The 144,179-nt window shown below is 40.2% G+C and overlaps 2 protein-coding genes across 3 annotated transcripts; both read left to right on the forward strand.

Moving 5' to 3' along the window:
* The first annotated feature begins 25,766 nt into the window (after nt 1-25,766).
* Nucleotides 25,767-28,568, forward strand: LOC131246325 (zinc finger AN1 domain-containing stress-associated protein 15-like). The gene is made up of 2 exons (XM_058246304.1): nt 25,767-26,870; nt 28,195-28,568. The coding sequence occupies exon 1, from the start codon at nt 26,444-26,446 to the stop codon at nt 26,867-26,869; it is 426 nt and encodes a 141-aa protein (XP_058102287.1). The 5' UTR covers nt 25,767-26,443; the 3' UTR covers nt 26,870; nt 28,195-28,568.
* Nucleotides 28,569-58,834: 30,266 nt separating this feature from the next.
* On the forward strand, nt 58,835-87,202 carry LOC131246326 (adenylylsulfatase HINT3). 2 transcript variants are annotated; one of them, XM_058246305.1, is made up of 7 exons: nt 58,837-59,246; nt 67,937-67,992; nt 70,554-70,611; nt 74,572-74,638; nt 85,470-85,525; nt 85,915-85,968; nt 86,335-87,202. In XM_058246305.1, exons 1-7 carry the CDS (start codon nt 59,019-59,021, stop codon nt 86,470-86,472), a joined length of 657 nt encoding a protein of 218 aa, XP_058102288.1. In that variant the 5' UTR covers nt 58,837-59,018; the 3' UTR covers nt 86,473-87,202. The 2 variants fall into 2 exon arrangements, with proteins under 2 accessions (XP_058102289.1, XP_058102288.1); XM_058246306.1 differs by lacking the exons at nt 67,937-67,992; nt 74,572-74,638 and having other exon boundaries at nt 58,835-59,246.
* The last annotated feature ends 56,977 nt before the right edge of the window (nt 87,203-144,179 follow it).

Here is a 144,179-nt window from a genome sequence, read left to right on the forward strand (position 1 = left end):
TTCCTAAGAGCCATGATTCAATACAAAATTTTTGCACCTTATTTTGGTACAAGATCTGTTGGCCCATATGCAATTGCTAGTGACCGCTTGCTTAAGAGGTCCACGGCAGTTTGCTCCTTTTACCTCAAATAATCAGGTTGGATGATCAATCATCTGGTTAAAGGAAACCACAACAGACGGTAGAGTAAAAGTGGCCTTCACCATCCATTTTGCAGGCTCCTCAATCATTGGTGCGACTTAGGTCATCCAAATTGTCACGTCCCAAACTCAGAAATCAGATTCACAGGAATCCGATCACCGAATCCAGTGCCGACAGCCTCCGTAGTACTCCATTCTCGGCTCCCAGCGCCCATATGCCAGGTTCCGATCCTGAGATCCTACAAGGAGAATTTTTCAATGTATATTCATCTCGTAAGAAGCATAACCACATGTTTACCCAAATTATAAAAGCAACATCATCATCATATATCTACTAATATAAATTTTGAATACAAAGCTGAAAGGAAAATTCATAAAAATCAAGGCTCCAGAAGACGCTACAAGCTCAACACTGCTGTAACCTGACATCACCTGCACACATCTATCATGCATAAGCTTATAGAAAGCTTAGAGGGTGGTGTAAGTGTGTGCGCAAGGTAGGTGCCAAGTATTCAACGTAATGTTATAATCATACAATGTCGAAATAGGCACAATGTCATGAATCATACGTTATCAGAGTAAGCAAAAGTACTGCCAAGTCCATGAGTCAAACAATATCAGAATACGTAATACAGATCAACTATACAAATGAAGAATAATATCAGAATACGCGATACAGATCAACTATATAAATGAGGAGTCATAAAGAGTCAAATATCAGATGTCGTATCTAAACTATATAAATGCAGAAACATAGGTAACCCAAAATGCCATATGCTACGAATGTAATGCAATATGCGGTGCGAATGGAATAACCATGCTGGAGTGTGAAGTCATGATGATAATACGTAGTATTGCAGGCTATGTGGTTCATCACAAGGGACTTCTATCCAAACCAGTCCCATACCTAAATTTGGATAGTCAGATTTAATGTGGTAAACTCCTGATCTCGGGTTAGTTGCGCACCCTAACCGAAATTTTAGCAATTGCAAACGTACATGTAACAAATAGTTGTGCACCACCAACCCGAGTGGATAGTGAATGAATGAATGAGTATGCAACTCCTGCTCAATAAGTCCACATATCAGTACTGTTCATCTCTGAGATCATCACCGGGGTTTAGTAAAGTCTAAATGGCCCTGTCGCTCTCCCAGCCGCACAGTCTAAGTGAGCGTAAGAAACCTCACTATCCACCTGGCCAATAGTCTGTCAATATCTATTCGGCACATCAATAGCGGACTCATTCACGAGCTGGTCAAACTCAGCCTAGCAATGCCCTTTGTGCTCGGGCGGGTAAGGCCACACCCCCTCCCAACCGACCACGATATAGTGAGAGACGTGGCCTCCTGGTATTCAGCACTTGGGCACTCATGTATCCACTCGGTCTCGACATTGGGGCGTCCTCTGGTACCGAGAGGGTTTAGGAATTTTCACCCAGGGCCATTTATGGCAGCCCAATGCTAGTAATAGATTTTCGATGTTCCATCTGGCCATCTATGATATGCCTATGGAGGTTACGACCCTAATGTCGTTAGGACGTACAGTAATCATAATGCAAGATGCATAAGTCATACAATTCAGTCATGCATCAATCCTGCGCATACCGTGTGCTCATGTGAGATAACCTCCACCTATATGGGAGTCTCATAACAACCTGCCCAATGTCATATGCAATGGTCAACCACATCTCATAACAAACATGCAGATGATGTGTATGGGCATATATCATGATGTTATGCTGTCACATACTCATAATCGATATCATCAACCGACATCATCAACAATCGGCCTCAACAATGTGGACATTTAACCAATATTGCTTCCAAGGAATGGCCCACATAAAGCCAAACATATAATGGGCCCACAGCCTCACACAAAGGCCTAATATACAACACAATGGGCATTAGTCAAGGGCCGCATATACACAATAGGTGGGCCCTGCTCATGGGCCTCAAATACATTACATGTGACCCCTGCACATGAGTCTCGAATACATCAAATAGACCATGCATCATGGGCCTAATACTCATCATAATGGCCTTGCCCATAGGCCACGAATACATCACAATGGGCCTTGCCCATGAGCCTTAAATACATCACAATGGGCCTTATTACATAGATCTCATATTCACATTAAGCCTTAAACACGGGCTGAATACACATCACAACAGGCCTCAACTATGGGTCGCGTATATATCATATAGGTCTCAGCAATCGGCCTTGGTAATCGAAATCGGCCTTAACAATCGGAATCGGCCTCGATACTCGGCCTCGATAATCGGTATCGATAATCAACATCTATAATCAGCACTGACGATCAGCATCGATAATTGGCACCGACAACCAGCATATATAAACAAAGCAGGGTCCATAGATGAACAATCAATCAACAATAATGTAAAGATCGACTCTAAGCATTAACAATTAAAATTGACACTTGGAATCGGCCTCGAAATTCACCTTCGACAATCAGAATCGGCCTATACAATCGGCCTTGACAAATCGGAATCATCGGAATTGGCCTTGATAATCGAAATCGAACGATAATCGAAATCGGCAAATCAGTCATGTTAATCGGAATCGGCAATTAATCACGACAATCAAGATCGATCGATAATCAGAATCGGCAAATCGGTCACGCCAATCGAAATCGACAATCGGTCACGATAATCGAAATCGATTGATAATCAGAATTCAGCAAATCGGCCACGGTAATCAGGTACAACAATCGGTCATGACGATTGGAATCGATCAATAATCAGAATCGGTAAATCGATCACGTCAATCGAAATCGGCAATCGGAATCGACAATCGGTCACGACGATCGAAATCGATCGATAATCAGAATTCGACAAATCGGCCACGATAATCGAAATCGGCAATCGGCTACGACAATCAGTCATGACGATCAGAATCGATCGATAATCAAAATTGGTAAATCCGTCACGTCAATCAGAATCGGCAATCGATCATGACAATCAGGATCGATCGATAATCAGAATTAGCAAATTGGTCACGACAATCGGAATCGGCAATCAGAATCAATAATCGGTCACGATGATCAGAATTGATCGATAATCAGAATTCGGCAAATCGGCCACGACAATCGACTACGACAATCGGTCACGACGATCGAAATCAATCGATAATCAGAGTTTGGCAAATCAACCATGGCAATCAGAATCGATAATTGGCTACGACAATCATCACAACGATCGGAATTGATCGATAATTAGAATTCGTCAAATCGGCCATGGTAATCAGAATCGGCAATCGGCTACGACAATCGGTCACGACGATTGGAATTGATCGATAATCAGAGTTTAGCAAGTCGGCCGCGGTAATCGGAATCGGCTTTCGGCTATGACAATCGGTCACGACGATCGGAATCCATCAATAATCAGAGTTTGGCAAATCGGCCAGGCCAATCGGAATCGGCAATCGGCTATGACAATCAGTCACGACGATTGGAATTGATCGATAATCAAAGAATGGGCCTAACAAGGCCCAAGAGAAGGTCACATTGTGGGCATTCAACCACCATTGCCCAGCAATGTAGACATTTAACCAACATTGCCCTAAGGAGTGACCCACATAAACATCCTTACATACATCATGGCAAAATCACACATCACATCGGGCCTTGAATACATAACAGGTGCGCCCTGCACCTGGGCCTCAAATACATAACAGGTGGGTCCCATTACATGGGCCTCAAATATATTACATGGACCTCAAACACAGGCCACATAAACATCACAATGGACCTTACACAAGGGCCTTATATACATCAAGTGGGCCACATAGCACGGGCCTCATAGACATCACAATGCGCCGCAGATCTATGCCGCATATACATCACTATGGGCCTCATCATATGGGCCACAATTGCATCAAGGTGGGCTTTAACGGATGGGCCACACCAATGGGCAACAAATACATCCGGATGGGCCCCAAATTTACATCACAGGTGGCCTTGCATATGTAACAAGTACATAACTGGTGTGAAGGTATTCAGCCCACACATGCATCAAGGCAAGTCCCACCGTCCAAGGGCTGGACGGTGGAGCTAGATACATGCATTAGTGGGGTCCATGTACATGGCAAATATATCAAGGTGGAACCCACACAGATAGACAGTTGATACAAACATCAAGGTGAGCCCCACCCCTAACACACGTGAAGGGTGGTCCCACATGAGCCATGAGCTCTTCAAATAGTAGGACGGTATGGATTCAACGCACGTATCATGACAGAGCCCACAGGCCCTGCTGACATCAATACGACCAGCTATATAGCTGTCATGGAATGCACCAGCCAATCTACATTAAGGTAGGTGGGTCCCACGTAGGGTCCACTATATCGTTGATTTTCCATCCAACCTGGTCATAAGGTCACAGAGACCTATTCGAAGAAGAAAAACAAATATCATAATTATCCAAAATGTCTGGGAGCAAAAACTTTCAATGGTAGACGTTCAATCCTTGTTGTTTCTTAGTGTAGACCAAATGAGCTTCGTGCACGGCTGATTTTTAGGGTGCCCAAATAATTAAAGGGGGCCCATCAAATAGGCGGTGTTGATGTTCAAAACGCATCATGGTGGGGCCCACATCTGGGGCCGTGGGTCTCTGCCCGCCCAGCATCCACGCAGACGCTGCTATGTCACTAGTCAACGGCACCTACTGCTGCTACCTCACATATTATTTTATTTTATTTTATTTTATTTTCTATGGATTTTACTAGGTGGGGCCCACATCCGAAGAATCTGACCTAGCCATTGCATCCCATGGCTCAAGACCGACCAAGCAAGCCCAATATTCGCTATATTTTAGTACATCAAAACATCAGGGTGGATTTCAATAGTAGACACACTGCTTGTTATGCTATGGCTCGCCTGAGAGTCAGATTAACCTCATTTTTCAGCTCAACGCCTAAAATGATCTAAAAAATAGGATGGACGGCGTGGATTAAAATTATACATCGAGGTGGGGCCTGCATGGACAACCCTTCTCAAAAGCTTTGAATCCAAATCTAATATTTGTGTTTTCAGTGAATGTCCAGCGTCCAGGGACGCTGGACGATTTGGGTTATAAGGTGGGCCCTGCTCATGTGGGCCACCAAATGGTGGATGTTGTGAATACAACACATATAAAGTGGGCCCCACTTACAACTGGCTTGGGATCAAATACATGCTTCGTGGTGGGGTCCATCCGAGTGGCCACATAGCCACATCATCACACAAAATGATAGAGAGAGGGAGAGAGAGGGAGAGAAAGAAACACCCACCTTTGATCATGGACTCTTCCTTCCATCGTCAACATGATCTAGGGCTCCAAGGGGATGATTTCAATGGTCTAGATGTTCTTATGATGGTGGAGATATGAGGTGGGAAGTGGGCCACACATGGCTTCTCATGGGGGGTTGAGCCGTGGGTTGCTTATTATGGAGAATGAGAGAGATGAGAGAGAGGTGTAAGAGAGAGAGAGGGAGGTGATGTGAGTGATGGAGTGATGGGGAGGGGGATGGTTAGTGATGGGTGAATGTACTTAGTTGTAAGAGAGAGTTGACTTTAAGAGAGGGGTGGTTGTACTTGACATTGATTGGAGTGATGTGATGTGTCATAGAGATTCCCTCGGTGTTTGCAACATGCGGCATTTTTCTCGAATTGAACGCGGGCCCACATATCCTGGCACGGGTATCGCCTCGGCGAACGAGATGCGGGGTCGGAACTGCGGCGACGGCGCGGTCGCAAGGGTACAAGTTTTGGGTTGAGCCGACTCTGGAATACGAGACATGACTCAGGATTGCGTGTTAATGCTGATAACATATCGCAGGTCGCTAGAATTCGACTGGGAGGACCGCGGAGGCCTATGGAACGGTACGGGCTAGGATGCGGGTCTTACACAAATAGTGTGATTTTAGGGTCATACGTAATTCACTGCCAGCCCCTCTTTTCCAATGGTCTAAGATTACTCCCTTCTTTCCAATGGTCCAAGGTGATCAAGGCCCACCTAGGTCCTGCATGAATTTACACTAGAAGAAGGTAAAAGAGAGGTCATGCAAAGATTGTTCCCGTTTCATGAATATTATCCCTTCTCACTTCCTCTCCTTTTTTCCTTCCTACGCAACCTGATAGCCCAGTTGAGTTGGGTGGCAAAATATATGAGATGATACCGATTACCCTGGGTAGAAGATGGGGAAGAGAGAGAGAGAGAGAGAGAGAGAGAGAGAGATGGGTCTCGCGTAGAACTGTACACAAACCAGTTAGCTCGGTTAACTTGCTCAACTCGACTTGGCTTGAAACTAGGTTTGAGACGAGTCGAGCTAAATTTTTGAGCTCAAAATTTTTTTTAGCTAAGTTCGAGCTTGACCCGACTCGGCCTAGAACTTGACTCGATTTGATCAATTCGACTTTGATTGGGTTCACTTAATATAAATATTTATATATTTAAATAAATTATATATATTAAATATTAAAAACCCTAAAATCTAAAATCAAACTCGAACTCGGCTCAAAAGATCGAGCTCAAGCTCAACTTGAGGTAGCCCAAGCTGCTGATTGAACCAAGCCAAGTTCGAGCTGGGGTAGCCTAGTAGTTGAGTCGAGTTGAGCCGAGCTGGGCGAAGCTTGACTTGGCTCGGCTTGTGTATAGCTCTAGTCTCTCGCAAGAGAGTGAGAGAGACAGACCGAGAGAGAGAGAGAGAGAGCCGGAGAGAGATAGAGGGAAGAGAAATGAATGAGAGAAGACCCCGACACGATCCCGATTGTCATTAGACTCCAAATGCCTTTGCTGTTTCTCATATGTGGAACCCTCACAAGGCTACTGCCAACATGGACCAATAGTAGCACAACATGTCAGAGTCCCACCCACTTCGGGTCTCACCCAAGTCGCGTCCCTCAATAAAGTGAGTGGGACCCTAATGTGCTGTCACATTACTCACCCAGCTAAGTGGCGTCGTGTGAGAGGAAGCCATGTGTGATAGGACAAACACATCTTTCTTCATTATTAAATTGTTATTCAAACAAACCCAACACCAGGTTTCATTACATTGACCAATTAAATAGTAATCCAAACAAACCCAACACACGATGTTGCTCCTACTGTCACTCCCGCCATCACCCCTGCTTCCCCTGTCGGACCAAGATAGAGATGTGACACAAGGAAGGATGTGATGAGGTCAATCACGAGTCTTCCTCAAGGATAACTACTTTGAATCCACTGAGCTTCTTTTGACTCCTCATGGAAATTCCTAGAATCCACGAGGGATGAAAATAGAAAATAATTTTTAATAATTTGAAATAAATTAATTGATGATGAAAAATGAAATTACAATCCTTTAAATAAACTCAAACTTAGGACGACATAGTTTCAAACTCCAACTCTAACTTAAACTCCCTAAAAACTTGACTTACTATAAATAGTAAACTTACTATTTATAGAAAATCATGATTCCTACTAGACTTCATGGTTTTTAGCCAAAAATAGTAAGTTTTCAATTTGTCCTAACCACGTTATTCTCCTAATTTTTCTAAGCCCTTTTCATGTTGGGCACGACTCCTAAAACTCAAAGGATCAAGAGTTATAATCAAATTAAAACTTACTATTTATAATAAAAATGAAATTAAAAAGGACTTTTGACCGTCGATCTGATGGACTCTCATAAATTCATCGTGGGCAACCAGGTTTTGCCAGGTTGGTTGTCTAAAGTAGCTTCTCGTACCCCAAAATCATATATGTTGTGTCATAAAACTCATTCTAGTTTGCGAGATATAACTATTTTAAGGTTATGACGGTCCTGATCACTTCTTTCTCCAATCGGCCCTTATCCGGTCCATTTTGGCCATGAAAGTGTTTGCAACCTGATCTACATCAATCCCCTCCACTTCAAAAGAAATTGTCCTCGAGTTTTTGTCTCGCTTTGGTTCATGATACTCAATCAGGTCCTCGACGTTAAAAGCACACGAGATTTCCATATCATCCGGAAGATCAACAATGAAAGCGTTGTCATTAATCTTTTAAAGGATTGGTATTGGTCCAATCTTCTTATTTTTCAACTTGTTGTACATCTCGGTCGAAAATCTCTCCTTATGTAGATGGATCATAGTATGGTTGCCCACCTCGAACACTTTTGTGTCGATGCTTGTCGGCTTGCTCATTATACTTTTCATTCAAGGCATGCAGCTTAGCTTGCACATCCACATGAATGCTCATGATTTGGTTTTCCATATGTTCTGCTACAATGCTCATGCCTGGGAGCTTGGGCAAGGGACCAAGTCAAGTGTGTGGCGAGGTACTCGACCATAAACAATCTAAAACGGGGACATCTCTATTGAGAGTTTCACCATGTTGTTGAATGCAAACTCTACTTGAGACAAAACCAAATACTATTACTTTAGTTTGTCACATGAAATACACCATAGGAGGCTTCCCAACGTGCGATTCACAACTTCAGTCTGCTCATCGGTCTGTAGTGGTAGGCACTAGCTGAACTGAACTTGTGTACCGAACTGATTCCACAAAGTCCACTAGAAGTGGCTAATGAACTTCATGTCATGATCAGAAGTAATGGTCTTGGGAACCCCATGTAGCCACACGACATATCTAAAGAATAAATTCACCACGTGTGTTTCATTGAGGGTCTTCTTACATGGGATAAAGTGCACCATCTTTGAAAAATGATCTACCAACCACGAACACCGAATCCATGCCGCACTGTGTTCATGAGAGAACAAGCAGAAAGTCCATAGATAATTCCTCCACGGGCCATCAGGCACAGGTAATGGGGTATAAAGACCTGTATTCTAAGATTGCCCCTTGGAGGTCTGACAAACATGACAGCACTGCACTTTTTTACCTACATCACATACTAATTATTGTCAGTAATACTGCTCTCCAACAAGAGCCTACATCTTGTCTCGCCCAAGGTATCCACCAAGGCCACCTTCATGTAGCTCTTGAATAATTTGCTCCCTCAGAGAACTTTGGAGGATGCATAGCTGATTTCCTTTAAAAAGAAAATCATCTTGCATATGTAGGTCACTAGGATGACCCTTTTAGCACATCGTCCATGCATCCTTGAACTCTTCATCCTCAGCATACAACTCAATGAGACAGTCGAAGCTGACCACTCATTGCTCATTGTAACAAGTAGTGATGCACAGCAGCTAAGTGCATCAACCACCTTTGTTCTGTTGCCTTGATTTATGCTTCAGAATGAAGGTGAATTCCTGTAAAAATGCAACTCATCTACGAAGCACACCATTCATGTTAGCCTAATTATTAATAAACTTTAAAGCTTGATGGTCAATGTAGAGAACAAAATCTCTCTAGATCAGATAATGCCGCTAATGTCGCATCCCTTGAACAACAGCATACAGCTCAAGCTCATATGTCGACCACTTCTTTTGGGCCTCGTTAAGCCTTTTTTTTTTGGGCAGCCAGCGGCCCTGAATCTATTCAATTCCAAAAAGGGGATATACATCTCGGGGGGCAGGAAAAAAGATTGGACCCACTTATCATGAAAGAACTGAACAGAAAAGAAACTAAATACATGCGTCTGCTACGGCCCCAAAAAGAAAGAAAACTAATGGCTGGGATCATGCCCCCTAGTCATGCCTAACCCTACCTTATCAAGAAAAATCAGCCCTCTGATGGTAGACGGGATTTCAGCCTGGGAAGAGAAAAATTCATAGGTCTATGATTCACTACCGCGCCGCGCCAACGCATCGGCCAGAAAGTTTGCTTCTCGAAAAATATGTACAACTCTAGCATGGCCCAAATCTATGAGGGATTTTATCCTGCTAAGCCAAACGTTATTTCCATCCCAACTTCACCTCCCCATTGAGAGAATCTACCACCAATTGTGAATCCGATTCTAGGATTACCTTGGCCCAACCCATATGGCGACACAAGGCCAGGCCGTCATGGACAGCCTGAAGCTCTGCACACGTGTTGGTACCTCGACCATACGCCGTAGAGAAAGCAAACAAGACCTCAACCTTATCATCCCTGCAGATACCACCCCCACCTGATGGCCCTAACTTGCCACACGACAACCCATCTACGTTTAATTTGAACCAAGAAGTGCTCGGCATATTCCAACGGACCCAGGATGACCTACATGGGAAAGCTACCGAAACCGCCGACCCAGTGGATGAGTCCCTGACTGTCCGCTGAGCAAAGGTGGCTCTAACCAGATGAGATAAGTGAGTGATCCACCTAGACACCTTGAATCTCAACGCCACACTGGAGCACTGGCGCCCATCAAAAACCACTAAATTTCTGGCTTTCCAGAGTTCTCAACAAATGAATAGCAGAGCTAACCTCATCTCGGCAGAGGGACAAACATTCGCGGAGAAGGTGTTAAACCATTGACGCAGACGAGACTTCACAGTTCAGGCCGGCAACACGTTAATACCAAATTGCATTCCAATCTGGTGCCAAATCTCCCTCGCCCACATGCTGTCCAGAAACAAATGTGTAGTAGATTCCACATCTCTCGACCCGTTTTCATAACATACGCAGGCCGATGCCAACTGAATTCCTTTAGATTGGACCACTCCGTCTATCGGGACCATATTTTGAATAAGTCTCCACATGAAAGTTGAAATTCTAGGTGGCAATTTTGCATTCCAAATCCATTTTGTCCACGGCTGAGGCGGGTTACATGCTCTGCAGACTTCCCATGCCGAGCTAACGATGAACTTTCCTGATGCAGTTTGAGGCCATATGAAGGAGTCTGGACCCGCAGATATACAAAAGCCTGTGTGAAAGATAAAGTCTACCACCTGCTGGGGCAGAAAGACGAAGACAAAGGATGGAGGGTAGGGGCCGCTTAAACAAAGGAAATCCTTGACTACCATGCCCTGTAGCACGTCTGGAATAGGTTGTTGCGCAAGTTCATGAAGAGGGCCTAAACCTGTTCAATTTTCTCTCCATATGTTGCAATTGCCTTCCCCAATCATTCGTTGAACCTGAGGCATCATAACTCGCATTTGTGATAGAATTCGCTTCCACAACGGTGACGCATAAGCTGCGGGATGAACTGTGCTAGCTACACTACTGTTACACCGATATTTCACTGACATAAAGGCTACCCACAAGTTGCCCTCATTAGCAAAAAACACCATCCAGGCCATCTTGAGACGGAACGACCTCATTACATCTCTCAATTGAAAAATGTCTAGGCCTCCTTCCTCTCTCGGAGCCGCGATCGACTTCCAGCTTTTCCAATGAAACTTTCTCTTGCCCTCAGCCCACCCCCAGAAAAAATTGGCAAAGCTTCCCTCTAAGGTGATGTGAACCTTGGCTGGAATGTGAGTAGCGACCATGGAATGCACCGGAATACTTCCCAACACATGCTTAATCAATATCACTCTACCGGCCTGAGATAGCACACGGGCCTGCCAACCTCTGATACGAGCTTCAATCTTGTTCACTAGCAGCTAAAAGGTGTTGGACATCATTCTCCCAGCTGACATTGGTTGGAACCCCAAGGTAGGAAAAGGACGAGGAGGCCTTGGTTATGCCTATTACTCTCTCAATCGCCCGCACTCTGGAAAGCTGTAACTTTGGGGAGCACATAAACGAACTCTTCTGGAGGTTGATGCTTTGACTGGAAGATTCCTGATAAGCTTCCAGGAATACCTTAAGCGTACGAAACGATGTCAAGCCACCATTGACGAATAGCAGTGTCTGATCGGCGTAAAGGAGATGTGAAATCCTAGGGCAGCCTCTACCCGTTTTGAACTGATCGCACCTGCCTGAATCCATAAGCTGCTTAATCCCTCTGCTAAGAACTTTAGCCGACAATATGAAAAGGGCTGGTGAAAGTGGGTCACCCTGCCGCAGACCTCTAAAGGATTTGAAGAAACCGGTTGCTTCGCCATTGACGAGGACAGAGAACCAATTATTACTCTGGCATTTCTCTATCATGTTGATCCATAATGGGCTGAAACCGAATCGAACCAAAACCTACTTGAGGAAATCTCAGTCCACCTTATCATAAGCCTTCTCCATGTCCAACTTGAAAATCAAGTTCCCACCCCGAACCTTTCTGGGAAGCTCTCGAAATAGTTCCTAACTGAGTACGATGTTTTCTGAGATGGACCGGCCTGGAATGAAAGCTCCTTGCTCCGGGGAGATCAGTGATGGAAGAAGAACACCTAACCTGGAAGCTATGATTTTTTAGAAGATCTTGTACAAATAATTGCAAAGGCTGATCGAGCGATAATCTGTGAATTTTCTCGGCGATGTGGACTTAGGGATAAGACACATCAAGGAAGTCATGAGGGCTCTAGGAAAATTTTCCCCTGGAAGAAATAGATAATGGCCTGATGAATGTCTTTCCCCACGATGTCCCAGCACGCAGTATAAAATACCCCTCGATGTAGAAGGCTACCAGCCTGCCTTCCTTAATAAGACTCCACCGATTCTAACATATGAGGCATCTCACTCAACCTCAAACAACTTGTCGAAACTGGAAAGAACCAAAACCTGTGTTATGGACAATCGATGCTTAATTTCAGTAAAGCTCTTGTTAGCCTCATCGGTCCGCTGAAATGGGCCATTTTTCATGCAATCCATAATAAGGGTGACTATAATGCTGAAATTTTACACGAATTGATGATAAAAGGTCGTTAACCCATGGAAACTCCTCACTTCATGAATGTTTGTCAGGATCGGCCATTCCCTGATGACTCGCACCATTTCATCGTCCACACAGATGCCCGTTAACATCACAACAAATCCTAAAAACAATAGCATGTCTGTTAAAAAAACTATACTTCTTCAAGTTGAGGTACAACTTGTTAACTTGCAAGACCTGTAACACCTACCTGAGATGTTCTATGTGCTCCGTCTCACCCTGGCTATATATCAGGATGTCATCAAAATATTCTAGCACAAACCGACCAATGAACATGTAACGACCCAGATTTTCACTATTTTGGATTTTCAAAAAATAAATCCTAGAAATTTTTGATATAACTAGCCTACGTCGTCATTTACTGACCTTTGATGCTCGAAGTGAGCTTATACGCGGGTGATACCGATAAAGAATCGCACAAATTTGATTAATTGATCATAGAAAGCCAACGAATCTAACCGATCACTTAAACATCGAGTTTAGCTCGTGATTTGTTCACATAGGACCCAAATCTATCCGACCTATCACTAAGCAATCAAGACAATCGAATTAAATAAAGATCTACCCAAAGCCAAGACAACTATGGGTCGGATCTTAATTAACAAAATGAAGTGACCCAATTATCCTTTTAACCTAAGAACCAATAGTTTAAAGTGATTATGACTGAATTGTCATTTTCGCTAATTGCAAATAGGCCACACTATGAATATAGTTAATCCAAACCCTATCATTACACACAAGAAATCTTGATACCTAATTCATTCCAAAAATGTCTTGATTATCCAAATGAGTTCTACACCGTTTGTTAGTGGGTCACTAGTTTCGAAACTATAGAATAATGTTCACCTCACTGGGCTTCACGCCCATCGCGGGTGGTGAAGCAAGAAAGTGCATAGAATGGCTCAACTTGGGATAGAAGCCAAGTGCTTACAACATGCAAATCCCCTAGGCTGAAAATTAAAACTTAAGTGAAATAGACATTTCGCTCTTTTGCAAAGTTGTGGCTTTCCGACTGATATATCGCAACCAAACTGGAGGCATGAGTTAAGGCTATTTCTATGCTCATATCTGTATAGTTGTTGCCCCAATCGATCACCGACAACCCTTTATCACAATTGGGGTCCCCACGGTTTATCGAAGTGCCTGATTGCCACCGAATTGTAATGTAACATAGATCCCATGATGGGACACCTACCCTCTGGTGCGAATGAGCCTGTGGGCCTCCGTTGAGGCCCTATAAGTTAGAAAACATGGAAAAAGGGCACCGGGGCTATTTGTGTACATTTTGGCACCATAAATAGACTACATTTCTCACTCTCTCACTCCCATACGAATTTTCACTTGCAAAAAGAGGGGAAGAGAGTGGAGAAGATGGGAAAGTGAGGAAGAGGAGCTAGTGTGGAAGATCCACCCCACCACTACTAGCCGGCAACGCATCTGCATCACGCCGCATTGTCAGAATCTCCCTAGCAACGATTTGAGGTAAATAACAACCACTTTCATGAAGATCTTCCTTTGATAACCAAATGCATGAGCTCTTACAAGCCAACTGTCTTGGTATAGGGTGCCGGTGAACTAACCCGCTGGACCCTAGCACTAAGAGCAAGCCCGAATCCGATATACCAACCTAAGGTGTGGATCATTACCCCTATGTTGCTGTTTATCGACTGTCGTGTCACGATTAATGATTTATGTCATGAATATATGAATGCATGCTAACTTATGCGTACTCATATGGCCTGTTTACTTTCCATTAATTGTTATCTGTGACTAATGAAGCTTTTATGTTCAATTGGTTGCTAGAATAAGTTGAATTTGCTAATTTGTTGATCATGCTTCTTACTACTCATTTGCCTATCCATTCAATTTTTCTTATCACCCATAAATTACTATATTAGTCCTAATACGGCCTGCATATTCGATAAAATGCCCAAATAAAGTAGAATTTTCCTGATTTGTTATTTGTACCACGATAATTAATTTATTAGTATATTGATTAATTATGGCAATTTGGTTAATTGGGTTGGTCGGCAAACCATAAATTTACAAGGGTAGCCATAATTGAGTCGGCTGCCCCCGATTAGTCCGATTAACCCAGGTTGAATGCGGACAACTGACAGTAATTGGACTATATGGGATGCTTACACCCAGTGCCGGTTGCGCTAAGGTTCGTTGAGTCCACCGAACTAGTCTATTAGCTGACCAAACATATGTGTCCACCATGTATGTTCATGTCTACTTGACTCTGGAGCACCCTCATACCCTAGAAAGGCCTACTAATAACCATTATGAGACGATCCCCAAGTCTCAGGAGCTGGGCATAGTGGTATAGGACATTATGTTCGTGATGTCGGCCTACGCTGGGGTGACGAGCCTCCCCATAGTGACCAATGAGAAACTAATAAGCTATGAGCCTAATATATCAAATGGTAATGATGCCGCAACTATTCCACAATTGCGTTTGGATAACGACCCTTACATAATTTATGGGCGCCCTCCACTCGTCGATGGGCAGCCTAACCCTGTGCGTCCGGGCTGCGTCATCCGGGTCCCGAGTGATCGGTTGAGCCAGTTAGTCGGGCCAGTGTTAGTCTCACATTGATTGGGGAGTTGTCGTCTTGGTGGTAAACCCTAAAATGGATTAAGGATCGCATGCACGGAGCCGCTACAGTCACCCGGGCCTAGCAATCTGGATAAGGTCATTGATTATATAGAGATGTCTCATCTTTCCCAATCTTGCTAGATAAACAGAATTAATTAATTTACTTATCTAACATGAGCATTCATCATAATGTATTAGCTAGGTGTGGTGACTCGGCAGTTAAAGTCGCATGATGAGGGAGTATTGGTCATTTATGAATGTGAAGTTGGAGTTGCTATGAGGGAGTGTTGGATGGCGAGGGCATGCATCATATCATTATAACATGCACGTGCATTAATAAAAGTATCTAGGGACTGTATGTTTAAGTTGTTTTTCATTAATTGTGCAAGTAGATTTGATAACTTCTGTAACTTGATGTTAATGGAACCGCTGAATTGATCACTCACTCCCACTCTGGGATGGTGTTTTAAAACACCAACCGACCCTATCATGGATGCAGGCACCCTAGAGGTCGATGTGTTGAACGAGGCATCTATGGACTTAAAGGAGGAGTCCGCGTATATCCAGTTTCTCAGTGGGCCAATGTAAGACGCCCGTGGGGTGTCGATAAGATCTTAGAGTTGATGCATTTGTAAATTTTGGATTGTATATTTTACTCAGCAGTAGTCCCGTACTCTAGATGGACATGTTTTACTGATAGTTGATTTACTTGTATTAAAATTTACGTTTATTCCAGGGTATGTCGTATAGTCTATTTTAATTCTATGAACTGCTTAAATGCTAGATAAAACGAACTATAAAATCCTACTTCTGTAAGGTATAAGTGGCACCCAGGATATCGGGAGTCGAGTATTTACTCATCCCCCGAAATTTAGGGCATTACAGAACGGATTCAACACTTGATTAATCAGATGCCCAAAAATGCTTCGTGCATTTGATAAACCGAAGGACATTACCAACCACTCATACAACCCTTACTTAGTCTTGAATGTCGTTTTCCACTCATCACTGGGCCGGATACGAATCTGATGGTACTCGCTCCTCAAATCTAGTTTAGAGAACACCTTGGCACCTTCTAACATATTAAGGATGTCATCCAACTACAGTATTGGGAACTGATATTTAATGGTAATCATGTTAATTGCCCATTTTTTGACACACATGTGCCAGCTCCCATCTTTTTAGGCGTTAATAATGCTTGAACTACATATGGGCTCATGCTCTCTCTCAGAAGACCCTTATGGATCAATTCCTCCACCTGACCCTGAAATATCTTACACTCTTTCGGACTCATCAGATAGAAAGGTCGATTGGGCAAGCTAAACCTAAGGACGAGGTCTATGTGATGTTAGACGTCCCGCATAGAGGGGGCAATCCATCGAGTAAATCTTCATGCCATATATTTTTTTAATTCATTTAGCAACGGCCTTAAACTTGAAAGAATGGCTAAGGGCTCTGATTCCTCACCATTTACCACCATTGCATACACCTCGCCAGTTTCCTTAGATTCCTCCACGAAATCCCGAATAGTCAAGAGGGACCTTCCCTCCACTTTAGAAGCTCCGGAGTGGTTCTCTGGTGTCATAGGGGCAAGGATCATCTTTCGACAATCCTTGGTGAAGACGTCACATCATGGTCCGATTGTCATGGTCGACCAATTAACATATGACATGCTTCCATGTTAACCATGTCACAAAGTACTTGATCCTTATAATTCTTACCAATAAAAAATGAGACAATGCATTTTTTGGTTACCTTGATATCATTCACCTTCTTTATCCAACCAATCGAGTACGGAGAAATATGCTTTGTCATAGGTAGCTACAACTTGTCCACCATCACCTTCGAGACAATGTTCTCGCTACTACCACTGTCAATGATTACATCACATACCTTGTTGTTGATAGTACACCACGTATGGAATATATTGTGCCGCTACAGATGCACTTCCTTTCTTGGAGTGTACAATAATTGCCTCACGATCAAGGATTCGCCCTGATCCTCGGCCAACCATTATTCGTTACCAGCTCCTTCCTCAGCGGCTTGTTCATCTTCATTAAATCCATAGCCTTCTTCTGTTGCATCACCTTCAATGCCCCCTTCATTAATAGCCAAGTGTGTTACAGGACACTGTGGGCATGTGTTTGATAAGTGTCTTGGTTGGTCACAGCAGTAACAATTGTATGACTGTGGTTGAACATAACTGTAACACCCCGAACTTTTCAATACCTAAATATTGAAAGTTCTCGAGTGTTACCATAAAATTTAAGTTAATATGTATATGTGCACGATACTAATCTAGCTATCCTAACCCTACATCTATTATCTAACATGAATCTGACCGTTAAGAATGATCTTCATCTATAAATCAAGCCATTCGATCGTTGATTTTAAGACAAAATCATCATATGTCCAAGTATTCCCGCTTGTCCATCATAACCAACCGTTCAGCCAACTATCTACCAATAGGTAAAGATATATGACTGTCCACTAATCGTACACCCACTTACATATATGATCAAAGTACTAACCATCAAGTTTTTTTTATTTTTAACATCTTATCTGACTATCCATTATGTTGGTTGATATATGTACATTCTCTTAATTAATTTTGTGAATAATTCTTTATTCATAATTATCTAGATATAAGTTATTTTGTAAGAATTACTTAGAAATATTCCTATAACCATGTAGAACCAATAGATTTCTCAAAACTTTCATATCAGCAATAATTACAAAAATGTCATTAACCTAGACCCATGAATTCTAGATCATATGGTTCTCACAATCCGTTTGATGTAAAATTTTATAACATGTCTATGTATCATAAATTAACTATACAAATCAAATTTCAACCCTTAGATCATTGTAAAAGTGACCCAATTAACAAATCAGCCCCTTAACCGTTGATTTTGGTGTCCATCGAGTGAAGAAACCTCGTGGGTAGTCATAGTAGAATATTTTTCTTTATATGAAAGACTTATATTACTCATAAGATGGACCAAGTGTGAAATATAAAGACCCCACTTTGGTAGGTTTTTCTTTAGGTGCGAAGTTATCATTTCGAGACTTACCAACTCCTTATAAATCTAGATATTCCGATTTAACTACTTCTCACCATCCATCGTAACTCAAATTTGGACCACACTTTGATTTCATATAACTACGAGGTTATACAAAATTTAGACCCCAATCTATGATCCTACACCGTTGAATGTTAAAGACAGTTCCTTCATTTTGGTATAAAATATGAAATTTTAGATTTAGGCTTTTTCCATCATCGATCAACCACCACATTTTTTCTAACTGTTTTCCTATCCTAACTACACATTTATGCCAAAATTGGGCCCTGATCATTAAGTGTGGACCGTTAATTGAGATCAAAGTCGTTTTGACACCTGTTAGGAGAATTTTCAAGATAAGTCAATCTAAATTTCGGATCACCAAGAAAATTATATACCTCGACTGTATTCAATGACTCCGACACACTAGATGAATTACATTTAAAGAAAGATCGCCTGAAAATGTTAAATTGGAGAAACTCAATCCAAGTGGGATGTGACACACCCCCTTTCACACACTTACTCCTTTATGAAAGAAGGAGTGCGTGCCTTTCTCCACTTACACGCCAACGCTCCCAACGTCTAAGGAGGAGAGAGAGAGAGAGAGAGAGAGAGAGAGGGAGAGAGAGAGAAAAAGAAAGACAAAAACAAAGAGAAAGAGAAAGAGAAAGAGAAGCCTAGACGCTCATCATCTTCTTCCTTCTCCACACATATGGTATCTCCCTCTTGCTCAAGCGATGTCGTGATTCATGTAGAAGATTTCCTACATAAATATCTACCTAGGGTTTAGATATAAGGCTAAGGTGAGGGATTCTTTTAAGCTTACACTAATTTGAATTGATATGATTTATCTTATTTTTGCATACTTTCATATTACTGTGATTTTTCATTTAATTGATTGATTTATTGTTATCAATTATTTATCATTTTGGAAATTATTGTTAAGGTATGATTTTAATTATATGTAATTTTTTATGAATTTATATGGGGTAATGGATACAAGTCTTGCCTTTTGCCAATTTTGAGAGCGACGTGTGCTTCCACTCTATATTGAGTTGGTCTTTTGCCCCTCTCCCCTTATTTTATTGAGTTATTATATAGTTATTCCTCTTCTATTGAGTTAGCTGATTGCTACTCTTCTCCTTTATTAGGTCGGCCTTATACTACCTCCCTTTATGGCTTGGGCATGTGTCTTGTAATTCCAAAACTCTCAAAATTCAATTTATTTTCCCTTTGGTGAAAGTGATGTGTTAGAGGTCTCACATCTAGTAATTCATATATTTATCATGGACATAATGCACTTTGGGTAGTGACCCTCTTAGTCGACGCGTAATTCCATAGGTTTTGGGTAGTGGTGCACAAATCGATGTTAGTAATCCGCAATACATGTTACACTACTTCTGGGATTGAATGTCATAAATAGTCACTCCATGAACAATTTGTGTCACGTAATTCATCTGATTCATGTGTTGTGTCGCCTCGAGGTATTCACATAAATCCACGGTAGCGTTGGACACACCGATGAATCTCTGTAGTTATGTGATGTGGGGCGAGCCAGGTTTTCTTTGAATTATATTCCACATTGTGACAATCACTACGTATGATAAGCCGCACACACTTTGCTAAGCATGCATTCATATATATTTATTGCGCATACTGATACCACTCGTAATGGTGGAGTAAGAGACGTATCGGAACTCTTACGTTACTTTTATGAATCTCTTGAATTATTGTTAATCTTAAAAGATAACCATCACTAAGAGTAGGGTATTGAGTCTCTTCAATAGTACAAATGATGCAGGTGATGTGCAGATTGAAGACACGGATGACAATTCCCCTATAGAAGATTATTCTGAATAAATAAAGAAATAGGTTTATGTTTAGTTTTATTTATTTCTGCTGCAAACTTCGATAATGTAATAAACTTTCATTGAGAGGACATTTGATAATTTGTTGAATTCTTTTAATCTAGTGGAATAATAAATATAGTTGATTTTACTCTCGTGAATGGTTACCTTCGTGAATGTAACTAGATGTAACCTAAATTGAAAGAAAATCAAGGTAAAATTTTGAAGCATCTAAATCTTTACATTATTAACACTCGAAATTCTTGGGCATGAGTATGTACTCGAGCAGTGAAAATTCGAGATGTTACAATAATGATTTGGAATCCTACTCGGATCTGATGTTGAGGGTGTTATACGTTGAGGCCTAGATGGACCACTCACTATGTCATAGTTTGCGGTTATAGGAAGTTGAGCACGTCCTCTTACCGGTTCATTTCCTTTGGCCAACGTTGAATCCTGTGTGAGACCCTTCATAGGGAGCTAAGTCAAAGGATAAGGCCGAGTAAGGATTCTTGCAAGCTTCATCCACGGTCCCAACCGAGTGCATCTAAACTCAGTCCTGAATTATCGATCTTAAACTGCTTATGAACAGCGCCACCTTCTGCGATTCAGTCTCCGATAAGTCATTCCGTGTCATTAACCGTTGGAATTCTTTAGTGTAATTTGTCACAGTTTGATTCTCCTATCGATAATTTTGTTATTGTTGGAACAATACCTACTAGTAATCATTGGGAAAGAATCATGATCGAAGAAAGCGTCTCATCCGTGGCCATGATCAGATGAGAGCCTTGTTTTATCGAGCACGTGAGAGTTATAATTGCTCTCATCATACAGAAGCACCAGATTTTAATTTGAATGTTACTAATTTTGCCTTTTTATGTTCTAGCACGTCCATATAATCAAAATATTGTTCTACTTTGTCTAATCAATTAAGAAAATCTTCTATACGCAATAAGCTATTAAAATTAGGAAGTTCGACCTTACCTTGATAGTCTCTTTCAACACTATCTAATCAATGGCCTCTATAGACTGGTCGTCAAGCAAAGTCGTCATCGATGTCCTCGTTGCTAGAGCTCGATTCATCTGGGGTAGCCCTATGATTCACCTTCGGAAGTGCTATATAGAAATCAGGGTTGCATCGTATAATGACTACGAGCAACTAAGCATTGCCTTAGGCTCGGGCTGGAATTAACGTATCTACAATACGGTTGATGGTTGCCTATAGCACTTCCATAGTCACCTCACTCTCTCGGTGGAAAACTTTCATTCTTCCCAATAGATAACGAATCGTTGTATCACTGTCTACTTGATTTTGGTCAATACCGTCGTTAGTTGCCATCAGCTCAAGGGGAGTCCTCGCTCTGATCTCAATTGACGCAGGGAAGGACGTGATGAGGTCGATCATCGTCTTCCTCAAGGATCACTACTCTAAAGACACAGAGCTTCTTTGGACTCCTCACAAAGATTCCTCGAATCCATAATGGATGAAAATAGAAAATAATTTCTAATAATTCAAAATAATTTAATTGATGATGAAAAATAACATTACAATCCTTTAAATAGTGAACTCAAACCTAAGACGGAGTTTCAAACTCAAACTCCAAATCAAACTTCCAAAACTTACTATAAATAGTAAACTTACCATTTATAGATTGTCATGATTCCTACTAAACTAAATGGTTTTTGGCCAAAAATAGTGTCTAATTTAGCCCAACCACATTATTCTCCTAATTTTTCTAAGCCCTTTTTATATTGGGCACGACTCCTAAAATTCAAAAGATTAGGGGTTATAATCGACTTAAAACTTATTATTTATAGTAAAAACAAAATTAAAAAGGACTTTTGACTATCAATTTGACGGTATCTCATAATTTCATCAAGGGCAACGGCATAACAGGGTTAGTTGGCTAAAGTAGTTTTCCATACCTAAAATCATATATAATATGTCAAAAAACTCATTCCAATTTATAAGATACATCTGTTTTTAGGTTCCAACTGTACTAATAACTTTTGCGTCGGGCCTTCTCTAGCTCATCGTGTCCGCCACCCCGCTCTACATCAAGATGCGGAGAGATGAGGGAACGAGCAAGAGAGAGATGGCGATAAAGGAGAGAGAGACTACGAGCGAGGGAGACATTCGCGAGAGGAAACGAGAGCAGGAGAGAGAGGGTTTGGGACCCCGAAGCCTGGCCCTAACGCCGTTAGAGGCTTAACGCAAGTTAGGGTGTCGCACTTGCCTTCCTCTCACACCAAGCTCCGTAGATGGGTGAATAGCACATGTCGGGGTCCCACCCACTTCGCTGGTTCTCGGGGTCTCGCCCAGGTTGTGCCCGTGCAGCCTTGGCTTCACCCAACACGGTGGGCCCTACCTTCATGTATGTATTGCATTTCATGCCATCTCTTCTAGGCCATGAACCCCAAAATTAAACAGATCCAAAGCTCAGCTGGACCATACCATATGAACGGCGCTGATTGATCGACCACCATTAAAAACTTCCTGAGGCCCAGCGTAACGCCCACAATAATGTTTGTTTTACATCCAACCCGTTGATACGGACACAAAGGCTTAGATGAAAGGATAAAAGCAAATATCAGCTGGATCCAAAACTTTTGTAATCCACGAGAAGTTATTAATGGTGGGCATTTATCACCATTGTTTCTTGCCGTGTCGTCCACCTGAGATTTGGAATTGCTTTATTTTTAGCTTTGTACCCTAAAATAATTTGGAAAATTGAATGGACGGCATGGATTTAACGCATATCATAGTGGGTTTATGGTGACCGTGTGCAGTTCCCCGTCCAGGCCGAAGTCTCCGCTATGTGGCATTTACGTTAAAGGGACGTGAGAGAAAACTAACGGAAGGTCCGGTTTGACAATAATTTAATTAAAAGAAAGTAGGGTGATATAAATACTATATTAGTGAGGTATTATTTTGTAAAATTCTCTAAAAATTCTCCTCGTAACGTGGATACTGTTTGGTATTCTGTGTGACCCACCATGATGTATCTATGCCGTCCATCTATTTGCAAGTATCATTTTAGAATATGAGTCAAAAAATGGGGCATATTCAAATCTCAGGTGGACCACGCCATAAGAAACAGTGGTAATTGAATGGCCACCATTAAAAAATTCCTAGGGCCCATTATAATGTTTATTTTCTATTCCAACCTTTTGATTAGGTCAGACCCGGATCAAGGGAAAAAATACATGGAAAAAACAAATATCAGCTTGATGCAAAACTTTCGTAGCTCACGAGAAGTTCTTAATGGTGGACGTTCATCACCACTGTTTCATGCGGGTGTGATACACCCTAGATTTGGATCTGCCTCCATTTTGTATTATTTTCTTAAAATGATAAGATAAAATGGATAAATGGTGTGGATTAGACATATATACATTATGGTGGGGCTCATACAGCGTTGTATGCAATCCAGGTTAAAGGCTCTGCTTTTGGTGTCCTTGCCAGCCGCCGATTTCCTGTGCCCCTCGCACATGAATTTCATGTAAGTCGGAAACGATGTGAGGTACATATAGATTCCCGTCACAAATCCACTACATCCATCGATTTTTCAAGGACACAATAAAATAGTAATCTAGAGATCAGGAAGATCGAGAATTCATGTGGGCCACACCCCAATAAACAGTGGGAATGCAAACTTCTACCGTTGAAATATTCCTGGAGCCCACCAAGACGTTTATAGGCTATCAAAACCGTTCATAGAGTTATTACCACTAACATAAAATGTACATAAAAATATCATCCTGTAGAAAACTTCTCTGGCCCCACAAATTTTCCATTGGTAGGCGTACAATCCCCACTATTTTGTGTGGCGTGGCCCACATGAGTTTTCGATCTTCATTATTTTTACAATGTTGTCCTTTAGTTGTCTTTCAAAACTAATGAACAGTGTGGATTTGTTACGGAAATCTGTGGACCCCACACAGCTTCCGACTAGGGGAAATCCCCGGCAATATGCGTGAGTGTTTGCCACGGGTTAAAACGTTTCTGGAATAGGTGCAGCCTCGGTTTCACCCAACACCGTGTAGCCTCACGGTGAGGCCCATCTTGATGCATTTATGGTATATCCATGCCGTCCATTCATTTTTTTCCGCTTCTTTTAGCTATTACGTTGAAAATTAAGCAGATCCAAATCTTTACCATTCCACAGGAAATGGTGCTGATTGAACGCCCACCATTAAAAAATTCTTAGGGGCCACCGTAATGCCCACTATAATAATTTATTTCCATCCAACCTATTGATAAGGACACAAAGACCTTGATGAAGGGAAATAAAAAATAAAAACCTTGTCTAGCCCACATAAATGTTTTAATGGTGACCGTTCATCACCACTGTTTCCTACGGTGTGGTCCACTTGAAATTTGGATCTACCTTAATTTTTGTCTTTTATCCTAAAATGATTTGATGAATTGGATGAACCACGTGGATTAAACACATACAACATAGTGGGGCCCACAGTGTCAATCTACGTCCAGGTTAAAGGCTCGGCGGGCATTTTCGTCGTTCTAGAAAAAACCATGAAGATGGAGAAAGGTACTGGTTGACAATAACTTGATTGAAGAGGGAGCTTAATCAAATCATTGTTAAACAGGGTACTCAACTGCAAATATTACTATTTTGGAGAATTCCTTTTTATTAATTAGTTATTTTAGTCTACTTTTACAGGACGTCTCCATCTAGCCACGCATATATACCGTAATGCTCCACCTCCACCCTGCATGCGAACATTTTTAGCGAGATCTAAATCGTCCAGATGATGGGGCCCACTATGGATGGACAACAGCTCAAGTGACACTGGTAGAAAGATCCTTGATGTTTGAATGGATGGCCCACAGTCGAATAGATGACCATGGCCGTTCATATGGTGGGCCTCGTATTATTATTCATCGTGATTCTCTTTCATGCTAATTCTACAGTGGGTCCCAACAGTGGCATATATATAATCACACAGGAAGACAAGTGTATGGTAGAGATGGAGCGCATGGACTTTGGACTTTCCAAGGTGGAAAAGTCCAAGCGCGATTGATAGAAAGCGGCCTCTGTTTTATTGGGAAAAGAATAATAGTCCGCGGTACACACAATATCATCTAACCTCACGTCATACATGCAACAATCTACGTAATCTCAACCGTTCCCCGTGTAGACCCCACCACTCATAGCCCAAAATGAGAAAAAACTCACTGTTTTCATTATCCAATGCGTCCATCGAAGCCTGCAAAAAATATATATATACACAAATAAAAGTGAACAAAATCCAGTGGTTGACAATCAAAATGAAAAAGTTCTTTTAATAGATCAGAATGACCGTCCATCCCAAATTGGCTGCACCATGGCCCACCAATGAAAACGATTGGCCTCAGTGGATGATGTGAGGATTCACAAACACGACGGCCTAAAGTTTACAATGATCCCGCGGGCTACTGAACTGGTCTAACTTTATTTTATTTTCGTTCTTTCTCCGCCTCTCCTCTCCTTCTCCATATCCTCTGTTTTGCTTTTCTTCCCAAATTGTCCTGATTTTCAGGAATTTTCCATCGTTTTTCCAATCTGATCGTCTCAAATCAATCTCATCCTCGAATTGTTCACAAATTCTTCTTTTTATCCATCGATCCCTCTCGAAATTCCATAAAAACTCGAGCTTTTTCCGTCCGATTTCACGGCTTTTTCCTTCTCCATCAGCTTTTCTTCGAATTTTGGCGATCGGATTCCCCAATAATTAAAAAAAAGCTCCCATCTTTCGATTCTCTGACTGAAATCCTTCTTGGGTTTTGATTTTTGCTCTATTTCTTCACAAAAATTCCCTTTTTTTATGTCATTTCTTCAAAATTTCCAAGTATTTCTATCCGTTTCTTACAAAATCCATGCTTTCTAACCTGTTTTCGGAAAGCCCTTCTCGTTTTCTTGCAGAATTCCATCGTCTTTCCTCATTTCTATAAAATAAAGGAATATATCCTGTTTTCCAGCATCTAATTTCTCGAAAAATCCACACTTTTTAATCGTTTGTGATGAATTTTCTAGCCTTATACTGGTTTAATTGTATTGAATTGTAAAATCATTTCCTTCTTTCTGTATTGAATACAGATTTCTGGGTTTTTCTTTAGTTTCGATTTGTCCGAATTCAGACAGATGGCGCAAGAAGGTTGGAAAATTGAGAAAGACGAAACTGACTGCGAGATCTTGAAACCATCTTCTTCCTCTCCTTCATCGTCGCCATCACCACCTCATCCAGCGTTTCTGAAATCTGCTCAGGAATTTCCAATCCAACGGTCTGAAAGGACCGAAACTCCTGCGGCTGATTCAGGTTCTAAGGTTTCTCCCAGCCGAAGTCCAGATGAGGAACCGCCACGGCCCATTCGGTTCGGAAACCGGTGCTCGAGCTGCCAGAAACGCGTCGGGTTGACCGGGTTCCGGTGCCGATGTGGTGATCTTTTCTGCGGCAAGCACCGGTATTCTGATATCCATGACTGTTCGTTTGATTACAAGGCTGCTGGTAGGGAAGAGATTTCGAAGGCCAATCCTGTAATTAGAGCTGCAAAGATCATCAAAATCTGAGGTTTTCTTTTTTATCTTCTTTAGATGTTTGGCTGAATTGTGTTGTTCTTATTTTTCATAGACTGGATTGTATCTATTGCTGATTGCTATTCAATGTGATTGCTTTTATTTAAGCTGTCTTTGGGATTTTGAGAGAATTCAAGCATTTGGGCATATTCTTAAATTTGTGTTGGATTTGATTTGAATATGGTTCTCCAATTAAACAACTCCTTTGCTGTATAGGATTGCGGTTGAGCGTTTGAGAGATTATAGCATTTGGGTATTGCTCGAATTGCAATGGATTTTATTTGAATAATCCTTCTCCAATTTCATTATTCATAGCTGTATAGAATCGTGACTGAATTTGCATGTGGTTTTGATACATCTCGAGCATTTGGGTAAGCATGAATTTGCGATGGATTTGACTGGAATGATTTATCTTCTTTTGCATTCTCCATAGCTATATAGAATTGTGATTAAATTTGTGTATGTTTTGTATACGTTGAGAGCATTTGGGTATGGTTGAATGTGCGATGGATTTGATTTGAATAATCATTCTTCGAGTTCATTCTCCTTACCTGTAGAATCGTGGTTGAATTTTTCAATGGCTTTAATACAATTTAGAGAATTTGGCTATGATTGAATTTGCAATGGATCATTTTTGAATAGTCGTTCTCCAATTGCATTCTCCATAGCTGTGTAGAATCGTGGTTGAATTTGCATATGGTTTTGATACGTTTAGAGCATCTGAGAATGATTGAATTCGTGATGGATTTTATCTGAATAATCATTCTTCAATTGCACTCATCGTAGCTGTAGATAGCTGTGGTTGATTTTGCATATGGGTTTGGTACATTTAAAGCATTTGGGTATGGTTGAATTTGAGATGGATTTGATTTGAATACTCGATTGTATCTCCATAGCTGTATATAATCATGGTTAAATTTGCATTCTCCTTAGCTTGTATATAATCTGGGTTGAATTTGTGTATGGTTTTCATACATTTAGAGCATTTGAATATGGTTGAATTTGATGTGGATTTGATTTGAATAAAGTTCTCTGACTGCAATCTCCATAGCTTTATATAATCATAGTTGAATCAGGATGTGATTTTGGAAGATTTAGAGCATTTGGGTATAGTTGAATTTGTGATGGATTTCATTTTAATATAGTTTCCCGATTGCAATCTCCATACCTATATAATCATGCATGTTGTTCGAAATTTATAGCTCTAAACTAGTGTAAATTCTACTGTGATTTTTTCATTCTTCAATTGTAGATTTTGTATTATTGCTTTGATTAGTGTTTTAGGGCTGAAATTTGATAGAATCTTTGCAAACTTACAGGGTATGTTCGGACACCCACAATTGCGAATTGGACAATTCTTAAACCCTCTCAAATGCGAATTGAGGTAGTGGGTGTGTTTGGCGAAGCATGCAAACATGAGCCGAATGGCCATTTCATTTGGATCTCTAATCCAATCGCAATTTCCATCCCATTTGCAAATCTGCCAGCCAAGAATAGGGCATCTGACGTTGCAAAGGAGTCCAAGAAATTGATTGCTGGTTTCTGTGGTTGGCGCCAGATCCATCTCTCTTCTTATTGAATTTCTATTAAAGATTATGTGAATGTGGATTCTTTTGCTTTCATGAAGTGGATGTTTTCTTAATCTAGCAATTGCTAAGCTATTAAGATGTGAGTACCTGGTTCTTCATTTGAATATTCCACAGTCAGTGGAATGGATTTTGTTTTCTACGAGATGTTATGGTCTTCACATGGAAACATGTTCTTCATAGCGTGTTTGGATATATCCCTACAAATGAGCAGGATGGTTTGTTTCACCGCCCATATCACCATCACCAATCGCAATTTGGAGCAGAGAAGGTCAAAGACAGTATTCCATGTAATGCCATCTCCAATTTTTGCTTCAGACCATATGCACAATAGCGATGGATGAATCTTTTATGCTGAAATATTTAAACAGATCACAATTTGGGGTGAATCATATGCATCCTTAGCACTGTTCTCACCTTGTCTTGGTCCTTAAACAATTCTATAGACTTAGCTGATGGCTCATGCAATCTTAAAAAATTTCATCGTAATGGTGATGAGATCATTGCAAAAGTCTTTTAAAAAAAGAAGAAAGAAATAGAAAGTTACGTAGAACTAGGATTGCAAATGGGCTGCCGTGAGTTGCTTTGGTATTGGATTTTGGATTGATTAAGCTGGTCTGCTTGAGCTGGTATAATCAAATTTTCAATATTGCCTGCTGATGCGGGGCCCACTTTCCACTGCATGTTGAACATGTGAATTTCTGTGGTTTGCATATGCAATGAACATGCCAAATTTTCCATGGTTTGGACAGATGTGGAACTATTAAAGTTTTGTGGCTTGACATGCAAACTTTGCTTGAATCCAATTGAATGTCATGATTCCGTAATTGGGATGGTGAAACGCATATAATACTTAATGATATTAATTTGAAAAACACTAATTAGAAAATATATTAGCCATATGCCTTGGGCCATGTCGAATCAACAATGCTTAGCACTCCACTAAACAATCGGACTTGATGATGAACGGTTCTAATTGTCGCTTCCTCATTCCTACACATGTCGGTGCCTTTGGCTCAGCTTCTCTTAAATCCTTCCTCAAGGTAAAAAGAGCCAAGAGTCTCTAATTTATAAATTGTGATATTCCATCCTATCATAAAAACTAAGTTCTATACGGACTCTCTTTTCATATGTTAGCTTTTCCTTAATAAGAATTTTCCTTCTATGATTGAGCTTTGTAAGTTCTACTCTTTGCACATGTTAGCTTTCCCTTAATATGAATATTCCTTTTGTGATTGAGCTTTGTAACTTAGAGCCTAAGTTTTTCAGATATAAGAGGCCAACATGGCCCTATCTATATGCACGCGTGCGTTTGTGGACCATCGCATGTCCGTGTACATGCATGCTGCATTGTATGAGAGACGATGAGAGACGTGAACATGACATCTCTACTTGTTGCATCTGTAAGTGTTAACCCATAAGATGGGCTGTGCATGTGGCATTGGTTTCTATGACAGGATTTAACTCTAGCATTGGATTAGAGCGATGGGAACATGATGGGATAATGAAGTGATTCATAAAGAGTTGAACTTCTGCTATACAATCTTTGATTGTCTTTAAAGGGTTGTATTTTGCACACGACAGCCGTGACAATCAACAGCAGATCATCAATAATTAAAACCTTGTGGCCATGCGGTGGTTGGTGAGTTTGACCAAATTTATTCAGCAATTCACTAATGTACATTTATCTAATATGTTCGCTTGTACTCTAAGTGCAAGGTTGCGAAGTAGTAATAATCTAGGTGAGACCGAGGTCAAACCCACAGAGACTGAATGAGTTGTAATTTTCTGAAATATTTTAGAATTAGAACTAGAGACGAAACTAAATATGGGACTTAAGAAGAATGTTGTGATGAAGTGAAATTATCAATGTAATGAAAACTAGAGCGTCAAGGGTCAACTTGCAATCATTTTAATGTCATTTTATTTAATTCAATCAATACTTCAACTGAAATCAAAGTCTTAATCTATTCAACTGGATAATATTAGAGCCGTTAAAACATCATAAATATATTCAAAATAGATTCTGAACATTCATAGCAACAGTTCCATATATAATAGTCTTATTGTATTGATTGTAAAGAGTTCAAAGCATATGTCATACCCTGAGTCAATGGTAGATTAAAGAATTCTATAGATCAAACAATCACAAATTAGAGATGAGAGCATTCAGGAAGTTTTTAAGCATCCACAGTGCCCGAAGTCAACGATAAATCAAGGTAAATTAAAAAATACATCTTTATTCGAACCATAAACTATGAAATATCCAATATGAATATTATAAACTTGAATCAAAGTAAGAAAAACATTAAAACAAACTACAAGCTTCACTTCTTAGCTCTAGCTAAGAAATTAGCCAACCAAAGACATGATTGAACTAAAACTCCTAAAGAAAAACATTAAAAACTAACTAGAAAAGATATAGTAGTGAAGAATGACGAACTCCTTGAAGCACCATCACTCTTTTCTCTAATCTTCATACCCTAATTTGTGCTTAGAAGAACTCAGAGGATACATTTATATAGGCTTTGATCAGACCAACTTTGAAACCGCCTCAAATTTACACAGTTTATGCAGCTTCGATGGCATCGAAGTTCTATCACTGTGTTTGATTCGAATTTGGAAACTGTCAACATCCATTTGCGTAAGTCCATCAATGAGATCACCCGACCTTCGATACACAATTTAATTCTTCTTTAGACAATAATTTTTTGTGTAAGCTTCATACACAAAATTCAATTCTTCTTTAAACAATAATTTTTTGTGTAAGCTTCATACATGAGTGATACTCAAAGTCATGAGAATAAAACATGGGTGATCTAGGTTCTAATGTCTTCAGCAAACAAAGGAACTAAGCCCTCATTCATCACCTAACCAATAGAAGAAGTCAAAACATCAAGTTTCTAGTGTGCTTAGTGATCTGTAACTTTTAATTCCACAAAATTGATATACATTTCATAATGTTAGACATGTTCATTACCTTAAAGTGGACAGCTCAATACAAGTATTGATGCTGATCTTATATCATTTTTCACTTATTTTCCAGCTTTTCATTTTATATCAATCGCATTTACCTATTTTCATTATCTTTCTTTTCATGATTTTTTCATTTAAAATGCACAATAGGTAGCCAATCTAGATCTCATTGTTTTTTAGTTGGTTCATTTTTCTTCTTATAATTTTTTTTAGGTAGATAATGATCTCCAGACTTAGTTCCTAATCACTTTTAAATAATTCACATGTTAACACTAGAAAGTAAACAATTCCACAAACATAGGTTAGATGTGGACTGTGAGCAGGCTTCAATTGATGTTTAAAATTTTCTATTAATCAACTAACCAAGAAAACTTAGTCAAATGTCTACTAACTAACTAGACTCTAGATATTCAAGGTTGTATTTCATATCTTATCATAAAACTCAACATGTATTCAAATCACACAAAAATTCATTTTCAAAGGGGTTTTGAAATAGAAAATTTCAAAATTTTTGAAAATTTAGCTCGAAAACTAGAAACATACTGATTAGATCCATCTCATCTCCCCCCCTTTCCTTTCAAAACCTGAAATTTATATTGCTCTCAATGTAAGAAACATGCAATCAACTCAACATGAGATAGAGAATAAAGGAGGAATGAGTTAGAAAGATAGTACCTGAGGAAGAATATGCAGCGATATTCAAAGTCTTTGCTATGTAAGGGATTAAAAGAAATAAGCATGAATAAAGCAAAAATCTAACAATCCTAATCTTAATCATAATAAAGTAATAAATCTAACTACACCTCCATCAGACTAGAAGGTCAATCTCGATACACAGGATTAATCAGATGGATGGACTTATCCTCTGAATCAAAATTTTCAACGAATGGTTTTAGTCGATGACTATTCACTTTAAAAACATTACCATTATATGAATTTTCAATCCCTACAGCCCCATGAGGATAGATCGTTTCGACTATGAAAGGGTCAGTCCAACGAGATCTCAGTTTTTCTATAAATAAATGAACTCTAAAATTGCACAAAAGGACTTTTTTATTTAGCTTGAATGTTTTCCAAAGGATGTTCCAGTCATGGAACTTCTTTAGCTTGTCCTTGTAAATTCTGAAACTCTCATATGCATCGTTCCAGATCTCTTCAAGCTCATTGAGTTGTAATTTGCACAGCATGCCAGTGTTGTCCAAATTGAAATTGAAATTTTTAATTACCCAGTATGCCTTATGCTCCAACTCCACATGCAAGCGATAAGATTTCCCATAGACGAGTCTAAAGGGAGACATTCCTATAGGGGTTTTATATGTGGTACGGTATGCCCATAATGCATAAGTCAATTGATATGACCAATCTTTACGATCGAGGTTTACCGTTTTCTCCAAAAAAAAAAAATTTACTTTTCCTATTAGAAATCTCGGCTTGCCATCTTGTCTGCGGGTGATGGGGGTACTCACTTTGTGTGATATGTCATATTTCTTCATTAAGGCTTCGAATGACCTATTACAAAAGTAGGTTCCACCATCACTGATAATGACTCGAGGAGTTTCGAACCGAGAAAGGATGTTTTCTTTTAAGAACTTAATGACCGTGCGATCATTACTTCAGCACAAGATTGCTTGGACCCATTTAGTAAAATAATCCACTGCGAGTAATATGTAAAGATTTTCGAATGATTGGGGGAATGGTCCCATGAAATCGATGCCCGAGCAATCAAATGCTTCAATGGTAAGAATGAGGTTCAACGACATCATGTTTCGATGGGACAATCTACCCAACTTTTTACAATGCTCACAAGCTTGCCAAAAATTGTTAGCATCCTTAAATAAAGTGGGCCAGTAAAAGGCACACTGCAGAATTTTTGCCGTGATCTTTTTAGCCGAAAAATGGCCACCATAGGCATTTGAATGACAAAAGGAGATTACGCTTTAATGTTTATCGTCAGGAACACATCTCCATATGATCTGATCTAGACAGTACTTGAATAAGTGTGAATCTCCTAGATGTACTTGCACACATCAATAAAGAATTTCTTTTTATCTTGCTTTGTCTAATATGTCAGCATAATACTCTTAGTAAGATAATTTGTAATGTCAGCAAACCAAGGTTGATGGGAGACTTTGAAAAGTTGTTCATCAGGGAACATGTCATTAATGTGAGTTGTCTCAATGGAATCGGATAGGACTAGCCTGTAAAGATGCTCAGCCACTACATTCTTCACTCTTTTCTTATCGCAAATTTCTAGGTCAAATTCCTAGAGTAGGAGGATCCATCTCAACAAATAGGCTTTGATATCCTTCTTAGAAAGAAGGTACTTCAACGCCGAGTGGTCCGTGAATATTATGATCTTGGTTCCGATCAAGTAGAACCTAAACTTATCCGGTGAAAAAACTACAACTAAGAGCTTCTTCTCCGTAGTGGAATAATTCATTTAAGTAAAGTATAGAGTTTTACTTGCGTAGTAGATCACATAAGGCTTTTTCTCTTTTCTCTAGCCTAACGCCGCCTCAATAGTATAATTGCTAGTGTCACACATGATCTAAAAGGAAGGCTCCAGTCGGGTGGCTACATGATCGAAGTGCTAGTCAACATACCCTTAGGCTTAGAGAAAGCTTTTTGGCATTCTTTAGACTACTTGAATAGGGTGTCCTTTTGGAGATGATTGTACAAAGGATGAGATATGTGACTAAAGTCCTTGACAAATCTTATATAAAAATCAACGTGTCCCAAAAAGGAATGCACGTCATGTATGCTTTTGGGTGGAGTTCGGTTAGAGATAAGATGAATTTTGGCTTCATCCACCTCGATTTTGTTAGACAATATGATATGTCCAAGCAATATTCCCTTGAGAACCATAAAGTGACACTTCTCCCAATTTAGTACAAGGTTCTCCTCTTCAAATATTTTCAGCACATATTTAAGATTTTTCAATGCAATCACTGAAAGATGAGCTAAACATAGAGAAGTCGTCCATGAAGACTTCTAAAAATTGCCCCACCATGTCTGAGAAGATACTCAACATGCATCGCTGGAATGTGGCGGGAGCATTACATAGCCCAAATGGCATCCTTCGGTATGCAAAAGTGCCAATAGGACATGTGAAAGTTGTCTTTTCTTGGTTTTCATGTGCTATCTCTATTTGGTTGTAGCCCGAATAACCGTAAAAAAAAATAGTAGTAGGAATGACCATCTAACCTTTTGAGAATTCGGTCAACAAAAGACAAAGGAAAGTGGTCTTTCCTGGTAACAGTATTCAATTTTCAGTAGTCAATACACATTCTCCAACCAGTCGTAACTCTAATTAGTATGAGTTCATTTTCTGCATTGGCTACGATGGTGATCCCGAACTTCTTGGGAACCACCTGAGTTGAACTCACCCATTAACTATCGGATATTGGTATATAATACTCATGTCCAATAGCTTAAGCACCTCAGCCTTAACCACCTCTCTCATATTTGGATTTAATTAACGTTGTGGTTGTCTAGAAGTTTTTACATTATCCTCAAGGTGAATGCAGTGAGTGCAAATTGAAGGATCAATCCCCTTAAGGTCCGCAATGGTCCACATAAGGGCTCCTTTGTGTTCTTTTAGAGTAGCTATGAGCATACTCTCTTATCATTCATCTAGGTTGGAAGAAATCACCACCGAATATGTCTCATATTGACCTAAGTAAGCATATTTAAGATCAGCCAGCAATGGTTTTAGGTCAAGCTTCCGTGCCTTGATACTTGACGGTGGAGGCTTTTTTCTCATTAAGGGGCAATTGTTCAAATCGTGCCCTCCACCAATCAAAATCAAGTACCGGTGCTGCATTAAGCAAGGCATACATCTCCCTAATCATGTTATCATCCAAATCAGGGGAGTGCGCCAAGCAGGTCTCTAGGGCGTCATAGTAAAGAGTCAAGAGGGCTCTTTCTTCCACGAATGAATTGATTAAGTTAATTTCATGGGCATCGTCAACTTCCTCGGATTGTTTGCACATGTTAAAGATATTCAGCTCTAATTTCATATTCCTGAAAGTTAATTTCATAATTCCATTCCTACAATTGATGATGGCATTTGATATAGCTAAGAATGGACAACCTAAGATGATGGGAATCTGAGTGATTGTGTCTATGATGGATTGTGTATCTAAGATGATAAAAATTACTGGATAGTAGAATTTTTCGAGTTGGACTAGCATGTCCTCGATCATTGCTCTCGGTATACGTACCAAACGATCAACGAGTTGTAATGTAGTCTGGGTGGATTTTAATTCACTTAGACCAAGCTGCTCATAAACCAAATAAGGAATCAAATTTACACTTGCTCCTAAGTCAAGAAGTGTGTGCTTAATCCAGTGGTCTCCGATTGCACAAGTGATGTTTGGGCTACCCAGATCCTTGTACTTTTATATCACATCTTACTTTAGGATGGCACTCACTTTTTCAGTTAATTTTTTTTCTTTTGGATACTTTGTTGTCTTTTGGCCGTGTAAAGGTCTTTCAAGAACTTGGCATATGAGGGTATTTGTTTGATGGCATCCAAAAGAGGAATGTTGACCTTCACCTATTTTAGAACCTCCAAAATATCTTGAGTGTTAGACAGAGGTTTTGGTGCAATCAACCGTTGAGGAAATTGCGCAACCAGTTTGTATGTTTTTCCTATTTCTTTCTCTTATGGAGTAATGCTAGGTCTATCAGCTCTCTCAGCTTCTTTCGAGTCCTTAGGCTTTTCATCCCTCATCGGGATAGTTTTATCAATTGTCTTTCCACTTCCAAGAGTGGTGATAGATTTAGCTTGCTCCATGTGATTTGAAGAGTTGGGGTCACTTATTTCGCATCGTTGTTTTAGGTTAGGAAGAGGTTGGGCTAGAAGAGTCCATTTTCTCCCTAACGAATAGTTGTAACTCAATTATTTGAATAGACGATGTAGACACTCCCAAAGTTGTTTTGATATCCTGCAATTCTTGCAATGTATTCTGGTTTAATTACTCTTAATTGAATTTATGAACCGTGTTCTCTTGAATCCTCATTTGATTGAGGAGTTGAGAAATAGCCTCTTGAGTGGTAGCTGTTTGTTCGTTCCTCTAGCTGAAGTTTGGATGGTTCCTTCAGCTGGGATTATATGTATTTGAGATGAGTCCGCTAAATGGTCGTTGGTAGTTGTTCATGGCATTTGATTGTTCATGCAACAACTCTTGAAACGCAGGAATTGTGGGACATTTCTGTGTTAAGTGTACATTGCTGACACAAATACCGCAAGCAACTTCCATGGCCTCGTCGAGTTTGACGGTTTCTACCTTCTTAAGTTCCATGGCCTCGACTTTCCTTGTGAGATTACCACCCTAGCGCTCATGTCATCATCTTCTTTTAAAACATACATTCATTCATTCTCCCTTGATTGCGTTGGGTTAGAAGTGGTGGGCCTTGAGGAGGTGTCCCATATTGAGTGTTTTTAGCAAGTAGATCAAAATAATCCCACGCATCATTAGCCTCCTTGTTCATGAATTCACTGTTACACATCATCTCTACGACTGGCGCATGGGTGAAGTCAATCAGTCGTAGAAAAATATTTTTACCCGCCATGTTTCATAACCATGATGTTGATAGGAATTAAAGAGATCCTTTAATCTCTTCCAACATTGGAAGAAAGTTTCTTCCTCTTTTTGGACGAAATTCATGATCGCCCTCTTTAAGATATTTGTCTTATGAACCGGAAAGAACTTTTTAAGGAACTCCCGGGTCATCTTAGCCCATGGTCCAATTGATAGCGCCCTTAAGAAGTGAAGCCATGAATTGGCCTTCTCTTTTAGCGAGAACAGAAACAATTTTAGTATTAGAGAATCTTCAGACATATTGTTAAAGTGTAGGGTAACGACAATCTCATCAAATTCTTTTAAGTGTAAGTATGAACTTTTAGAGTCTGGCCCATGAAACTGAGGAAGGAGTTGTGTTACTCCTGGCTTGAAATCCACATTTCCTGCATTGTATGGAAACACGATGCAGGAAGGTGTACTCACCCTCGCCGGTTGTAAGTAATCGCGTAAGGTTTTAGGCAGGGGAGCTTGATGCACCTCATTCTCATCTTGAAGTTCCTTAGCCAGATGGCGAGGTTGATTTGCAGCCATAATTTCTACTACCTTAGAGGATCTTAAGTGGTGTCTAATCCAGTGATGGATAAGCAACCCTTCGACTAATCCTCATTCGCTCAAAAGACATGAAGTGTTGTCATATACCCACTTGGGCATGAAACATTCTAGATCCTTCTAGTTTTAAACAAACTACTCCTAAAATAAAAATTCAGAAACTTAAAAATCCAAGAAAAAAGAAAGTGAAAGAGGAGAGCTAACTGTCCTAGAGGAGGGGGGGTGAATAGGACTATGCATGCCAAATAAAAATTCAAACAACAGATACAATGAATGAATCAGAATAAATCATTGATCTCAATAGCAGTAGTATTGAGAAATTAATTCAAACTTTGTTTATAGGACAACCTTACACCAAAAACAAATGTTTTAGGTAGGACAATCTGATTTCATGAATGTAGTAAGGATCAAAATCACAAACTAAGCAAGAGCTATCTATTACAAGCATTCACCACACAACCAAATTACAATCATTCACCACATATACAGGAATTTAAATCATTCACCACAATCACCAGAAGTTATAGTGGTTCGGTGTGTACACCAACTGTTCTTAAACAGCCTCACCTACTCCACTCCCAATAATCACAACCCACGTGATATTGGCATTCACTAATAATCAAGGTTTTCACAGGTTCACTTTAAAACCTATACAGTTGTGTTTTCAAATGGACTATCACAAACAAAGCCCCACGCTGAGATTTTTTGGCTATCTCAGTCAAAACCAATATAGATATTTTCTGGATATCTCAAGAAACCAAAAACAAAAAATACAGTATGATACTTATCATACTTATTGAAGACTTGCTTGATGTAGCCCGTAGAACCGCTTCATTTGATGTAGAACGTTCAATGTCCAGTAATACAATCAAGGGTTTTAGGTTCTAATTGATTTTAAATTAGATCAACCCTTAGGCTACTTGTTTGAGTCCTTTAGATCTCAAAAAGAAGAGTGATTACTCTCTTTTAAAAAATAAGATTCATAAACTAGAAATCAAATAATCAAAACAAAATCTATAAATATAAATTTAAAATACTGCACAATAGCTTGATGATATGGGGACTTCTCTCTTTCTTAATGGAGGCTTTTCCTAGCTTGAATTAATTAATTTAGAATGATAGAAGGCCTCCATTTATAAGCTGAAATTCGGTTACTTTGACTCGTCTAAGGTCTCCTTCGACTCGTCTAAGATTCAACAAATTTTCAAATTTTTGGCACGATCGGATAAAACCGTTCTTCGACTGGTCGAGGGCCCTGTTCGACTGATCGAGCATTGCCTTCGATTGGTCGAGGGAGCAAAAAATTAGTTGCTAGACTTCGAGTCGAGCCCCCTTCAACTAGTCGAGCACCCTATCGACTGGTCAAGAAACCACCAGAATTATCCGTTTTTTGAGTTTGAATCTTGGACTAGTTGAAGTTATTCTTAGACTGTTCAAACTAAGGCTTGGACTAGTCGAAATAAGGTTTGGACTAGTCGAACTAGAGCCTAATAAAAGTATAAAACCCCGTATAAGTTTAGCATGTGAAAGAACCCAACCCTAAAGTCTTTCTATGGTCATTTATATTTGACAAAGCTGGACATTGAAGTGTATAGAACAAATCTTCTACTTGAAGGTGGAGCTTAATCTTCTACTAGTAGTAGACCTTGAGTATTTTTAGCTTGCATTATCCACATCTTGAACTTGTTCTTGCACTATACAAACTTCATGGTTCATTCTTGAAGAAGAACTTTCCAGCAATTGAAATTGAACTTGAAGGTGAACTTTCCATCACTTGAGGTTGAACTTGAACGTGAATTTTCTGTCACTTGTCGGTGAACTCTCCATCACTTAACAGTGTTTTGTCTCAACGAAATTTGACAAAATAAAAATGTGCACAACACTTAAAATCACAAACGTGGGCACAACACTAACAGAAAGCTAGAAGGATATTACTAAAGAAGAATCTCTAAGTTAGATGCTACAAAATAGAAAAATCCAATGATTTCAAGACCTTCTGTTCCAACATAATTATTAGCATTCTAACCCTCAATGATTCCAATTATCATGATGGGAAACGGACCCTAGAAATAGTCTAGGGTGTTTGGACTTACATCTGGCTACGTGCAAGGATGAACTTGTGAAACCCACTAACATCAACTCATCTAGGTAACCAAATATGAGAAATGAGATCTTTTCAATAAATTGAATTTCATGAAAATAAAACTTCATATCCCTATATTTTGAGGTGCAATGCTTATGACAGAAAAACTAGAGAGTTACAAGTTAAAATAGATTATCAATTCCATAAATCGGACAAGCTTAAGGTGAGAATGCTATTAAGCAAACTCATGTTTATAATATACAACAGGTAAGAACATACTTTTCAGCACATCTTGGAGAGTTCCAAAATATGTTATAAATTAACAGCACTAAAGGACGTCTTATAGTTCATCTTGCACTTCTCTCCCTTCTGCCATGATTTAACCCATTTGACATCACTTATAACACAAAAAAGAAGAAATGGACCTTAAACAAGTTGATGGCACATGGTGCATAGGTAGAAGAGAGATTGAGGCAACGAGGAATAAGAGTTCTTATTTGACATCCTCATCTCATTATAATAAGGACACTCGAAAAAGGTGGAGAGGTTTTAGGAGTAAGAAAAAGAATGATACCGTAGATGACAACTCGTAGCCCAAGGTAATGCGAGATAAGATAGTCCTTGTTACTTTAGCATTATGAATGAATACTTTAATAAATAGTGCACCAAATATTAGAAATGACTTACAAAACAAGGTAAAAGGTCCCACACGTTTATTTCAAGTCATGTTTTCATTGCTAAGGTGGATGTTGAGATGAAGATTCTGACAACATCTCCCCCTACATCGAGGGCATGCACGGGCCTCATCGGGCATTGACATTTAGGAATTTTGGCAACATCTCCCCCATATAAGGGATATGCATAGGTCTCATTGGGCATTGGTGCTAGATGTAGCATCCGATGATTTATAGAGCATATAGAGTATGAAAATGGCAGAACCGCCGAGAACCAATGCAAACCAAATGAGAACCGAGCTTGACGAACAAATTCCGAGTGTAAAACATGTGCAAGGGAGAAAACTAGAGTGGGAGTTGATGCACTCTAAGTGAGCGCAAGTGCCCTTTAGAGGGGTGCTACTATGGTGCCAACGCCCAACCCGAGCACTAGTAGGGGTGTTGGCACTCAAGGCTAGGCGCTTACACCCTAGTTGGTGCTCATCCAGGGCCACCTCCAAAGTACACTAGCAGGGTGTCATGCTCGGGTGTGTGTTGGCAAAGGTGTAGGTGCTCTCCCAAGTTTGCTCGGGTTTCTCCCAATTTTCTTTGAGATTTACCTTTTTGGGTAAATTGCGATAAATATAAAAAGTCCTTAGTGATGCGATTATAGGGTATTTCTAGGCAACTTTGGCAGGAAACCTCCACCACGTGGCGTCTTATGATTGGCTCAAGTGGTGCCAAGTGACAGTTGTAGTGCACTAATGGTAGCGGACGAGTGGAAACTAAGTTGATTCAGAGTTTACTTGAATTCAACACTTAGGCAAGAACGCTCGATTTCGGTATAATCGCCATGTCTCCTTCGTTATAACTCTTATTCGGATGATTCCAGGGCCATTGAAAAGATAACTCAAAGGGCTATAAAACCATCCTAAAATGAGGGGCATTAACCCTAAATGGGTCCAATGACCAATGAAAATGACCACAAAGTGATCGCAGGGTGTGAATCTCCTCAACTCTTCAACTGAGTTTGTGGGCTCTGAAGAGAAAGTCATAACTTCTTCGTTCTAGTTCAAATTAGGCTGATCTTGAACTTTCTAGAAAGTTCTTTGAATGGCCTTCAAATCATCATAATAATCTCTTGGGTCTTAGACTTGTAACCTGGAGTTTAGGATTTGTTTCCCTTAAAACACAATGAGGTCCTAAGGTAATATTTGAAATTGCATATGGTTTTGGGATTCAGCTTATATTTGGCTTATCTTAACTCAAAATAAAGTGATTTCAGGTTCCTTGGAAGGCAATTTTAACAACCTTTCCAATGGATCCAGTCTTATCTCGTTTCGATTTCGTTTGACCTTCCGTCCGTTGGTTTGAAATTGGGTCTAATCCAGATGATTTTTTTATGATGTTAACATAATAAAATATATGAGTTATGCATCATTAATAGAAAGTCTTACACACACACACACACATGCACGCACGCACAAAATCTCATCGATGATGGAAGCGAGCTCATACCTTGCTACGAGGCTTCATTCTAGATGATAAGGTAGTTGATAATTTATTATGATGATATGAATGCAAGTTTCTTTTCCAACAACAAAGAGCATCGTCCAATGTAAACATATAAGTTTTGAATTTCTTATGGGTGCTTGAATATGAGAAATTACATATGTAGCATTTTTTTTATTACGCATGTGCATATAATATTATGTTTTAGCATACACTTAAATAGGGATAAGATTTTGTCATCTTTATTTCATCTTTATCAAGGGACAACCTATCCCATTTATATTCTACCTCTTCGAGATAGGCTACCTTATTTTTCTTAGTTTTTTTTTTAAATGAACCCCCACCACACACACCCCTCCACATGGGCACTCGAACCTAGGACTCCGATGTTAAAAGGCAGAGTGGCTACTACTGAGCCATGCAACGAGACCCTTATTCTTAGTTCATGTGTACAAATAAGATATACAAACCATTGATAAGTTTTCTGCCCTGGACAACTACTGTCTTACCCAATTTTTGTTACATCCAAGCAAACTGCTTGATATTAAATCTAATTTATGCTTGGTCTAATTGACGACAAATCATTGTGTTGTAGCCTAATTCTGGTCAAGCCGATTAGGAAAGGAAATGTGTCAATACAGTAAAGATATAACATGTGATATATCTTTCAGGGAGTGCAGCTGAGATATCAGGAAGCCAATTTCGTTCGAGGAATTAAAGATTGAAGTTTCTTCACTTCAGAGTTCAAAGGAGACTTGGAAGTACACCTAAGGAGACAAAAAACTTGAGAAATTACTAACTTCATCTCACCGGTATTGTGATAAGTCTAACCTTGGCTGTAACAGATATAACAATCTAAAGTCTAAGACTTCTACTCATACTTTTTTAAAAGGAGAATCCTCGAACTCTAAAGTAAAAAACTCTAAAAGGGAACGAGTTTGATCGCGAGAAGAATATCTTCCAAAATAAAATAAAAAACACTTCCAAGAAGTTTCTAAAGAGAAAAACTTTGCAACAACCAGATATATCAAAGGAGAGAAATTAACAATCCTCCTCTTGTTGATAAAATTGTAGACTTGCTCAAAGAGTTGTTGAAAGCCAACTCAAACAAGAAAGGAGTAAACAGGAATAGGAGAAATCCTAATTTCCAAAGACATAAAAAAGAAAGAGACCCTCCAAAGCCTATATAACAGCCCGAAATTTCACGGCCAAAGTTTATACTCGTGTCCAAGAAAACTGGATGTTAATAATGTATAAACCTAGATGCTTTAAAATTACACCCTTCTTTTTTTATTCGGTTTACATCCAAATACACTCATGAAGGTAACATTTACAAGAATAACATTAACTATATTGATTATATTTCATCAGAGTAAAAAGAATAATCAAATGCCTTCTCATTGGAACCTTATTACATTTCTCGAGTTTGCAGTGGCAGGATAAAACTAAATCATAAATTGTCTTCTCATTCTTTCAACATAATCTTCCTTAGGGAGAATGTTCACTAGGTTTTCAATCTATACGTCACCTGCATAATCTGTATGGTTGGGAGAGGGTCAATGCCCCACTCATAGTGATGGTTATCCTTTAAGATTAACAGTAATTCAAGAGATTCATGAAAGCAAGATAAATGTTCTGATACGTTAAGTATTCTACACTACAAGATGTATTAATGCACAAGCAATCTATATGAGAAATATGCCTAACAAAGTATATGCAATGTATCACACCTAGCGATCACCATAATGTGGAATATGGTTATAGTTAACTGACTTGACCCACATCCCATACTACAGATATTCACCAGCGTGTCCCAAGTTTAACATAGTTTTACGCCATTATCCCAAGACAAACACCACACATGACCAGGGGAATCTTGCAACTCGGATTGGAACCACTAAAGCGACAACCAACCCCCAAAAGACCGAAAAAGGAGCGACTAAGCGACATCTAATTCCCCAAGAAAAACCAGATTGGAGCGACTAAGTGACAACCAACCCCCAAAAGACCGGAAAAGAAGCGACTAAAGCGACAACCAACCCCCAAAAGACCGAAAAAGGAGCGACTAAGCGACATCCAATTCTCCAAACTGATGTGTCACATATATAGAACGATTTACACACACTAGCTGTTGCACCCTCACCCAAGAAACATGGAATTATGTGTCACCCTAGGGCCGCTACCGAAAACGCATTATGTCCACGATATTTAATCGATCGCTAGAGGACAGATTCCCAGTATAGTACTTGCACTTACAGAGAACACAAACTGAATCATGGGGGTTCTGGAATATTAAGACACATGCCTAAGCCTTAAAGATAGATAGCTCAAGGCCAATTTAATAAAGAGAAGAGTGACAATGGTCAACTCAATAATAGTGGCAATGACCAACATAATAAGAGAAAAGTGACAAGGGTTAACTCAATAATAAGGAGAGTGGCAATGGCCAACTCAATAAAGGGATGAGTGGCAGATCCAACTCAATATATTTGATAAGGCAAGGACAAGGCTTGCATCCATGGCCCCACATAAAATAAGAGAAATCACTTATAATTGGCACCATGTCATAATCCCAAAAGGGCCAATAATTGATGATAACAAATTAAAATGAAAACAGAGGGAAGGTAATAGGAATCTGAGAACAGATAAGAGACATGTAAAGAACAAGTGTAAAGACAAGGTAAAATGCATCAACTCAATTAAGACAAAAGGTACGTAGAAGGCGCAATAAAATAACATGAAGGCAAAAGGGCAGGATAAATATATCAACTTAAATTAACTTAAGCTTAAAGTATAGAACCCTCACCTCTTAAACTCGATCACACTTCATCGTTGCTAGAATTGAGGATACGCGTTTATCGTACCTATCTCTAGCATAGTTGACATGATTCATTTAGTTAGATCATCACATTATATGGAGTGTATGGTTAAATCGTAGCACTTACCCTAATTTCAGCATATGCACTTTCTGAGCCGACTCGGTTCGATTCGGCCTTTTCTCTCCTCCTCTTTCTTTCTTCTCTTTTATTTTCCTTTCCTTTCCTTTCTTCCTCTTTCTTTCTTTTTCTTTTCTTTTCCCTTTTCTTTTTCTTTCCTTTCTTTTCTTTCTTTTCTTTCCTTTCCTTTCTTTTCTTTCTTTTCTTTTTCTTTCTTTTTCTGTCCTTTCTCTTTCTTTATCTCTTTCTCTTTCTTTCCTTCTTCCTTCCTTGCTAATCGGACAAGTGTTGGACGTAGGCCAGTGGGGCCCACTTGTGAGCAATCACTAGTGGGTACGTCCCATGTTTTCTCCGGTCTCTTCCTTTGAATTAAATTTCAAATTCAAATATGAATTTGATTTTTAATTGAAGATAGGGATTTGATCAGATTATTTGGCCTTATCCCAATCCCACCCAAACTCTCCTTCCTTTGTTATAAAAAGGAATGCACTTCTCTCGTGTAAAGCATTGAGTCATATGATAAACCGAGAGTATACATAGAGATATTGTGTGCACTATAGTCTATCCATTTTAGCTTGTCCTTGGGATGATCTGATCCATAGATCGCAATCCGGGGCCACTATATACCGTAGGATCAGAGGTGTGAATAGTTCCATCTGCTCCAGTAGTAGATAGGCGGGTCGTTGAAGCACCGTTCTTCTGCTTTGTGAGGGTTCCAAACTACGTGTAGACCGTCAGATCTTGAGGGCTCACCTTCCGCACTTCCCTTCAGTGGTATCAGAGCATTCAACGGTGGATCTCCGATTATCTTCATCTAAAAAGGTAAATGGCCCATCGTTTCTTTTTGGATTGAAATCCATGTTTGATTTTAGGCTGTATGTCAGAAATATTGCTTATGTATTAACGTCCATCCATTCGGCGTGCTTCTTTTTAGGCTTGAGAAGAAAAATGGAGTGGGCCCATATCAATGGAGTGGGCCCCTCATGTATTAATTAAGATCTTGCTCTTGTTCCCCATATCAATGGAGTGAGCCCCTCATGTATACCAAAATTAAATAAATAAGGTTCACATGTGGCCCAATTGATTTCCGGAATGGCCAGTTTCTTAGCCATTAATGCTTGAACTTAAAATGATCTACTAGCACTTTATCTTTGGATATGATTTTTTTGTAAGCATGCCTTAAATTAAGTTGTCGAAACGGATGGACGGCATGGATGTATACTTTATGGTACTTTACATAAGTTGTTGTATTGAAGTACATATGTATACATCTCACCCAATATACAGTAATACTTGTTATATTAAACTACACCACTAAATGGATGCTGGTGACGTATCTCTCAACACAGCACTACATACCAGGCCTGGGCCCCACCTCATTGCCGGGCCTACACTAGAATATTGAACACATACAGCATTACATTAACATGATATAGCATTTTCGTGTGCTATAGCCATGTGTAAGTATGTTGTCGTTCTAGTATAATCCGGACTGTCCATCTACGAAGAGATCATGGATTGGCCCTAATTTAAAATAATAAAAAAAATCCAACTAGATGGAAAGATGGGATCTTATACATGTGTTCTTTATGTTATCATGTGCGCCTACAGTTAAAAACTTATTAGGGCCTGGATGGTGAGAAGACTGCCTGGCCGTCTATATACGTGTTAGTTCAAAACCCGTCACCATAATGCATACCCATCTATATTGTTGTCATTGACGTATCTCAAAACAACTAAATCATTGCTGCTGTACACGTGGGAAGCTAATCTGCTAGTGTACATCATACCAGCAATATCCATGTTGTATTGAACTACACCACTACTGCCACTGCTGCTGTAGAAACGGATTGACTGATGTTCATAACATCAGCCATAGTGACGTCAGCTATTCATGTGGGTCTGATCACATGGTATAAGATGAATCCAAACCGTCCATCCATCAGGCGCATGGGCATTCTCTTTTCTTGGAGTGTTTCTGAAAACTCATCTTGGCCATCATGGGTAATGTGTTGGGATAGTTTGGAACTTCCGATGAAAGGGAATTGTGGACATGAACTCATCCAAGACATGGTCCGCTTAACTGGAGGGTATGGATCCATAGGGTCGTATCAGATCCTATCCATGGGGATGTATCAGATCATATCCATGGATCTATGTTGGGCATAGTTTGATTGGAGTCTGATTGAATTCAATTGAACAAGATTGGACCCAATTATGACCAAGTCGACTTGGACGAGTCACACCCATAATCTGGACCCACATGAATGGAGTGTGTTTGCTGCACCAAAATCCAACTATGTTGCATTTATAATGACCTGCCAAATAAGATAAGAGTTATGCTCTGGTGGGCTAAGTGTATAGGAACCCTCCATTAGGTCCAGTACTTATCCGCTACTTGGCAAAAATCATAGGAATCAGATGGTTTTAATATCCCATTATTTTTTTATTGAGGTGATGAGGGCGGCTGGCTTGGGTCCGTAGAAAAGGGTCCTATTAGTGTTGCTGGCTCGGCTGTTCTAAGATGAACGGTTGAGTCATGTAACTTGGGTGAAAGCCTAAGGCTACTTGGTTCCTAGAGTGGAGGGTACTACGTTAACCTGGGCTATGGGTCAGTGCTGACTGCTGACTCAGGCCTAATGCGCCCAACGGTTTTAATTCAGTCGGACCACCATTGTTTTTAAAGATGGTCCTGAGAGATATAAGCTAGAATGATGTGGCCCACCTGAACCTTGAATTTTTTATTTATTTATTTATTTTTATTTCATGCTGCTACTTTATACCTGTTTTTTAGATTTGATCTAAGATTCATGCATATGAATGTTGTTTCCTTTCTTCTTCACTATTGATCTAGAGCTCATTAGTGAACGAAACGATCATCAACCATGATGATCAATGTAGATGAACGGATCCATCATCAACAATGATCATTAATGGTAATGATCGGATCCATCACTAATGGTCATGATCACAGGTGAAGATTGTACTCTCTTTATATCTAAGCACTTGATTTTTCCTTTCTGATGATGATGTTAATATGCATGAAAATATTCGGCTTGATGTATTTAGATCTAAGCCCCCTTATTTTTTATTGGAAAATATAGAAAAACTTAATGCTTAGATACTCCCTATACACATATAAAGGTTGTGCATAACCTGAGTGGGAGTTTATTCTCCTCCACCAAATGATGCATGTAACCATGTAATGGAAGGTTGCAAGTTATACAAATTTATTCTTATAAAAGTATTAAACCCATCTTAATTAGAGAACTTGATTGTTCTATACCGCCCATTCGGGTATGTGGACGTTCAGATCTCATTAAGATGTGTTAACTGCTTTTATACTTTGAAAATTTATATAACACGTAGAAATGCTGATGATTAGTGTCAATACCTTAGATCTTAGCTAAGTAGTGATACTCATGCAATGTAGAGATGGCCACCAAAGTGTTAATCGCTGAACAATTGAAAGGACAACATTTCAACGACAATAATTACGAAGACTGGTCCCGCGCGGTGAGATGCCTTCTGGACGAGGACGACATATATCACACACTCGATGCAGTTCAAGAGGAACCCATCCTGGCTGAAAACGGAAATTTACAAGAACATAGGGTTGGGATGACTCGCTATAATAAGTAACGAAAATAAAATCATTCAGCCCGTAATGTCCTTCTTAGAACTATGCACAAAGAACTCATACCTATGTATGAAGTGCATGAAACCGCTAAGGGAATCTGGGAAGCACTGACAGATGCCTATGCACAGAAGTCAGATGCGAGAGTTAGGGCAATGGAATTAGAATTTCAGGAGTATAGGATGCCTGTCGGCTGCCCCATCAAAGATCATATCCGTAAGATGGAGCAAATGATAGGTGCCTTTAAGAATGTTGGGTGTAAATTGACTGAAAATCAGAAGATTATAGTCATGCACCATTCCTTGCCTGAATCTTGGGCCCAAATAAAAAGAATTCTGAACCATACTGATTCTATCACTACGTTCAGAGACTTTTGTGGCCACTTGGTACGTGAGGTTGAAATGAATGCAATTCAGCCAAGTTCGGCCAAGGCCTTTGTAGCAGAGACCCATAAGCAGTAAGCTAACAATAAACGGTTCAAAGCTCACAAAAAGGCGAAGAAGAATAATCAAGAACAGAAGACTATAGCACCTGCTCCAAATCTCAAGAAGGGGAATGGAAAGAAGAAGCAGAAAAAGACAAATATAGTCTACTTTGTCTGTGAAAAATGTGGGGGTATTCGACGCCAGACAGTAGCGATCTTTCGATGGGGATCTGCGGGTCAAGATCCCATTTTGATCTTCTCTCTCGTTCGGCGATTATGCCTGCTTCAGCGCCCGTCTTCTTCCTTATATGGGTTGGGCGGTTAGGCCCGGCTTCATCCGTGGACGCCCTTCCCTTTCCCATGAGAGAAAGGAGTGTGAAGAGCGAGAAGATTGTAGCAACTAGTTCAAAAAGGGCCATGGGGTGGAAAAAGCTTGAGAATAGGGTGGATTTGGGAAGTTTAAGAGTTATGAGACAAAAAGATGGATTTGTGCACTCAAACGCATTCCATGTGTTTGTTCAAATGTCTGCATGAGATTTTGTTGATGGATTGTACTTATTAAGTAGATTAAGACAGGATTCTTAGTCTCCTTGGTTATATGAGTAGTTTCTTCGTATAGTGTAAATTACTACTATGTGATTTATGGATGAAATGCATATGTATAACAACATGTTTAGTGAGTTTGATAAAGTACTCAAATGAGATTTAATTTTGAATTGATTGTTAAATGCTGTTATGAATATTACATGTATCCATATGTTGTATTTGAGTATGATTGGGACTACAATGTAGTCCAGGCAATCAGTAACGATTCCCATTTAAGTGGCCTAACTAGTTTCGCCACATTTGATGCATTCGGTGAATCCGAGTCGTACGATGATCGTCGACAGTGGTACCATGTCGATTAATTCAGCGTACACTTGTACCAGTTGAACTTGTCTAATAAATTGATTGGCTTATTGTGTGTTTACCATGTATAGACGCTACTGCTTGAATCTAAGGTACCACTTACTAATGTAAAAGCCCGTTTCAACTATGGTACCACGATCTGCTAAGACTCATGAGTTGGGCATGGTGGTATGAGACACCATAGTTGAGCTGTCAGCCTACGCTAGGGTGACGAGCCTCCCCGTAGTAACCAGTGAGCAACCCAAACTCGTGAGCCGAATATAGTGGTATGAGACACTGTATTCGAGCTGTCAACGAACCTTGGCGGAGCCTGCCTACGGTCTTAGCATGGATTGGGGTGAACCATCTAATCCGGACCCCCTTCGAAAATAGCGCTCCAGTTGGTAGGGCATTGGTGGAGTAACCTCGAGTATAAACTCATGAACTTGCCTATCCACTGCTTTTAAATCAGGGGTGATGTTGCCCTATAACTTGCCTATCGTATGTGATTAATTAGGATTGACGACCCTAGATGGATCATCGTTTAGGTAAATGATATAAAAGGAGGTACCTTAGCTTCCCGAATCTATTGTATGATAAACCTAATTAAGAACTTGGCTGACATGACCATGCACCGCATTGCATGTGCCTTTGGCGAGGAAGAGCACAGTGGGAGTAGCATGTGCAATCGTGAGATAGTGTCGCTGAGGGAGTGCAGGCGAGGGCATGCATCATTATAGCATATCATTCCTGCATTAACAAGAGTACTTAGGACATGAGTGTTGTACTGTTTTATCATTACTACTTAACTGAATTGATAACATGTTAACCTTTGCGTTATAGTTTCACTGAATTAGCTACTCATTCCCACCTAGGATGGTGTTTTAAAACACCAACCAGACTTTAATTTAGATGCAGGTCCTGGCGAGGCTTACGCGACGGAGCCAGTTTTCATAAACGAGGAGGAGGAGTTCTCCTACTTTTAATTATCAGGCGGGTTGATGTAAACCTCGTGTTGCTTCGACGGGACCACAGGGATATATGATTTAGTTGAACACTTTACATTTCGACCTTTTGTATAATTTGGAACAAATTATGTATATATTCAGCCCGGTATTATGTTCATACTCTGGAGGTTATGAAACACGTATATATTACATATATTTACCTCAGTCTTCCGCTTACTTAATTACATTAACTCTGGAATATGATATGCTGATTTGGTATAATCTCACTCATGTTTAAATGCACTAATAAGGACAACATTTAATCATCATTATCTATGTTGCATAAGTGATGTGTTGGAACTCGGGAGTTGAGCTTTGCTCAACTCCGATTTTTAGGGCGTTACAATCCTTTCCCAAGATCCCTCAGCTATCTCAACATACTTACGTGCCCACTTTTGCATGGTGAAACCCTAACTCTAAATCTAATCCTAAGAATAAAAGAAAAATCCTACATTAATAAGAGATCTAGAAATATAAAGAGAAAGAATTAGAAAGAAGTTACCAGATTGGAAGTTCCTATGTTAGAATCCTGTAAAAGAAAACAAAACAAGTTAGTTTCTAAAATTAGAAAGTTTTTAAAAATAAAAATTAAAAAGATGGGTTAGTTTCTAAGACCAAGAAAAGTTTCTAAAAAGGGAAATAACTAAATTAGTTTTTAAAAATTAATTAGGAAAGTTCTAAACCTAAATTAGAAAACAAGTTAGTTTCTAAAAACAAAAGAAAACCTAAAAATAGAAAGTTTCTAAAGATAGAAAATAAGACCTAATCCTAAAAATAGAATGATTAGAAAGATATTACCAATTTAGAAAGTCTAACTCAAGGTCCTACAAAATAGGAAAGTTAGGTTAGTTTCTAGAAATCAAATAGGAAAAATGAAACCTAAAATTAAAAATTAGAAAAACTCTAATCTTAACCTAATTCTAAAACTAGTTAATCTCAAAAGAATGTAACCGTCAGTCCCCGGCAATGGCGCCAAAAACTTGTTCACACCCCAAGTATAGGGTCGTGATGTAGTAATAATCTCAGTAAGACTGAGGTTGAATCCACATGGATTGAACCTTGTACATAATCTGAAAGTAACCAGAACTAGAACTAGAAGAAGATGTAATCTAAATTAAGAAATTTTAAGAGAAATAATGGTGAAATATTAGACTAAAACTTGTAAAATTCAAAGGTGGGAAACTAGGGTTTTCAACGATCCACTTGTAGAGATCAGGGAGATCTAAGCTTGATTCATGAACACAACTGGACTTAGAGTCCCATCTTCATCCAATTAGAGGATATAACATTAAAAAACAAATCTAAACTTCCTATGATCCAGTTTTCAAGAGATGAGAGGGGTGTGAATTAGAATGGATTCCATTACAAAACTATGCCCATGAGATAAAGCAAACAATAGAATTTAACAAATCCACAACCAATCTGAGAGATATATGAATGTTAGGAAGGATTCCATTATCCTACCATGCCCAAGGAACGATGGTGAGCAACAGGGTTCCCGAGTTCATAACCTCTATAATGAAAAGAACATGCTCAAAGCTATCGCAGATCCATTGTAATTTAAGTCACAATAAATCATTAAAAACTGAAAGCATTCCTTATAATCAAACTAGAGTCAAAGATAGTTCAACTAAAACGATGAATCAAAGCATATCAACCCATCACACTACAAGCTTCACCTCTTAGCCCTAGCTAAGAGGTTTAGCTCGTCATAGACATGATCAAGCTAAGTTCTTTTAATGAAAACATCAAAGGAAAAGAAAGAAAAAAAAAGGAAGAAGAAAGAAGAAAACTTAGCCGGCCCATGCTCCTCCCGCTCTCTCTCTCTCTCTCTCTCTCTCTCTCTCTCTCTCTCTCTTCGCTTCCACGGCTACCTGGATGATCTTCCATGTCCCTATCTCTCTCTTTTTATAGCCAAGACTAGGTTGGCTAGGAGTGGAGTTGGTTGCTGTGGTGTTACGTAACAACAGCCGCATGCGTAGCGAAAGCACAAAATGTCTTACGTTTGGAGCAGATTTGTGGCGCGGAATCAACTCATCCGTCAATTCTAGCTTCTTGTCTAGGGTCGTGGCCACCCTCTGGACACATTGGATGGTCCGGATCGGTCATCCGATCAACTCCATGGTCGCACAACGGGCCACGGAAGCCGGTAGCGTCAGACATGCGTAAAACCTATGCAGGGGCTGCGCTGAGGTGTTCGGTGGGCCCCACAATGGTGTTTCCAACGAAATCCACCCTGTTCATTGATTACTGGTGAAAAACTAGTCAGGAATGGGTGATTTTGGTCGAGTTTTGGTGCGACCCACTATATCAAATCACCTCGTCGTTCATCCTGTAATTGACAACGATCTGTATGTGCACACATGCACGGGACCAAAAGGTTACCATAGTTACGGTCGTCCCCATGCCCTGGATCAAATGGACGGTCCGGATCATCGAGATGGGCCACGATGGTGGCCCACTACACATCACAGCAGTCGTCCGTGCAGACGCTGCTGCGTAAAGCCGAGTGGAGTCGGGTTAAAGACCCTTTGACCGGACTTGTCGATCTAGTGTGGTGCGTGTGTGCACCTGTTGTGCACAAGCACCCCTTTATGTGGGGTCCATTGTTATGTTTATGAGAAATCTACTTCGTCCATCCTCTTTTTCATCCCATTCAAGGTGTTGAGACCAAAATTTAAGCATATCCTGATATCAGGTGGGCTCCAGATCAGTGATTTATGGGCTGATCTGTCCGTTGGGCCACTTTCATAAAGATACAAAGGCTGAATTTCAACATGTAGGGTTAATTTAGGGTCCTCAGGCCAAATATAAAGTTTCAAGCCAAATGGATGGTGGGATCCCTATGATCTTGCATTCAGGATGACTTTCAGGCCTCTTGGACTTCAATTACTTGATTTTCTCGGATCTTTGGCGTGTAAATTTTTCGATCTCGGTCCCCTGGGGTCCGTTCCTTACCTTGATGATTTCTCAGCTTTAAATCCATGCTTTTAGTACCTTTTTTCAGTCAAGACTCCTAAATTCACCTTGCAACACAAACATGATTAAAATAGGGCATTAAACAGTATCATGTTCATAAAATCAGGTAATAACTAGGGTCTAATATGCAATATTTGACCCTCAACAAAAACCTAGTGCTACATTTTACGTGACCATGAAAATTTGAAAAAATTTGATGCAAAAAGTGATGAATGAATATTCTTAGGATATACATTAAATAGTCGTGCATATCGTATTTTAAATAAGAGAACTCTGGTGATTCAAGAATCGATAAATGTTGTAATTGATTATCATTCAATCAATCCCAGTATTCACTAAGATGATGGTGATGGTGATATCATTCTGATTAATTAAAGTGAACCATCCTCTAAATCAAATTCTACTGATTTAAAGTTGGTAAGAGACAATCAAACTAATCAAATTCTTGATAACTCTCTGGTGTTCAAATCATAAGGTAATTGAAAAATATTTACAATCATGTTTGCTTTACTTCTCAAATTGAACTGACCAACATAAATGAAGCACTAACTAATGAAAATTGAATTTTGGCAATGCAAGATGAACTAAATCAATTTGTAAGAAATGACGTGTGGTATCTTGTTCTTATACCATCTTATAAAAATGTTATTGAAACTAAGTGAACTTTTAAAAATAAATCTCAATTCGGGACCAAAAATATTCACATTTTCAACTATCCATTAAATGCATGCTAGTCAATATAAATAATTAGCATGGAATATTATCATATTCAACCGTGCATCACACCAAGCTCATGTTTACATTGGGGGATGTACATACTATTTCTCCTCTAATTTTTCACTGCCCATATGCTAAAAGTGTACTCTCCTCCCATGAGATCACGGGTAAAAGACTGGTTGGTTCCGATTGACTTGGTAAGCCCTTAATCAAGTTGGGACTTACCAAAGTTGAGATTGAATGGTATGATCACATGAGTCAGAGCTGACACGGGGTCACACTCTCCCAAAGTATCAACATTTTTCTCCTAAAATATTTCATCACACGGGGTAGCACTTTAGTGGGTGTTACCCTTACTATGTATTACCTAAATAGATGGATTTTTTTATGCATCCACGCTGGCCATCCATTTTCCCATATTATTTTAGGCATTTTTTTAAAAAAAAATTTAGTTAAATTCAAATCTCAGGTAGACCATACAACTAGAAACAATCGCGAATGACCATTAAAAACTTTTTGTGGACGACAAAAGTTTTATATGTATCTTATCTTTATAATTTCCCTTCATCCATATTAGTTTGATCTTATGAACGGTTTAGAAGGAAAGAAAACATTACTGTGGTCATTACTGTGGGCCATAGGAAGTTTTTAATGGTGGACGTTCAATTGCCACTGTTTCCGGTAGTGTGGTCCAACTTATATTGAGTTTTTTCCTACTGTACGACTCACCTTTAAGCCAGCAACCTTCTCACGCCCGTCCAAACTTACTATACCAAACTAAGCCGCTGGTGTACGGGCGACTTTTCACCAGACCAAAATACCCCCCACCATTTCTTCCAGAAGCGGATTGGTGGTGCGAAGACGAGCGCTGATGCTCCTCGAACTCCGAGTTGTACGAACTGTTCAAAAGAGATCAAAGTTACATGGGCCCCACAGTTTTGTATTTATTATATCCACAACATTCATCCATATTTCGAGATCATTTCAGAGCATTATAAAAAAAAAAAAACGAATCATATCCAAAGATCAATTGGACCACACCACAAATAGCAGCGAGAAAATTGATTTTCGCCGTTAAAAATTTCATAGGGCCCACCATAACATTTATTTTCCATCCAATCTATTCATAAAGTCACAAAGACCTAGATGAAGAGGAAAAACAAATTTTATATTGATCCAAAACTTCCTTGACCCCTAAAAGGGTTTCAATGGCAGACATTCAATCCCCCACTGCCTTTTACAGTGTGGTCCACTTGATAGTTAGATCTATCTTATTTTTCGTCTCAAGCCTTAATACGAGCTCGCCAAATATATGGACGATTTGGATATAACACATACCTCATGATGGGACCCACAAAAGTAGTGGGGATTACACCAGCCCCAAAAAAAAAATAAAAAAATACAGTAGTGTGCGGCGGCAGTACGGCAGTACTGCCGTGGCAGCCTACACAATTTTATTTTATTTTATTTACCGGGAGAACTTTTTCTTCCTATATTTTTCTCTAATACATATTTATATAAATATGTAAATATAAGCATATAATTTTTTTTCCTCTTTTTATTCATTACTTTCTTTATTCATTTAATTAACAAGCATATCTCTTAAACTATAATGAGTTACTTGATGTACCATATATGATTTTGGGGTAGGAGAAGCTATTTTAGCCAACCAACCTGGTTATTTCCAAGATTCCATCAGGTTGATAGTCGAAAATCCATTTCATTCACTGTGCGGTCAATTTCAATCAGTTCGCGGTCAATTTTATTCACTTCACGGCCAATTTCATTCACTTCATGGTCAATTTCAATCATTTCGCGGTGAATTTCATTAACTTCGCGGTCAATTTCATTAACTTCACAGTCAATTCCATGCATTTCGCGATGAATTCCTACGAATTCCCTTCACTTCACAATCAATTTCATGCATTTCGCAGTCAATTCCCTTCACTTCACGGTCAATTCCATGCATTTCGCGGTCAATTCCCTTCACTTCGTGGTCAATTCCGATCCGGCACTATTGCCACCGACCGCTGGAAGTCCGGGCAGCATTGCTGCCCAGGGTGCGGTAGTGCCGCTAAGCACTTTTTGTTTTTTTTTTGGGTGGGTCCCACTTATACTTGAGAGCACTTGTATTTAAGGTCCCCCACATGCCCAAACCCTCATCTTCCTCTTTCTTAAACCCTTTCTTTATCTCCCTTCCTAAAACCCTCTCTTTTTTATAAAACTCTCTACCATCTTCTCATCTTTCAAACACCTCACTCTTCATCTTTCAAACACCTCTCTTCTTATTTACACAACCATCTTCTCATCTTCCAAACACTCTTCATCTTCCAAACCTTCAAGATTTCACGCTTATTAATGCATCCACGTCCTCTCAGAAAAAGAATGCAGGTAGCTTTGAGTAGAATGGAACATGGAAGATGTAATGTGATAGTAGGATGAAGATTCTATGGAGATTTAATTTAAAAAAATGAGTGAAAAGAAGGAATAGGAATGATAGAGATGAATTCGAACGTGTATTTGGGTGTAAGGGAGAGAATTGAGTGAAATTGATAAAGCAGGGGTAGTGAAATTGTTTTGGATCAATTCCCTTCAATTTGCGGTGAATTTACTTCACTTCGCGGTCAATTCCCTTCAATTCGCGGTGAATTTCATTCAATTCATCTACTTCGCGGTGAATTTTCTTCAATTCGTGGTCAATTCCATTCACTTCATGGTGAATTTCCTTCACTTCGCGGTCAATTCCATTCACTTCATTCACTTCGCAGTGAATTTCATTCACTTCGCGGTCAATTCCATTCGCTTCACGGTGAATTTCATTCACTTCATTCACTTTGCAGTGAATTTCATTCACTTCGCGGTCAATTCCATTCACTTCGCGGTGAATTCCATTCGCTTCATGGTGAATTTCATTCACTTTGCAGTCAATTCCATCCAATTTCCTTCACTTCGTGGCCAATTCCATTCATTTCGTTCACTTTGCGGTGAATATCATTCACTTCATGGTGAACTTTCTTCACTTCGTGGTCAATTCCATTTACTTCGCAATCAATTTCAATGGCTACGGTTATAATCAGTAGCCATAGGGAGCCTCAACTTTTAGAAATCACATTTCTGATAAAGGAGGGGCATTTTCAATGGCTACGATTATAGCTACGGTTATAATCCGTAGCAATAGGGAACCCGGCTTTTAAAAACTACATTTATAACAAAATAGAAGCATTTTGGTCCAATCAACGTGCATCCTTACAGTACAGGGTATTCTTGAAAACTAAGTATGGGAGGGCATAGTAAGGTGCCTGGCTCATAAGTGAGTTATACAGTTGGAAAAATTTCACTGATATCCGGATCTGCTTTATTTTTAAGAACAAGTCCTGAACTGCACGGAGAAGCAGATGGACGGTGTGGATATAAAACACATCATTAAAGTGGGACCCACGGTAAGGGTAACACCTAATCCGCGCCCATTAAAGCCAAGCTTCGGATGGCCGGATGCCAACCGTGTGAATGTCACACGTGTGACAGTTTCGGAGTACTCGTTGGGCTCACCATGAACACACCGCCACAGGAATCAGGTTGGTCCGCTCATACGCTAAAGAATGCATGGGCTCAAAGGACGCGGATTGCGTGCTGACAGCGTCAGGAGCAAGTTGCTACTGGCAGTGCTCTGTGAGCCTCGCATGATATATATTTTCTTTATCCAAGCCGTCCATCTATATTTCCGGTTATCATGGATAATATACCAAAATTTAAGGAGATCCAAATCTCAACTCGACCACACCACAAGAAAACAGTGGTGATTGAATGCCTACCATTAAAAACTTCTTAAAGTTCACTGTAATGTTTATTTGTGATCTAACCTGTTGATTAGGTCACGCACATCTGGATTAAGTGAAAAAAAAAACAAGTATTAGCTTAATACAAAACTTTTGTGTACCCTAAGAAGTTTTTAATGGTAAGCGTTCAATCAACACTCTTTCTTGTGGAGTGGCCCATATGAGATTTGAATCTGCTTCATTTTTGGCTTCGCGCCCTAAAATAGTATGGATGGCTTGGATAGGATACATACATAATGAGGCCCATGGAGCACTGTGAGTAGCCACCACGCTACTGGGGCGGTCAGTATACAATCCGCGTCCGTACACAAATGAATCCAAATCGTGGGGCCCACATGGAGACAAGATCTCTGTCATACGTGCATCTCATTGTCACGTGCGAGAGCGAGTAGCCTTGTAAGTTGTAACTTTTTTAACCTCCAGACTTGAAACATTCATTTCATCCATGAACTGAAATGGAGAGAAAAAAATCTAATGGATAATGCGAAAGACAAAAGTCAAAGGCACCGCCAGAAAAAAGAAAAAGAAAGAAAAGAAAAAAAAAAAAAAAACAAAAAACGAAAGAACCAAATCACGATCACGATCCGAAACGCATCCAAACGTTCCTCTCATCTCTCTCTCTCTCTCTCTCTCTCTCTCTCTCTCTCTCCTACTCATTCCTTCAGTTGCAGCCACCCATTTCTTCCTTCCCTCTCTTTCAATCTTACCCCATGACCACAAACTCCCTTAATTCTCCACAATTCTACAAAGAGCACACCGATTCTGCGTAGGTATGGCACTCCGCCGCCTCTCCATCCTCTGCTCCCACCTCCATCCAATCAATTCCGATTGCCCGAGTCCGAACAACGAACGATCAAGATCGAATGGTCTCTCATGCGTGTCCTTGTCGAATTGCGATAGCGGTTCCGAAAATTGCCAAATGGATGAATCCGAGAAAGGGAATGAAGGGAATGGTTGTGTGTTTTGCATGATAATTCGAGGCGAATCCCCTGCATTCAAGGTATTCATTTTCTTCTTAGTTGGGTGTTTTTATATCTGAAATTGAAATTCATTGATGGAGTTTCAGTTCATTATTATTATTATTATTATTTTATTGTTCTTTTTCTCTTTTTGTGATTTTGCAATTTCAGAGCATGCGGGTGAAGGTTAGCTAATTCGGGTTTTTTTTTTCATTTTTATTAATACCCATTTGCAGTTTGAATCAGATGTATCTATTCGTGATGTTGGTATCACTTGGTAGCAAAATCATTTGTCGGATTTCAACTAGTTTTAATGTTTTTTAGGACTGCAATTTTGGTTCATTCAAGTGACATTTATGCTTATTGGCTTCCATGTTGGTATTTTTTTTTTTTTTCTAGATATGTGCTTTTAAAAAAAATAAAAAAATTAAAAAAATTAACACGCACACACACCGCCACACACTTGCGCCGTAGTGAGATTTCACCACCTATGGGTACTCGAACCCTTGACCAGGTGTTGAAACTCATACGAGTCTACCACTGGAGGAAGAGCAAGGACCCAAAATTGATTATAAATTATATTCTAGATATATACTTACTGATGATAGCCTTTTGCCATGTTGAATTGGAGAATAGCTTCATGTTTCAATTTGCAAATGCAGTGTTTTTGGACTTCTGGAATTGAAAATCTTTAGTGGGTTTGCAGTATTATTATTGAAAATCTGTGCTTTTGTAATTTCAGCGCATTCTGGTGAGGATTAGCATATTCAGGTTCATGTTCATCTTGTTTTCAATGAATTAGATGTATCTATTCGTGATGTTGGTATGTTGGGACCAAAATCATTTTTTGCATTTCAGCTATTTTTATTGTTTTCTGAGGACTAGACACTTATTGATAGAATTTGCTCATTGAATCAAACATATCTTAATGTTGCAATTCGCAAATGGCAGTGTGTTTGGACTTTGGAATTTAAAATATTTATTGGGTTTGTAATGTTTTTGTTACTTTGTTTGGGATGTGCAATCTTGGTATGGAAGAGCAAATGGTTTTAGTTTGAGGATATTGGGTCATGTTTCCCAGAGATGGACAGCAGAAGGCAGCGGAAGGCTTGGCGCCATGATTATAAGGGATAGCATAGGGTGCATTTGGATGACCTATCCAACCAAATCCAATTACTGGTCTGGTGAAATGGAAATGCCAAATTGCAATTACCATCTCTAGCGTTAATATTGAAGGAATGGGGTACTTTCAAGGTGATTTTGCTACAAATTTACTGTGACTTGCAGGCTATTCCAGATTATGAATGCTAGGAGAATCCTCTTTGGCAATTTCGTCTTGTTTGGACTGACCCGTACGTGATTCAGTTTCTGTGCGACCAAATGTAGCTCTAGTTTGAATTTTGATTCAGAAACCTGATTTTTTAGATGATATAATTATGGCTATCTAACAACTAACATGGCCACCTCTCATTTTTAAATTGTGCCAATGTCCTCACCGACACAAGTGGATATGCTCATTTAAAAAGCTAACACCTTTGGACATGCTCATATAGAAGAAATAAGTAATTATGTTTAATTATTTTTATCGTTTGTATTTGCGATACTTTTTTTTTTCACATATAACTAATTCGTAGTCATGTTTGTTATTATCATTTATCATTGGGATTTTTGCAAACTGCAAAGTATTATTGAAATACACATTTATTATATGGATGTAGTAAAATATTGTACTACACATTTATTGAGGTAAAATATTTATATGGATGTAGTAGCGTATCTGACTTTTAAAAACCATAGTTTCTGGAACCTATGCACTTCTCCAATACCAACACGTATTTCCAAGTTAGATGGGATTTGTGGAGAGAAACTGACGCAGGGGAGGACGTGAGGTCGAGCACCGTCTTCCTCAAGAGGATAACTATTCCGAATCCACGGAACTTCTTTGGACTCCTCACAGAGACTTCTCGAATCCACGAGGAAAGAAAGCAGAAAATAGAAATAAATTTTAGTAAATTCGAAATTGATTGATGAATGCATAAAAACGAGTTCACAACCCTTTAAATAAGGGTACCAAGCAATGGGAAAGAAATTAAAATCAAACTACAACTCAAACTCCTAAAATCCGCGACTTACTATAAATAGTAAACTTAATATTTATAGACGGTCGTGATGTCTACTAGTGCGCAAGGTTTTCGGCCAAAAATAGTAAGTGTCCTATTTGGCTTCACCAAACCGTTCTCCTAATTATTCTAAGCTCTTTTCACGTTGGGCGCAACTCCTAAAGCCCGACGGATGAAGAGTTATAATCAAACTAAAACTTACTATTTATAGTAAAAACGGAATTAAAACAGGGAAACGACCATCGATCAAGGGGTTTTTCGCAATTCCGGGCTGCGCAACCCGGCGTAGCGGGGTTGGTTGGCTAAAGTAGCTCGTTCTACCCCAAAATCATATATTTTACGTCAGATAACTCATCCCGGATTGCAAGATACGCCCGATCTAAGGTCCGATGGTCCGGATCACTTCTGTCGTCGACCGGGCCTTTTCTGATCCATCTTGGCCATGAAACTGTCCGCGACCCGCTCTACATCAGAAACCCATCTTAGATAATCAAATCTTAGCCTTGAAAGCTTTAGTTCAGATGCCTTGGAGCTTATCTTTTTTAGTAATCTACATTGTATTCAGAACTTTCCTGTTTCTGTTTTAAGAGTCTCAAACATTCTTGGACATGAAGTAGTACTGTACCGTACTGTACTGTAGAGTGTCTAGTCAGCATGATCATAGTGAAATTTTTATTTTCATATGTTTATGTGCTCTCTCAATTCCTGTGGTGAGGCTATTATGGATTTGTACCCATGTGTTACCCTGTTAATCTGCTGTTGGAGTGTGGTTGATTTGCTTAGACATGCACATATTTTTTTTTTTGATTGGTGGAAAATATAAATTAACACAATCAATCTGTTCTTGGGTCAAATGAATTACGGTCCAGATGATGGTTGTGATGATAATGCTATTTTGGCTTTGGTTATGGTTGTTGGAGCTTAATTCAGCTGTGATGGTTACATTGCATGCTAAGCCATTGATTCTTGAAGCTTTTGGACGTACTTCAATACGGTTGGGGTACATTGCTGGGGTACAATGCAATGTTAAAATAGTCATCGATCAACTCTGAAACAGAGTGAGTTCACTCAGTTTGGTTAGTCTCCGAATAAGGCTTGCCGAGTCTGAACTTTGATTTTGTAAAAAGAACAACTGTATTTATTAATAATGCGGTTGATTCAGTGTAAAATCTGCGAGTTTCTTATTAACTCAGTCAACTTGCAGTCGAACATCGAAAAAGCGATTTCCAAGTAGTCTCCAAGTTTATGAACATTGGCATGTGTCATTATGGTAATGGGTGCAATCATTATACATCATACTACTAGTTTTGATGGTATGAAGAAAAATTAGGAAATCACATATCCCTTAATGACCTCAAGTCAAGGGTTATGAAACCCTAACTTTAGCCCATTCTCTTCTCTCTACATTCTCCTTTTTTCTCTTTCTTCTTTATTCTATTTTGCACTATTTTACATGATATTAGATCTATGTAATATCTTATCCTTCTTCTTTTTCTACAAATCTTCTTATTTTTTCTTTTCTTTTATCCCTTGGTGTCCCTTATCTTGCTTGTGCTGAAAATTTCTTAAGAAACTAAGGGTTTTTTTTTTTTCTTCTTTTGTGTGCCGGGCCTTTTATGATGGTCTGTGTGTGCATGGGGGAATGAAGACATCGGCTTCTTGAATGATATCACCTCAGGTGTGATTGTTGCAAACGTGTGGGCTGTTTGCCCATGTTGGATGTCATGTTCGGGAGTGTATTTCTTCATGGCCAATTGGAAGTAGCGTACTTGTGGGCTGGATTTTTTGTCTGAGGTGTCGTATGCATCACCTGAAGTGTTCAAGTGTCATGTTCATTGATTGTGCTAGGTCAACATGTGTTTGTTCTTGTGAGGTTCTCTTCTTTTATTTGTTATGGAGATAAAAATTAACATGAAATCCAATTTTATAAGCCCATCTAATTTTTTAGGGGTCTAGATAACCTTTATTAAGTTAAATGGGACAAATTATTTACAATGGTCAGAGTCAATCTAAGTTTTTCTCATGATCGAGGATAAATTGAGATATCTAATAAAGAGAAACCTGATGAAGAACCCAATAATTATGACCAATGGATCTAGGAAAATACCCAAATTTGGACATGGTTATGTAATAATATGGAACCCTCAATAAGTGCAAATGTCATATTTCTAGATACAGCTTATGGAAACGTGAGATGCTCTACGAAAGATGTATTCATTTGATTAAAAAAACATCACCTGTACTCCTTAGTTATTCGAGCTTCAATAAGGAGATAAATCGTTGGGTGAATACTATTCCAAACTCAAAGGAATGTGTGAAGAGCTGAATGCATATCAACTCCTGACTACCAATTTGGTGAAGAGTTCCAAGTGGCCAAGTTCATATTGGATTGAAACATGATTATGAACTAGTTCCTGCACAGGTTTTTGGTGGCAGAGATGTGCCATCTTTAAACAAGGTATATGCATGCTTCCAGCGTGTATCTTTAGGCTCTACAAGTGGAGCCAATGATAGCTCGACTCTAGCATTGTTCTCTGAAAGGGCTGTGGTGGTGGCTGTGGTAGAGGTCCTCTTCGGCGGACTTAGGAAATGCACCCATTGTGGGCTTTCCAATCGTTCTATTGAAAAATGCTGGAACCTCCGTGGGAAGCCTGTATAGGCTAATCAAGCTTCCCACACTGGTGGGAGTAGTGGGCCTCCTCTAGCTAATTCTATATCTACTGATCCACAGACACGTATGACTGGTAAGATGGTTACTTTGTCTTAAGAAGAATATTTCAAGTTGCTGAACAATCTACAGAATCAGTCTGTTCCTATTACTTCTGTAGCGACTTCCACCCTTGCGGCTACATTCGTGACCATAGGCATGACTTGTTTAGGATCCAAGCCTTATACTCCATGGGTAATTAACTCTAGAGTGTTTGATCATATGACAAGTTAATCTAGTGTGTTTTCGTCTATTGATGGCTCATTAACAGGCTCTTCTCTCACTCTGGTAGACGGTGCCCAATCTAAAGTATGTGGAATAGGTACCGTTTGTACAAGTTACTCTCTTTCATTATCCTTTGTTTTAATTGTTCTAAAAATTTCCTTTAGGCTTTCTGTTTGTTATCTAACTTTCTAAATCCCTTAACTATTGCATTACTTTCTATCCTTCGTATTATATTTTCTAGGACTTTAAGATGAAGAGGAAGATTGGTGGAGGACATGAGCATGACGGGCTATACTATCTTGATCGTGATGTTATGGGTGCAATAACATAAAAAGACATCTCAGCTTATTAATAGCGCTACTGTCTTGGTCATACATCATTGAAGATTTTTAAGACCGTCATCCCTTCCTTGTCATTGATGTCATATCTAGAGTGTGTCGTACGTGAGTTAAGTAATCATTACTGTGTTAGTTGAGAAGTGTCATTTAATTCCTTTCTCTTTAGTTTAGTCAAATGTTTGGGATCTAGTTAAAATATCTAGTAGGTCTGGATTTAAGTATTTTATTACATTTGTTGATTCTTGTTCAAGAATGATATGGCTTTATTTAATGAAAGAAAGATTTAAATTATTTTCTATTTTTAAGACCATTCACACGGATGCGCAAAATCAATTTAATTCAAAAGTATTTGTATTTTGGTTTGATAATGTCAATGAGTACATGTCTTAAGCTTTTAGGTTTTTTTTTTTTTTTTTGTTTTTTGTTTTTTGTTTTTTGTTTTTTGTTTTTTTGTTTTTTTTGTTAAATTTTATTTTAAAATTATGTAATAGGAAGCGTACATTAAACATCATATGCATGCACATACCCCACAACAAAATGGGGTTGTAGAACGGAAAAATCATCACATCCTTGAGATAACTCGTGCTCTCTTGATTCACATGATTGTTCCGAAGAGTTTTTGGAGCTATGTAGTACTCACGAAATGTTTTTTGATAAAGGGTCAATTGCCTCGTTAAATTTTGTTATCAAATACTCCGTTGTTTGCTCTACCTCTTGAAGTTTTTGGATGTGTTTATTTTGTCTATTAGTTGGAGGCCGACTATGATAAGCTTGATCCTTGAGCTGTTAAATATATTTTTATTGAATATTCTTGCACGCAAAGGGGTTATCGTTCTTATAATCCATCACTTTAAAGACAATATGTATGTACAGATGTTACCGGTTTTTAGTTTACCCCGTTCTTCTCAAAAGATGACAAATTTCTTAAGACGACTTTTTCTTATACTTGTTATGGTCAACGAAGACATCCAACCTCCATCATCAACTGCCTCTTCATTCCCACGGTGCCTCATTTGAAGGTCTACTCATGACGAAAACGGACATATGGTATGGTCGATCACGACGTGCCATCCAACCTATCTTCTTTAGAGACTTGTAATCCAGTGAGTTCTTAAGATATATTTGATATTCCTATTTCCCTACGGAAAGATAAGTGTACATGTACCAATCATCCCATCTCTAAATATGTTTTCTTTCATTGCTTATCTCCAATTTTTTCACGACTTTGCCTGTCTTTATCTTCAACCTTTGTTCTCAAGTCATATGAGGAAGTTTTGTTACATAAGGGGTGGAAGCAAGCTATGAAGGAAGAGATGTATGCACTTCATCAGAATGACACTTGGGAACTTACCACTCTTTCAACTAGTAAACTTGTTGTTGGTTGCAAATGGATCTACGTAATCAAGTTTGAAGGTTCGCCTAGTCGCTGAAGGGTATGCTCAAACACTTAATGTTGATTGCAGTGAAACCTTCTCTCCTATGGGCAAGTTGAATTCCATTTGAGTAATACTATTTGTAGCTATTAATCATGTCTGGCCCCTCTTCCAAAATGATGTAAAAATGCCCTCCTTCATGGTGATCTTATAGAGGAAGTTTACATATAGCAACCTCGTGAATTTGTTGCTTAGGAGCCATCTAACAGTGTGTAAATTATGAAAGGCAATTTATGGGTTAAAACAATCTCCACGTGCATAGTTTGACAAGTTCAGCAAGGTTGTATTAAACTTGGCTTTATTTGAAGGCATGCTAATCATTCGTTTTTGTACCGAAATGTATCTCAGGTCCTATTATGCTTGTAGTATGTGGATGATATTGTTGTTACTAGAAGAGACAATAAGGGCATTGAAGAAATAAATAAGTATTTTCAACAACATTTTCTCACAAAAGATTTGGGTCATCTTCAATACTTCCTTGGTATAGAAGTGGCCAGATCCAAAGGAGTGAATCTATCGCAGCAGAAATATGTTTTGGATTTACATATGAAGATGGGTCTTCTTGGGACTAAGCTAGTTGACACGCCGGTGTATCCTAATCATAAGCTTCTAAGTGATCAAAGAGATGCAATGGAGGATCCGGGGAGGTACAAAAGATTGGTTTGAAAACTTATTTATTTAGCTATTGCTCGATTCGACATATCCTATGTAGTGAGAATGGTTAGCCAATTCATGAGTTCTCCAATAATACCTCACATGGAAGTAGTTATTTGAATTTTAAGAGCAGTAGGTCAATGAATTTTATATAAATGGAATGGTCATCTTCGGGTCACAGGATATTCAGATGCAAACTAGGCATGTTCCTTAGAAGATAGACCATCCACTACTGGATATTGTACATTTGTAGGAGGAAATCTAGTCACTTGGAAGAGCAAGAAGAAGAGTGTGGTGGTCCGATCGGTTGTCAAAGAAGAGTACAAAGCAATGGCTCATACCTCTTGTGAGTTGATGTAGTCGTCAAAGCAGATTATAGAGCAATTGCTCTTGCCTGTTGTGAGTTGATGTGGATTAAGAAATTGTTACAAGAAATGTGATTTAAAGTACACACACCTATGCAATTATTTTGTGACAATCAAGTTGCTTCACGCATAGCAAATAATCTGGTCTATCATGAAAGAACTAAACACATCAAAGTCGACCATCATTTCATACGTGAGAAAGTTTCTAGCGACGAAATCTCAACTCCACATGTTCGATCTTAGGACCAACATGTTGTTCACCAAGGCTTTTTGTTCCACTCACCACACACACACACACACACACACACACTCCAAGCTTGACATAGATAATATCTACACTCTAGCTTAAGGGGGAGTGTTAATGAATGCGATATGGGCCTATATAGGCCCAGATAGATGGGTTATTTTGGTCTAGGACATAAAGCCAATTTTTAATTTTGTTATTAATGGCATTTCTGTAATTATGAAACTTTCAGAGTATAAAAGGAGGGGGGATGTGAACCCTTAATTCAGCCCATTCTCTTCTCTTCTCTGCTTTTTCGTTTCTCTTTCCACTATCTTACAAAAGGCAAATAAGTGAATGATGATTCACATTGAATTTATGGATGCTCAAATGAAATTGGACCTGCTATCCTTGTTCTCAAATTCGAAACATATGCGAATGGTCAATGGTGAATGCTGTTTTGGACTAATGTAAAATTAAATATATCCTATTTGGTTTGTATTAGAAATCGATCATTATCTTCCTTTTCTTGGATGGGTACTATGTCACACTTGTAGGTTTTCATTATTTCATCTTATTGCTGAAGCATATAGTCATTTGGCTTTATGTATTAGGGTGAGGGTTATATTTTGTGCTGACCAGCTTTTAAAATTTTCATGCACCCAGCTTTATGAAGATGATATATGTCTCTGTATTCTGGATTCCAACCCGTTGACTCATGGGTAAGGTACCACTGCATGAGATGCGATAGTTTTAGTTTCCTATAATGCAAGATAGAATATCTTCTTAGTGTGGAATCATCACCAATATCTTAAAACTCCCATTGAAATCAGTTTCAGTAACCACTGTATGGGGTTGAAGTTTGCATCTATAGAAAAAAAGTATTTTGTTCTAGAGCCTGTTTGGATAAGTGGAAACCAAAAACTAGATGAGGAGAGGAATATTCACATCCAAGTATGGAAAGGAAATCTATGGAAAAGAACCTTAAATTACTTGCTTGTTTTGCTGGTCAATGGTCAAAAAAGTTTCTCTCAAAGTGGGTGGAAATCTCCACTTCTTAGGTTTTAGAGAGGAAAAGGAAACTGCCCTCTTTTAGTGAAAAACTGTGGAAAGGAAAACCAATTTCCTTAGTCCTCGCCTATTCCAAACAAGGAAAACCGTTACATCAGAGGAAATTGCTTGTCTTTCCTTTGCGGAATCCCATTTTCCACCAATCCAAACAGGCCCTGAGAAGAGACCGTCTTTGGTCTATCCCTAGTTTATACACACACACACACACACACACACACACACACACACACAGAGGAATGCTCACCTGTGCACCTTCTTACGTGAGCACCCATGCGCACCTTTGCACATGTGTCATGGGTGCATAATCTGAACGGTCCATGTGATGCAGCACCCTTTGAAACCCCACAAGCCCAATTTTCAGCCTGATACAAAACTCTGGTGGGCCATGGAAAAAGGAAACAGTTTCCTGCCTTGATTTGCATTTCTCTTTTCTATGGCCCACTATAGTTTTGGATCAGGCTGAAAATTGGGCCCATAGAGATTCAAGGGGTGCCACATCATGTGGACTGTTCAGATTCTGTGCCCATGACACGTGCAAAGGTGCGCACGGGTGCTTACGTAAGACGGTGCGCAGGTGAACTTTCCTCTCTCTCTCTCTCTCTCTCTCTCTCTCTCTCTCTATATATATATATATATATATATATATATATTTCTTGTGTTGTTTCCTGTAATGTTCTTGCATTATTTCAAGTCTTGTATGTGGGAATCTTTGCAGCTCTTTACTATTTTTTTTTTTTATAACATTTTTGCTCTTTCGAGGTGGCAAAATCATCAGCCTACTGTGGCCCATTTCTGATTAAATTTTTGTTTGATGGTTTGCGGCAACATGAGGTTCTCACTCATTGGGTTAAAGGCGATGGCTTTTGGCCTTGGAGTTGGGCCAATGATCTTCTATAGGATGGGTTCATGGTGAAGATTAGGTACATAACTTGATACTGTCAGTGGATAATATTGATCCGTGATGAATCCTTGGATCCTAAAACCGAGGATTTGCACAATGTCCTTGGGTTTCCAGTTCTGGCAAGTGGGAACTGTGGTTTGGTAATCCAAAAAAAGTATGTGGAATCCCACTATAGATGGACCAACCCCCAAAATATCCTTGATGGGGTAATGCTAATCTATGTTTGGAAAATTGGAAAAACTTAATTCGAAGCTTTATCGAGGCTCAAAAAAATCGATTTGGTCATTCAAACATAACTTGTTCAAGACTCGGTCGATTTCATCAACTCAGCTCGATTCGACTTGACAATACTCAACTTGGCAAGACACTACACTTTGTATAAGTTTTAAATATTAAATATTACTGAATTTTGGTATTCAGGATTACTCAAGACTCGATTCAACTCCATAGACTTTTGAGTCGATTTGAGTGTTTTTGAGCCCTATGCTATGAATCTAACCTTTTGAATTGTGGCCTACAAATAGATGGGTAAAAAGATATATTAAGCAGCAATCCACATTCAAATAAAAAGAGTCCCAAGATTGGTGGCCAGGATCACCCAATCGGGGAATTTTTTGAGACAGTCCATCTAAGGTGTTGAGCAACAAACCAGTGCTTATTGCTTACTGAATTACAAGGTTCTCTTGTCGGAGATGGAAACCCAAGAATACTATGGAAAGCCTTAGGTCAAGGATCTTGTAATTCATCTTAATCTGCAGGCGTAATATCTCTTGGTTTGGTGAGATTTATAGATGTAGATGAGGCAAAAAAAATCACAGGGAGCAACCTTGCTATGTACAGTGTTGTCTTGAGAATTAAGCAAAGTTCTAAATCCCTATATGTGCAGTTCCAAAATGAAGAATAAAGTAAAAACTGAATTGAATACTTGAAGTATGAGATTTTATAAAAATGAAGGAAAAGATTATTCTCTTGAGACTTTCTGACCAATGATATTGAAGCTAACAGCAAACGCCCTTAGGTTGAGTCACTAGGACACTATAGTAGAATCGTGATTTTAGGGTTTGGGAAGCACCCTATGAACATTCTCCTTTTCATTGAATTAATTCTTACAACAAAACATGATTAAAACAAAATTGTTTCTCTTTTTCTTTTTTCTTTCATGAGCACTCTAAAAATATTTCTTGTTTATGAACATTGTCATTCATTCTTGAATCTTGACATGTGTCTTTATGAGCATTCATTGAGCTTTCTTTCCTTTTCTGGGATTGTCTTGTAATGTTTTCCATCTTTTAATTTTATTCTTTTTTATAGGCACTCTCTGATTATTCCAAAATCCCATTTTTCATCCTTGGTTGCAACTCCTCCTTCTGTAAGTCATTCATTTCCATTTGACCATAACTATTTAGATGAAGTTTGTTATCTTTTCCCATGAAGTATCCATCTCACCAAAATGACGAATCTTGTTCTCAGAAACTTTTTGGCATGAGAATCTCGGGGATTTTTTTATTCTTTTTTAGGGGGTTATTAGGCAAGGGAAAGGTGCATGGTTTATGAAAAGACGGGGATTCTGGAAACATCTAAATTTGGGGACTTTTCAAATGAAAGTGAATGAAAAACGAAAAGAAAAGATATTATCATGATTTTTATTTTATTTTATAGTAATATTTTCCTGATATATTGTTTATGAAGAATACAGTGAGCATAGATCATTGTCATCTAAGCCTATTCCAATAAATTGGGGTCAACAATGAGCATGGATGGTGGCGTTATTTGTCACTGATGAAGATACGTTCTTTATATGATGCATGAGTTGTCTTATGAACTATCTAGAGCAAGGTGTTCCAAAACGGTAACGGTGGCCGTAATGGCCACCACCGTTACCGTTATGATACGGGCCGTAACGGCTATTACAGCCCCCGTATCGGCCGTTACAACTGTTTTTTATTTTTTTGAAAAAACTGTTACTAGGCCATTACGGGGCCGTTACAACCTGTTTTTCTGTAATGGCCGTTTTGAACCCGTAACGCGTAACAGTTATGACCGTTACTGTTACGTAACGGCCGTAACAGCCGTTACGTAACCGATTTTGAATATCTTGATCTAGAACCACAGAGGAAAGGAAGCCTTTGTGGTGGTGCATATATGGTTTACAAAAATGTTATTTAATATAATCCAGAAATGCTGAAACGGGTTTCGTGCCTGACCATTATCTTATTGCGTATCTGGGTAACACAGGCCATCAGTTGGTGTTTGGAATGGCTATTTTGAACATTCCTAACAGATCTATTTTCAAATGTTACTCATCACCAGAGTGTCCTGTATCCATTACGATACGACCGATATGTAACGGTAACGGTCGACACCGTTACGCGATACGGGGTCGAAACACCCCGGCCGTCTATGACCGTAACGGCTATTGCGGGCCTAAAGAAAATATGGAAAAAAAATACCTTTTTTTTTTTCTTTCTTTTCTTCTTCCTCTTCTCCTTCTTCTTCTTCTTCTTCTTCTTCCTCTTCTTCATCTTCTCAGACTGCCGCGGCTGCGACCATTCTTTTTCTTCTTCTTCTTCTTCTTCTTCTTCTTCTCTCTCTCTCTCTCTCTCTCTCTCTCTCTCTCTCTCTCTCTCTCTCTCTCCTTTTCGGTTTCCCTCTCTCTTCTTTTTCATTTCGATATTGAAAACGAAATAGCCACGCACTTTAAATTTGTTTTTTGACGTTTTCTGCGGTGCACGCTGAACAGTGCACTTGCACTGTTTTGTTACATGGGCCCGCCGCCCGCCTTAATTTATGTGTAGTATATCCATGCCATCCACTATAATGTTTATTTTCCATCGAACCTGTCGATAAGGTCACATAAACTTTGACCTTGATGAAGGGATAACACAAATAGTAGCTTGATCAAAAAAAAAAAAAAGGTGTTAAGAAATTTTTAATGGTGGGAATTAAATCCTTATTTTGTGGTTCACCTAAGATTTGGATCAACCTCATTTTTTGGATGAGGCCCTAAAATAAGTTGGCAAAAAGGATGGCCCACATGGATATACAACAAATGCATTGAGGTGGGCCCCACTACTTTTAAAGGAATACTCAGTAGTAGTCCACTGAAGATTTAGATCTACCTGAATTTTTGGACCATGCCTTAAAATGAGTTGGCAAAAACAGATTGATGGCGTTGATATACAAATACATCGAGGTGGCCGGCCTGGCCCACTAGTGGTCCACCTGAGATCTGGATTTACCTTTTTTTTTTTTTTTTTCCAATTGTTTTTTGAAATAAGACCATTTAATATTTTTCATTTTTCGCTATTGAATAAATGTCCACCAATCCATTAGTGGGATAAGTGCCAATAGATTGCATTAATTTGAGGTTAGTTTGGGGCATCAAATGGTCCCCGAACCAGCCCTGAATCAACAACACTATTTACCTCAATCTAATTTTAATTTTTTTGAAGATTTATGGGGAAAAATGATATCAAATTATTAGGTATATGAATTACATAGTAGGATACAAAAGTCCCTAAACTCTATATATTGAAATAAAATGCATGTGAGTCACGAGGTATGCAATGCACTAGTACTATAAATAAAAGGAAAACTTGAAAATATAAGATGTTTTGGTATTACATTCATTATAATAAATTTATATAGATATTATATAGTTAGAAAACTAAATATAAAAGGTTTACAATTAATTCCATGTTGTTTGGTTCATAAATTCATCAGATAGTTTGATACAACTTCTCACCAAAGAGTGGACTGTTACACCACCATAAACATGTTCCAATTTATAAATGAATACATATTTGGAATGCTTAGAATATTCCGGATTTAATTTATGTTTTTTCATATTTTTTTGGGAAAAAAAATTGCACTGTTACTGGCCGTTACACCCCCATATCGCCATTACACCCCCGTATCCATATTGGTATCGGTGGGCACCGTTACGCCAACCGATACCGATACGGAATACCTTGCTCATCACACAACCATACATATCACTGTAAGCAGAGAATATACCCCAGACACCTTGAAATGAGTGGTGGGCCAAAGTCATATCTGATCTGTGCCAAAGTCCTATCTGATTTGATGGCATATTTGGGTAAAATATGACAAGAGTCATCGTTTTTAGTATGTCTAATTTGAACTTTCCTGATAGGTCTATTTTTGAACATTGTAGAAGATGTTGAAGATCTGTATTTCTTTACTCTTTTGGTTTCTTTAGTTTCTCGAACCAAATTGTAAGGACTGTATACTCGACGTCCTCCATTGCATTGTCCACATGGAAACTTTGAGAGATTGCAAATGAATAGAAAATGATTCTAATCACTCATATTTAATACTTCTAGAGTCACATGATTATTTAAGAAATAAAATAAATCAATCTACAGAAAAAATGGTACAAATAGAAACTGCCTATTCTGTACAAGGAGCTTTGCTAAGCCCAAACACGTGTAGAAGCCATCTAATGCACATGCCACCACATTTTCCAACATGGCATGCAGGTGAAATATCCAAGCCATCCATCAGGTGGACCTCACCGTGTAGATGTTTTTTTTGCCAAAAGATAAAGGTGGTCCTTTCAGTAAGTGTGCCATGATTTAGAAATAAGTTGACGGGTAGAAAACTTCGGCTGATTTTTTCACAATTATGTTTTTACTGTTAATCGTGGCCCACCTGACTAGTGGAAGGACATGGTTCTTGGGATAGGGAAGTGACATAGTGGTACCCTTCTGATGGATAATTTGGATACTGCACCTGTCTGAGATGCGGGGATATGTTGTGGCATGTGCATTAGCTGACTTGTACACATGTGAGTAGCAACTAGCAAAGCTCCTCTACAAGTGTAACTATTAAGTGTAATAGCTCATTCACATGTACTTACCCTCTTGAATAAAATTTTATTCTGCTCAATCTTTCTTTAGTATTAGCACTTAGACTGTTTGGGTGCTTAAGTGAATTGAATTGCAAATAATCAGTTAATTGGATGGAAATTACGAAACCTGGTAATGTTTCTAGAATCTAGTATTTGTAATGAAGTAGCTCTTAAATTGCAGCTACATACCTTTCAAGTCCAACTTGAAAATAACACAAGACCTCAATATGAATGCTATGGAACCTAACTACAATTTGGATATACTCCCTTTGTAAGACTAATAATTGCAATTCAATTCAATACATCCAAACACGCTGAAAAAAATACAGGACAATTTTGAAATTCTTATGCATCCCCATTTTAATGGCTTTTGAGTTCTCATAATACATAATATGTTTGATTGTAAGGCATCCATCAACAAGCTTCTAGATTCATGTCTGCTAAACTTGCGTGCAGGTAGTAGCAGCCATGTGTTCTACAGTTCCTTTCCTTAGCAATGCAATTATGAAAGCTACTCATTGTGGTACGAGTGGCATATTATGTTCTACAGTTCCTTTCCTTAGCATGCTCTATTCTCTTTGTAGAATGATAATAAGAGCTTTGCTAAGCCCACATGCATGTACAAGTTGGATAATGCACATGCCACCGTGTATGCCAGCATGGCACAAAGGTGAAATATCCAAGCCATCCATCATGTGAACCTCACCATGTAGATGCCACAGGCAAAAAGATAAAGGTGGTCCACTCAGTAGGTGTGCTATGGAGTTAGAAATAAGTAGATGGGTTAGATGGCCAGTCTTTGTCATAACCATACATTTGTTTAGTTAATTTCCCACCTGATTAATGGACAGACCTGATTATTGGATAGTGAACATGCACGGTGGTAACATTCTGTTGGATGGCTTGGATATTTCAACTGTATGCCACGCCGGCATATGTGGTGCCGTGTGCATTAGCAGACTTGTTCGCATGTATGGGCTTAGCAAAGCTCCAATAATAATCTCATGATCTTCTTCTGTTTTTCCCCAGTAAGATGGGGTCATATTCATGTCACCTAACCGTAGGGCATGTAGATTGTCCCTGTCATGTCAGAGGAATCATAAGGTCCTGCTCATCAATAAATGTACAATTCTCGGACATGCATGAGTCCATGCATGTGGGGCCATGGTTCGATGATCCAAACCATTGGTCTAGTAGGATCACCATTGATGGGGAATTCACAAAAATCTCCAAGACTGAAAATCCCAACCCTTCGACTGTTGAACTATTCTCCCTTGAAAGTGGACCTCGCGGTATTTTCTCCTTAACAGGCTAATTTGGTCAATTAATCGAAAGTTTATGGCCTTCCAATCTGGAAGATCTTTGAGGAATCTCTCATCTCTAGTGCAGCCCATCACATCAACGTTTTAGACCACCGATCCATGCCCCAACATGTACAGCATCCTGTTTGTTGGTGAACTGTACGTTTACTATTTCAAACCCTATAATTCCTCATGTATACAATGTATGCAGTTTATCAAACGATGCAGGACATCTGATGAAATATAAGAAGAGCAAGAGCAGATACTTCTTGCCTCCTAAGTTGAGTATGCACAGATGCTAATCAAATCACGTTGACTTAGATTTGATAAATCCACACCCAAAACATTACATATGAATGCCTGGTTTCTGCTTGAATCTTTCTATAAATCAAATATTTCTAATGAGAGGTTGGATCCTTCAGAGAGTTGTAATTTTGTTACTGTTTAAGGAATGGAAGACCGTCCTCTATCAACAGAAATACAACTTTCTACTAATTGTGTTAAGCAGGACACAGCGATAGAAGAAAAATTTGCTCGAGTACATCCAGACATATTGCAATGTGATAAAGTGGTACTTCATCCTTTAAATCTGGATCATGTTCAAGTGATCCAAACCATTTATGCGATGAGTCTCGACTTTTACAATCGATAGACAACAAATCTAATTTCTTAAATTGGATAAGTTCAACCATTTGAAATTTGGCTCATTTTCTTTGAAAATGGACGGTGACCATAACCTTTGTGTAATCAAATGAAATATTCAATCTGATACAATTTTCAGGCATCCCCAGTCCAAGGGGTGCCCTATCTCATCAACAGTTTGGGTCATTGAAGAACACCTAATTCCAATGGATAGGTCCCAATGTATGTTGTAATACGTTGGGATGTATTCGAATGAACCTCGAGAAGAAGAGAGCCCATTCATTTCAAACATTATATCTATCATGTGTACGCTGCAACAGGCTAGTATGGAAGACATTTATTTCTGTTTGAATGGAATCTACAGTTTCAGTGCAGTTGTGGTGAGTAAGAATGGTGGAAATGATGTAAAATGAAAAATGGCAATGAACTGTCATATAAATACTATATGGTAATATCCTATATAAATTTCCTAAAGCAAGGATATGTACACTTGATTCCTTCGTAATGTTATGGGGCTGGAAGTTATTAGTTGACTTGGTTGATAGATGGACAATGCTCTTCAACCAAACATTCTAATTGCCAGTGAGTTGAAGCTATTGACACGGTAGCTACCCAGTGACTATATCTGATGTAGACCGAACATAATGCAAACATGCATGCCAATGGTTAATTTCTAGCAGCATCGAACTAAATTTACTTTTGAGGCAGGAGGAATAAATGCATTATCTCTAGTGTGCAATAATGATCATTATCTTACAAACCCCGAAATTTGCCATTAACCTTCCATGTCCTTCATATGAAAATTTATTGTTCTTCAGCGTGCAATATGGATCCATATTGGTATACTATAGACATTCAAGGCATATGGTGATTTTGATCCCTTCATTTGTGATCTTGGGATCTGGATGTAAATGATATATGGAATCACTAGCGAAAATGTAAAAGGGGGTTTCTAAATTAGAACAGTATCATAGTGAAAAATCTAGATACGAATAGTACTACCACAGTATGGGATCATATAGTTTCCTACAATAACCTATGGTCTAATTGAAGTTATGGCCCTTGATAGAGTGGAATGGTGGAGCAAGATGTGTAGTCAACCCCAATTGGTTGGGTTAAGGCTTAGATGATGATGACTTTCTTACAGTGTTTTAGAAGGCATGGGGGGCTTATGATGAGGCTCTCCAAAAAAGCCTTTAGGCATAGACCATAAGGCTTAAAGAGGTTTAATCCTAGATAGTGAGTACTATCAGTGGCATACACATCTCTTATGCTTTATGCCCTGAATGTGTATCTTTTAAATTTACTTTTACCTTGTAATCCCTCTACCACCATGTAAGCAAGGGTAAGGATTTGAAGGAACCCTATTTTGGAGGTGCTTTTGAGTTTGGACCCATTGGAGAATTCTTCCAAATTCTTCTCCCTCTTTCTTTTAGGCCCCGTTTGGATGGCTCATTACCATAGTAATGTGTAAAAGATATATGATGGTAGCCAACTACACAGTATGGGATCATATGGTTTCCTACAATGACCTATGGTCTAATTGAAGTTATGGCCCTTGATAGAGTGGAATGGTGGAACAAGATGTGTAGCCAACCCCAATTAGTTGGGTTAAGGCTTAGATGATGACGACTTTCTTACAGTGTTTTAGAAGGCATGGGGGGCTTATGACGAGGCTCTCCAAAAAGGCCTTTAGGCATAGACCATAAGGCTTAAAGAGGTTTAATCCTAGACAGTGAGCACTATCAGTGGCATACACATCTCTTATGCTTTATGCCCTGAATTTGTATCTTTTAAATTTACTTTTACCTTATAATCCCTCTACCACCATGTAAGCAAGGGTAAGGATTTGAAGGAACCCTATTTTGGAGGTGCTTTTGAGTTTGGACACATTGGAGAATTCTTCCAAATTCTTCTCCCTCTTTCTTTCAGGCCCCGTTTGGATGGCTCATTACCATAGTAATGTGTAAAAGATATATGATTACCAATTTCCGGGGTTGTCAGCATAAATGGAAGATTTCCCACCGTACAATGGTTTTGTTTGGATGGGCCTGGTTTTGAATGCATAAATAAATAGTGGTAGAGGTAACCTGTTTAGATATCACCTCAGGTTTGTGTGTAAACCATTGATTAATGTTTTGGTGCACCACCTGCAGAACCTAACCCCATCTCCTCCTGCAGGTTACTGTGTTACATACTCAAACATCACCTCAACATTAGACAGATAATAAACCCCAACCTCGTGAGTTATATGTCTACAAATCCAGCTATGTATACAGTATGTAGTTAACGAAGATGGGGTGCCCAAATACAGTACCCGACGATGTATGATTCCTGCGACCGCATGTTGTCATTTACATACTGTAGTCTCAGTTGATTGATATTAGCAATCAACTTCAGATTGGAAGGACCCATCTTCTATACTGTACGTGTTGTACGCCTCCCCCAGTATGGACTGAAAAGTCCATATGAATTAAGACAGACTAGATACCATCCAGATTATGTCTGGACAGCGTGTTTGCCCATGATGAAGCGTTTAAGTTTGTGTACAGTACTAGATAGATTGTGTGAACCATACGGTGGGAGATTCCAACTATAGCTGTGTATTATGTGTGAAATGTCTCCCGACACAAGCAAGCCAAGAGGTCGAAACACTGTAGTCTCTGCCGGCTGTAGCAAACCTTGTATGAAGGGATGCAGGTCAAAGGAAGCCATTGAAGAGTGTTTTTGGGAAGACAATAGTAGTACAGATTTGCAACTTACCTGGGTAATGGAGGTATGTTCTCGGTGGTGGTTTCCTCCAGCCACTGGTGGAGAGGAATTTGGAAGGGGGAAGGAGTGGCGAGTGTCTATCCTCTCTCATTCAGTAGCACAAGATGGAGCCATGGTAGTGAATTCTCAAGGCCCTGTTTGGATGGCCCATTGCCACTATAATGTGGTGTAAAACTCACATGATTTTAAAAAAATGTGATCGGATATCCACCGCTAACGCTGTTTTTTAGGTGTCTGATTTATGAGTAATGTACATGAAAATATACAGCCACATTTTGTGTTCCTTTAAGACCTATTTGGATGGGCCATTACCACAGTATTGTGTTGTAAAAGAGCAATGATTACTAATTTCCAGGACTGTTGGCATAAATGGAAGATTCCCCACCCTACAACGCTTGTGTTTAGATGGGCCTGTTTTTTGAAATGTGTAAATCCATAGCAGCAGAGGTAACCTGTTCGGATATTGCCTGAGGATTGTCTGTAAACCGTTGGTTAATGTTTCGGTACTCCACCCACAGTATCTAACCCCATCTCCTCTTGCAGGTTTTACTGTGTTACATACCCAAACTCCACCTCAACATCGTGCAGATAATAAACCCCAACCTCGTGAGTTATGTGTCTAGGAGTCCTGCGATCGTATGTTGTTGTTTACATACTATAGTCTCAATAGATTGACATTAGCGATCCATTGTGGATTTGAAGGACCCATTTTTTATATTGTACGTGTTGTACACCTCTCCCGATCTGTACTGAAAAGTCTATATGAATTGAGAGAGACTACATATCATCCAGATTATGCGTGGACAGCATGTTCGTCCATGATGAAATATCTAAGCTCGTGTGTGTACAGTACGAGATAGATTGTGTGAACCATAAGGTGGAAGATTCCAACTATAGCTGTGTATTACGTGTGGAATGTCTCCCGACACGAGCAGCGCCGGGTGGTCCAAACAGTGTTGTCTCTGTCCGCTGTAGCAGACCTTGCATGAAGGGAAGCAGGAAAGGAGGCCATCGGAGAGTGCTTTTGAGAAGACAATAGTAGTATAGATTTGCAATTTACTTGGGTTATGGAGGCACGTTCTCGCTGGTGGTTCTTCTAGCCACTGGTGGAGAGGGATTTGGAAGGGAGGAGTGGTGAGCATCTATCCTCTCTCATTCACTGCCGCAAGATGGAGGAGCCATGTTAGTGGATTCTTAAAGGAACACAAAATGCGACTATATATTTTTGCGTACACCACAAATCATAGAAGCCGATCAACAGTTGGAGATATTTTCAATGCAAATCCCCTGGAAATCTCTTCCGATGTGCTGAGTTGGTGGTGGATTACACCAATTGGAGAGCGATGGGGACATCACGCGCACACGCACGCCCCCTACGCACGTACGCAAGGAGGAGGAGGCCCCCACCATCGATCTAGATCAATGACGACGTCCAGGGAGGGCCTCCTAGTTAGAGGATTGCATTTTGGTTCATTGGAGTGGACCCGAGAGTCATGTGAATCCCACTATGGGTTCTCATGATCGTGGCCCACTATTCTAATTGATCTAGTACTTTAGGTTTTGCTTATTATTGTTATTAGGAATATCATGGACGGTTTAGATTGTTTTGATTAGTTGTTATTTTTATTATTTCGTCTCCAAGTAATAGGTTGCGCACGTGGTGCGAGTTTTAGGGTATAGGGTTCTATTATAAATAGCCACCCCTTGTAGTTTTTTTTCTCAATGAAGATTAATAAAATTGCTGCGTTTTTTTGTTCTTCTAAATTTTCGAGTTGTGGAGATTCAATTGGGTGCGAAACTCTCCCTTCCTTAAAGAGCTAACTACCGTGGTGCGAAACCACACCAATCCCGATTCGCCCCCCACCTTCTTCCATCCATATTTCTCCTCCTACAAGCATTTTATCTGCAAATCCATCAGTATTGTGTTGTAAAAGAGAAATGATTACTAATTTCCAGGACTGTTGGCATAAATGGAAGATTCCCCACCCTACAACGCTTGTGTTTAGATGGGCCTGCTTTTTGAAATGTGTAAATCCATAGCAGTAGAGGTAACCTGTTCGGATATTGCCTGAGGATTGTCTGTAAACCGTTGGTTAATGTTTCGGTACTCCACCCACAGTATCTAACCCCATCTCCTCTTGCAGGTTTTACTGTGTTACATACCCAAACTCCACCTCAACATCGTGCAGATAATAAACCCCAACCTCGTGAGTTATGTGTCTAGGAGTCCTGCGATCGTATGTTGTTGTTTACATACTATAGTCTCAATAGATTGACATTAGCGATGGATTTGAAGGACCCATTTTTTATATTGTACGTGTTGTACACCTCTTCCGATCTGTACTGAAAAGTCTATATGAATTGAGAGAGACTACATATCATCCAGATTATGCGTGGACAGCATGTTCGTCCATGATGAAATATCTAAGCTCGTGTGTGTATAGTACGAGATAGATTGTGTGAACCATAAGGTGGAAGATTCCAACTATAGCTGTGTATTACGTGTGGAATGTCTCCCGACACGAGCAGCGCCGGGTGGTCCAAACAGTGTTGTCTCTGTCCGCTGTAGCAGACCTTGCATGAAGGGAAGCAGGAAAGGAGGCCATCGGAGAGTGCTTTTGAGAAGACAATAGTAGTACAGATTTGCAATTTACTTGGGTTATGGAGGCACGTTCTCGCTGGTGGTTCTTCTAGCCACTGGTGGAGAGGGATTTGGAAGGGAGGAGTGGTGAGCATCTATCCTCTCTCATTCACTGCCGCAAGATGGAGGAGCCATGTTAGTGGATTCTTAAAGGAACACAAAATGCGACTATATATTTTTGCGTACACCACAAATCACAGAAGCCGATCAACAGTTGGAGATATTTTCAATGCAAATCCCCTGGAAATCTCTTCCGATGTGCTGAGTTGGTGGTGGATTACACCAATTGGAGAGCGATGGGGACATCACGCGCACACGCACGCCCCCTACGCACGTACGCAAGGAGGAGGAGGCCCCCACCATCGATCTAGATCAATGACGACGTCCAGGGAGGGCCTCCTAGTTAGAGGACTGCATTTTGGTTCGTTGGAGTGGACCCGATAGTCATGTGAATCCCACCATGGGTTCTCATGATCGTGGCCCACTATTCTAATTGATCTAGTACTTTAGGTTTTGCTTATTATTGTTATTAGGAATATCATGGATGGTTTAGATTGCTTTGATTAGTTGTTATTTTTATTATTTTGTCTCCAAGTAATAGGTTGCGCACGTGGTGCGAGTTTTAGGGAATAGGGTTCTATTATAAATAGGCACCCCTTGTAGTTTTTTTTCTCAATGAAGATTAATAAAATTGTTGCGTTTTTTTGTTCTTCTAAATTTTCGAGTTGTGGAGATTCAATTGGGTGCGAAACTCTCCCTTTCTTGAAGAGCTAACTACCGTGGTGCGAAACCACACTTATCCCGATTCGCCCCTCACCTTCTTCCATCCATATTTCTCCTCCTACAAGCATTCTATCTGCAAAGCCATCAATATTTGTAGGCGTTTCTCCATCTACAGTAGATTTCCAGAATCTGGCCCTGCAGGAGGTCTGAAACTTCGGCGAAGCACTACGCACAAACCGTGCATCGGATCGAGTTGAGATTTGGTGGTTTTAGAGTCCATCCCTAGCCGACCAGGGCCAAGGTGGCCTTTTTCTGAATTGTGGGCCCCACACACGTGCGGCCGGGTTCACACACACGTGCGTCTGGGCCATTGTTGTTGTCCACACGTGTGGTACTTTTCTAGTTTGTCTCTCTCTTCTCTTTTACCTCTCTTTCACCCCAAATCCCTAACCCTAATCCTAAATTACTCAAATCTCCAATTTTATGCCCTTTCTTCAACTTTAAGGTTCCTCGAATTGAAATCTGTGAATCCCTTGGATTGGAAAATTATTTCTGTGCATGTGTGGATGAATTTACCCTCCTTTGATTTTTGTTTGGTCTATAATTTTGATTGATCCGGTCCTAGCATGTGTAAGCCTGGATCCGCATAAGATTCCCCTTGATTGAGTGTTTGAACTTTTGTGTGGGATGTGGAATTTTGTATAATTGTTTCTGAACTAGTGTGATCTAAAGCCTGAAAATCTTGCACATCATACTTGAATTTCATGTCCTGCATCAGACAGGTCATAAATCAGACGCTTGAAACACAATGCTGGCAGTGGATATCCAGACAATTTTATTTTATTTTTCTTCTTCTTTTTAATCATGCACGTTTTACACCACAATACAATGGTAATGGGCAATTCAAACAAGGCCTTAGGTAAAGGATGAATGAGAACCATGGTTCCAAAACTCTTGACTTGACTTAAAACTCAGCTGGGCCAACTCAACTAGGCAAGATTTCTGGCCAAGTCTGTAGGTAGAATTTGAGAATGACTTGGCTGAGTCACTGCAAAAGTTGTCGAGTCGACCTGCTAACTCATTTGACTTGACACTACTAGCTCTGACTCGGGCCAAGTCACTCGCCTTGTCAGAGCTCATTTTCATTAAAAGGAAAAAAAAATGTACATGGGCCTGATTCAAACCCTCAACCTCCTTCAAAGAAGTAAGAGCACTTAACAAACTGGTTATCCAACAAGGCAACACCTAGTTACTTCTTGCTCCTTTTCCTATTTTATCATACTTATACAAAGGTAATTAATCTAAATACATTTGTTTATTATTGAGTCCTCGGGTGGAGTCTTCAAGTCAACTCGACTTGAATGAACGAGTCAAGTCGAGTTTTTGAATTTGTAAACTCTGATGAGAAATGGTGTTTATTTCCATACTCTACTGGTTTCGTGTTTAATACTTTAATGCTTTCATAACTTTTTCTTTAGTTGGTTATTGACTTTGAAACTTTTGGCCTAGTATGCATTGAGGGCCAGGATCGTGTCATCTTTGGTCCTGGTGGACTGTGGTCCATTCTACCATCACGTTAAGATAGATGCTCATTTGGTTAATTTGATTGGTCCCATCTCAGTGGATCCCACATTTAGATAATTTATTTTTATTTATTTGTGTTTCATTAACATAGAATTAAGTTCGATTATTATTATCTTTGTTGGCGAGCCAATCATGACCTTTGTTTAGGTTTTAAGCTAGATTCAGGATCAAGCTAAGCTACTAGAAATATGTACCCTCCCCACTAGGGTTTTATTATTATTGAATTCTGATTGAGTTTTGAGAGATGTCTCAACTTGCCAGCAAGGTTTAATCCTTTTTGCCGAAGGGAGGCATGGGGATCTTGCTGACTCAATTGCAGATTTCATGTCTTCATGAGATTAACTGATTTCTGCTCATTTGTTCACTGATTCCGTCATTCTATGGTCACCGAAAATCATTGCTGAGACACTTCTAGGGCCATATGGGCTGATTCATCAGTGTTCTGTCACCTTCACTGCACTCCATGTCCATCATAGTTTCTAGTTTCTATCCTTTCAAGCCTGCATTAGTTATTAATGTACCGCTTATGCATTTCTATTAAGGAATCACGTGTTAGAATTATTTTAACCTTAAAGTGTAATACTAAATGAATAGATTATAGAACAAAAAAAAAAACAATCATATGAAATATTAAAGCATTTTGCATTTTCTATAATTTCTAGGGTTTACCCTTAGGCCTGTTTGGATTGTGAATTCTGGCTGTAATGTAATGTAAAAGCACCATCATTATGATTTTATGACATTTGTTTAAACACGTAATTCTGTGGTAAAATGTGGATGTAATAGGAGACAATTAAAGGAATTTGTAATCATTACAATTGTATTGTAGTGGAAATCTCGTATCCAAACACAAGCATCAGTATATTTTTCCTGTTGATTTGACATTTCAGTTATGTAAAAGTATCATCATTATGATTTTACCATGCAATTCCAAACACGGGAATGGTGAGTCAAATTACCTGTTTTTCAAGAGACGTGTTGTAATTTGTAATCATTGCACTTTTACAATACATTACAGCCTTAATTTGCAATCCTAACAGGCCTTGGCTCCAAGTTGCATTGGGACACTTAAACAATCCATTCGCTTGATCTAGTTTGTATTAGGCCCACAGATTTTATGTGCTACCATGCAAATACCACACTAATCTGACAACTGGAACTATCTAATCATTAGCCTTTAATTTGGACAGTCTATATCATTTACACAAAAACAGGCCCAATTAACAATTTGATCAATCTATTTGTTGGATCCCATCATAGATTGCTTATGGTTCCAAAGATCACTTTTTATCAGGAAATACTAACCATCCCATCCATGGCTTGGAATAAGTATTGCTACAGAAATAAGGACAAATCAAGGCTGGATTGGATCATGTGAAGAGTGTGATTTTGTATAGTGGCCCATAAAATGCGTTCCGGACCTAATAAACAGTTCAGATTGATCGATAGAACTAAGTGACTGATGCAACTAGGAGCACTATAAGACTGTTAGATATAGTTCCCTGAGAGCAGTAAGAGTACTTCTCTATTCTTAATAATTGAATAGATAATACAGAATTTATTGCTGGTTGTTGTGATGTCCTTATTCCTTTAATTAACTTGTGTAATTCTCTCATCCCTAGTTAATTTTAAAAGTTTCATACATTGTGTTATTCTTTGACCTTCTTACTCGGAAATCATGAATGGTGCAGATTCATTTAACTTGTTGGTTAACAATGGTGCAGATGCGGGCCAAGTAATATTTCATGTATGTTATTTCACTGAAATCAGTTTATATCAATTGTCTAGATAGTGGCATAATTTTTTGAGCCCTTGCAGCACACCAGCAAGCATCGCACACTTGGATGTATCTTGGTCATCCATCAGGTGGGCTATACACGCACGATAGAAAATGGACAGTTGAAATAAATTGTGCGACAGCTTACCCTCGATGTACATACATCTCTAACCCCATGAGCCTACCAGCCTGACTTTTCTGCCAGGGGATGTTCACGGTGGGGCCCGCCTGATGAGCGGCCTGGATCTCACTTGTGCACTGCGAATATGACTCAATCCCCATTGTGCAATATCTGTACTATTTTTAGTTGAAACTCCAGGTCCAACCACTTATTTAACTGTAACCTCTTGCAATTACAGACACATCTTCACATAATTCCTCGTAAAGCACAGGATCGATTGTGGACGTCCAAGGTAAAAGCTTTTGTAACTTTGTAATTCTTATCAAGGGCTTGTTTAGTACTTTAGTTGCACCAAATATCATGAAATTTCATGATATTTGATCAATCAAATGTACCCTAAGCAAAGGGAAAATTTTATACATACACTGAAAGTCGGGGTGCACATATTTCCCACCATCCCAAAATTTGTTGGGAGCAATCTGAACATGCAATTTCAAAATGGAAATTTGAAAAGTAAAAAATTTATATTCTTGCTAGCTTGCTGACAACCTTCTGTTGGTGGTGGGACGTATGTCTGCACCGACTTTCGTTGGTCCTAGTGATCATTGAATTCACACCCTTAAATAAATGCATGTTGATGTTGGAGATGAAATTACAGGGCTTTAGGAGAAAGCCGCTGAAATTGAACCAGGACACAATTCAGCTAGCAGATTGCATCCGGGAAGGGCTGTCACTTCAGGTCAACCACTGTGATGGCTTTGAAGGTCAAAGATCTAAGCTTCCTGAAAATTCATGAATGCTGGACACACATTTTTATATTGAGGATTATAGGGTGTTCACTCCAGCTTTGCACACAATAGGCCAGTTTTCAATTCCAACGAGTGGGGGCCGATGGTTTGCTAATCCAAACCATCTGTTGTGCCCCAATGTGGATGGACCATTCCTCAAAATCACTGAGATTGGAAAATTTTAGCTGCTAATCTTGTGACCTTTTCAATTGAACGTGGACTATTGCTGTATTTCTCTTCTTTGCTGTCTATTTGTTGGATCAAAAGGTTATGGTCGATTACCCTACTGAGATGATTCGGGGCATGGTCCACCAACGGCGTGATGCAACATACAAGAGGTCTTGATCACCAGACCATGGGCTCCACCTGTCAAGAATGGAAAACCCACATGCTGTGCAAAGCCTGGGCCCGGGTATTCTATAATTCCCCTTGTATTTTATGTACTGTAAGTAAATTCATGTCTTGAATAAAATGTAAGGGCATGTTTGGATGTCACTTAAAAATGAGTTCATCTCATTCTCTTTAATTGTAGTTATCCATGATCTCTAATACATAATTACCATTAGAAAAAATGAGATGAACTCATTTTTAACTAGCACCCAAACAGGCCCTAAGTCTTCAATTCATTTTTTAGCTCACTCTGTGGTAAGCAAGCATGAGCATGATATTGTTAAAAATGTTACATACAGGATAAATGAACTGGGAAATTTTATGGAATCTAGTTAGGTTTTAATCGAAGCCACTCAAACATATCAATGCGGGCCGTTTACTTGTCTCAACATGTTTAGGAACTTTCTAGACTGTTGGGTTTCTAAATTAATAATAAATTAAACAGTTATATTAGTTTTTGTAATGTTAATCAGTATTGTAATAGGTATAAATTCTGAGCTTTTGGCTAATGATTTAGTCCACCATGATATTGCCAATGTCCACAACTTTTAAGCAACATACAGGATACTGGACCATCGGTCCAGACAGGCCATTTGTTCCATTCCACATTGGCCTGCCATGATGCAAAAATCACGTGGATTTGATGATCGTAGCACCAATTTTGTCAAAATCCTACGATTCACGATTTATGATTTGAATCGAATCTTAGGCAAAACAATTTGAATCCCAACCTTGAATTCCTTTTTATATGAATCCTACGATTTTATGCTTTGAATCCTACGATTTATGATTCAAATCTCAATTTACGATTCAAATTATACTTGTTCTCTACTATTTTAAGCTTCACTTGACTTTCATTTTATATTTTTAATTTGGTGGAGGCTTTAAGAATATTTTAGAAAAGAAATTATTTTATTGTGTTCTTAATTTGTAAGGGATTAAATGATATATATTCTCTTCAAGTTAAATCATGGAGCTTTTTTTTTTTTTTTTTTTTTAAATTTTTATTAATGATTTCTACTTCTTGTTCGAAACACCAAATTGATGCATAACTTACCTAGAATGTTTTTACGAAGAGTTATGATCATGTCAATATATATATATATATATTACACACTAATGGTCTCCTGGGCACTGTACGGCAGGAGACCTTTTACGCACCTTTTCTCCCGTATTGCAACTGAAATTGGATTGCGTACTGAGTAAACTCTGTTGGGCCCATCATGAATGTATTTGGTTGATACACGCCGTCCGTCCATTTTCCCAGATCATTTAAGGGGTTGAGACCAAAATTGAAGCATATCCAAAGCTTTACACATTACTGAGTTACTTCCTCACTAGGCAATCCACTTCCCATGCAGGCAGGTTGTCTAAATGTGTTTGAGGTAGGCCTCACTGTAATGAATCTATGAAATCCACTCTGTCTATTAAGTTTGTGATAATAATTAAGCCGTGGGGCATAAAATATGATGGTTTGTGATTTAGGTGCGCCCCACCAAGTGAAACAGTTTGGATAGTGGGCGTCATCCGCATTATTTTAGCTTATGTGGTTTACTAGAATAATAGATGTGGTTGATGTTTAATTCATATGCCTAAATTAGCGTCATGTCCCTTATGGTTGGAGTGGATTTTACAAACATATAAAGGTGGGCCCACCTCCAGTCGTCCCTGTATTGGTGGAGCCACCAGTCGATTCCATGATGAAACGGTCAGTGGCCACCTTGTTTTTGGTCAGGTGGTTGTGGGCCCAACAATTAAGTATGTATTTAATCAAAGCTATTCATCCATTTTTCTAACTCAATTTATAACACGAGCTAAAAAATGAGCTAAATCCAAATCTCAAGTGAACCACACCATAAGAAAACAATGGATTGAACTCCCACTTCCTAAGGTCCACAGTAATTTTTATTTGCCATCCTACCTATTGGTTAGGTGATATAGGCCTGGACTAAGGGAAAACAACAATTTCAACTTCTTCCAAAACTTTGGTGGCTCCAAAGAAAGTTTTAATGGTGGGGCGTCCCTATATTGTTTAATGTGGCATGGTCCACCTGAGATTTGAATCAGGATCATCCCTGGGATCATGCTATACAATGAGCTTGTAAAATAGAACAGGCGGCTTAGATTAAATAAATACATCATTGTTGGGCCAGGAGCACTCAGCTGGCTACTCAAAATCTCTACCTGCAAAGACAACATCCCAACCAATACATCGGTGGGCTCACCTTGACATGCAGGTAAAATCTACTCTAATTGTAAGGGTCATGAAGATAATTTAAACATAACAATCCAACATTAGCCACATCCATAATTCTGGTGGGCCACATGAGCAGAAATAGTGCCGAGATAACCACCATCCAATTACATCACATATGGGCATCATGATTGGTCTCCATGAATTAATTTCTACAAGGCAGCCAATGGTTGAAGTTGATTTTGCATAAATATCATGGTGGCCCCATAAAAATTCAAAGGTAGGCGCCCTCCTCTCCCACTTTTTGTGGCCTACCCAACTCACAAATCTACAAAAATTTTGTGACTTGTGGCTTAATTTCTATCTAAAACTTAATAGACGATGTGGATTTTACGTACGTGTCACGGAAATGCCCACCTCAAACGCACTTTTGCATGAACATATATTTATTAAATGATCCTCATATGCTTTTTTAAGAGAATTTTTTTTTTTTTGAAAGATAAGCTTAGAATGTATTACTTCCAAGAGGCAAAAGTCTAAAAATACATAGAGGAGCTAATAATACTAAGGAAAAGCAAGGCAAAGATTTCTCTTAAAATACTAAGAGAATAAGAAATAAAAGTAAAAGGCCCCACATTCTGGGGAGGAGAACAAGACTAGGAAAGGCTCACATCCTAAGACGGGAGGAAGACCAAAACCAAAAACTAACACCCAAAACACTAGAACAAAATAGGAACTCACAACAAAGCACCAAGTAGACCCAAAGTCAAGTAGCTGTTGAGGATATGGTTGCAATCTCAATGTCAGAATGAAGTTGAGCAACCGTTCCAAGACGATGCAATCTGCTAAGGTCAGTGATAAGGTGACGATGACACCCCGAGGTAGTGCAAACAGAAAAACATAGGCCAGCGAGACGAGTGGAGATATATCTCGCATATTGCCTCATTCTTTAAGAAGAGGCAGAAGGGTCTTCAATGGCTTTAGCAGCTTGAGCGTTATGCACTTTAAGGGAAATACCTGAAATATCCGCAAATGTCAATATAAAAAGGCATATATATATATATATATATATAATCTTTAGACATTTATCAGGGGGGTTAGGGTCCAAATCCTGAAGTGCAAAACCCCAACAAGGAAAATGGGAATAGGGGGGAAAACAAAGGAGCCTCATGACACTACATATGGTATGGGAACAGACAAGTCGCCACTTCCCAACCCAAGGAGGCTGGGATGAAGTAGGTGATATGAAGTGCAGAAGTGTGAGCCCTCAAGATCTGACGGTCTACACAATATGGAACCTTCACAAAGCCGAAGATGAACGGTCCAGATCTAGCTGTCCACCTAACCACTACTGGAGCAGATAGGTCTAATCACCCCTCTGATTCTACGGTATAGATGGCCCCGAATTACGATCTACGACTTAAATCGTCCCAAGGACAAGCTAAACGGACAAATTTCTATATACCATTATTCCTCTTTTTACTCTCGATATTCCTTAATATCTTTTTACGAGAGAGCCTTATTCTATTTATACAAAAGGATAGAGAGTTTGGATAAGATCAGAAATTATTTGGTCTTATCCTATCTCCTCTTTTTAAATGCAAATTCAAACTTGAATTTGAAAGCCATCCTCTAACGGAGGAGGCCGGAAGATGCCTAAACTCATGGGACCCACCCACTAGTGATTGCCCACCAGTGGACCCTACTGGCCTATGTCCAACAGTAGGAGGAGCAGAAAGCCTGGGACCCCTAGAAAAGGCAATAGGAAAATTTCAAAGGGCCGAAATAGAGCTAGGTATATCTGATACAATAGAAGAACCCATGATAAATATAACTCTAGCTCTAACATCCCCCAGGATAGAACGAAAGATGAACTCCTTAAAGGACGACTTGTCTTAAAAAAAAATCCTTGAATTCCTCTCTTTCTAAATGTGTCAAACAATGGCAGGAAACAAGAGGTTGGTTAATAAGTTACACCCTAGATTTAGAGGAAGACTCCCAACAAGATGTATAATAGATTCTATAAGAGGGCGCATTATGGGAGGCACTTAGAGCCCCAGTCTAGAATACAATCGGCACCATATCCAATGGACAAAGGAACAGTTAAAGAAAATGTTGTCAATAGTTTCAACAAGTGAAGTACACAAAACACAACCATCATCCACATGAATGTCACATGAAGAAATCCAATCCTTATTTTTGAGCCTACCAAGGAAGACCATCCATGCAATAATATAGTGTTTGTGGATATGGCCTTTAAACCATACAAGATCATGCCAAGGAACATTGGGAGCAGGGCTTACAAGCACCAATAATGGAAGAAAGAGTAGGTTTCTTATAGGAGTCATTGGTCCAAACTATTTCATCTTCCATATCAAAGATAAGGATGCTACGAATGCCATCAAATATTTCATAAGGTTGGCCAAGGTTTTTAAGGGAAATTTCTTAAAAGATGAAAAAGAAAAAAGAAGGAAAGATGAGAATCCTTTAAAACTATCACCACATGGTATTACTTGGTGCATGTTAATGGAAAAAGGATGATTGATGAGTTTTTATTTTTTCTAATTTATTTATATTTTTCATATTTTTTTCAATATTTTTAGAAATTTATAAAAAAAATTATAAATTCCCACAACCATCTGTTTCTTATGTGACATAGATCGAAAGGTTAGCATCATTTGACCAAAGTGCTAGTTTAGAATCATAAGAAATCCATGGTGGGTCCTACCGAACGACATTTCAAGAGATGATGCCACCTTTTTTGTTTCCTTTTCTTGATCTTTGTTGTCCACTTTGATGCTATTTCATCAAATGGTTAGGATCACCTAATCTGCATGATATATTTATTTTTTTGCAAAATGGCTTGTCAATTGTTGTAGGGAACAAATGGACAGGCCAAACAAGTGTTGGGTGTCCTACATGTCAACTAGCCCATTTGGATAAAGAGAATCCAAAATGTGGACATGAAAACCATGAGAAATCTTCAAGAAATGGAAGACTGGAATCCAATTGTTTTTAAACCGTAAATTGGGAGCATGCCATCTGTAATTTTATTGATTGGAAAAATAATTTTTTCAGACATTTTAAGGGGTGAGCTGACACACACACACACACAAAAGAGGTCCCATACAGCAATTCAGTTTTACAAAAGCGAATGGCGTCTGCTGAGAACCTGCACATCTCCTATAGATAGAAGCCCAATTCCTTCAAAAACCACACCATAATCAAACTACCTAGCAAATTCGCTACAATTTGAGCCGATTTCCAGTACGACCTTCCAATTACCGCGGCCTAGTCCATCTCTGATTCTGATTGAATCTAATAGGCCCAAAACTGTTTCGCAAATAGACATGTGCAAGCAAAGTAGGGGTGGGCCCCATCTGTGATGTGTATGTGAAATACGTTGAATATGCGAGCCCATGTTCAGCCCAAGGCCCAAAAATAAACCACGTTAACGATCCAGTGGACCACATCTGTGGAAAAAGTGTGCAGGGGTGGCCACCCTTCAAAATGTTTACCTTGGTGTGGCCCACATAAATCACTTGTTGGCCTAATCATGGTGACCACAGGCATATCTTTTAGTGTGGAGCTGATGATTGGAGTGGATTTCACCAAATCACCATGGTGGGACTTATAAAAATGAAGGGCGGGTGTTGCTCTCCCAACTGTTTCTTTTAGTGTGGCCCGCTTGAATCACTGGTCAATCTATTTTTGAGCTGTGGGCCTAACAATATATGACGCAACTAATGGTCAGAGTGGATCGTACCATGGGTCTGACAGTCAAGCCCCAGCCCCTCTCTTGTTGGACCAGGCCTGAAAGCCCAGCGGGTCCGCAAAGCCCCTTTACAGCCTATAGTCAACCAGAGTGAGGTTTACTGAGGGATAAGCAACGTTGTGAACAGTCCACTTCTTTCGCAACACCTGTGGCCCACCTCATGACTGAACAGCCAGACTTTGGGCTACAGCACTACATACACTATTGCTATATGATGAACGGCCTGGATCTTGCACGCACATTTGCACGAGGAGATAAAACGCCCACCATTGTGATCTTCTTAGGGGAACAAAAGTTCTTTTTTTTTTTTTTCTTATTTATTATCGGGCTTGTATTTTGTGTTCTTCCTTCATCCCGGTGGGAATCAGGTCATGATCGTATCTTATGAACATCAAAATGGCCGCATGAAGGTTACAGCCGTGGGTGTTCGTTTCAATTCCCACCGTTTCATGTGGTGTGGCCCACTTGAATCTTGGAAATTCAATTCCCACCGTTTCATGCGGTGCTGCTGCGATTGGTGAACAGATTGGATAAGACATACGTCACAGTGGGCTCGAGAGAGTTTAGGGAATCATGGTTGGATTTGATATTTGGGCCCTGGGTCTAACATCGGGTGAAGCACCTCATGGTTGGAGTGGATTTTACATACACTTCACAGTGGGGCCCATTCAATCCGGTAACCTTTTTGCTGGCCCAACGGTGGCGTGCGGCACCGCTCCTAACGGTCCTCAATCCGTAGGCTCAATCCTGGCCCCATTAATAGGCTTGGAAGAATCCATACCATGGGTCTGACAGTCAAGCCCCAGCCCCAGCCCCAGCCCCTCTCTTGTTGGACCAGGCCTGAAAGCCCAGCGGGTCCGCAAAGCCCCTTTACAGCCTATAGTTATCAACCAGAGTGAGGTTTACTGAGGGATAAGTAACGTTGTGAACAGTCCACTTCTTTCGCAACACCTGTAGCCTACCTCATGACTGAACAGCCAGACTTTGGGCTACAGCACTACATACACTATTGCCATATGATGAACGGCCTGGATCTTGCACGCACATTTGCACGAGGAGATAAAACGCCCACCATTGTGATCTTCTTAGGGGAACAAAAGTTTTTTTTTTTTTCTTATTTATTATCAGGCTTGTATTTTGTGTTCTCCCTTCATGCCGGTGGGAATCAGGTCATGAACGTATCTGATGAACATCAAAATGGCCGCATGAAGGTTACAGCCGTGGGTGTTCGTTTCAATTCCCACTGTTTCATGTGGTGTGGCCCACTTGAATCTTGGAAATTCAATTCCCACCGTTTCATGCGGTGCTGCTGCGATTGGTGAACAGATTGGATAAGACATACGTCACAGTGGGCTCGAGAGAGTTTAGGGTTATAGGGGATTCTGTAACTGGGAATTTGCGTTAGAGGTGGCAATAGGCCGGGTGATCCAAAGACTGGACCCAGGCTTGAAATTAGGCCTGATTTCTGGGCTGGGCTGGGCTTTGTTGGTAAATATATTGGAAAAACTGAAAATAAAATTATTTAAATTTTAGCACCAAACTAAATCTCGTATATAAATACGTTATCCTTAAAGCTTGATTCACCCTCTTATCAATTGCCTATGGGTTACATGCGAATTACTTGCAGGATGTTACAAGCCTTCTCTTTAGATCCCGCATGCAATCACAAATGTATCTTGTTGGTCGTTTTAGCAGGCTGAATTAGTGGTCGTCTGGCAATTTCTTAGAAAGAAAATATCTTGAAAAGATCAGATGAATTCTGATAAGATCTGTTGGAGTTGATGGTTCTGGACCAGGATGGTCCAGTTTATATAGGCATCAGAGGAGCAGACCATTACTAAGTGGTCATCAATGGTTCAAAATATTTGTAAAACATTTCTGACCATTGGCACTTAATTCGGAGCGTTTTAAATCACAAGATTAAATGATCTGACTGTTGGATCATCAAGGCCCATCCATTTTCAGGCCATTTTGGCTATTAAGGCTACTAGCTAGCCATTCTCATAAAGGCCAACAATTTTGGATACATAGATCCGAGCGTTTCCAGCGGCCTATAAAACCTAGGCTCATCTCACACATCTCACACCGTCTCATGAGAAGTGTATGCTAGCAAATAAATGAGCAACTTGATCTAGCAAATTGCCCTGGTGAATGCTATATGGTATATACGCATGAATAATATAGAGGTACTAGTGCATGCTTCTATAGCACCCCGCTTTTGTATAGTGAATTATAAGCACACCTAGACATATATATCTATATCATGAGGAATACATTGAAAATTAAACGTAATGAATTTGTATACATGGTAGAAGTAAATAAATTTTGAGGATGAAATTTTGTTTAATGACGGTAAATTATAGCATCCTGAACTTTTCAATATCCGAGTATTGAAAGTTTTCGAGTGTTACTATAAAATTTAACTTAGTATGTACATGTATATGATACTAATTTAGCTATCCTAACCTTACATCTATTCTCCAATATGAATATGACCGTTGAGAATAATCTTCATCTATAAATCAAGTCATCCAACCGTTGATTTTAAAACATGACCATCATATATTAAGTATTCTAACATGTCTATCATAACCAACCATTCAGTCAAATATTCACTACTAGGTAGAGACATCTGACCGTTCACATTAATTTTGGACCACTCGATCATAGTAAACTAACTACTTAAAATAAAAATAAAAATAAAAAAACAGGAGGAAGGCCCACATGACAATATATTGACAAAAGGGAAGGATTACAACCTAGCTATTCGGGGGAGCCCATAAAGATGGGGCTCACCTATCATATGGGCAAAGGATTGCCACTCCAAAACATATACACCACCTTGAAAATGAAAATAGTACGAGGACAAAAATGCCACCCAAACAATCCCAAGCCTCTAGCGCCTCTTCCAGCGAGAGATCGGGAGACCGGAAGGCCCAAACGCCGAGGTAAGAGGCTAACACCTCCCCTCACTCCTCACAGCTCCCACAACTACATGATCCAGGAAAAGAAGCTCCCTGACCGCACATGGAAGATCAGCCCTGGCGACGAACTGGGCCAAGATTTGACTGTCGCTGCCCAACCTGGCCATCCCATCTGCCGGCCCAATACCTTCCTTAAGGATGTGGACAAATTTGACCTAGCCAACTGCGGACAGATCATTGATCCTACCCAGCCAATACTTCCACTTCCAACCCAGGGTAGATGTCCCCGCCAAGAAGTTGATCACCAGTTAAGAGTCTGTTTCAACAACAACTTTGGAGAGGCACTTGGAGAAACAAATGAATAGGCTGTCATAAATGGCCCTAATTTTCGTTCGTCTCGTTCACTGCTTATGAATATGCTTAGTCCACCATTAAAACTATAATCCAAGGAACTTACATATGTGAACAAGTCACTCAAATCTAACGATATATATGTCCTACCTCTTGATCATTTCAAAAACTCACTTGTATTCATCGGTTTACAAAACTCATCGTACATACACCTATATACACGATTAGAGTACCAATCATCAAGTCTTCATATTTTTAGCATGTCATCTGACCGTCCACCGTATTTGGATCTCCGAACAGGCCATTTGAATATTAGGATGATTAAATCATTATAAAGATCTTAGATTACATGTCTAAACCACTGAGCAATGTTTCAACTAGATGTGCACAACCACGATTCGCATGGAGTGCGTTAGCCATTTAAAAGAGAATCTTGGACATTGTTGGGAGATCGGGCTCAAACTTGACCGAGGGAAAGAGCACGAAATATGAGGAATGCATGCCCAATTTCAAGGCAATCGGATGGTGCATTTCAATGCAATGCACATTGGAAGTTGGTTGAGGATTGAATGGCATAGTACCATGCATGACACTGTTCAACAAAACGCATAATAAAGGTTTAACGGTGAGTGTTGATTGCTACTTGGTTAAATTGTGGGGTCTGCTTGATTAACTAAAGTGTCTCATTTATGACCCCGTATCCTAGTATAGAGGGACAAAGATGGTAAATGGAGTGGATCTTTCGAAAAGTCATAAAAAATGGACCCCACTTGATGCCACAGTCAATCTAAATATATCAGTGACGTTTAAGTAGTGGGAAGCATCGGCTTATCAAATGTGTTGTGGCCCACCAAGGACTTGGATTTACTTCATCTTTTGGATTATGGCCCAAAATGACCTGCTCATGCTAATGGAGGGAATTGATCTCCCTAAAGAACATCCCAAGTGGAACCCACCTGATCCAAACCAAACCAAAGTTGGTGCCTCCCCTCTTGGTATCTAAATCTAGACGAACTACGTTAGTGAAGTTTCGCCACCGAAACTCCTGGATTCGGCAGCCCAGAGAAATCTAAGCTGTTCAATATCCACATAGGGAAGATCCAACTCCAACCGCAAGCACTAAAAAGTTGGAAGAATCCCTACAGTGCATGGATTTCTGAAGATGTGACTAAAATACAGCAAGAGAACACGGCCTCTGCACGTTTTTGCTAGACCCTCCAATGGAGCAATCTTGGCCTTTGTTTTTAAGATACCTAAAGCTTCCCTCAAAAAATTCGAACTACCTAAATCTGAACCACCCAAAAGGAAGCAGCTCGAGGAAACACAGAATAGGGAGTGATCCACCATTGAAGTGGACATCATCTTCGTTATTCGAAACAGAAATCCTAGGTTGCTTGATTCTGCACCTTTATGATATCCAAGTCGTAATGATGATGGCCCATCCCGACACGATCTGACTTTCGAAAAGAGGAAAGGAAGAGACCTAAGAGAACCGGAAAATAGGGAAGACACAAACAGCGCCCTCGTAACTCGACCTTGCAAGATACATCCGGCATACAAGCTAAGCAGGAAAGATTTAGAAATCGTGAAGGGTTATAAATTCACCACTCTCTGATGTTGGAGAACTTACACAATAGAATAGAGAGAGAGAGAGAGAGAGAGAGAGAGAGAGAGAGAGACAAGAGAGATGAAGAAAAGAAGATCTGGCGCCAAGGACAGCGACCCAATCTACTGAAATCTAGTAAAAAGGTCGGATCTGGTCAGGGGCAATTTTGGACAGACGTCCAGCAACAAAGAGAGAGAAAGAGCCAACAACAAAGAGAGAAAGAGGAGGAAGTTTTCTTTTGGTGTTGCTACTGAGTTCAACATTCGGATCGCACTAAGACAAATCGAGTCCGGACAGGTTTGGCAGCTTCAAGAGGTGAATCAACTTACTATGCCTATAACATCCCGAATTTTCACGGCCAGAGTTTATACTCTTGCCTAAGAAAAATCAAGTGTTAATAATGTACAAATTGGATGCTTTAAATCACACCATATTTTTTTTCTATATCACATCCGAATATATTCATGAGAATAAAATCGACTGTATTAATTATTTCATCAGAGTAAAATTTTTTTGTAAATAATCAAATGCCCTCTCAATGAGAGCTTATTACATTTATCGAGTTTGCAGCGAAAGTATAAAACTAAATCATAAAACTATCTTCATATTTTTTCAGTATAGTCTTCCATAGGTAGATGGTCCTCTAGATCTTCAATTTGTACATTACTTGCATCATTTGTATTGTTGGAGAGAGTCAACGCCCTACTCATAGTGATGGTTATCCTTTAAGATTAACAGTAATTCAAGAGATTCATAAAAGAATTGTAAGAGTTCTTATATGTCTCGTACTCTACTACTACAAGGGGTATCAGCATGCGCAAATAACCTACATGAGATGCATGCCTAGTAAAGCGTGTACGGTTCATCATACATAGTGATCATTTTAATGTGGAATACGATTCATATAAAACCCGGATCGCCCCGCATTCTAACACTACGAAGATTTACCGGCATGTCCGATGCTATCGTGGATTTATGTGAACACTTTAAGGCGACATAACACATGAATCAGATGAATTACGCAACACAATTTGTTCATGGAGCGACTATTTGTGACATCTAATCTCGAAAGTGATGTAACACGCATTGTGAGTTACTTGCATTGATTTGTGCACCACTACCCAAAAACTCATGAAATTACGCGTCGACCAAGAGGGTCTCTACCCATAGCGCATTATGTCCTTGATAAAATATTTGAATCACTAGTTGTGATACCTCTTAACACATCACTTGCTTAATAGAGAACATAAGTCAAATCATGGGGATTCTGGAATATCAAGACACATGCTCAAGCCTTAAAGGTAAATAGCACAAGGCTAGTAAAGTAAGGAAGAGAGTAGCAATGTCTAACTCAACAACTAGAAGAGTCACAATGGCTAACTCAATAACAAGGAGAGTAACAATGGCCAACTCAGTAAAGAGAAGAGTGGCAAGGGCTAGCTCAATAAATTGATAAAGTCAAGGGCAAGGCTTGTATCCATGGCCCTACACAAATTCATAAAGATCACTAGTAATTAACATCATATCATAATTTTCAAAAGGGCCAGTAATTGTTGATGATAAATTAAACAATTGTAGAGAAAAAATCATGAGAACAGGTAAAAGGCAAGATAATTCATATCAACTTAAATTAAGGTAAGCTTAAAGGAAAGACCCTCACATAAATTTTGAAAGACCATGAATGATTAACATCACACCTTAACCACTATTCCCAAAAGATAAATAATTGGTATTGATAAATTAAACAAATACAAGGAAGTTCACAGTGTCCTAAAAGCATATAAATGTCAAGATAATATCATATCTAAATCAAGTAAGCTTAAAGGAGATAAACCCTCACCTTTTAAACTCGATTTCTCTTTAATGTTGTTAGATTTGTATTGTCGTGCCCCAAGTCTAGCATAATTTAACATGATTATTCGAGTTAGGCTATCTTATTACATGGATTATATAGTTAGTATTAATCTTAGGCTATGATTTAGGGCTGGTATCGAATTCTAATCAAAATAGTTATAAGTACCTTTCGATTCATAGCCATTCTCAATCCAAACAAACTTTAGTTTTAGCAAGTCCCCCTATTGAGTCAACTCGAATTGACTCAGTTTTTAACACATAGTTACTGTTTGAGATTTATGCATAACTAGGTTTTACGAGTAGCTTAGTGATGACATACTTACCTACCCGCTGCTGCCACAGAACTCGGATTTGAATGCAACTTCTATAGCGTTTCTCTCCTTCAGGAGAATCTAATTCCTACGGCAACTCTCTCTCTCTCTCTCATTTTTCTTCTTTCTTTCCTTCTTCCTCTTGTTTCTTTCTTTCTCTCTCTGTTCTCTCTTTCCTTCAGATGTTTCTTCCTGTTTTCCTCTTCTCAGATTTATAGTTCTGGCCCCAGCGAGAGAGGTGTAGTCGGATGCCAAATCTTCTTCCGCAATTTGTTTGCGCAAAAGCTTCCGCTGTGGTTTGCACATGAGCTCAGATTTGTGGCATGGCGGCAATGATCAGCCTCATCTGTTTTAAGGGCAAGGTTCCTATGGAGTTAAGTCATCCAACGGACATCTCTAATGGGCTTCCAATCTTCCGTTTGTCAAATTCTGATGATCTGCATGTGATCGGGTAGACAAGCGTTGATCTGCTGGTGGATTGCTTCCTAGCTTCCTTGCATTGAGATGATCCCTTTGGACGGTCTGATTTCATTAACTGACGACCCCTGGCCCATCAGTTTCTTGATCCGGTCATCCGGTCTTCTTGCGAACAGGATTTGCAAGAGTTTTTGCGGGTGCAATTTTTTCGCGTTGTGCAGTTATCTTGCGAGAGGAATTGGTGGATGCCGCATTCTCCGCCTTCGCGCTTTCTTTTCGGACGGCTAGGGTGGCGTTGGAAGTGCCCCACCTCAGCTTTGGATGGCTCTGATTAGCCCCACATAAATTCCATGAGGTTTCTTTACGCATGGAATTCAAAACCAAGTTGGCTTCCTTTTTATGCTGTTTGCGAAAGCAATTTGGGAGAGGATTTTCTTGTCTACTTGATTTGGGTTGCCAGGAAGAGAAGTTGGTGTTCGATCGGATTCATCCTACGAACACACCGAACGGTTCAAACTACTCTGGACGATTATGATGGTGACCCACTTCCCAAACGGACACTGTCCACTAATGTTGCAGCGCAGTGGTCCCTACTTTGCGGGGAATAACGTGTACACTCGTGTACATTCTCGCGTGAGACTACTTAGGTTTGGGACGGAGGTGGCCCCTAAACTTGATGAACGGCTTGGATCATCTTAAGAAGTGGCCATGGTGGGCCATGACACGTCCCGAACGGATCACATGGTCCGTCTGTTTGTTTCGGCAAAAAGAAAGAAGAAGGAATTTCCTTCTTTGGTTTTTCGAGTCAACCTGCATTGACTAGGTTTCCCAGTCCGGTGTGCGTCGAGTGTACACATTCCTCATGTACACTCACTACATGTGTGGGGCCCATGGTGCTGTTTTTGAGAAATGTACTCCGTCCATCCGTTTTATCAACTGGTATTAAGGTCCATATCAGAATAGGAGGCAAGCGTTGATCCTGGGTGGGCCATCCCAAGTTAACATCTTGTTTGGCTATTGATCTTGCTGATCTAATGGCCAAGATTTCACATGTACGATTAATTTATGGTAATTGGTCCTAATATAAAGTTTCACATGAAATAGGTCAGTAGAACCATGTGATTTAGAATTTAAGGTCTAGGTCAATGGCATTTTTATAATTATTGTTGATCTAAGAGTTTTGTGAAATTTAACGATTCTACGTGGTTGCATGCGCCTTTCTAAATAATTCTTACAAATGGACTCACATCTAGATCAGTACGGATAGGGAGCTATTCACCAATTCATTCAAGGGAAGGTACTTACATCACATCACATGGTAGTTGGTCTTGTTTTAAAATCAGTAGTCAGATGGCTTGAGTTATGAATGGAGATTAATAGTCAGATTTGTGTTGGGGATTAGATGTAAGGTTAGGATAGTTAGACTAGTATCGTACACATGTACGTATTAAGACAAATTTCGTAGTAACACTCGAGAACTTTCAATACTCGGGTATTGAAAAGTTCGGAGTATTACAATGCCACTTTGTATAATCTTCTATAAGGATAGACTCTATCTAACTTAAGACAATGAGAGCATACTTTACTTTAAACAAATCAAGCTGAGTCGACTCAGAAAGAGAATCCACGGAACTAGGGATTGGTCGGGCTAAGAACAGTTGTTGAAGAAAGTAAACCACTGTCCAAACAACATCTTAAGTCTTCCTATACGGATGTAATCATAACCTAAGACTGATCATAATCATGTAACCTTTTTAGTGTTGTAATCTAATCATACAATCCGTATAATTACGTTAAAATTCACCCCCAAAGCGTACACAATTTTAACGACATAAGAGGGTAATCAGACCTTTAGGTAAGGGATTTTCCTTCAATATTTGCAATACATTTGATTTAACTAACTTTTCTTACATGTTTTAAGCTTTTACTATCGTTTATCTTTACCATATGAATCACTGTTACATAATTCAAATCATTATGTTATTATCTTGTAATGTCAGTATTGTGTTGGAAATTCCATTTCTAGTGATCAATATATTATCATGGACGTAATGCATTTTAGGTAGTGGCCCTCTTGGTCGACACGTAATCCCGTGGGTTGATTAGTGGTGCACAATCGATGTAAGTAAACCATCATGCATATTACATCACCTCCGGGATTGGATGTCGCAAATAGTCACTTCATGAACAAATCGTGTCACGTAAATCTTTTAATCGCATGTTGTGTTGCCTTGAGATGTTCGCATAAATTCACATTAATGTTGGACACGTCGACAAATCTCCATATTATGGGATGCAGGGCGAGCCGGGTATTTTTGAATTATTTTTCACATTATGATGATAGCTACGTGTGATGGACCGCACATACTTTGCTAGGCATGCATTTTATGTAGAGTGTTTGCGCATACCAATAACACTTATATTTGTGGAGTATGAGATGTATCGGGATTCTTCTGTTATTCTTATGAATCACTTGAATCATTGTAAACTTTAAAAGACTATCACCACTATGAGTAAGGCATTGACCCTCTCAAACCATACCAATGTTGCAGGTGAATTACAGGTTAACAATTCAAACGATGACCATTCTATGGAAGATACGATTGAATAAAGAATGAAAATGACACTGCAATTTATTTCTTTTCCGCTACTTAAGACGATGTAATAAGCTTTCATTAAGAGAGCATTTGATGATTTTTTGAACTCTTTTTACTTTAAATGGAATAATAACTGCAAGCAATTTCCTTCTCATGAATATTTACTTTTATGAACAATGTGTGTAAATTTACTATAAATCACACGATCTAAATAATATATTAGAAAATTAACGCCTATAATTCACGGGACGAGTATGGACTTAGGCCATGAAAAATTGGGGTACTACAGTTGGTATCGAAGTATGAGAATGAGATTAACTAGGCCCGAGGGAATGGATCATCATAAGCTTTACATTACTAGGATATGATAATGAATTAAATTCATATACTTAGGTTAATTTCCAAATGAACTAGGAAGTGAGGAATTAGAAACCCACATTCAGGTTCCCCATTAAAAATGTTTAGTTAGATGCGGAACTTAGAGAATATGATTCTAGATGTCTTCAGAACAAATTTCCAAAATTCCAAATAAGCTTATTATGAACTTCATCTTGTCCTTAAATGGATTCCAAGCAAGAGAAACAAGTTTTCCAAACTGGAATTGGAGATTTTCCAAGTTTCCCAAAACTTTTGGTCGATTCGGTGAAATTTGACACATTAGGAAATTCTGCTAGTTGCAGAAGGTGGACTTGTTGGAAAATTTTGAAACTTTTCTAGTAACTCACTTAGGTCTCTTTAAACTAACCTGTAAAATTTCACACTACACCAAAATTGTGAATTTGCGATGGATTCAGTCCGTCGCAAAAATGGCTTGGTTTAACGATAAATTTAATCCGTCACTAATGGAAAATGTCCTTCGCCCACTGTTTTTACGTGGAATTTAGTGACAGACCAAAATTCGTCGCTAAAATCAAACTTACAATGGATTTTGGTCCGTCGCAAATTACCGCCCAAAATAATAATTATTTTAGTTGCTTTTGAGACGGATTGTGGCCCGTCATAAAATGACTTTTGCCTTAAACATTTGTTTTCTTGTTTGTTTGTTTTTTTTTTTAATTTTTTTTTTAATTTTTTTTTTAAAGAATATGGTGGAAAATTATGTTTTATCATAGTCTAAGAATTGTTTTTTAATTGAGTTTCAATGATTTAATTGTACATATTTGTATCTAAGATTATTTTTTAACAATTGATTGAATGCAAAGAATTTTTTATTTTGTTTTTATATCAAATGAGTGGATATTATTATTATTTTTCTTTAAATATAATATTTAAATGATTTATAATATCACATAAAAAAGAATATTGAGAAGTTTAAAAATTTTAACAATGTTTGAGAAAAATTGAGATTTTGAAAAAGAAAAACCGTGATTTATTAAAACTCTATTTTTTTTCAGAAAAAAATATTGAATAAAGTCGATAATTTTGAAAAAAAGAATTTGATTTTCAGAAAAAAATGATATCCTGAAAAAGAAGATTAAAAAGATTTTTAAAAAAAAGTGAAAATTTTGACAACTTCGAAAATTGAAAATATTTTGAAAAAAAAAAAAAAATGAGAGTTCGTATTTTGAAAAATAAAATAAAATTGACAAGTTTGAAAAAAATTGACAAGTTCTAAAAAAAATACTTTAAAAAAAATGGAGAAGTTCGAAAGAATTGAAAATTTCAAGATAAAACGATATTAAAAAATTGATACTTTAACAAAAAACTAACATTTTGAAAAGGAAAATAAAGAAGTTGAAAATTTTTGTGATATTGAAAAGTAATTGAAAATGTTCGAAAATTGAAATTAAAAGAAAGAGATTTATAAAAACATTGAGATTTTGAAAAAGAAAATATCATTTTGAAAAAGAAAATTGAAAAGTTGAAAACAAAATCATGCTTTTGAAAGAAAAAAAAATAAAAATAAAATCTGCATCTTGATATTTTTGAGGAAAAAAATTAGATTTTGGGATTTTTTTTAAGATTTTGAAAATAAAAAATCAAAATTTGTATTTTAATTTTTTTTTTGAAATGTTTGATAATTAAAATGAGATTTTGTTAAAAGTTTTGAAAGAAAAATTAAGATTAAAAAAATATACATTTTGAAAAAAAAATGTGATTTTTAATAGGAAATTGAGATTTATTTGAAAAAAAAAAAAGAAGATTTTTTAGTAAATTACTAGGCACATCCACTAGTTGAACCTTTAACTGTTTATGCACACAAAGATTCGCTTGTGAAAAAATAACAGCCCGAGTATAATGAAGTGTAATTGGGATGTGCTAAGGTTGATCTGAACGGTCAAGTATGTTCGAAACGTACGTGCTATTTAGGATAGAGAACAAAAACCGGCTCAATGTGACTTGAAATAAATTAGATCCATCCAAAATACTCTTTAAATAGGCATGACCCGTTTGTCTAGATCTCGACTAATTTTGGACAATTTAAACTGACCTTAAACTCAAATCTGATCATTGGATCACAAGATATGGCCCATCATATTGTTGATCAATCTTGTCTACTCTATATCTTTCTCATTTAAAATCCGATCATAGTGTGTGACTAATTAAATCGAAGTTTGAATATATATAACAAAAAAATTGTATTTTCTAAAAAATTGAGAAGTTTCAATGAAATTAATAAGTTTGAAAATTTTTGAGAATTTTATATAGAAATTGAGATTTTGTATTTTGAAATAAATTAAGAAGTTTTATAAAAGAAAATGAGGTTTTGAAAAAAAATGTTATTTTGAAAATAAAAAATTTGAGAAGTTTGAAAACAATGATAGATTTTGAAAAAAATTAAAAATTTGGAGGAAAAAAAATGATAATGATTGAGAAAATTTTAGATTTTGAAAAAGAAAATGAGATTTTAAAAAAACTGAGATTTTTAGCAAAAAATTTACATTTTGAAAATGAAATTTAGGAAGTTTTAAAAATAAAATTGTGATTATTGAAAAAAAGTTCAAAATTTTGATTTTAATTTGACAATGTTTGAGAAAATATGAGATTTTGGGAAAAAAAAAAATTAAGATAAAAAAATGAAGTGATTTAAAAAAAAAAAATGATTTGTATTTTGAAAATAATTGAAAATTTTATTTAAAAAAAAAAAGATTTTGCAAGGATAACTTATAATGACGAGATTGATCTAATCTTACGATAAAGCCATTCTAAAGTTGATCTGACTGGACCAGTGAAATGTATTCATAACGCGCTAATTAGGATATACTACAAAATTCAGCTTATTGCGACTAGGCGCACAAGTCCAAGGTAACACATGGAAAATATGGACGGTGTGGATATATAGAATATATATAAAGGTGGGCCCTACACCTAAGGGTAACAGGAACTTCCAGTGAGTTAACTAAATAGGAAAATGTTTATATAAGGTGACCTCGTGGAACTTCCAGTGAGGTCCAGCTGTGTGGGCCCCATCATAATGTGTGTAGATCATCAACACCGGGCATTTGATGTGTCTCATTTAGGTCATACGATATCTCAAAAATCAGTCATATACGTAAGTCAGGTGGGCCATAGCATCTAAAACTATGTGAAGGCATCCTAAAAAATATATATATAATTTGGTGGGGTCCACATGAGTTTTAGATGTGGCTGAAACATAGTCTGACCTCTCATCTAAGTGGGAAACACATAAATAATGGGCGGGACCTGTGAATTACATCTACGTGGGCCCAATATATGATTATGAATGTTTTATTAGGAGTGTAACCTCTCTCAGCTATATAGTATATGGTGTGGCCCACCTAATTCTTGGATTGACTTTATTTTTAAGCCCATTTCCCACCATGGAATGGTACATCTGACTGATGGGGCAGATCCAAAGTTCAAGTGGACCCACGTAGAAAAGAGTGAGATAGTGATAGAAAACTTCTACGGCCAGAGAAATTTTTAATGGCTTGGGTCCACTCAAACCTTGGATCTGCCTCGTACTTTGACTCATGATCTAAAATTATGTGGTAAAATGGATGGATAGAGCGGATAAACACGAAGCATTCGTCGTGGGCCTCACAGAGTTTACTTAGTATGCCATGCGTACTTAGAGGCTTGGTTCGCAAGCCAAATGTTGAGATGCGAGGAGCAGATTGCGTAGTAACTCATTATGCTGATGGTACCGAGTAAACTCGACGAGGTCCACCATGATTTATGTATTCTATCTACTCCGTTATTCATTTTACCAGATAATTAATTTTAGTACTTGAGCCCAAAAATGAATCATATACAATGTTCAAATGGACCACACCACAGGTAACATATGAATTGAACGTTTACAGTTGAAAATTTCTTAGGGGCCAAATGAGGTTCAATCTTATTTTTTGTTTTCCCTTCGTCCAGTTATGTATGATCTCATGAACAGGTTGGATGACAAATAAACATTACTGTGGGCCTAGCAAGGTTTCAACGGTAGAAATTATTACCCCCACTGTTTCCTGTGGTATGACCCACTTGATCATTGGATATGCTTCAATTTTCGGCTCAAGCCCATAAATTAGATGGAAAAATGGATGGACGGCATGGATAGACCACATACATTTAAGGTGGGCCCAAATGAGTTTACTCAGTCCGATAATTAAGAGCGTACTGAGTAACTCAATATGCAATCCGATGGAGAAATTTGGGACTGTGGACTCCACCTTTTATCCAGCTGTTTTTATGAAACGATACAAACTTTGTTTGGAAAGTTAGACCTGCTCGTACGGACAGCGAATTTGAGGACCAAAATACCCCTCCTTTCACCGAAACGGATTGGGTACTCCCCCTGCCACCAGCCAATGGCGGATGGTCAGTGGTCTGTGGGCCCCACCATATGTATGCTTTCATCCATGCTGTCCATATATTTTTCCATATCATTTTATGATATGAGACGAAAAATGAGGTACATCCAAATCTCAAGTGTACCACATTACAGGAAACAGTGTTGAATGAGCATCAACCATTAGAAACCTTTAGGGGGCCCACTGTGATGTTCATGAGAAATCCTTCCCATCTAAGTTCATTCCTAGGGTCACAAAGACCTGGATGAAGAGGAAAAACAAATTTCATAATGATCCAAAACTTCTCTAACCCCTAAAAAGGTTTCAATGGTAGACGTTCAATTCCCCACTGCCTTTTACAGTGTGGTCCACTTGATAGTTAGATCTATCTTATTTTTCGTCTCAAACCTTAATATGAACTCGCCAAATAGATGGACGGTTTGGATATAACACAGATCTCATGATGGGATCCACAAAAGCAACACAGCAAAAAAAAAAAAAAAAAAACAAAAACAAACAACTGTCGCGGCACTGCCGCCTGCACAGTTTGGCTATGGCTATAGCTACGGTTATAATCCATAGCCATAGATAACTGTAATTCGGTGATCAATCGCGGCTCCTGCGATTCCACTGCAAGTCGCTGTCCCAATCGGCGATCAATCGCGAATTCTACGATTCCACTCCCGAGCTATGGCTACGGATTATAACCGTAGCTATAACCGTATCTCTATGCACTTTTTTTTTTTTTTACATGGATAATTTTATTCTACCTACATTTTTCTCTAACACATTTATATAAATATGTATATATAAGCATATAAAGAATTTTATTCTACCTACATTTTTCTCTAACACATTTATATAAAATGCATGGAAATGACCGTGAAATGAAATGAAATCGCCAGAATTGACTGTGAAATGCATGGTAATGACCATGAAGTAAAGCGAATTGACCGTGAAATGCATAGAATTGACCGTGAAGTGAAGGGAATTGACAGTGAAATGCAAGGAAATGACCGTTAAGTGAAGGGGAATCACCGTAATTGGTTGTGAAATGCATGGAATTGACCGTAAAGTGAAGGGAATTGACCATGAAGTGAAGGGGAATCGCCGGAATTGACCATGAAATTAACCGTGAAGTGAAGAGAATTGATTGTGAAATGCACGAAATTGACGGTGAAATGAAGGGAATTGATCGTGAAATGCATGGAATTCATCATGAAGTGAAGGGAATTGACTGTGAAATGAATTGAGTTAACCACAAACTGATTGAAATTGACTATGAAGTGAATGAAATGGATTTTCGACCATCGACTTGATGGAAAACTGTGGAAAATAACCAGGTTGGTTGGCTAAAGTAGCTTCTCCTACCCCAAAATCATATGTGGTGAATTAATATGGAATCGCTGGGAATGACTGTGAAATGCATGGAAATGACCGTGAAGTGAAGGGAATTGATCGTGAAATGCGTGGAAATGACCGTGAATCAACATGGAATCACCGAGAATGATCATGAAATGCATGGAAATGACCGTGAAGTGAAGCAAATTGACCGTGAAATGCGTGGAAATGACCATGAATCAATATGGAATCACCGGGAATGACCGTGAAATGCATGAAAATGACCGTGCGCATATATAGTATAATATATAGTGGGGTCTACAAAAAGTGAGGGATTTGAATATACCTGTCGTTCGAAGCTTCTTAGATGGGGGGACCATTTTCGTGGGGACATTCCATCCAATTCCATTACAAAATTCTTTTAAAAAATTTTGAATCAAGTTGAGAAGTATTAACAATATCCACTAATCAATGCAAAAATGATACCTATCGAGTTGAGATGTGACATGCCAAAGTATGCATATTACACCATAACTCTTTCAAGTTATTTTGAATTTTCAGTAACATTCCTCCATATTATCATGCAACAAGAAAGGCTTGTTATTTGATTAGTTGCTCTTGAATTTAACAGGGACTTAACGTTTGAATCATTTTATGAACATGTTTGATAACAAACAAACATCACTGTTGGGCCTAATATGGTTTCAATGGTGGAAATCATTATGCCCACTGTTTCCTGTGGTATGATCCACTTGATCTTTTGATATGCTTCAATTTGGAGCTCAACCCTTTACATTAGATGGAAACATGGATGGACGACATGGATATACTACATACATTCAATGTGGGCCCAACTGAGTTTACTCAGTACGATGGGAGCGTACTGACTAACTCAGTACACAATCTGATTACGTTTGCTACTCAGTGGGGCAAACTAGAAATTCAGTGGGGCAAACTGGAAATTGAGTGGGGCAAACATGAAATTGAGTGGGGCAAACTTGAATGTCAGCGGGGTAAACTGGAAAATGAGAGGGGCAAACTTGAAATTCAGCGGGACAAACATGAAATTGAGCGGGGCAAACTAGAAATTGAGCAGGGCAAACTGAAAATTGAGCGGGGCAAACATGAAATTGACTAGGGCAAATTAGAAATTCAGTGGGGCAAACTGAAAATTCAGCAAGGGTAACATAAATTTCAATGAACTTGAAATGCAAATGAACTAGCCTAACAAATAATTGAAATGCAATTGAACTAGCCTAACATGAATTTCAATGAATTTGAAATGCGATTGAAGTAGCCAAACATCAAATTCTAAGGTCATTACTTAGGGAATTCAACCAATCATGAACCAGGAATGTCGGCGACAATTCGAGCATATTGTCGAGAAGTAGGTCAAATAGACCAAGAACTCTTGAAATTTGAAATCATTTTGATCAGTATGCTTTTATCGTGCTGAGTTAACTGAATTAGGCCCAAGATTCAACTTGAATGTATGTGGGCTATCCACGACATTCATCTGTTTTTTCTATCTATATTAAGGGTTTGAGCCCAAAACCCAACTTCGCTTATTACGCCCCACAATGATGTTTTATTTATAATCCATCATGTTCATCGGATGATGTATGCATAGATGAACCAAAGGCCCAGATGCAAGCTTCATCCAACAGGCAATATATGAAAATATACCTGTGGTGCGTGCTTTCTTCAGTGGATTGGCCATTTCATATTTACCCCACTCAATTTCATGTTTGCCCTATTGAATTTCGTGCTTGCCCCGTTGAATTTCATATTTTTCCCATTGAATTTCATGCTTACCCCACTCAATTTTCAGTTTGCCCCGCTAAATTTCATGTTTGTCCACTCAATTTCATGCTTACCCCGCTTCATATGAAATAGAGATAGAAATTGAGCAAGAAAATACCGAAAATTGTGCGAGACAAACTATCAACATAAGTGAGACAAACTAGAATTTGAGCGGGGCAAACCGCAAATTGAGTGGGACAAGCATGAAATTTAGCAGGGCAAACTATTTTCTTTCCAACCAAAGGGCCGTGATCATTGGCAGATGAGATGGCGAATAGTGATTTTGATGGAGACATGTACTGGGTGTCAAGAAATCTAGAGGTTCATAACCATTCTCTATTAGTTTATTAAGTAACATATGTTAGCACAAGTCTTTCTTAATATCATTGATTTTGGCACTTGATTTTTTGATGTCAATTAATTAGTGGACATGAACATGTTATTTCATTAACAAGTACATGAGTTCCTCATTATATTAGTAAAATATTAAGTTTCCTTGTATGTCTTAGCTAAAAAATGCTCAATTGTTCTTTTCTCAAGTGTATTATTTAGGAATCTTTTTTTGTTAGAAGGATTTTCATAAGAATTAAGATAATATCTCGGCTAACATAAAGGAGCGGGGCAAACATGAAATTGAGCTGGGCACATTGGAAATTAAACGGGGCAACCATGAAATTGAGCGGGGCAACCATGAAATTCAGTGGGGCAAACATGAAATTCAGCGGGGCAAACTAGGAATTCAACGGGGCAAACAAAAAAATCAGCGGGGCAAATTAGGAATTCAGCGAGGCAAACATGAAATTGAGTAGGGCAAACAGGAAATTGAGCGAGGCAAACATGAAATTGAGCGGGGCAAACTGGAAATTGAGTGGGGCAAACATGAAATTGAGCGGGTCAAACTGGAATTTGAGCGGGGCAAATTAGGAATTCAGCGGGGCAAACTGGAAATTGAGCGAGGCGAACATGAAATTGAGAACCTTTCAAGTCCAAAGAAAAGCAAAAAATGCATTGGTTCCTTACCTCTAGCTCGAACATCAACCTCTAAAGCTATATCGGCGAACATCTCCTGCAACAAATTGAGTCACGCTTAGATTGCGATGTTAGTGCTTCCAAAGACTATTGATATAGTGGGCCCATTTCTAGCAATCAAGATTATTGCCCCACTATAGAGGATGAAGTAGACTCAACATCATTTATAAGCCCCGTATCCTAGACCGTACCGTTCCTTAGACTTCCGTGGTCTTTCCAGTCAAATTTCGGCAACCTTCGACCCTTAACCTGTATTTATGCGCGACCTTGATTCTCATGCCGTCAACTGAAGTCGACTCAACCCAAGACTTATACCATAACAACCGTGTCGTAGCCGCGGTTCCGATGCCGTGACTCGCGCGCCGAGGCGATACCCTGGTCGGGAGATGAGGGCCAGCGTTCGGTGCGAGAAAAACACCGCGCGTTGCAAAACCCGAGAGAATCTCTACGAGATGTCACATCAATCCATCAATCCCATCATGTCAAGTACACATCACCTTTCACCCATCCCCAAGCAATCCCAAAAGTCAAAAAGTTCTTACAAAGCCCATACCTTTCTTACACCATTAGCCACAAAAGTCAAAAAGTCCCTTACACCCATCACCCACCACATCCATCACTCCATCACCCATCACTCTCTCTCTCCCTTTACAAGTCTCTCTCTCATTTTCAAACTTTCCCAAGCAAGAGAAAGTCCATACGTATGAGCCTCTCCAAGTTTTCCTAAGCAACAAAGGTGGCCCACTTTCCCACCCTCTCATCTCCCATCTCAACCCTCCAAACCTCATCTCCTCTGTTGGAATCAAAGCTAAGGAACTAGGGAATCTAAGGGAGCAAGAAGATCAAGCGGTGGGTGCTTTGATAGGGCAGTTTTTAATGTTTTTAAGATGGGCCAAGTGAGGCCAACCGATCAATGGTTTGGATTTCACTTTGGACCCTAAGATGTGGCTGATGGCCCACTTGGATCATCATGATCATTCCATGATGGGGCCATTCTCCATGAACCCCATCATGATGTTTATTTTTCTTGCATACTTAGGGTCATCTAGACCGTCTAATTTAGTGGAGAAGGGATCTCCACCGTTGGATTTTGATTTAATGGGCCCATATGTAATGGGACCTACTTGATGTATGATTTAGTGCAAGGGAGGGCCCATAGTGCCGGGGTCCCTCCATCACGCGGGTCCCACTCTCTATCTCTCTCTCTCCCTCTCTATTTTATTTTTTTTATGTGTGATCATAACATGGTTGTATGGCCCACTTAAATGAACCCCACCATGAGGCATGTATTCTATCCAAACCATCTACAAGTGGGGCCCACTTTGTGTGTGTAGTATCCACACCATCCTCCATGAGGTGGCCCACTTAAGCAGGGCCCACCTCGGACATTTTTTGGAAAACACAAATATCAACTTGTTTCCAAGCTTAAGGGTGGCCCACTTATTTTGGCCCCACCTTGATGTATGTCTTCAATCCACGCCGTTCATTCCTTTCCCAACCTCATTTTAGGCGTTAAAGCGAAAAATGGTGTCAACCCGAGGTCCTGGCGGGCCATACCATATCAAATGGTGGTTTTCACTATTGAAACCTTCCCTGATTGTTTATACGCCGAAATATGCCCAATATCGGGCTTGTTTTGCTTGTCTTGAGCCATGGAGGGCCATTGGATGGAGTGAATTCTCAAGATGTGGACCCCACCTGTGAAAAATCATAGGAATCAGAAAACAAAAAAATAATAATAATATCATCAGCAGCAGCGTCGCTGCTGTGTCAGAAAGGCAGCAGGCGCTGCCTGCGCACCAGCGCCTGAGCGGACGGGCGGGCGGACTGCACCCACGGCTCTAGCCGTGGGCCCCACCTTGATGTTTATTTGTCATCCAACCCGTTCATGAGGTGGGCCACTCCCAGAAGTGGGCCCCCTCCAAATATCAGCTCCATCCACAGCTCAGGTGGCCCACACGTGAGGAAATAGTGGGATTGAGTGGCTGCCATTAAATTTTTTTTGGTTCTCACTCAGCAGTTTGGATGGAAAATAAATATTACGGTGGGCCCCATGTGGGGCTACACCTGATGTGTGTGCTGGCCAGGCCGTCCAGGGCCTGAACGATCATGTTTTTTTTTATATATATAATTATATATATAGTATATATTATATTATATATATTGCATATAGTATGTGGTAGTCCAGGCCGTCCAGGGCTTGGACGTGGATATTTTATATTATATATATATATTACGAATTATATTATATAATATATACATAATGGTGGGCCTTTCGTGGGACCCACCCCTACCTTTCTAGTGCAACTACAGCACGTGTAACAGGTATATAGCTGCCCCTTTGACGGCAGGAAGCCCACAGCTCCACATTGATGTATGTATTCTACACCATTCATTCATTGAATGGTGGGGCTCACCATGATGCATGGGTTGCACCCAATCCGTCCAACCATCTTAGAAGCCCATTTTATGGCATGGGCTTAAAGAATGGGCCAGATCCATAGTCCAAGTGGACCCCACCTTGGCATGTTGTAAGGCCCATTGAATGTATTAGGGCCTATGGGTTGAGTCCCATTTGATGTACATATAAGGCCCAATTGGTGTGGCCCCTTTGATATACATAAGACCCACGAGATTAGGTCCATTTGATGCATTCTAAGGCCCACGGGTTATGGCACATTGCAATGTACATAAGGCCCATTGGTGCGGCCCATTGATGTGGCCCACTTGATGAATATAAGGCCCATGTGATTTGGCTCATTTGATGTATTTAAGGCCCAATGGGATGTACCTAAGGTCCATTGCAATGTGTGATCCCAACATGGTTTATGTAATGATGTTTATGACAGTCGTGCCTTGGGAGCAATGTTGGTTTGACGTCCACATTGCATGTTTAAATGTTAGTTAAACGTCCACATTACGACTCTCCCTAGGGCCCATTGATAGGCCTGTACTCGTTGTGTGTAGGCCATCTAGGCCATCTCGTTATAAGGATAATGCATTACTTTATAACATGTGTAGTATAGCTCCATAACTCATGATCATACGCATCATATGTATGCTTGATATGAGAAGTGACTAATCATAGCATATGCCTTCGGGCGGATTGTTTAAGGGCTCCCGAATAGGGGGTGTTGCCCTACATGAGTGCATGATGCGCGCAGGATTGCTGTATGACTGGATAGTATGATTCATGCATTCGCATTGTGTGATATGGTTACTGTACGCCCTAGCGACATAAGGGCTGTAGCCTCCACTGACATATCGTGGTTGGCAGGATTGGATACCGAAAATATTGTTCTACATGGGGTGCAATAGATATCCTTGGGTGAAAGTCCCTAAACCCTTATAGTACCAAGAGGTTTCTCCAACGTCTAGACCGAGTGGGTGCATGAGTGCCGAGTACTAATTACCAGACGGTTGCACTTTTCACTGTGTCGTGGTCGGTTGGAAGGGGGTGCGGCCTTACCCGCTCGAGAGTAGGGGGCAATGCTAGGCTGAGTCTGACCAGCTCGAGGAATGGGTCCTCTATTGACAAGCCAAGCTCGATATTGGCAGGCGGATAGTGAGGTCTCTTCCACTCACCTTATTGTGCGCGATGGGGCGGCAATCTGGTTGGAGTGTACTAGACCCCGGTGATATTTCAGATTTGAGTCGTATTGACATGTGGACTTAGATGAGGATTTGTATGCTTGAGTTGCATTTCGCATTGCATGGCCTTGGTATGGCCGACATCATTCATGCTTTGCATTGTATGGCCTTGGTACAGCTAATGGTATTCTTAGCTTTCATCAGCATGTTCCACATTACTCTGATACTGCATAACTGCATTACCACCTTGAGCACAGACTTTCACCACCATCTAAGCTTTCTATAAGCTTATGCACGACCGTTGCGTGCAGGTGACGTTGGATCGCAGCAGCGCTGAGGCTTGAGCACGTGGCAGATTATTTTGGAGTTTTGTTCATCATCATTGTATTTTCCTTTATACTCATTGTACTTGTAAAGTTTTTTATCATAGTGGAAATGTGATGGAGTTTTTGGTTGTTGTTTGTGGGTTATGCCTTTGGTTATGCTTATTACAGATCAAACTGATGTTGAAAATCCTCCTCGTAGCATCCCAGGATCGGAACCTGGCGAATGAGCGCTGGGAGCCGAGAATGAGGTTCTACGGAGGCTGTCAGCGCCGGATTCGGTGATCGAAAATTTTATGAGCCCGATTTTCGAGTTTGGGGCGTGACAGAAGTTGGTATCAGAGCATAATTCGGGAATAAACAAGAATAACATTACATATCTGCTATGCATGATTTAAGTCCTAAGTTCGGATAGCCTAGCGATCTTTTATTACAGACCTTTAGCGTGCGTGCCTTCGCGAGCCTTTAAGTTGATAGGCACCTTCGCTCTTTCCTGTAGGACATGCCGCGCAGGAGAGTGACCCAATCGACTCCCACACCACTACCTAAGACTCCGGCTCCACCACCAGCGGCTCCTGTACTACCACTTACGATTCCCGCTCCACCACCAGAGATTCTCACTGCCCAGCCTATGGATACAGCTCCTCCACCAGAGATCGGTGCGGATCCGACCGTATCCGTGAGTGCTTCCCAGTTACAACAGATACTGCAGGCTGTGACGGCCACACTTCAGGGGCAGAGCAGACACTCGGTTGTTTCATCGGTCCAGGCAAAGCAGGAGCGCGCGAGTGCCCTCCTTCGAGAGTTCCGACGGCTCGATCCCCCGCATTTCTAGGGTGAGTCAGACCCGGCGGTAGCTGAGAGATGGTGCGCCGATGTGAAGAAAATATTTGAGACGATGGGATGCACGACTGAGCGGCGAGTCCGATTAGCCGTATTTCTCCTCCATGGTGAGGCTGAGCACTGGTGGGCGTCAGTCTCCCGAGCAGTAGGCGCTGATTTTGTATGGACTTGGGAGGATTTTGTGGATCGGTTTGACTGACAGTATTTTTCTGATCACATTCGACGACAGCGAGCATTGGAGTTTGAGGCCTTGGTGCAGGGCGATATGACAGTGGCTCAGTATGTCGCTCGTTTTGTAGCACTGTCCAGATTTGCACCATACTTAGTGGATGATGAGGAGCGGAGAGCCCACCGATTTGAAGCCGGCTTGTGTTACGGTCTTCGAGGCTGTATTATTAGGCATGAGCTCCCAACTTTTGAGGGAGTGGTACGAAAGGCCCAGATTTTTGAGGCTGAGTGGGACGGTTCTCAGTCTGATCGCGGTCAGAGGAGAGACTGGAAGAGGCAGACTCCTTCCAGTGACACCCAGCAGGGTCCACCACAGCAGAGGCGCACAAGTCGCTCAGCCTTCCGAGCACCAGTAGCACCTCCACATCACCTCTGAGGCAGTTCACCGGCTCTTGTTTTAGGTGCGGTGCCACTGGGCACCGTATGTAGGAGTGTCCTCGCCCCCAGCAGCAGCAGCAGAAGAGAGGTCCACAGCAGCCTCCACCGCAGCAGCAGTAGAGACCCTCACAGCAGCATCGACAGCAGCCCCCACCACCGAGGCCACCTCAGCAGCAGCATCAGCACCACCCTCCGAGGTCACAACAGCAGAGGCAGCAGTTTCGATCGCCTCAGCAACAGCAACAGTAGTAGCACGCTCAGAGGGGACAGACACCTCCCCAGCCGGCTCAGGCTAGGTTTTATGCGGCTCAGCAGGACCCGCAGTCATCCGGAGGAGTCATTGAGGGTATACTTCCAGTATCTGCATGCATTGCACGTGTGTTGTTTGATTCTGGTGCATCTCATTCTTTTATGGCCGAGAGTTTTTGCCGATCGATTGGTTTGCCATTAGAGTATACTCGTGAGGGGTTGACAGTATCGACCCCCTTGGGAAAGACTGCAGTGTTGGGCCAATTTTGCTAGTCTTACCCCGTTCTGGTTGAGGATATCTTTTTGCCTGTCGATCTGTTTGCTTTGCCGATGTCCGAGTTTGAAGTCATCTTGGGCATGAATTGGCTTACCGAGTACCACGCCATATTGGATTGCTCCGCGAGGACAGTCACGTTTTGTATACCTGGCTTATCGCAATTTCAGTTCATTGCTGAGCCCAGAGGAGAGTCGTTGTCTTGTTTGATGTCATATGCCATAGAGGAGCTCATAGCGGTGAGCATCGACCAGTTGCCCGTGGTTTGCGATTTTTCTGATGTGTTCCAGGAGATTCCGGGATTACCGCCTCGCCGACTCACCGAGTTTCAGATTGATCTCGTGCCCAGTACTGCATCTATTTCAAAGGCCCTATATCGTATGGCATCATTGGAGTTGCGGGAACTGCAGAAGCAGTTGGACGAGTTGCGCTAGTTGGGCTTTATCCATCCGAGCAGTTCGCCGTGGGGAGAGCCGGTACTCTTCGTGAAGAAGAAGGATGGCTCGTTGAGGCTCTGCATAGATTACCGCGAGCTCAACAAGGTCACAATCAAGAACAAGTACCCGCTCCCAAGGATTGATGATTTGTTTGATCAGTTGCAGGGTGCATAGTTCTTTTTGAAGATCGACTTGCGTTCCGGTTATCATCAGATTCGGGTCCGAGAGGAGGATATTCAGAAGACAGCATTCAGGACGCGTTATGGTCATTTTGAGTTACAGGTCATTTCCTTTGGACTGACCAATGCACCCGCGATCTTCATGCAGTTGATGAACGAGGTCTTTTGCCCTTATCTTGATCATTTTGTTGTAGTCTTCATTGACGACATTCTGATCTATTCGAGGACCCGTGAGGAGCAAGAGCAGCATTTGGAGGTTACGTTGCAGACCCTTCGTGCACACCAGCTGTATGCGAAGCTGGAGAAGTGCGAGTTTTGGCAGGAGGAGGTGAAATTCCTCGGTCACGTGGTGACGAGGGAGGGTGTCTCAGTGGACCCCTCGAAGGTTGAGGCAGTGCGTCAGTGGGGCCAGCCCACGACCGCGTCCGAGATCTGAAGTTTCCTTGGTTTAGCGGGCTACTACCGGCGTTTCATTGAGGGCTTCTCTCGTATTGTAGCCCCGTTGACCTGATTGACCCGGAAGGGCGCAGAGTTTATTTGGAGCGACGCCTGCGAGCGAGCATTTATGGAGTTAAAGGACCGCCTCACGTCCGCTCCTGTCCTCACTCTTCCTTCTGGGAGTGATGGATTTATTGTATTCACTGATGCCTCGCATATTGGTTTGGGTGCTGTCCTGATGCAGCATGGGAGACAAGTGGCCTTCGCGTCTCGCCAGCTCAAGATCCATGAGCTGAACTACCCAACGCATGATTTAGAGTTAGCTGCAGTTGTCTTCGCACTGAAGGTGTGGAGACATTATTTTTATGGGGTCAGGTTCGAACTCTTCTCTGACCATAAGAGCTTGAAGTACCTCTTCTCACAGTCTGAGTTGAACATGAGGCAGAGGCGCTGGATGTAACTCCTGAAGGACTATGACTTCGATCTTCAGTACCACCCGGGCAAGGCGAACGTGGTGGTGGATGCCCTCAACCGTCAACCACGAGGCCTGGTGGCGCATATGATGATTCAGGAGTGGAGGATGCTCGAGGATATAGCAGAGTACAACTTTGAGTTTGGCTTGCAGTCTTCTATTATGCAGTTATCGAGCCTGTCGATTTAACCTTCTCTTGTCGCAAGGGTGATCGAGGCTCAGCAGGCAGACGAGTCGTTACAGGATTACCGAGCAGAGGCAGCATCTGATAGTCAGGCTGGCAGATTGGTACAGACGGTGGACTTCGCTTCAGTGGCCGATTATGTGTCCCGGATATTCCTGAGTTACGTAGAGATCTTATGACCGAGGCACATCGATCGCGGTTTTCTATCCACCCTGGCTAGACGAAGATGTACCACGATATGAGGCGACAGTATTTTTGGGCGGGGATGAAGCGCTAGATCGCCAATTTTGTGGCCGAGTGTGACACATGCCAGCGTGTCAAGGCCTATCATCAATGACCCCCTGGTCTATTGCAGTCGTTGAGTGTCCCGATATGGAAGTGGGAGCACATATCTATAGATTTCATTATGGGCTTGCCGAGGACTCAGCGCGGTCATGACGCCATCTGGGTTGTTATGGATCGTCTGACGAAATCGGCACATTTTATTGCGATACATGCGACTTGGCCTTTGGACCGGCTTGCGAGATTATTCATCGAGGATATTATGAGACTGTATAGCGTTCCAGTCTCGATCGTTTCTGACCGAGACCCGAGGTTCACGTCTCAGTTTTGGGGGAGCTTTCAGAGAGCGATGGGTACTGATTTGCAGCTCAGCACCGCGTACCATCCGCAGACCGATGGCCAGACCGAGAGGGTCAACTAGATCCTTGAGGATATGCTTCGGGCCTGTGGGATTGATTTTGGGGGTAGCTGGGATGAGCATTTGCGATTGGTTGAGTTCGCATACAGTAACAGCTATCAGGCGACCATCGGCATGGCTCCTTTTGAGGCACTATATGGCAGACCATGCAGATCACCGAGTTGTTGAACCGAGGTTGGAGAGCATCGTCTCCTAGATCCCGAGCTTATGCAGGAGACGTCAGAGGCTATTGATATCATCAGGCAGAGGATGCGCACAACTCAGAGCCGGCAGAAGAGTTTTGCTAATCGTCGGCGTCGTCCCTTGGAGTTTGATGTAGGGGACCATATGTATCTCAAGGTCTCGCCCATGAAGGGCGTAGTGCGATTTGGAGCGAAGGGCAAGCTTGCCCCGAGATTCATAGGACCTTTTGAGATCACTGGGCGCGTTGGCGTCGTGGCCTATCGGCTTGCCTTGCCATCTCAGTTGTCTGGCGTCCACAACATTTTTCATGTCTCCATGTTGAGGAAGTGTGGGTCAGACATCGTTCTTGTTATCGATTGGCAACCATTAAAGGTTCGTGAGGACGCTTCTTGCATTGAGCAGCCAGTCCGTATTCTTGATCGGAAGGAGCAGGTCCTCCGGACCAAGGTCATTCCATTGGTGAAGGTTCAGTGGGGTCACCATTCTGTTGAGGAGGCTTCTTAGGTGCACGAGGCTGAGATTCAAGACCGTTATCCCCATCTTTTTTATGGTTGATTGTGTTGTATGTTGTATGTTATCTCTGATTTTATATAGTGATGTTATGTTTCTTCTCCCTCTTGAGTTATGGCTAGTTGCGATGATTATATAAATTTTGAGGACGAAATTTCTAGTAGGAGGGGAGAGTTGTAAGCCCCGTATCCTAGACCGTACCGTTCCTTAGACTTCCGCGGTCTTCTCAGTCAAATTTCGACAACCTTCTACCCTTAACCTGTATTTGCGCGCGACCTTGATTCTCATGCCGTCAACCCGAGTCAACTCAACCCAAGACTTGTACCATAGCAACCGCGCCGTCGCCACAGTTCCAATGCCGCGACTCACGCGCCGAGGCGATACCCTGGTCGGGAGATGTGGGCCAGCGTTCGGTGCAAGAAAAACACCCGCGTTGCAAAACCCGAGATAATTTCTACGAGATGTCACATCAATCTATCAATCCTGTAAGCCCCGTATCCTAGACCGTACCGATCCATAGGCTTCCGCGGTCTTCCCGGTCGAATTTCGGTAACCTTCGACCTTTATCCGGTAATTGCGCGCGACTTGGATTCTCGTGCCGTCAACCCGAGTCGACTCAACCAAGGACTCGTACCTTAGCGACCGCGTCGTTGCCCAGGATTTTGTTTGTGAAGAAGAAGGATGGTTCCTTGCGATTGTGTATTGATTATCGCAGGTTGAATCTGGTAACTGTGAAGAATAAGTACCCCTTGCCCAGGATTGATGATCTGTTTGATCAGTTGAAGGGGGCACGGTACTTTTCGAAGGTTGATCTGCAGTCAGGGTATCATCAGTTGCGCGTCAAGGATGGGGACGTGCAGAAGACCGCTTTCAGGACCAGCTTCGGTCATTATGAGTTCCTTGTGATGTCGTTCGGTCTGACGAACGCACCGGCCGTGTTCATGGATCTGATGAACAGGGTATTTCGGCCTTTCCTGTTCCGATTCGTCATTGTATTTATTGATGACATCTTGATTTATTCGGCGAGCCGGGCAGAGCACGAGGAGCACTTAAGAGCGGTTTTGGGTACTCTTAGGGAGCATCAGCTTTTCGCACAAGAAGTGTGATTTCCGGAAAGAGGAAGTCAAGTTCCGGGACATGTGGTGTCCAAGGAAGGTATAGCCGTCGACCTTGCCAAGGTAGGTGCAGTGCAGGACGCCCGGTTCGGTTATCGAGGTGAGGAGTTTTCTTGGCCTTGCAGGATATTATCGACGCTTTATTCAGAACTTCTCGAAGATTGCCGTTGTCGTAGCTGACACGGAAAGATTTGAAGTTTGCTTGGAGTGAGCAGCGGAGTTAGCTTTTCGTGAAGGACAAGTTGACGTCCGCCCCTGTGCTAGTGTTGCGAGCAAGGGGTTAAGTATATTATATATACCGACGCCTCTCGCATTGGTCTAGGTTGTGTCTTATGCAGAATGACAGGGTGATTGCTTATGCTTCGCGTCGTTAAGGAAACACGAAGAGAATTACCCTACGCACGACTTGGAAGTGGTCGTCATCTTCGCATTAAAGCTTTGGAGACATTACCTCTATGGTGAGGAGTTCGAGCTCTTTGCGACCACAAGAGCCTTAAGTATATTTTCACGCAGCGTGATTTGAATATGAGGCACGCAGATGGATGGAAACATTGAAGGACTTCAAGTTCGATGTTTCTTACCATCCCGGTAAGGCGAACCTTGTGGCGATGCGTTGAGTCGCAAGAAGGCTTTGAAGTTTGGGCTCCGCCGATGATAGCAGAGTGGGAGATGTTGGAGTTCGTGCGCGATTTTGAGCGAAGCTTACGGTGGTTGAGCCGTATGAGGTTATCGCACACATTCGTGTATCCCGCTATCGACGAGAGGATCGTTGCAGCTCAGGCAGATGATGAGCTTTTGGTGAAGATGAGGCAGCGGGTTGGTACAGATGAGAACTCCGACTGGAGTGTTAGTTCTGATGGGGGCCTACGTTTTCGTGGCCGGTTATGTGTTCCTGACATCCCTGACTTGAGACGGGAGGTTCTCGAGTTAGCCCATAGTTCTAAACTTGCGATGCATCCAGGTAGCACGAAGATGTATCAGGATATGAAGAGGTCTTATTGGTGGGACAATATGAAGGTCCAGATTGCTGAATTTGTTTCTCGTTGTCTCACGTGCCAGCAGGTCAAGGCAGAGCATCGCCGACCTCCGGTGTTGCAGCCCATGCCCATAGCTGAATGGAAGTGGGATTTCATCTCTATGGATTTTATTTCTGGGTTGCCGAGGACGAGAAAGGGATTTGACTCTATTTGGGTGATCGTCGATCGATTAATGAAGTCGGCGCATTTCTTACCGATCAGAGTCACTTACTCTGCAGACGAGTTGGCTAGGTTGTATATCAAGGAGATAGTGCGTCTGCATGGAGTTCCCCTGGAGATTGTGTCTGATAGAGACACGCGTTTTACATCTATCTTCTGGACTCGTATCCAGGAAGCGATGGGTGTGAAACTGAAGTTCAGCACCGCGTTTCATCCGCAAACAGATGGGCAGACGGAGCGCGTGAATCAAGTCCTGGAGGATATGTTGCGAGCTTGTGTTTTGGATTTCAAAGACAGTTGGGATGATTGTCTTCAGTATGCAGAGTTCGCGTATAATAATAGTTTCCAGGCGAGTATCGGCATGGCTCCCTTCGAGGCGTTGTATGGTCGCCCGTGCAGAGCACCACATTGTTGGCGAAATTGGTGAGCGTAGTTTGCTTGGCCCGAAGTTGGTGCAGGTGACTTGAGAGAAGGTTGACATCATTCGACGTCGACTTCTAGCAGCGCAGAGCGAAGAGTTATGCCGATACGAGGCGTCGACCGCTTGAGTTCGTAGTGGGAGATCATGTTTTCTCGAAGGTCTCTCCTATGAAGGGAGTTTTGCGGTTCGGTAAGAAGGAAGCCGACGCCGAGATTTATTGGTCCATTTCAAGTTGGATCGAGTGGGAGCGGTAGCTACCGCCTTGCTTTGCCCACACCTCTTGCGGGCGTGCATAACGTATTTCACGTTTCTATGCTGAAGAAGTACGTTCCTGATCCTTCGCATATTATCAGTTGGGAGCAAGTGCAGTTAAGTGAGGATGCCACTTATGTACTGCGACCGACGCGTATTCTGGATAGAAAGGAGCAGGTACTGCGTAGCAAGGTTATCCCTCTCGTGAAGGTGTTATGGTCGCATCATGGCGTAGAAGAGGCTACTTGGGAATCTGAAGTCAGGAAGACCTACCCTCCGATCCTCGAGGATTATATGAAGGTATGAATTTCGAGGACGAAATTTTCTTTAAGGGGGTAGATTGTAACGACCTTGGAAATTTTGTGCTAATCTTTCCTTAAGTAGTTGTTTTGGGGTAATTAGCGCTCTACTTGATTGCTTGTGAAATTCGCATCAATCACTTTAAATTGTATCTGCATGGCTCTAAACGTGTAGATTAGTGAGCGCTCCGTTATGAAATCCGGGATCCATCGCTAAATCCAGCTTGTTCCGGGGAATTTTTGGAAGATCTGGATCGGACCTAGACCGCGTCGAAAGTCCGATGGCGATGATCTTAGCCTGTCTGTCACCGAGTTGGGCTTGGTCTTCACCTCGAAAATCAAGTCGATCCGATGTTCCGGTCGATTTGGTTGAGTTCGGAGTGAAGAGTGTGAGAAGCAGTTGGAATTTAATAAGCTTTTTATGAAATTGAGTCGTGCTTTTGCGACGATTTTAAGCATTCGACCGTTGGATTCGACCCAATTTCACCCTCCGATCGGGATGGTTGGCCCAGGCATATCCTAGTGCTTGTGGACTGATCGAGTTTCCGTGACCGTTGAATTGAGTGTGGTCCGCCACGGCGATCTGAAGAGATTGGAGCGAAAACTCAGCGACCTAGATCCATGGTCGGTGAGCTTAAGTCCGACCTTTCGTGGTTATAGGCCCACCGAAGTGCTTCGTTGGATCGAGAAAGGCGTACTTTGGTTATAACCTAAGTATACCTTGACCATAGGGTTATTTCCATCATTTTAAGGCCTATATATAGTCCTTAAACCCTAGCTCTCATTTCCATACGAATTTTCTCTAACCCTAGCTTGGAAAGAGAGTGGAAAAGAGAGAGGAAGTGAGAGAGATTAGTTGGTGAATCACCTTGATTCTTCCTTGTTCTTCTTCACCTTTGAATCTTCACTTTGAATCGTTCCTTTGGCGATTCTGAGTTCTTTTGGGGTAAGTTAAACTAACCCTAACCTGTGTTAGAGCTTAGATTAGACTTTGTGTTGTTGTATCTCATTTCTATCCTTATTTTAGGGTATTCTAGCGCCGTTGACGAAGACAACTCTTCTAAATCTGTTCGTCGTTTCTTTCTTCGCTTAAGGTGCGGACTTTAAGTGTATAGGTTATGGTTTTCAAGGCTTTCAATCCCGTTAGTGATTTATTCTTGTTATGGATGAGATTTCACATGTCAAATGTTATGTTTACATTGCTTTCCGATATGCATGTGCTATATTGAGATTTGTGTATTCTAAGTGTATTTATAAAGTACCGTATACGTATAAAATACGCACTTGTGCTTGCCATGATTATTGGTCATGTATGTATGCTAGATGCATGTATGACAACTCCTTGGTAAAGGGAATTGTCTAAGTGCATGTATTCCAACATACGTCATGTATGTTATTCCTTGTATGCTAAGTGTTTGTAGAAATGCATGAATGACCTAAGTGTAACTGATTACACTAAATGCAGGCGTTGAGAAGTGGTTCTCAATACTTCTATGGATGCGCATGATTTCCTTTATGCATTTACATTTCAAGTTATTTAAATTCAAGCATTCCTATGCTTACATTTATATTAAGTTGATTATTCTTCAGATGTGTATGTAACATGATTTGAGTTGTTGATCCATTACTGTTTTACATTCCATATGAATATCTGTCGTAGTGTAGGATGTTTGGGACTATGCCTTAGTCCAGGAAATCGGTAATTGACCCTTTGGTCGTGGTTGAGATTGCTTTCGCCACGTGAGACGCATTAGACGAACCCGAGTCGTATTAGAGTTGGCGGCAGTGGTTTGGCCACGCGGAGTGTTTGCGCACTCTATGTCGTTCAATTCAACGTGCGCTCGTGCTAGTCGAGTTCGTCAACTAACCCGATTGTCCAGTGTATGTTAACCATGTATGGACGCTACTGCTTGAATCTAGGGTACCGAACTTACCAGTGAAATCCTAATAACCATGGTACACGATCCGCTAAGACTCATGAGCCGGGCATGGTGGTATGGGACACCGTGGTCGAGTCGTCGGCCACGCTGGGTGACGAGCCTCCCGTAGTGACCGTGAGCAACTAAACTCGTGAGCCGATTATGGTGGTATGGGACACTATATTCGTCGTCGGCCTACATTGATTGGTGACGAGCCCTTTGTAGTGACCTCGAGCATACCTGGATACCGCAAGGAGGTGACGAGCCGATCTGTGGTAGTAAGGGCATGAAAGACGTGCATTGATTGGTGACGAGCCCTTTGCTACGACCTCAACTATATGATCGTATGAGATGTCTAGGAATGATGACCCTAGTATGGATCACTGTTGGATGGTGATATGAGGAAGGTATCTTAGCTTCCCAATCCTGTTGTATGAATTGGACTAATAACAACTTGGTAATCATATCCATGCACCGCATTTGCATGTGCTTTGTAGATGTGGCGCACTTTGAGGCGATGTCATGCGTAACGTAAGAGGAAGACGCTGAGGGTGTACGCGTGAGGGCACGCATCATACCGCATTCATACTTGCATTAATAAGAGTACTTAGGATTTATTTAATTGTCCTGCTTTATCATTACTGTTTGATTGAACTGATAACATGTTAACCAGTGCCTTATTGTTCCACCGAGTTGATCACTCACTCCCACGTTTGGGCGGTGTTGCACACCCACCGGACTGTCTTAGGCCCCGATGTTGCAGATGTGGATGCGACGTCCGAGGCAGAGCGGAGCCGGATGACGACGAGGCCGCCTTCTCCTATATGCAGTTTGAGACGGGTTCTAGCGAGCCTCGGTGTGATTGGCGGGATCTATGGGATGATTATTTTGGGAACTGAAATGATGTAACTTGTACTTATAATTTTGATAAATAACACTTTTACACGATCTGGTTGTATATGTAATTCAGGGACTTACACTTGTACACATATTTTACTATAAGTCTTCCGCTTGCTTTATTCACTTACCCCTGAATCATATCTGCGTTTTGGCTTAATCTATCCCATGTTTATGTGCTAATACAGTCAACATACATCATTCATTAATTATGTTGCATAAGTGATGTTTTGGAACTCGGGAGCTGAGTTATGCTCGACCCCCGAATTTCAGGGCGTTACACTATCTCTCTCTCTTTTATTTTATTTTATTTTATTTTTGTGATGATAATGAGGTTATGTGGCCCACTTGAATGGACCCCACCATGAAGTAGGTATTCTATCCGGCCCATTTATAAGTGGGGCCCACCTTATATGTGTAGCACCCACACCATCCATCACTTGGTGGCCCACCTAAGCAGGGCCCACCTCCAACCAATATAGAAAGTCCAGCGTCCAGGGACGCTGGACGTTGCTGGAAAGACACAAATATCAGCTTTTTTCCAAAGCTTTGGGGAGGTCCACTTGTGTAGGCCCCACCTTGATGTATGTATTAAATCCACACCATCCATTCCTGTCTCAAGCCCTTTTTAGGCGTTGACCTGAAAGATGGGATCCATCAGACCTTCGGGCGGGCCATACCATACCAAATGGTGGTTTTCACCATTGAAACCTCCCCTGATTTCCTATACTCCAAAATATGTCCAATATTGGACTTGTTTTGCTCGTGGTGAGCCATGGGAGAACATTGGACGGAATGGATTGCCTAGATGTGGACCCCACCACTGAAAACCATAAGAAAACAGAAATAAATTAAAAAAAAAATTTGCAACACAGCAGCTACTGCTGCTGTGTCAGAAAGGCAGCAGCGCTGCCTGCGCTCCAGCGTCCGGGCGGGCGGACGTACCAACAGCCAAGCACGGCTGTAGCCGTGGGCCCCACCTTGACGTTCATTTGTCATCTGACCCGTTCATAGGGTGGGCCACCCTCTGACGTGGGCCCACCCCAAACATCAGCCTAATCCAAGACTCAAGTGGCCCACACTGTAGGGAACAGTGGGATGGAACCTCTATCATTGAAACCCCATTTGGGCCCACAGAAGTTTAGGATCAGCATGAAATTTTTTTCTGCCCTTCACCTAGGTCCAAGTGACCTTATCAACGGTCTGGATGGAAAAATAAATGTTATGGTGGGCCCCACATGGAGCCCACATAGATGTATGTGTTTGACCGTCCGCCTGGACGGTGGACGTGGAGCCCACTGTGATGATTTTTGTGGAGCCCACTGTGATGTTTGGGCCCCTTGTGTGCGTGCGTGTGTGGTGTGTGCGTGTGTGTATATTTATATATATATATATATATAATATAATATTATATATAATATTATATGTATTATATATATATATATTATATTATATCTTATTTAATATAATGGTGGTGGGAGGCCCACCTCAGTTACTTGCGGCCCATGATTGAGGCCCACTTTGATATGCATGTAAAGCCCATGGGTCGAGGCCCATTGATGTATTAGGGGCCCATGGGTTATGGCCCATTAAAAATGTTTTGGGGCCTATGGGTTTAGGCCCATTTGATGTACATATGGGGGCCCGATTGGCGAGGCCCATTTGATATACATAAGCCCATGTGAGTAGGCCCATTTGATGCATTCTAAGGCCACGGGTTATGGCCCATTGCAATGCACATAAGGCCCATTGGTGTGGCCCATTGATGTGGCTCACTTGATGAACATGAGGCCCATATGATACGGCCCATTTGATGTATTGAAGGCCCAATGGGATATACCTAAGGTTCATTGCAATGTGCAGTCCCAACATGATTTATGTAATGATGTTTACGTCGGGCTATGCCTTGGGAGCAATGGTGGTTTGACGTCCACATTGCAAGTATAGTGTGCTTAAATGTCCGCATTATGACTTTCCCTAAGGCCCATTGTTAGGCTCGTACGTCTAATGTGTAGGCCGTCTAGGCCCATCTTTGTTATACTTATCATCTATCCTATATAGCATGTTTAGTTCCATGATTCATGACCATATGCATCATACGTATGCTTGATATGAGAAATGACTGATCATCGCATATGCCTTCGGGCAGATTGTTTAGGGGCTCCCGTACAGGGGGTGTTGCCCTACATGAGCGCACGATACGCGCAGGATTGCTGCATGACTGAATAGTGTGATTCATGCATTCGCATTGTGTGATATGGTTACTGTACGCCCTAGCGACATCAGGGCCGTAGCCTCCACAGACGTATCGTGGTTGGCAGAATTGGATACCGGAAATACTGTTCTACATGGGGTGCGATAGATATCCCTAGGTGAAAGTCCCTAAACCCTTATGGTACCAGGAGGTTGCTCCAACGTCTAGACCGAGTGGATGCATGAGCGCTGAGTGCCGATTACCAGACGGTTGTGCTTTCCACTGTGTCGTGGTCGATTGGAAGGGGGTGCGGCCTTACCCGCCCGAGAGTAGGGGGCAATACTAGGCTGAGTCTGACCAGCTCGAGGAATGGGTCCGCTATTGACGAGCCGGGCCCGATATTGGCAGGCGGATAGTGAGGTCTTTTCCACTCACCTTATTGCGCGCGATGGGGCGGCAATCTGGCTTGGAGTGTACTAGACCCCGGTGATATTCCAGATTTGAGCCGTATTGACATGTGGACTTAGACGAGGATTTGTATGCTTGACTTGCATTTCGCATTACATGGCCTTGGTATGGCCGACATCATTCTTTGCACCGCATGGCCTTGGTACGGCTATGGTATTCTTGGCATTCATCAGCTTGTTCCGCATTACTCTGATACTGTATAGCCGCATTACCACCTTGAGCATACACTTTCACTACCCTCTAAGCTTTCTATAAGCTTATGCACGACTGTTGCGTGCAGGTGACGTTGGATCGCAGCAGTGCTGAGGCTTAGGCGCGTGGCAGATCATTTTTGGAGTTTTGTTCATCTTCATTGTATTTCCCTTATGCTCATTGTACTTGTAAAGTTTTTGATTATAGTGAAAATGTGATGGAGTTTTTGGTTGTTGTTTGTAGGTTATGCCTTTGGTTATGCTCATTACGAATCAAACTGATGTTGAAAATCCTCCTTGTAGCATCCCAGGATCGGAACCTGGCGAATGGGTGCTGGGAGTCGAGATTGGGGTTCTATAGAGGCTGTCGGCGCCAGATTCGGCGATCGGGAATTTTGTGAGCCCGGTTTCCGAGTTTGGGGCGTGACAAATCCCATCATGTCAAGTACACATCACCTTTCACCTATCCCCAAGCAATCCCAAAAGTCAAAAAGTTCTTACAAAGCCCATACCTTTCTTACACCATTAGCCACAAAAGTTAAAAAGTCCATTACACCCATCACCCACCACATCCATCACTCATCACCCATCACTCTCTCTCTCCCTTTACAAGTCTCTCTCTCATTTTCAAACTTTCCCAAGCAAGAGAAAGTCCATACGTATGAGCCTCTCCAAGTTTTCCTAAGCAACAAAGGTGGCCCACTTTCCCACCCTCTCATCTCCCATCTCAACCCTCCAAACCTTATCTCCTCCGTTGGAATCAAAGCTAAGGAGCTAAGGAAGCTAAGGGAGCAAGAAGATCAAGCGGTGGGTGCTTTGATAGGGCAGTTTTTAATGTTTTTAAGATGGACCAAGTGAGGCCAACCGATCAATGGTTTGGATCTCACTTTGGACCCTAAGATGTGGCTGATGGCCCACTTGGATCATCATGATCATTCCATGATGGGGCCATTCTCCATGTACCCCATCATGATGTTTATTTTCCTTGCATACTTAGGGTCATCTAGACCGTCTAATTTAGTGGAGAAGGGATCTCCACTGTTAGATTTTGATTTAACGGGCCCATATGTAATGGGACCCACTTGATGTATGATTTAGTGCAAGGGAGGGCCCATAGTACCGGGGTCCCTCCATCATGCGGGTCCCACTCTCTATCTCTCTCTCTCCCTCTCTATTTCATTTTTTTATGTGTGATCATAACATGGTTGTATGGCCCACTTAAATGAACCCCACCATGAGGCATGTATTCTATCCAAACCATCTACAAGTGGGGCCCACTTTGTGTGTGTAGTATCCACACCATCCTCCATGAGGTGGCCCACTTAAGCAGGGCCCACCTCTAATGTATTTGCTAAAGTCCAGCGTCCAGGGACGCTGGACGTTTGTTGGAAAACACAAATATCAGCTTGTTTCCAAGCTTAAGGGTGGCCTACTTATTTTGGCCCCACCTTGATGTATGTCTTCAATCCATGCCGTCCATTCCTTTCCCAATCTCATTTTAGGCGTTGAACCGAAAAATGGTGTCAACCCGAGGTCCTGGCGGGCCATACCATATCAAATGGTGGTTTTCACCATTGAAACCTTCTCTGATTGTTTATATGCCGAAATAAACCCAATATTGGGCTTGTTTTGCTTGTCTTGAGCCATGGAGGGCCATTGGATGGAGTGAATTCTCAAGATGTGGACCCCACCTGTGAAAAACCACAGGAATCAGAAAATAAAAAAAATAATAATAATATCATTAGCAGCAGCGCTGCTGCTGCTGTGTTAGAAAGGCAGCAGGCGCTGCCTGCGCACCAGCGCTCGGGCGGACGGGTGGGCGGACAGCACCCACGGCTCTAGCCGTGGGCCCTACCTTGATGTTTATTTGTCATCCAACCCGTTCATGAGGTGGGCCACTCCCTGAAGTGGGCCCCCTCCAAATATCAGCTCCATCCACAGCTCAGGTGGCTCACACGTGAGGAAACTGTGGGATTGAGTGGCTGCCATTAATTTTTTTTTTTAGTTCTCACTCAGTGGTTTGGATGGAAAATAAATATTACGGTGGGCCCCATGTGGGGCTACACTTGATGTGTGTGTTGGCCAGGCCGTCCAGGGCCTAGACGATCATGTTATATATATATATATATATATATATATATATATATATATATATATATATATATATATATATATAGTATATATTATATTATATATATCGCATATAGTATGTGGTAGTCCAGGCCATCCAGGGCTTGGACATGGATATTTTATATTATATATATATATATATATTACATATTATATTATATAATATATACATAATGGTGGGCCTTTCGTGGGACCCACCCCTACCTTTCTAGTGCAACTACAGCACGTGTAACAGGTATATAGCTGCCCCTTTGACAGCAGGAAGCCCACAGCTCCACATTGATGTATGTATTCTACACCATTCATTGATTGAATGGTGGGGCTCACCATGATGCATGGGTTGCACCCAATCCATCCAACCATCTTAGAAGCCCATTTTATGGCATGGGCTTAGAAAATGGGCCAGATCCATAGTCCAAGTGGACCCCACCTTGGCATGTTGTAAGGCCCATGTTGTATTGGGGCCTATGGGTTGAGGCCCATTTGATGTACATATAAGGCCCAATTGGTGTGGCCCCTTTGATATACATAAGACCCACGAGATTAGGCCCATTTGATGCATTCTAAGGCCCACGGGTTATGGCCCATTGCAATGTACATAAGGCCCATTGGTGCGGCCCATTGATGTGGCCCACTTGATGAATATAAGGCCCATGTGATTTGGCCCATTTGATGTATTTAAGGCCCAATGGGATGTACCGAAGGTCCATTGCAATGTGTGATCCCAACATGGTTTATGTAATGATGTTTATGACAGTCGTGCCTTGGGAGCAATGTTGGTTTGACGTCCACATTGCACGTTTAAATGTTGGTTAAACGTCCACATTACGACTCTCCCTAGGGCCCATTGATAGGCCTGTACTCGTTGTGTAGACCGTCTAGGCCATCTCGTTGTAAGGATAATGCATTACTTTATAACATGTGTAGTATAGCTCCATAACTCATGATCATATGCATCATATGTATGCTTGATATGAGAAGTGACTGATCATAGCATATGCCTTCGGGCAGATTGTTTAAGGGCTCCCGAATAGGGGGTGTTGCCCTACATGAGCGCATGATGCGCACAGGATTGCTGTATGACTGGATAGTATGATTCATGCATTCGCATTGTGTGATATGGTTACTGTACGCCCTAGCGACATCAGGGCTATAGCCTCCATTGACGTATCATGGTTGGAAGGATTGGATACCGAAAATATTGTTCTACATGGGGTGCAATAGATATCCTTGGGTGAAAGTCCCTAAACCCTTATGGTACCAAGAGGTTGCTCCAACGTCTAGACCGAGTGGATGCATGAGTTCCGAGTGCCGATTACCAGACGGTTGTACTTTCCACTGTGTCGTGGTCGGTTGGAAGGGGGTGCGGCCTTACCCGCCCAAGAGTATGGGGCAATCCTAGGCTGAGTCTGACCAGCTCGAGGAATGGGTCTGCTATTGACGAGCCAAGCTAGATATTGGCCGACGGATAGTGAGGTCTCTTCCACTCACTTTATTGTGCGCGATGGGGCGGCAATCTGATTGGAGTGTACTAGACCCCGGTGATATTCCAGATTTGAGTCGTATTGACATGTGGACTTAGATGAGGATTTGTATGCTTGAGTTGCATTTCGCATTGCATGGCCTTGGTATGGCCGACATCATTCATGCTTTGCACCGTATGGCCTTAGTACGGCTAATGGTATTCTTGACTTTCATCAGCATGTTCCGCATTACTCTGATACTGCATAACTGCATTACCACCTTGAGCACAGACTTTCACTACCCTCTAAGCTTTCTATAAGCTTATGCACGACCGTTGCGTGCAGGTGACGTTGGATCGCAGCAGCGCTGAGGCTTAAGCACGTGGCAGATTATTTTGGAGTTTTGTTCATCATCATTGTATTTCCCTTTATGCTCATTGTACTTGTAAAGTTTTTGATCATAGTAGAAATGTGATGGAGTTTTTGGTTGTTGTTTGTGGATTATGCCTTTGGTTATACTTATTACAGATCAAACTGATATTGAAAATCCTCCTCGTAGCATCCCAGGATCAGAACCTGGCGAATGGGCGCTGTGAGCCGATAATGGGGTTTTACGGAGGCTGTCAGCGCCGGATTCGGCGATCGAAAATTTTATGAGCCCGATTTCCGAGTTTGGGGCGTGACATCATTCACCAGACGCACATCCACCCATGCACATACAAGATTAGAAATATCATCCAAAGTTCAAGATATCAGAATGCATCATATAATATAGAGTTTTGCTAAGCACATACCTATTAAAAAAAAAAAAAACTGAGAAGTCACTTCCCTGTAAGTGACTTACAATTGAAAATCACTTGCAAGTTGCAACTTAGAAACTTACATGCATCCAGATTATGTTAATAATATGAGTATTAGTTGTTGTTAAACGTGATATATGCATCTTGGTTTTGAAAGTGAATAAGAGAGGTTAGATTTGTTATTTTCTTCTCCATTGTCTCTATTTTTATCATTGCTACTTTGTTGATTGAGAGTGTGATTAGTTTAGATCCAAGCACCTGCATGGTTGCACCTAATACAACAGGTTTCTCTTCCCTTGTTTGGAAGGCCTTCAAATGCCTGTGTCTCAGCTACAATTACATTAGTATAGTCATTCTCCACAAGATGCCATAACTCTATGGATTTAAAGAGAACCTTCGTTTCGATGCTCTACGGGTCATCCAAAGGTTCCCACAAAACCTCAAGAGTTGTGGTAGAATCATCCCATTCATGGCCATGATTCACATTGACACAATACAATTGAATCGATCAATTATCAAGATTGTTTTTTCTTTTAATGCGGTTGAGTGGCTTCTAGACAACCCAATCTACATTACTGAAGTGCATACATATTTCTTTGGTGTATGATATCAGTCAGCTGAGAGCACTGATTCTTAAAATCTCTTTTGTACCCAACACCCAAAAATCAGAGATTTTGAGCTTTGGAATCAGTGTTGCATTGTTGAAAACATCTTAACCATCAGGTAATGCTTTTTCATTGATTAAAATGAGCGAGGCAAGCTAGATATTGAGCAAGACAAACTATAATTTGATCGGGGCAAACTGCAAATTCAGCGGGGCAAACTAGATATTGAGCAGGGCAAGCTAGATATTCATTGGGGCAAACTACCAGAAACAACTTCCGAAACGATGGGGACTAAACAGGAATAAGAGGCATCCACAAAAGAAGACTCTTCCCTTTGTTCGGAAGAAAATAAAGATCCAGACAAACTATATGAGAATCAAGGGTTTCAAGAAAATTGGAAGTTGGAAATATTTAAAGAGGATAGAGACTTCTTCTGGATTGAAAAACCTCTTGTGACTCTTCTTTTCAACTATAAACGTTGGAACTGTCGATTGCGATATATAAAAAACGATCGCTTTGAGAAAACATTGAGCTTGATCGAGGGAAACATGAAATTTAGCAGGGGAAACATGCAATTCAGCGGGGAAAACATGAAATTCAGCGAGAGAACATGAAATTGAGCGGGAAAATATGACATTAAGCGGGGCAAACTTGAATTTCAGCGGGGAAACATGAAATTGAGCAGGGCAAACTAGAAATTCAGCGGGGCAAACTAGAAATTCAGCGGGGGAAACTAGAAAATTAGCGGGGCAAGCAAGAAATTGAGCGGGGCAAACTAGAAAATCAGTGGGGCAAACTAGAAATTCAGCGAGGCAAACTGGAAAATCAATGGCGCAAACATGAAATTGAGCGGGAGAAACTAGAAAATCAGTGAGGCAAATAAAAAAATCAACGGGGCAAACATGAAATTTAGTGGGGCAAACTAGAAAATCAGCAGGGCAAACTAGAAAATCAGCGAGGCAAACATGAAATTGATTGGGGGAAACATGAAATTTAGCAGGGCAAACATGAAAATTTTGAATTGAACTTCTCATGTTCATCATTTCTTAGGGGCCACAGAAGTTTTAGATGAAGCTTACAATTGTGTTTTCTATTAATCCATGTCTATATGATCTTATGAATAGGTTTGATAATAAACAAATAAGTTATCCCAATGAGCATGTTATCCATGTTAACACAATGACCATGGTGATGTATTATTGACATCCTTATACATTGGTGATCTAATCTTCACAGACAATTATAGTGTTATGATTGATGAGTTTATAAAGACTAGTTCGTAAATTTGAAATGACAAATATGGGTCTTATGGGATATTATCTTGAATCAGAATAAATTAAATAAATGATGTAATTTTTACATTTGAGAACACGTATATTCATGAAACTTTAAAAATCTTTGAGATGAAAATTTCTAAATTAGTGTGCATACTCATGGAAATAAAGTTGAAATTGAGCAAGGACAAGAAAAACAATCTAATAGATCCTAAAAGGCTTCAAGTTGTCGATTAAAAGTTTTAAATACTTGACTCATATTAGCCTAAACATCTTGTATATTGTGGAATTACTTAACTACCATATGAAATTTCTAAGTTACATTCATCTACAAGTAGGGAAAAAGATTTTGCATCATTTGAAAGATATACTTGATCATGATATTTTTATGTGTGCTAAAGAATATAGACTCTTTTTTTTGTTCACAAATAGTGATTAGGTGGGCCAATTTATATAGACAATAAAAAAGTACGTTAGGCTACTTATTCTATGTTTGAAGCGGTTCATTCACATAATTCTTAAAAAAGTAAGATGTGATAACAAATAAACATCACTGTTGGGCCCACTATGGTTTCAATGGTGGAAATCATTATGCCCACTATTTCCCGTGGTATGATCCACTTGATCTTCTGATATGCTTCAATTTGGGGCTAAACCGCTAAAATTAGATGGAAGAACAGATGAACAACGTGGATATACTACATACATTCAATGTGGGTCCATCTGAGTTTACTTAGTACAATGGGAGCGTATTGACTAACTCAGTACGCAATCCGATTATGCTTGCTATGCCCCACAATGATGTTTTATTTGTAATACATCATGTTCATCGGATTATGTAATACCCCTCCATTTTCATCGGATTATGTATACACCAAAACCTCACATGTGGGAGGGAACCTAGACATTGAGGGAGGGAACCTTGACATTAAACAGGGCAAACATGAAATTCAGCAAGGGAAACTTAAATTCAGCGGGAAAAACATGAAATTGATATGGGCAAACTTGATTTTCAGTGGAAGAAACATGAAATTCAGTGTGACAAATCATGAAATTCAACAGGTGAAACATGAAATTTAGCAGGAAAAACTGCAAATTGAGCGGGGCAAACATGAAATTTAGTGGGAGAAACAAAAAATTCAGCGGGAAAAACTAAAAAATGAGTGGGGCAAACATGAAATTCAGCGGGGGAAACATGAAATTCAGCGGGGCAAACTAGGAATTGAGTGGGGCAAACTAGGAATTGAGTGGGGTAAACATGAAATTCAGTGGGGGAAACAGAAAATTTAGTGGGAAAAATTAAAAAATGAGCGGGGTAAACATGAAATTTAGCGGGGGAAACTAGGAATTCAGTGGGGCAAACTAAAAAATCAGCGGGGCAAACTAGGAATTCGGCGGGGCAAACTAGGAATTGAGTGGGGCAAACATGAAATTCAGCGAGGCAAACAGAAAATTCAGTGGGAAAACTGAAAAATGAGCGGGGCAAACATGAAATTGAGTGGGGCAAACTAAGAATTCATCGAGGCAAACTAAAAAATCAGTGGGCAAAACATGAAATTGAGTGGGGCAAACTTGAAAATCAGCAAGGCAAACATGAAATTGAGCAGGGGAAATATGAAATCAGCGGGGCAAACTAGAAAATCATTATGCCCACTGTTTCCCGTGGTATGATCCACTTGATATTTTGATATGCTTTAATTTGGGACTCAACCCCTTAAATTAGATAGAAAAATGGATGGATGGCATGGATATACTACAGGAAATGGATTAGCTACTCCCCCTGCCACCAGCCAATGGCTGGTGTTCGGTGCTCCGTGGGCCCCATCATGATGTATGTGTTTCAACCATGCCGTCCATCTATTTTCATAGATCATTTTATGATATTATACAAAAAATGAGGTATATCCTGATCTCAATTGGACCACATTATAGGAAACAATGTTTAATGAACATCGACCATTAAAAACTTTTTGGTGGCCATAAAAGTATTGGATCGAGATGATCTTTGTTTTTAGCCTTCATCTAGGTCTTTATGACCTAATAAACAGATTGGATTTCAGATAAACAGCATAGTGGGCCTCAGGAGGATTTAAATGATGGATATCTAATCACTATTGTTTTCCTATAGTGTGGTACATCTAAGATTTATATCCCTCATATTTTTAGGATAAAGCCCTAAAATGAACTTTAAAAATGGCTGAACGGAATGGATGAAACACATGAAACACATACATCATGGTAGGGCCCACAGAGCACCGATCACCAGCCACATACATCATGGTGGAGCCCACAGAGCACCGACCACCAGCCACGGTGCTGCTGTCAGGGGGAGTAGCCAATCCGTTACCTATACTACATACATTCAATGTGGGCCCAACTGAGTTTAAAATATATCTGTGGTGTGTGCTTTCTTCACTGGACTGACCATTTTCAAGAGAAGACGAAATGCTGATAAGGGGGGCCCACAAAAAGGGTTTTTTTTGGTCTTTCTAACCGGGTAAGGAAAGGGGGTGTAAGCAGCAATGGTGAAGCAGCAGTGGAAAGGGATAGGAAAAGCCAACAGTTGAAAGGGAGAGGAAAAGCCGCAGCAGGAAAAGGAGGGGTATTTTCGTCCTGGAGTTCGGTCTCCGCACGTGCAGGTCTAAGTTCCAAAAGAAAGTTTGTATTGCTCCATAAAAACAGCTGGATAAAAGGTGGGGTCTACAACCACAAATTTCTCAATCCGATGCCGTCCGCAGCGGCATTAACTCCTCTCTCTCGCTCTCTCTCTCTCAAATGAGCTTGGGCGTGCGCCGGCCCTGACTGTCCTCTCTCTCTGTCTCTCTCTCATACCGTCCTACCTCCTCCCCTTCTTCCATTCTCCTTCCATTCTCATACAGATAGAGGGAGAGACGTGGAGAGGAGCTCGACGAGAAGAGGCCAGCCCATCCGGCCATCCAACCTTCCACTGGCCAAAGTGAGTCCACGCCCCTTGTTCCCTTCTTCCTTCTTCCCCATTCTTTTTATTTTTATTCGATTTGATGTGAGTGAGGCCTGATGTGTGGGCCCCTGTTTACGTGCATTGCTGGCCAACCGGACCAATCTAACTGATGTGTGGGGCCCCAGATATGGATGATGATTTGGGGCTGAGAAGGGCAGAAAAAGGCATCCCACATTGCAACTCCATTTTCCGCACCAGCCCAAAGGCATCCAGGTCTTTGATCTAATGGGCCTCAACGTGGATTGTGATGCCCCAAAAGTCACCCGATTGGAAGATTTGTAAGCTAAGGGCCTGTTTGGATGCCTGTAAGTTCTTTTAAGTTGTAAGTGACTTACCTGTAAGTGACTTACGGGTGAAAGTTACTTACAGGTAACCTGTTTGGATGTAAGTTGTAAGTCACTTACAGGTAAGTTACTTTTTCTGTTTGGATAACCTGTAAGTTACTTACAGGTAGAAAACTGTATATTCACATCGAGCATAGCTTATATTGGGGAATCGTTCTAAAATGTTATAATCATATAAAAAAACATGGGATCAAATATGTTATTTTGTTAAGCCCATCAAGATGAATATTTGAGATAATTATTAAGCTAAACCAATCATCAAGTGGGCTATAAAAGTGAGCCCACGAATTCAAAAAATCTATAATATGGAGTAATAACTTAATTTAAGCATTGAGAATAAACTTAAAAACATTAATAGAAAATCTAATAATTAAATTACTTGCATTCCAACTGTGCAATCTGATGTAATTTCCAAGGGCCAGTGCATCATCAATCCCACTCTATCATCAAAGTTTTTCTCATTCTCTCATGAGGAGTTTGATGCTCAGGATCTAAGAGATTCACCAACATTGATGTAGATCATTAAATTACTTGCATTCTAACTGTGCAATCTAAGAGATTCACCAACACTGCAAGTACATCACAGGATCACCAACCACAGGCTACAGTGAGACCAACCAGATAAACGATCTACAGGATCACCAACCACAGGCCACAGTCCCTGACGGTTTCATGGGATGCTGCATCACATGGTCCGTTCGGATTAGAGGCCCATGACACGTGTGAAAAAATACGCAGGTGCGTATAAGTGACTGTTTGGATGCCAGCGTGCCTTATAGAGTAACGTCAAACCACTCCCGTTTTCAAAGGAGAAAAAAAGGGTAGATGAAACCCTACCGTTTTAGGAGGAGAAGAGACAGAAGGCAGTAACTACAGTGAGAGATTGCAGAGACGGAGAGAGATTTGGTGGGTTGGTGCGTTTCTCCCTCTTCCCCTCTTTTTAAAAATCTGACCGTTGAGCCTGTAAGTGACTTACAGGGAAGTGACTTCCCACCCTCATCCCCCTGCAGTTTTTTGGTAGATTTGCCTGTAAGTGACTTACAGGTTGTAAGTTACTTACATGTGATTTTTCTCTCCCAAACACCACCTGTAAGTGACTTCCCTGTAAGTAACTTCCCTGTAAGTAACTTCCCACTTACCCAACTTACAGGCATCCAAACAGGCCCTAAATTGGTGAGTCTTCTTTCCTTCATACTATATGGTTCATTTTATTTTATTTTATTTTTGTAACTTAGAAAAAAATATGATCTCATGAATCTAAAATTCTACTTATATTCTTTTAGTAATTTATTCTTTTAAAGACTTTAAATTCTTGTCATGAAAGTCTACTGCTAGCTTCTCCCTTCCTTTATACTTTGTATCCATACATCATATGGAAGACAATATATTATAGTGTAGTTAGGTGTTTAATTATTTTTGTATATAGATAGTTTGAAGAAATGCCTAACCAAGACCTTTTTGTATGACACCACGTGAGCGAGCGGTCCTCCAGTTTCATACACGCAGGTCATTATATGGTTGGAAGAAACCCCTGTATCATCCATCTAGTTGACCTGACCCTTCTTTGCAGACCATTGTATAAATTCACATTTATTTGACAACTCTAATTGTTTGATCAGTGACTTTTTCTTGTTAAATGTGGAGTGTAGGTTCCTGTGTCAGAAATGTACATGTGGGCCCAAGTGTGGTGATCCAGACTGTTGATCTGACGGGCCCCACTGGATGGTGGATAGCCCCATAGCACTTCAAAACCAGTAGCATACATTAAGAAAAGATACAGAAAAGGTGTAAATTCAAACAAAAAAGGGGAAAAGATTGATAGGTTAGAATCTTCCTAGCTGGGAAATTTGTAGATTACTGGACAAGGTGGGACCCATCAAATCAACAGTCTGGATAAGTGAACGATAGGCTCCATATGTACAGAACAGAATCCTTCTTTGAATTTTCTCAGACTGTTCCTAAAAGCTTTCTTGTGATGCCTTGTGTTCTTTGATTTGCCTCCACAACACTGTAAGTCTTGAAGTAGAACTTGATGTGTGTGTTTGGATGTGCTATAAAATTGAATTGTGATTATTATTCACATAGTTAAAACAACCATGGTTTTCATATTGAGTATCAAGACTCCAAACTGAAATTTTTATTTTTATTTTTTAAATTTCAAGTTGGACTTAAAAGAGTGTAACTGCAATTTGAGGGCTACTTCCGCATAAAAATGCTATCAATCCACTTTTAGTGTAAATTTTCATCAAATTTCATGAAATTTGGCGCTGTCAAACACACCCTGAATCTAATATTCACAAAGCAATTCACTTGTGCATTGGACTGTTGGAAATATGAAGCCTGCATGTTTTGAATGGAATAACGACTGCTCTTTAGGCTGACATTGGACTGTTGGAAATATGAAGCCTTTGACAGATGCTAAACTCTACGGACAGAGAGATATCTGCAGGATCCTCGAAGTAAATGGCACCAAGGATTCTATCACCGATCATTCTCTAGTAATTGAATTTTATTTCTATATCCATTCCAAGTAGTCCTCTTCTTTTTTGCTCGAATGTTCCATTTTTCCTGTCTGATACTTTTGTATGCATGTGGCGGATTGTATCGCAGACTAGTCTAATTGTTGGTCCAAGGAAATGATACAGCGGAAGACTCCCGATGAATTTATTGGATCTTGCGGACATATGCAACGTTTTCATGTGTCAGAGGCGAGTACAAACATGCAAATGAGATTTGTCCAAACAGGCCTGAAGAGGATTTCATGGACACATGCTAACAATGCACATGTATGCTAGATCCAGTTATTATTCTTCCATCCTGTAATGTGGCCATTCAAAATTCCAATCATCACCCAACTATCATTTTTCAGTTCCTTGGCTAAATGAATGAAATGAATAGAAAGAATCCACCTAATTCAGGATTTTCTGCTGAAATCGTTTACTTTTTTTAACCCTATGTGCAGAGTTTTCCACATGAACAGGGCTTGAATGAAGTGAATATTGATATTTGTGAGTTGAATTTAGAGCATTCATCTCCAATTGACCAGGTATCAAAGTAGGAACTGCTTATTGTTTCTCTTTAAGGTGTGTTTGGATGCAGTATTGAATTGATTTGCAATAATGGATCTAGCCAAACAATAATGGGGATTTTGTAATTTCCTCTTGATTTGCAGGGTTTCTATGGGGAATCTGAGAAGGTCAAATGGCATGGAACATGGGTCATTAAGACAATAATCCAACTAAAAATATCCAAACCTGAAATGTAAATTGACTGTATTTTACTCTTATTCTGTTGTCTTTTATTATGGTTAGGTATTTTTGGAGAATAGTGGAAATCTTGATGGTTTCTGTTTTAAGCAGGAGACTATCTGCAAAGGAATTCTCTTCTAAGGGAACTTCGCCACCCAAATATCTTGCAGTTTCTTGGTGCAATTGTGCATGGGGAAGAGATGATCACGGAGTTCTTGTCAGGCGTATGTTTCTGCTACTAAATAGTTATTAATGGACCATCCTTCCCTTTTACATTCCCTTTGAAGTTTTTAAGTTGCTGAGATATCTAAGAAGCTAACTCATTTTGTGGGACCCACCTAATCTTCAAATGGAGCTATTTTTCATTGTATTGGAAAGGAAATGCTCTTTTTCATCCACACAAGTATTGTTTCATGATTTTTTGAAAATTCCACTAAGAGCATAAATCCCAAAAAATTGCAAATTATTTTTCTACATCCAGAACCGAATGCGGCCTTAAGTTATACTCCTATGCAAACAGAACAAATATAGATATTCAAAGCTATGATCAGTTCTGCTTTTATGTGGTGTCATGCATCAAAATTGGAATTGCGTCATGGTGTTCCATGATCTGGATAAGGTGGATCCCTCGGTAGAAGGGTCATTGTCCTCAAATTTTACAAATTGGATAATCCTACCCATCTGATTGTTGGACCTTGCCACATTCAATGTTGACCACTGCCAATATGTTTTTCCAGTGTCCAGTTCCAGATGCCGATCTCGCAGTTAATATCATCCAATCAGTGATATTTTATTACAGCAGCACATTCAGAGTGGAACCCACCTGATGAATCCGTAGTTTGTTGAAGATAACTGTGTTTAAGACAAAGTGCGGATTATTTGTCTTGAGATACCAATAAGAAATTTACATGAAAGCCTATCAAAATCCAAAATAAATAAGGTTACACTTGGTTGCACCAAATATCATGATTAATCAGTGTAATTTGGTGCAAAATTATTTCATATTGTTTCATAAAATTTGAGACAACCAAACACGCACAATGTAAAAATTCTTTTCATTATACTTGCTAGATATCGTTATCTTGATCATTTTTGCTGATTTGGATCATGCGTTTGCTATTATAGGGGAATCTATGTACTATTTTGAGTAAAAGAGTTCGCTTCGACGTACCCACATCGGTGCGCTATGCTTTGGATATTGCCCGGTACAGCACTTCCTTAGGCATATATACATTTCTTCAGAGAATTGATTTTTTATCCCTAGATGCAATGCCCCCTTTGTCTAGTTCTTAGTCCTGTAGTAAATAAAATAAATTATTTAAGGGTGCGTTTGGTTGCACCAAATATCATGAAATTTTATTATTAATCAGTCTAATTTGGTGCAACCAAACACTAGTGTATAGAAGATAGTATCCTTCATATCTCTGTAATTTATTTTCATCAGATGAGATCATACGGTTTCTGTTTCCAATGGTGGTTCTTGTCCTTTCGATCATCAGCAAGGGTTTTTCTAGCACCACCTGCACCTTTTACATGCAATACACATGCAAACCTGGCTAGTGTATAAGACATATGACCAATTTGTTGGAT

The sequence above is a fragment of the Magnolia sinica genome, chromosome 5, assembly GCF_029962835.1.
Source record: "Magnolia sinica isolate HGM2019 chromosome 5, MsV1, whole genome shotgun sequence".
NCBI classification, from domain to species: Eukaryota; Viridiplantae; Streptophyta; class Magnoliopsida; order Magnoliales; family Magnoliaceae; genus Magnolia; species Magnolia sinica.

Excerpts from the sequence above, each read along its gene's own strand:
- LOC131246325 (XM_058246304.1), top strand. The coding sequence starts at position 26,444 with ATGGCGCAAGAAGGTTGGAAAATTGAGAAAGACGAAACTGACTGCGAG.
- LOC131246326 (XM_058246305.1), top strand. The coding sequence starts at position 59,019 with ATGGCACTCCGCCGCCTCTCCATCCTCTGCTCCCACCTCCATCCAATC. Across the intron at positions 70,612-74,571 it reads TGGTTGCAACTCCTCCTTCT|GTAGTAGCAGCCATGTGTTC; the intron begins GTAAGTCATTCA and ends ACTTGCGTGCAG. Across the intron at positions 85,969-86,334 it reads ATCGATTGTGGACGTCCAAG|GGCTTTAGGAGAAAGCCGCT; the intron begins GTAAAAGCTTTT and ends ATGAAATTACAG.